The sequence below is a fragment of the Lonchura striata genome, chromosome 13, assembly GCF_050655825.1.
Source record: "Lonchura striata isolate lonStrDom1 chromosome 13, ASM5065582v1, whole genome shotgun sequence".
NCBI classification, from domain to species: domain Eukaryota; kingdom Metazoa; phylum Chordata; class Aves; order Passeriformes; family Estrildidae; genus Lonchura; species Lonchura striata.
This window is the reverse complement of record NC_140715.1, coordinates 19,028,389-19,163,686: the sequence shown is the minus strand read 5'-3', so window position 1 is coordinate 19,163,686 and position 135,298 is coordinate 19,028,389. Positions and strand designations below refer to the sequence as shown.

Genomic DNA, 135,298 nt, shown 5'->3' with positions numbered 1-135,298 from the left:
TTGAAACGCAGTGGCCGGAGCCGTGGCAAGGCCACGGCGCTGGCACGAGGAGCAGGGTTTGGATTTCAGCTGTCCTTTGCCAGGCAGCTTTTGGGATTTCCCCTCCTGCTGTGGGGCAGGAGGGCTTCCCCATGGCTGCCTTCCCGTGGCGGGGCTGGGCTCTTCTCCTGGGGCTCTCCTCGCCGTGCCAGGCACCCCAAACCCGCTGCGTGCCCATGCCACCTCCCAGATCAGTTTCTGCATGGGGCCTGGCAGGGGCCTGGCCCATGGCCCTGTCCCTGTCCCTGCCCCATGTCACTGTCCCTGTCCCTGTCACTGTCCAATGTCACTGTCCCCAAGTCACTGTCCCATCCCCATGTCCCTGTCCCTGCCCCATGTCACTGTCCCTGTCCCTGTCTCTGTCCCGTGTCACTGTCCCATCCCCATGTCCCTGTCCCTGCCCCATGTCACTGTCCTGGCCCCATGTCACTGTCCCTGTCCCTGTCACTGTCCCAACCCCATGTCCCTGTCTCTGCCCCATGTCACTGTCCTGGCCCCATGTCACTGTCCCTGTCCCTGTCACTGTCCCATCCCCATGTCCCTGTCCCATCCCCATGTCACTGTCCTGGCCCCATGTCACTGTCCCTGTCCCTGTCACTGTCCAATGTCACTGTCCCCAAGTCACTGTCCCATCCCCATGTCACTGTCCCCGTTCCATGTCACTGTCCCTGTCCCTGTGTCCCTGCCCCATGTCCCTGTCCCATGTCCCTGTCCCTGTTCAATGTCACTGTCCCTGTCCCGTGTCACTGTCCCTGCCCCATGTAACTGTCCAATGTCACTGTCCCCGTTCCATGTCACAATCCCTGTCCCCGTGTCATTGTCCCATGTCCCTGTCCCTGCTCCATGTCACTGTCCTGGTCCCATGTCCCTGTCCCATGACCCTGGTCCCTGTCCCGGGATGGGATGGGATGGGATGGCATGGCATGGCATGGCATGGCATGGCATGGCATGGGCAGGGCAGGGCTGCTCCCATCGAGCCACCAGTGCCACCTGCCGGCCTGCCCAGCCCGTACCTGGCACCTGCCTGCTGGGCCAGGGCAGGCTCAGGGTGGGCATCAGCAGGAATTTCCCCATGGAAAGGGAGCTCAGGCACTGGAACTGCCCAGGGAGGTTTGGATCCCATCCCTGGGGTGTCCCAGGAAGGGCTGGAGGTGGCACTGGGTACTCTGGGCAGGGGACAGGATGGGGATGGGGCAGAGGTTGGATTCGATCTGGGAGGGCTTTTCCAAGAGAAACGGTTCTGGAATTCTTCTGCCTCCATCCAGCACTGGGTGCGGGCAGGGATCAGGGCCAGGAGGGATCAGTGCAGGGTGCCCGGGGGGCTGCAGGGAGAGCCCCCAGCCCATCCCCAGGCAGGGATCAGTGCAGGGTCCCGGGGGGCTGCAGGGAGAGCCCCCAGCCCATCCCCAGGCAGGGGCTGCCCACGGTGCCTCAGTGCCCTGCAGCATCACACACCAGCGTCCCCTCTGCAGGAGCTGGGCTGGGAATGGGGGGACTCTGCAGCCCCCAGGGCTGTGCCCCACACCTTCCTGCCCCTCCTTTCTGCCCCACGCCGTGCTGGCAGCTCCCCTCAGCTCCCAGCCCAAAGGACCGGCCAGGACACTCACTCAGGAGAGGAGACCTTTATTGACCCTGGTGCCCAGGCAGGGCAGCACCGTGAGGCCTCCTGCCCCCAGCCACGTCCCCTGGCAGGGGTGGTGACCCACGGGACATCCGTCACCCCCGTGGGGGCTCCCCTCGCCCCCAGCCCTCCCGGTACCTCCGTTCCCGGCTCCTCCGCAGGCCGGGGCTCCCTGGGGATGTGCTGCCGAGCCGTGGCCCCAAGAACAGTATTTCCAGGAATCCCCATCCACGTGCCTAAGGGATTCCTGGGAAAACTGGACCCTGAGGACACGGCGACCCAGGTCCGCGTCCTCGCCGCCGTCCGGGCTCCGTGCGCCTGCTGTGCCACCATCCCTCCATCTCTGGGGGACCCCTCCTGCCGGTGCCCAGCGCCGGGCTGGGGGTCCTGAGACCTCACAGGGCTGCAAGGAAAGCCTCCCCACCCTTCGTCCCTCCTTGCTCTCTGCCGGGAGCTCTGGGATGAGCCCTTTTCCTGCAGGCAGGGCCCAGCTCTCCCTGTGTCCCCTGTCCTGGCTGGGGGTGCCCAGGCTGCGCAGTTCCTCCCTTCCCGAGCTACAGTGCTTCATCTCAGACTCCCAACTGACCAGAGATGCAGCACTGCACCTTGGGCTGGGAGACATGGACGTGTCCTGCTGCCCTGGCTGCGTGGCCGTGGCTGGGGACAGGCACAGAGGTGTCCCCAGCCCCCCGTGGGTGTCCCCAGCGCCCCGTGGGTGTCCCCAGCGTGGTGGCACAGCAGGCCAGGGCTGGGTAGCTCAGCCTGGCCCCAGCAGGGACAGCCAGGGGATGGGTAAGTGGTGGGGCTGCCTCTAAATCCCAAATCTATCTCCCCAGGAGCTGGGCAAGAGGGTGAGGGTGACGGGGGGTGAACAGGACGGTGTGGGTGCCACACAGCACATCCCCTCCCTGCCCCTTCCCCACCCTGGGGATGAGGATGTGTGAAAGCTCCTGCTGTCCCTCCCACCCTTGTCCCCGTCCCCAGCAGAGCCTGCAGCTGGCCACCACCTCGGCTTCCCGAGCTCAGACCTTGGCCTGATGCGTCCCCAGGCTGGCAGAGCCCAGCCCAGCCCTTCCCGAGGGCAAGAACCAGGGGCTGTGGGACAGAAGCTGCGTGGATCCCCTCCCTTGGGTCTGGACAGCTTCAGCCCACCTGGCCTGGAGAGCCGAGATCCGGGGGGAAGCAGCAGGCGAGGGAGGATGGAGGGAGCGGCCGAGCCCAAAAATATCTTTCCCAGGCGAACACTAACATCCTGAGCAGGGCTGGAGCTGATAAACAGACCATCCATCAGAGCCCAGCAGCCCCAGCAGCCTGATGAGAAGCAGATGCTGCATCTCTGCCTGAGCCCCTGCATCCGGCCCGGCCCCCGGCCACGCGCAGCAGCCGGGACAGAACCACCCTGCCCTGGGCTGTGCTCCCCACTCTGCCCTCCTTCTCTGGGGGGAAAGAGCGGGGAAAAGAGCCCTGTGGAGCCCCGAGAGTGCAGCAGCCATTCTCAGGAACGAGGGTTTGGGGCAGCCTTGGCCAGCACGGGGCTGTGTCTGTACCAGCCCTGGCCAAGTGTGACAGCAGCCACAGGGAGCCAAGGCAGGGAGGTGCTGCAGGGACCCTCCTGCCTTTGCCACAGGGAGCCAAGGCAGGGAGGTGCTGCAGGGACCCTCCTGCCTTTGCAGAGCCTCTGCCGGGCCCTGCACGTCCCCAGGGAGGGGCTGCAGTGCGTTCTGCAGGAGGGATGGGTGGCACTGCAGTGTGCCCTGGGATCCAGCTCTGGGGTCCTGTCCCTGGGATCCATCCCTGGGCTCCATCCCTGGGCTCCATCCCCTGGAATACATCCCTGGGCTCCAGCCCCCCTTGCATGACTGGCAGGGGAACACCAGCCCATGGCCTGTCCCTGCCTGTGCCCAGGAAAGGGCCCGTGGTGGTGGCTGTGTGGCAGCGTGGTGGCACATCAGCTCTGTCGTCTCTCGTGGTGGCACATCAGCTCTGTCATCTCTCGTGGTGGCACATCAGCTCTGTCGTCTCTCGTGGTGGCACATCAGCTCTGTCGTCTCTTGTGGTGGCACATCAGCTCTGCCATCTCTCGTGGTGGCCCTCTCGGGGGCTGTACCATCCTCTCGTGTGTGCAGCAGCTTCAAATCCCCAGGGACAGCCTCAGCTGAGCCTGTAGAACACAGAGCATGGGTCAGCAGAGCGTGAAGAGCTGAGTGTGCAGCCACAAGCTCTGGGTCCTGTCCTGGGCAGCTGCTGCGGGGCTCCTTTGGGTGCTCAGCACCCCCTGGGCCCGAGGACAGCAGTGCCAGCAGCTCTGTGCACACAACAAACCTACAACCATCACTCCAAATCCTCCCTTTGTTGCTCAAAGCCACGTTTGCCCAGAGCCCACAGGTGTGGGACACGTCTCCTCTCCTGGGAGTGACTTCCAGGTCCCCCAGGTGTGCACGGAGCCTGGGGATGGCCCTGTCCTCCCCCTGCCACCATCCCCTGGTGGGAAGAGAGGGGACAGAGCCTCGCCTGCCCTGTGGTGTGGGGCTGGGAGAGCTGAGCTGCCATCCCCGGGGCGGTGCTGGGGGAAGAAACGCCGAGAGAGAGAGAAAGGCTGGAGGAACGCGCCGGGCTGCGCATCCCGCGGGGATGGAGGCACAGCATCTGCCCCAGCAGGCAGCCCTGGGGACAGACAGGACTGTCCCGTGCACAGCCCTGCCCGAGAGAGGCTGTCAGGACACACAGACACCCCGCTCCTCCTGCAGCGTCCCCAAAATGGGGCCTGCCCTGTCCCCCTCGATTCCGCTGGCGGTTTGCTCCCAAATTCCCAAGGAAGGACGACTGCCGCCGGCGTGCCGTGGTCCCCACGCTCAGGTGGCTGCTGGGCACCTCCGTGTGGGGACAGCAGTGTCCCCCGAGCCAGGAGAGCCCCAGGCTGCTCCTCTCACTCGTGATGGGTGCTGGCACCCACGCGGGTTCGGGAGGATGCGGAATGACAAATGGCCGGAGCGTGCTCCTGCCAGCGCCGGGCACCCAGCAGCCACTGCCACGTCCCCACGGTCACGACGGCCAGAGGTGCCCAGGGCGTGATGTGCATGGCCAGGACGCTCCCCTGGCACCCTCTGTGGTCACAGCAGCTCTGCTGGCACTGCCCCTGCCCCGACCCATCGCTCACCTCCAGCCTCGCTGTCCCAGGCCGTGTCCCTGGCTGTCCCAGGCCGTGTCCCTGGCTGTCCCAGGCTGTGTCCCTGGTTGTCCCCTGCTGCTGATGCCACAGGAGCAGGAGTGGGCGAGTGCTCGAGAGCTCCGTGGCCACCCCGAGCTGCTCCCGGCAGCGCTGGGCTGAGTCAGAGCTCGGCCCTCCCCGTGGTTACAACACAGCGCCCTTTCCCCTCTCCAGGCAGGCCTCCGCTGCAGGAAATGTCCTTTTTTAATAGCACTTGGGATTTGTTCCTCCTTCAAATTCCCCAGCCCTGCCAGGCCAGGCTGGGGCTCCTCAGGGACGCCCGAGCCCCCCGGCCAGGGGGGTTCTGCTGCGAGCAGCTCCCCGCTCTCGGGAGGGTGGAAGGCACTGGGTGATGCTCAACCCCATTCCAGTGGCCTTTCCCGTCCTCCTGGCCCCCAAAATCCTGATCTCCACCAGCCACCAGAACCCCATCCCTGCCCCAGACCAGCTTGAATCCATCAGCTTCCCAAACAGCCCTGGTGGCTGCACCAGGCAAGGTAAATCCTGCCCGAGAACCCCCTCTGACGCCCCTCCTGGGTGCTGAGCACTGGGATCGTGGAGGAGAAGGTGCTGCAAGGACTCACTCAGCTCCAGGAATTTAAGGGGCTGACCCCAGGGCAGCTCCTGCTGCCTGTTGGGTGCCTGCAGGCAGTGATCACACAGGGATGCTGCTCCCTGGCACCCTGCAGCACCAGCTGGTGCCAGGACAGCCCCAATGCTCCTTCCCACTGGGGTCTTCCAGCCCTGCCAGCATCTCCATCCCGTCCCCCACCGAGCACGGTGGCCCCTGTGGAGGAGAGGTGCCTCCCCTCTCCTTTCCTCCCTCCCTCCCTCGCCAGCACTGGTATTAAATCAAAGGTTTATGAGAAAATGGAGGGGCCAGGGGAGATCCTAATCTGGTCACAGGCTGATTAACCCTGAGTTCAGGCTGAGGTCCTGATGCTCAGCTATAAATAGCTCTGCCTTCCCTTTCCCATCCTCCTGCCGGGGCTGCGTGCCTGCCCTTTTATGGTCAAAAAGGCAGATTTGGAGCCCGAGCGGCCCCCATCTCCCCCCATCTCCCCTGCTGGGGACGAGCCAAGGGGGCCCAGGGGGATGCTGCTCCGGCTCTCGGGGTTTTGCTGGGATGAATTACAATGCCAAGAACAAAGGAGCAGGTTTGGGGGGCTGCGAGCAGGGGATGGGTGCAGAGGGGAGAGCGCATCTGCTTTGTGGGGCCGGAGCCGGGGAGAAATCACCGAGTTTGGTGTCTCTGCAGAACTGGGATCCTGCACACGCTGCTCTGCTGGTGGTGGCGTGGCGTGGCATGGCATGGCATGGCATGGATGGCTGGAGGGAGCCCAGGGGCAAACGAGGCCCGTGCCACCTCTCTGTCACCCCAGGGCAGGGCGCTGACCCCGCTGTCCCTGCCTGGCCACCGCTGTGCCCAGCTCTGCCATGCAGAGCCACCGGTGCCAGCGCTGTGCTGAGGGGCTGCAACCCTCCAGCTGCAGATCCTGGCCTGGGGTGAGGAGCCTCCAGGAGGGGAGGAGCAGCAGAACAGGGAGCCGTGGCTGGGAGAGGCCATGGAAGCTCCAGAAGAGCCACACAGGAGCGTGGTCACTGCCATTCCCACGGCCTCAGCTCGTCCCCGCTGCTGCCAGCCCTCGGGTCCCCATCTCCCCATCACCCCCGGCTGCTGTCCTCCCCGTGCCCAGCCCCGTGCCCGCTGCCCAGCCCAGCCCTGGAGGGTGTTTTGGGGCACGGGGGTGGCACCGGGGCCGTGGCCGGTCCGGGGCACGCGGAGCGTGGGAGCCCAGCCCGGCAGAGCCTCCCCACTTTGTTTACCCGGCACATTCCCGGCCTGCAGGAAGTGGTTCGGGGTGAGGTCCCAGAGGGGACAGGCCAGCACGTCACTGTCACCGGGCTGGACGGGCTGGTGGGAACCCAGAGCTCCCCACGGACGCTGTTCCCAAGCAGCGCAGCGAGGCTGCTCCAGCATCCTGCTGGCCCCCGGGCTCTGCTCCCCACCCCAGGGCTCCTGATGGCACCGCTGGCATGGTGGGCATGCAGGAGCTTCCCAGAAGTTGCTGGAGCTGCCTCCTGGGGCAGAGGCACAGCCATGGAGTGCTCCTTGAGCTGTCACAACTTTGGCTGCTTCTCCGTTCTGTCACCTTATCCCTGCAGGTTGTCATTCACATCCCTCCCACAGCTTGCCCAGCCCTGCTTGCTGCCCAGCCATCTGAGCAATAAAATATGTAAAATCAAAAGCCCTAAATGGCTCCAGTTCCCAGCACTCGGGAGATGAGGTGTGGAAAAACAGGGAGCAGGGAAGTTGCAGCAGGACTGGTGTAACAGGCAGTGCAGAGCCTGCGGCAGGAACTGTGGGGTTGGAGGTGGGGACGAATCAAAGTGAAACTTAAAAAATAAGGTTGGGAAGGGAGAGGGAAAAAACAAAAGACAAATCTGCAGCGAGGGACCCCAGTTAAAAAGGCCCAGCTGGCAGAGGGACGCTGATCTAAGCACCAGTGGCCACTGAGCCGGCCCCACAGCGAGACCAGGGGGACCTGCTGGCCACTGTGGGGCATCTGCCAGACCCACGTGTGACACACCAGACCCACGTGTGACACACCAGACCCACATGTGGCACGCCAGACCCACAGCCCCATGCCCAGCCCTGGCTGCTGCCACCCCTCGTGCATCCCGACAGAGCTCAGCCCAGGGAGACACAGCGCTGCCACCAAGGCAGGGGTGTCCCTGCAGAGAGGGGACAGCAGCTCAGGGCAAAGACAACAGCACCAGCCAGCCCCAGGGATGCTGCTGGCCCGGGGGGAAGCCTGCAGCACTGCCAGCACATCCCAGTCCCTGCCAGCACATCCCAGTCCCTGCCAGCACACCCTGGCACTGCCAGCACACCCTGGCACTGCCACAGCCCACCCCAACACGGCTGAGATGCGCTGGGGCGGGTGGCACTGGTGCCACCCTGCAGGGCTGGCAGAGCCCTGGGCAGCACCCCCAGGACCTCCTGCAGCTTGGCCATCCCCTGCAGCCCCAGCACGGCACACAGCAGCTTTCAGGGACGCGGGACAGGGAGGATGCTGCTGCTCAGAAGCTCCTGCCTGGATGTGTCACCTCAAGCAGAGCCTGGGCAGGGTGACCACACACGTCTGTCACCTCCCCAGCTGGCAGCACACAGTGGGGGCACAGGGCTCTCCCATGGGCCTGCCAGCCCTCCAAGCCCCCCTCCCCACGGACAGCACGACCATCCCAGCTTGTCCAAAACGCAGCTTCAGCCCCGGCACTGCCTCTGCCTGGGGTCTGTCTCCATGCCCATGCCAGCGTCTGTCCCTCTGTCCCTGCCCTAAGCCTGAGAGATGGGGCACCCCCAGGGCTGGGCAAGCACCAGCATCTCCCAGCCAGTGACCCCTTTGGGGGCTACGACAGGAGGAGGAGACCCTCCTCCCCTGTGCCCTCCCAGTGCCTGGCTGGCGGGTGCTGCTGGGCACACACTGCCCCAGATCCCCCACCCAGCACCCCCAGAGTGGGCACACAGCACATTCCCACCAGCCAGGCACGGAGCCAGGGCTGGGATGAGCCCTGTGAGCACTCACAGTCCGGGCAGGCAGAGGGGTTTGGGGGTCAGGAGCAGCGAGCACCCCCAGCACCCCCAGGATGTGCCCTGGGCTTCACCCGCCCCGGCTGAGCCCTCCCCGGGCAGGATCTGCTCCCATCGCTCCTCTGCGCTCCCAGCCAAGGTCAGGGCATGGTGAAACAGCCCCAGAGCTCAGATTTCAGCCTCTCGCCTCATTGCTGAGCCCTGCACAGGCTCAGGTGCTGCCCTGGGGACAGCCAGGTCCCCAGCCTGGCACAGCCCCTGTGCTGCCTGTGCTGCTGTCTGTGCCACGCCACTGCCCAGCACCCTGCCTTGGCATGGCACAACACTCGCCATGGCCAGAGCTGTCACTGACCAGGAGACAGCAGTGCCACGGCCACCAGAGCTGTCACAGCAGTGCCACGGCCACCAGAGCTGTCACTGCCCAGGTGGCAGCAGTGTCATGGTCACCAGAGCTGTCACAGCAGTGTCATAAGCAGAGCTGTCACTGACCAGGAGACAGCAGTGCCACGGCCACCAGAGCTGTCACAGCAGTGCCACGGCCACCAGAGCTGTCACTGCCCGGGTGGCAGCAGTGCCATGGGCTGAGGGAGAAGCCCACCCCAGCCCTGCTCTCCAGGAGCCGCTGCAGGAGGATCCACCAGGCACCGAGCGCTGGCTCTCCCCACTCAGCCCCAGGAGAGGAGGAGGAGGATGCCAGGGAAGAGCAAGGGCAGGTTACCTGGGGGCTGTGGAGAAACAAGCCTCAGAAAAACCTGATCAGGGACAAGGGTTGTTCTTGGACAGAAAAAGAGACCAAGAAATAAAAAAGGGATCTGAATAATCTGCAGGCTGTCTCTTGGTAAGTGTGGAGGGAAATGCTGCTCTCTACAAATCCATTTCCACAGTCTGCCACTCTACCCAGAGCTGCAGCCTGTCTGGACACAGCCTTTCCTGAATTCCTGCTGAAATTCCTGCTGAAATCTCTGGTGGAGGTGTCCCCTGTGTTTGTTGGAAGCTGATTTCTCTCCCACTGGCTGGCAGTGGGGAGGCAGTTCCACTGTCCTTTGTGAGGCTCCCTGGATGGTGCCCGGGGTCTGGGGAGCCAGGCTGGGCACAGGCAGGACAGCCCCGTGCCAGGGACATTGCCAGGGGATGGGGACACAACTCGTGTGCAGCGTGCCAGTGCCAGGACGCTGCAGCTTCCCCAGAGCAGCAGGAAGCCCTTGAGGAACAGCAGAGCGGGGACAGACTGGGACCGTGGCTGCCCTGGTCACTGTCACTGTCCCACTGCAGAGGGACACAGAGCCCGGACCCCAGGGATGGCACTGTGCCCTGGCTGGACCCAAATAACACCGGGCAGTTGTCCCTGCAGAGGAAGGAGCAGGAGGACACGGCACCTTGCAGCCAGCGGGCACAGTGTCCCCAGGTGACCCACAACGAGGGGACAGCCAGTGCCAGAGCCAGCCCTAAAGCCCACAGAGGCTGCCCCGAGGGAGGAGGCACCACCCGGGGAGCCCCTGCAAGGCCATCAGCCCTGCAGGCCATCACCTGCTGCCCTCCCTGTGCCCTCCCCTGCACCAGGATGCTCCCAAAGGACTGCGGGCAGCAGGATGCTCCCAAAAAATGTGGGCAGCAGAGTGCTTCCAAAGAAATGTGGGCAGCAGGATTCTCCCAAAAAACTGTGGGCAGCAGGGTGTTCCTAAAGGCCACGGGCAGCAGGATTCTCCCAAAAGCCAAGGGCAGCAGGATTCTCCCAAAGAAATGAGGGCAGCAGGGTGCTCCCAAAGAAATTAGGGCAGCAGGATGCTCCCAAAGAAATGTGGGCACCAGGATGCTCCCAAAAACTGTGGGTAGCAGGATGCTCCCAAAGAAATGATGGCAGCAGGATGCTCCCAAAAACCGCAGGCAGCAGGATTCTCCCCAAAAGCTGAGGGCACCAGGATTCTCCCAAAAAACTGTGGGCAGCAGGACGCTCCCAAAGAAATGAGGGCAGCAGGATTCTCCCAAAAGCCGTGGGCAGCAGGATGCTCCCAAAAACCATGGACAGCAGGATTCTCCCAAAAGCCAAGGGCAGCGGGATTCTCCCAAAAGCCAAGGGCAGCGGGATTCTCCCAAAAGTCAAGGGCAGCAGGATGCTCCCCATCGGCGTGAGTGCTGGGAACGGCGGCTCCAGCACCCTGCACACCTCCAGCTCTGAGCCCCAGCCCCACGCCCTCCCCAGCTCCCCAAAAGTGGCGGCAGCACAGGAGCCAAGCAGGGGCTCCATTTCCATGTCCCTGCGGTGTGAGGAGCCCACCCTCCCCGGCTCACCTCCGCCTTCCCGAATTTCCATGCCAGACATCCACAGAGCAGACAGCAATTCCTCCCTCGGCCCCGGGAGGGTCCGTCCCCACATTGAAACGTGGGGCGAGCCGCACCGGGACGGAGCTATAGGGACAGATTTTGGGGAACCCCTTTGCCAGCATCCCCTAACCCAGAGGAGGTTTTGGCCACCCCTCGCCACCTCCTTGCCCAGCACATCTCCCTGCTGGCGGCCGTGCTGCTCTCACCTCCAGGCGCTCCCCGAGCTGCCGGGCTGGGCACCCTGGGCTGGGCTGGCAGGAGGCCGTGCCAGCGCACCACCGCACCGCCGGGCACCCCTCGCCGACCTCCCCATCCGCAGTGCCCCGCACGCCCGGCCGTGCCCTGGCCACCTACCTGCCACCCTGGGCCACCGCGGGGACACGGCCACGTGCCCGGCACCTGGCGGTGCCACGGCCCAGCCCGCCAGCGGCGCCTCGGCGAGGCCGCGCGGGCCTTTTTGAAGCGGCCGGCATGGCAGCCCTGGGTGCAAAACTGCTCGCAGGCTGCTCGGAAGTTGGGAAAAGCTTTTTCTTTTTACCTTATATGAGCTGGCGGGGGAGGCCAGGCCGCGGCGGGCAGCGCTGCCGGGGGTGCCGTGGGGATCCATTGGCTGGGGGTTCGTCACGTGGAGCCCGCGCCGCCGCCGGGCCCGGCGCTGCTTTTACCCCCTAAGGAAGGGCCGCTTGACAATTTTCATATTTCTTCTAAATTTGGAGATTTCAGACAATGCTGGGAGGCTTGGCTGGGGCCGCCAGAGGCCCATGTGGAAGTCATTAAGGCGGAGAGGGGGAGCGCAGGGAAGGAGGGCTGGGGGAAGCGAGGGGGAGGAGAGCGGCCAAGGCCGTGCCTGGGAACCGGGGCCATCCCGGCCGGAGAAAGTTGTTTGGAATAACTGAATAACTGAATAACTCGCTTCCTCCTCCCGGCGTCGTGCACGGGGGGGACGCGCATCCCACGGCCCGTGGCGAGGGGGTGCAGCGGGGCTGGGGGGCTGTGAGGAAGCAGATTTGCTGCCCAGCCTGGCTGGAGGGGTGCCGTGGCTGCCATGCTTTGAAAAACTCCGCCTGGCCTGGGAGAAAAAGCCTTGCAGCAGCCCTGGGGCTCTGCTGGGAGTGCGGGGTGAGGTCCCTGAGCGTGCCCAGGGCTGGGACCCCCGTGGGGTGCTGGTGGTGAAGCTGTGGGGCTGGCTGCACGTGGGTCTTTCCCAGTCCCAGAGCTGTGGGGAGCCTGTGTGGGAGCTCCATCACCGGTCCAGCCCATCCCAGCCATGTGTGGACCTGAGTGAGTCCATGTACGGCCTCCAGCCAGCACTGGGGCCCAACGATGAGCAAGGCTTGGCAGCTGGGGTGAGGAACAGTCAGCACTGAGCACCTTCATGCCCTGCTCCATCAGCCCCCGGCATGGCAGGACGGGGTTTGTCCATTTGTCCCTGCAGTGTGTGAATCCAGCACAGAGCTCAGCTCTGGAGCAGCAGGAGCAGCCTCTGCTACATGAAATTCCCGAGGGAGAGCCAGGGAGACACTGCCAGCTTCAAGTCTGGTTTCCCAAGGTGGTGACGTTCCCTGGGGGAGCACGGAGCTGGTTCTGGGCTCTCGTGTCCATCAGTGTCCTGCTTTGTGGGCAGGAGGCTGCTCCTGGGCTATGCACAGGCACAGGGGTTGCTATAACCTCGCTGGGGACAGGTGTGGAGTAGGAGTCAGGCAGGGCAGGACTTCCAGCAGAAACACATCCCAGAGAGGGCTCCCACCATCCTCAGACCCCTGAGCTGGTTGGGAGAGCCCCAAAACCAGGGCCAAGGCCTCTCTGCCATCATGCCAGGCTTTGCACAGGGATGGTGTGGAGTGCTTGGCATCCCTGAGGCTCTCCCTGGACTTTGGCACCACCTCAGCACCCGAGCCACTGAACATCCCCTCAGCACTCCTGGGACATCCCTCATCCCAGAGGGAGCTGCCAGCTGCAGGAAAGGAGAAGCAGGGAGCCAGCCTGGGCACAGCACCTGCCAGGAGAGCAGGGATGGCAGCAGCAGTGCCTGGATCTGCCAGGGAGAGGCACCCGGTGGCCTCCGAGGAGCCAGAGCCACCTGCGAGGCACCTGGAATATGAAACACTTCCCAAGGGCTGCTCAGGAACAAACCCAGCCCATTTTGGAATTGCTGCACACACAGAGGTGCAGTGGCCCCTGGCAGCACGGGTTTTACCAGGGCCCAGGAGCAGCTCCCAGCAGGGCAGAGATGAGCCCAGGCTGCCTGAGCTGCCATGGGGATGGCACAGAGCACATCCCACGGCAGCTCCACCCTTCCCCTGCTGCTGAGCACCTTGCTGGTGGGCCCTGAGCTGGGACAGCACCTGTGGGACATCCCCAGGGCACGTGGGGCTCTCCCTGGGCACTGACCCTCCCTCACTGCTTCCAGTCCCTTCTGTCCCCAGCTCAATGCCCACGCCGTGCCCTGGGAGCCAGCAGGGAGCTCTCCCAGCCCTCCCACTCCCCTCTGCCTCTGCTCTCGGAGGGCTGGCTTTGAGTGAGGCACAACCAGGGGCTGCCATTAAACAAACACTATAATTAGAAACCAGGTTCCCTAAATGAAGTGAAAAATGTAACGTTAGCCTCTGTTTGTTCGCTGGATGCTGAGCTCTTGTTCCATGACCCGGAGGGGTCGTGCCCTGTGGTTTCTGAGAAGCCTTAATAAGGTAATGTTTAGGAGGTTACTATCTTTACAGCTCTTGTCTTATTACAACTCCATAAGAAAAACATTTGGGGCAAAGCAGGATTCCTTGGCGCGGGTTTGTTTTTGTTACTCCTTCACTAAGATGCTGCCCAGCCATCCTTCCTCACCACACACTCAGTTTCAGTATCTCCACTAAAATGACATTTTTTCCCACCTCTCACTGACCTCCCGCCTCTCTGGCTGGGTGTAGGGGCAGGCAGGGGTCAAGTGGCAGCGACAGCTCTGTCCAGGCAGGTGGGGAGGGCACCACTGCCTGCACAGGGCATGGTGCCACAGGGCACTGATGGAGAGGGAGCCCCTGGGCTGCTCCCACCTTCCCAAGAGCCTGGCACGTGCTAAGAGGAGAAACCCTTCTCCTCCAAGCCCTGTTAACATCCAAACACACCACATTTAGAACCTTTTCATCTGCTGCCCAACGTCAGAGGGGGCTGCTGGAGGGCAGGAGGGCATTTCTCAGCCCATATTTCATTACAGCCCCTGCTCCCTCGCCCCTGGCAGGGCAGGACAGTGATGAATGGCGAGCTGGGCTGCAGCAGATCTGGAGGTGACCTTCAGGATGGGCCAGGGCTGCTCTGGAAATCCTTCCCCCCCTGGACTGCAGCACACAGAGGCACGGAATGGGGAGCTGGGAAAGGGGAGCTGGGAATGGGGAGCAGGGAAAGGGGAGCAGGGAATGGGGAGCAGGGAATGGGGAGCTGGGAATGGGGAGCTGGGAATGCGGAGCTGGGAAAGGGGAGTTGGAATGGGGAGCTGGAATGGGGAGCAGGGAATGGGGAGCAGGGAAAGGGGAGCAGGGAATGGGGAGCTGGGAAAGGGGAGTTGGAATGGGGAGCTGGAATGGGGAGCTGGGAATGGGGAGCTGGGAATGCGGAGCTGGGAAAGGGGAGTTGGAATGGGGAGCTGGAATGGGGAGCAGGGAAAGGGGAGCAGGGAATGGGGAGCTGGGAATGGGGAGCAGGGAAAGGGGAGCTGGAATGGGGAGCTGGAATGGGGAGCTGGGAATGGGGAGCTGGGAATGGGGAGCTGGAATGGGGAGCAGGGAATGGGGAGCAGGGAATGGGGAGCAGGGAATGGGGAGCTGGGAATGGGGAGCAGGGAATGGGGAGCAGGGAAAGGGGAGCTGGGAATGGGGAGCTGGGAATGGGGAGCTGGGAATGGGGAGCAGGGAATGGGGAGCAGGCAGGAGGCTGTCTGCTCTGACTTCAGTTCCCACCTGGTGATGATTCCTCAGCAGGTTGGGGGTGCCTGCATGGGATCCCTTGCCCAGGGACACAGAGGGAAGTTTGGCTTGGTCACAGCATCAGTGCCACTGCTGAGCTTTGCATTTACCTCCGCCCTGGGAACTGGAGCTTGGACTCCTGCCCACGAGAAAAAGCCACCAAAGCCCTTCAAATAAGAGGCTTTCTCCTCACAGACCCAGAGGGCACTGCTGCCCTGGCAGCACGTTCCTGGGAGCATCCTCCAGCCCCCTGGCCTTGCAGGGGAGGTGCTGGGGACGGCTCCGGGCTCCGAAGGAGCAGCCCTTGCCACAGCCAGGCCACCCTGGCAGGACTGGCAGGTCCCACCTTTGCAAATCCAGCACAAAATGAAGCCACCCCTCCAAAGCACTCAGGTGTGGCAAGCACATTTCTCTCCCTCTCAAGATTTTTCATAGAAGTACACAGAGAGAAATAAAAGAGAAAACAATTTCTATTTCTACTCCTTGTTTTTGCTATGTAGAATGTGTTTAGAAAATGGTTTACCTAGAGTGAGTGATTAATTAGATTCTGGTGAGGATTGTTTGAGCCTGATGGCCAATCCAACCCAGCTATGGCTGGACTCTCAAGAAAGAGTCATGAGTTGTATTAGAGTTTAAAAAGTAGTATGTAATTTCAGTATCTTCCTTTTTATATCGCATATTAACATATTTTAACATAGTTATAATAAAGAAATCATTCAACCTTCTGAATTGAGTCAGACATCGTCATTCCTTCCCGTTGAGTTCACCTGCATTTACAACACTCAGGGGTTGGTGTCTGACTGCCTTCGGCTGCGGGGGGAAGGAAAACCGAACTATTTGGAATTATTTGGAACTATTTGGAATTATTTGGAATTATTTGGAATTATTTGGAATTGTTTGCTGGTGGGGCACAGGCAGGACAGGCTGAGGCCAGGAGCCCAAAGGGCTGGAGGAGATCAGAGGACAGGCGCAGGGGGCACGGATGGCATGGGGCCAGGCAGGATGAGAGGACCCATGGGCAGCCAGTGCCTCAGTGGCCCTGCACCCTCCCAGCCTGGAGGGGACCGCGCTTCTGTCCCCCTGTGCTGTGGGGACCTGAGGCTGCCAGAGGGAGCGGGCAGGGCCAGGGACGGAAGGAAGCGGCTGTTCCCAGCGTGGGGAGCGGCAGAACAGGATTTTTCCATCAGGTGCTCTGTCTCCTAAAGAAAACAAAAGGCACGAGAGGAGAGGGACGGGAGGAACCAGCGCGTCTGGATCGTGTAAGCAGCGACGTTGCTGTAAACGCCGGCCGGGTGATGGATGCGCATCTGCCCCGCTGGCCTCCGGTCCCCCGAGCCTCCTGCCCGGGGTGCTGCTGTCCCCCCAGCCCCAGAGGAGAGCCCGGCTCAGCTCTGCCTCCCGACGCCCAAATCTGGCTCTCACGGCATCCAAAGGGTGCGATTTACAGCCAGCCCCGAGCATCGCCCCACTCCCCGCCCGGGGAGGGAGAAGGGGAGCTGGATTAGGGCTGTATAAATAATATTGTGCAGTGATTATTGCGCAGAGACCTCGGGCTGCCAGCGTGGTCACCCCTCCTGCCCAGAGTGGGGCAATGCCCCTTCCCTCCCTCAGAAAACCCCTCCTGCCAGGATCAGGGCTTTTGGGACAGTGGGGGCACAGAAAAGGAGGGGTCCTTGTCCCACAGGAGCTGCTGGGGGAATAGCACCCATCCCATCGGTGCCAGCAACAAATTCCTGGCCGGCCTGTCCAGCCGTGCCTGTCTCTGTGTTTATGCAATGGCAGGAGCCGGCAGAATGAAGCACTTTTTGTTTTGCCCTTTTTTGAGAATGGGGCGTTTTAATTCCCACCAAACAATGTTCTTTTTCCAGCAAGCTTAAAATAAGCCTTTTTGGCTGGGGCAGCTCTGGAGCCGTTGTGCAAATAAGGATGTGAGCTCCGTGCTCTGGCTGGGCCAGCACTACCTGCCAGGGGGGTTTTGGGGGGACACGGAGGCCTGATCCTCCTCCCACCTCACGGAGCTGCCTCTGGCCAGGACAGCTGGCTGGAGCTTTCCTTTGATGAGTGGAAAATGTTGCTCACCCAGAGATAGGGATGAGGCCGTGCTGGAGCCTCCTGCCAGACCCGCCTGTCTGGCTGGGGTGTGCTCAGGTGTGCCTCACAAAGCCCAGCAGGAGCAGCGTTCAGGGGCAGCCTGGTGCCCGGAGAATGGCCATGCCCTCAGAGTGGCATCAGCAGTGTGGCTGCCCATTGCCCAGCACAGATGGAGGGGACCTGAGCCCCCACCCCAGCAGCTCCCACCCCTACAGGGACATTTCTGCTCGTGGGAAACTGCACAAAGCTATTTTCTGCCAGCGTGGAGCTGTGGCCTGACTTCCCCCCATTCCCTTACCTGCAGTACCCGTGGGCTCTGCCCCTTGATCCCTGCCCAGCACATCCCTGCTGCCAAGCGTGAGTGTGGCACGACACGGATGCCCTGCATCTCTTGGGCTGGGGTGGGTTCCACAAGGCAAATAAACACCTGGGTTTACTCAGGGCAGGTGGAGCTTATCTTCACAGCCTCTCCTGCCCCATTTGGATCTCTGCTCCCCATCTCCAGGCCTCGCTCTCCACCCAGATTTCCCATGGCAGTGTGGCAAAGCGGTGACAGCAGCAGAAATGAGCACATAAAAAACCTGAGCGACCTCTCCCCTCCAGGTAACCCCTGCCCAGGAGAGCCCTGGGGGTGGTTCCAGCACTCCAACCTCAGCACACCCTGCTCCCAGGGATGGCACTGCAGCCAGGATGGGCACCGGAGCCCCCCAGCCCTCCTGGAGGCAGAGCTGACCCAACCTCCCCATGCCAGCCCCTTCCCTGGGGCGAGCCCGCTGGGGAAAAGCCTCCCACGCCCGCCCCCAACTCCTCCAGCTTATCAAATTTGGCCATGTCTGAAAAGGCCTGGTTTCCTTTTCACCAAAAAAGATCAAAACTGGGTAATTGGCTGCCGGCACAGATGCCTCCGCTCCTCTCTCATGTGTAAACAGCATTGCCGAGCGCTGACACAACGCAGCGCCCGCGGCTCCACCGGCCCTGCCGGGCTGCCACGACACGGGTGAAAAGCAGGCACAGGTTGGCTCAGCACCCCAAAAAATGCTGGTGGCCAGAGGCCGGGTGCTGCCGTACACCTGAAGCACGGGCAGGAGGTGCAGGGCTCCTCGGGCAGGTCCTGCAGGGACAAACGGGACACTCTGCCCAGATCCCAGCCGAGGGGACAGCGAAGCTCTGAAGCCTGCGGGGCTGTCCCTGGGCATGGGGACGTGGGCTGGGGCCCAGGGCAGGCAGCAGGAGGGGGACAGCGGGAGCTGGGGGTGCAGAGACCTTGACCCTATTTACGGGGTTTTCTAGAGGCACAGTTGATGGACTGGGAAAAGGAGGCGGATATTTCCCTCTGCCCTGCGAAGCTCAAGGGCCTCAGGTCGCTGGGGGTGCAGAGTGAGGCGGGAGGAGGAGGAGGATGGAAGCATCCAACGGAGGAGGGCAGAGCCGGCTGCCCGGAGCGTGCGAACAGCGGCGGGCATCGCCCGCGGTGGGGCTGGAGGGAGGAGAGAGGGATGGAGGGAGGGATGGAGGGAGGGATGCACGGAGGGATTCAGGGAGGGATGGAGGGGAGGAGGGATGCAGGAAGGGATGAAAGAAGGAGGGATGCAGGGAGGGATGGAGGGGCGGAGGAATGCAGGGAGGGATGGAAGGAGGAGGGATGCGGGAAGGGATGGAAGGAGGAGGGATGCAGACGGGAAGGATTGGGAGCGGTTGGGTGGCGGACAGCACCATCGCGTGGCACTTGACCGCACGGACAGAGGCAGAGCAGGGGTGCAATGCCAGCCCTTGTCCCCTGGACGGGGAATTACAGCCAGCACCCCCGTGCCTCAGTTTCCCCCACCGCAGCACGCTGCACCGCGGTGCCTGACCCCGGAAATCCAGGGCATCGCCCAGCACACCCAGCACCCTGCAGAGCCACGGCCAGCTGTGGGCACAGCTGCTGCGTCCCCATGGCAGGAGCTGGAGGACAGCAGAAGGGGAAGGGTTTGGGCACACACAGACCGGGAGTGCAGGAAGTGATGGCTGCCATCATCTCACTGCTGGGCAGAAGGGTCTGGGGGCTCCTGGGGACAGCAGAGCTGCTGCTGCTGGTGGCTCAGAGATGACAGAAGACCCTGAGCCCCACGGTACCTGCTCACCTTGCTGCCAGCTCGGGACACAGCCACCCTGCTCCTCCTGTGAGCCCCTGCTCCACCAGCCCAGCAGCCGTGTCCTGCCAGCCCTGTCAGGGCTGTGACCATGCTGGTGACACCAAGAGAGCCCAAACCCCCTCCCCAGAGCACGTTATTGCCAGGAGAGCCCCTCAGGGCTGCCTGGGCCAGAGGGGACCCACCACTGACCACGGTGGCCACAGCCAGCAGAGCCAGCGCCCGGGGCGGTGACGGGTGGCCGAGTCCCAGACCACGCTGGCCCCCTGCCCTGTCTGCTCCGAGGCTCCCTGGCACCTTGGGGACCAGCCACACCTCTGGCAGGGCATGGCTGGGGGCTGGGGCTTTCCCTTTTTAGCTGCCCGGCTCGCAGGGACCGGCCACACTGCAGGACAAGCGGGCGGCCATGGAGCGGGCTCCAAACCTGGTAGGTGCCTCCCCGGCAGCTCAGGGCTTGCTCCTCGTTTTCCTTCTCTACCAGAATGATTTGCATGCTTGTTTACCTGGGGTTGTTTGCTTTGGAGGTGCCCGCCGTGGCCTGCCAGGGCCATGGCCCCCATGCCCAGCAGGGTGAGGATGCAGAGGTTGGGAGGGCAGAGCCGTGCCAGCCCGGCCGGGCAGTCCGGCACCGGCTGAGCCTCCCTGCCCCGGGGCACTGCCCAGCCACGGGCAGGGTGTGGGGCAGCCCGGGCCACTGCAGGGACACGAATAGCAGCGAGCAGGACTACAGAAAGCAACTTTGTTCCCTGCTGGGCAGCCTGCCGGGTGCCAGCACACGGCTGCTCGGCCCCGCGAGGCCGGAGGGAGAAGGGAAGGAAAAAAGCATCTTTTCTCTCTCACCGTCCTCAGAGCACAGAGGGAGGGAGAGGAGGGTTTGGATAAAGATCTCATTCTTGACTGTCCCATCTCTGTAAGGCTCCTTTTAAACCAGAGGCTGCCCAGGTACAGCCTGAGCTGGTCCCTCCCAGCACGCAGCTGCCTAGGGTGGGCAGGGAGGGCACACAGGGCAGCACAGGCAGGGGCGCTTTGGGCAACACAATTTGCCAGCTGCAAGCAGGGTGAGGGGCGGCCACACACACACCAGCTCATCATGACCGTGTGCCCACCATCCCTGCAAAGTGCCCTCAGGTGTTTCTCACCTGCTGGCAGCACTGCCTTTGGGCACTGAATGTGCCACCTCAAGGTCAGCGTGGTCCTGCCATCACCTGGCGAGCCCTGGCAGGAGGGACAGCTCCCCTTCCGTGCCAGTCCTGCAGCCCAAGCAGACATCCTCTTCTTCCTCAGCTTCTCCTCTGCATCTTCACCTTCGCCATGGTCCTGGTGCCCGAAGCCAAGGACCAGAGCAAGGCAGCCAAGGGCAGGAGAAGGGGTCTGGCACGGCCACCAACAGCCCCCCCTGCCCTGGCCTGGGTGCCCGAGGACCCCTACAGCAGCATGGCAGAGTACGAGCACAGCATCCAGGACATGGTGCGCCAGCTGAGGAACGGCTCCGAGCCGGGGGACACCAAGTGCCAGGTGAACCTGAGGCTCTGGAGGTCCAACCGGAGGAGCCTGTCCCCCTGGGCCTACAGGTGAGCCCAGGGCAGGGCCCTCGGGGACGGGCACGGTCCCTGTGTGCCAGCACAGGGGCTCTGCTGCCTGCTGGGGGCTGCGGTGCTATTTCACCCACCCGCTGCCCCCACCACCGTCTCTGCAGCCTTGTCCTGCCTTCCCTCTCCTCCAGGATAAACCACGACGCCGCACGGATCCCGGCAGACATCCCCGAGGCCCGCTGCCTGTGCACTGGCTGCATCAACCCCTTCACCATGCAGGAGGACCGCAGCATGGCCAGCGTTCCCATCTACAGCCGCCTGCCCGTGCGCCGCCGCCTCTGCCCGGCCCGCCGGCCCTCGGGCAACGACAAGTGCCCCAAGAAGTACCAGATGGTGATGGAGACCATCGCTGTGGGCTGCACCTGCATCTTCTGAGGCCGCAAAGCCCCTCCCTGCAGCTCCCCCAGTGCTGGGCATCTCACCAGCTTGCTCCTGCTTCCCCAGCTTGCCCAGCCCTTTGGGAGAGGCCACCTTGGCTGGGCACCAGGGTGAGGGGAGGTCCCCGTGCAAGGGCTGCTCAGAATTTCCCTGCAGACTCTGTCAGCCTCAGCCCCAGCAGCCGCTCAGGGGACACCCAGTGCAGAGGCAGCCCTGGGAGCCACCGACTGCCCCAAGCTCCACGGGGAGCTCAGCTCTGGGCTGGGGGACAGAGGGAGCCAGATGGTCCTGCCCGGGGTCCCTCTGCTGGGCAGGACCAGGACCAGGACCAGGGTCAGGGTCAGGGTCAGGGTCAGGGTCAGGGTCAGGGTCAGGACCAGGATCAGGGTCAGGGTCAGGATCAGGATCAAGGTCAGGACCAGGATCAGGGTCAGGGTCAGGGTCAGGATCAGGATCAGGGTCAGCATCAGGATCAGGGTCAGGGTCAGCATCAAAATCAGGATCAGGGTCAGCATCAGGGTCAGGATCAGGATCAGGATCAGGATCAGGGTCAGGATCAGGGTCAGGGTCAGCATCAAAATCAGGATCAGGGTCAGCATCAGGGTCAGGATCAGGATCAGGATCAGGATCAGGGTCAGGATCAGGGTCAGGGTCAGCATCAAAATCAGGATCAGGGTCAGCATCAGGGTCAGGATCAGGATCAGGATCAGGATTAGGATCAGGATCAGGGGCAGGATCAGGGTCAGGACCAAGGTCAGGATCAGGGTCAGGATCAAGGTCAGGATCAGGATCAGGGTCAAGGTCAGGGTCAGGATCGGGATCAGGATCAGGATCAGGATCAGGATCAGGATCAGGATCAGGGTCAGGATCAGGGCCAGGATCAGGCCTCCTCCCTTTCCAAAGTCCCCACTTCCCTTCTTTGTTTGCTCCATCGCTGCAACAGCTCTGGCAATGCCCAGCCCTCCCAGTCCTTCCCAGCCCTCCCAGTCCTTCCCAGCCCTCCCAGTCCCTTCCCAGCCCTCCCACAAGTTCCTCAGTGCCTGGCTGGGCAGTCCAAGGAGTGGGGCGAGCTGCTGGTGGCTTGGGCAGCTTCTGAGGTCTCAATAAAGCGCATTGCTGGCCCTGGTCTGAGCTGCCCCTGCCTTGGCCCCTCAGGCTGCCCCTCTGTCCTGCCCAGCTTCTCCCACTGGGGCGCTTGTGGCCCCCGAACACAAGCCTGGCCACCCCCAGAAGCACAGAGCACCTGGCAGGAGCTGTGAGAGCCCTCCTGCATCCCTGGGGCACAGGAGCAGGGCTGGGCTCCGGGCATGGGAGAGGCCGTGGGATCTCCAGCCCTGTGAGGCTCCCAAGGGCAAAGCCAGGAAGGCAGGAGAGACTGGTGGGAGCTGGGAAGCTTGGGAGGACCCATCTGCTGCCAGTGCCAGCCAGCCTCACCCCTGAAAGCCCCCCAAGATCCCTCCAAACAGAGTGACCCTTTTTCAGGAGAAGGCACAGGCTCCTTTCCAGCAGAGCCTGGGGTGAAGTAACAGGGAAACTGAGGCACACGGCACAGACACAACAACACCGGGCAGGAACTGTATTCCTGAAGGCCTTCAAGTCACCGGGACACAGCCTGTCCCTTGTCCCCCAGCCCCCCCAGCCTCCCCAAGGCAATAAATACTCCCCAGACTGCCACACAGCAAAGCTCCTGGCCCAGCACCCCTCACGAGCTGGTCACAGCTCCGTCTTCACCTTGTGCATCAAGTCCTTCTGGTCGATCTTCTCCAGGTCCTGATGCCAGCGGTTGTAGGCCAGCAGGGCCACGTTTTTGGCCGCCACGGCGATCATCTCCATGGAGCTGGCCACCCACTCCACGCCGCTGAGGTAGAAGAGGTTCTCGTGGAGCACGACGGGCGGCAGGGCCTTGGCGGCGTCGTAGCGCGGGTGCGCCTGCCGCTCCGTCACCTGCACCGAGTAGTAGGACCTGAAGAGGGTCTTCAGCTGGGGCTTGTCCAGCGGCTGCTGCGACAGCACGCGCCACACCGCCGCCTCCTGCGGCTGCTTGCGCCGGAACGCCGCCGAGATGTTGACGGGGCAGATGTTGTCCATGGCGTGGAAGAAGAGGTCGGGGGTGTCGGTGGTGAGGATGCTGGTGAAAGGGAACAGCTTGGGGTCGGGGAAGCCGAAGTAGGAGGAGTTGAGGTAGCCGTGCACCACGGAGGTGACGGAGGGCTGGAAGGCTGCAGGGAAGTCGGCGATGGGGGGGTCGAAGTTGTCGAAGGTGAAGTTGCTCCTGCTGGGGTGCAGCGGAGTCGTCACCACCACCAGGTCGTAGAAAGCCGAGCCCTGGCCTTCGGGGCTCTCGTAGTGGACCTGGTACAGGGCTCTCCCCTCTGAAGAGACAGGGGACAGTCAGGAGCAGCCCTGAGGCCCAGCTGGTGCTGCCCTGACCCTCTTTTCTCCAGCCCGACCTCCATCCCCAGGTTTTCCAGCACACACCAGTGCTGGACCACAGCAGTGGATGGTTATGGATGAGTTTCTAATGCCTTAGGGTGGCAGAAAGGCTTCGTTAAGACTCTGCGAAATGGTTTCCAGAGAAACCCAGCCTAGTGGGGGCAAAGAGGACTAGGGAAACACAGCCCACATCCCAGGCCCCAGATATTTTTCTGCTGTGCTGGAAAGGGGAGCAAGCCTGCAACAAGGATGGTGCTACAGGAGAACCTGATGGACCTCAGGAGGGAGGGAGGGCAACCTCAGGGCTGGTTGCTGCAGGGTCCCCACTGGATCAGACCAAGGGAGAAGGACAGACCCTCAAGCCCTCTCCCAAATGCCTCACCAGGACCAGGATGCCCTCCAGCCACAGCATTCCCATGCTGCCACCACCAACCTCCCACCCTGGTGCCCGCAGAGCCACAGCCGTGCCCAGGCTCACCTGAGCTGTGCAGGGAGATGCCTGTCACCCTGGCTGAGATGACATTGGCTTTGGTCAGCTTCAGCAGACCTGAACACACCAGCTTATTCCCTCCTTCCACCGCCCAGGTGCTGCCCTGGGCTCCCGCCAGCGACATGGCCCCTGCAGAGAGGAAGATGAAGGTGGCTCCAGAGCCTGGGCCGCAGAGGGGACACTGAGGAGCGTCGCAGAGCACGAGGAGGTGGCTTCACCTGCGAAGGCGGGCACCAGCACGGACTGGCCGTAGCTGGAGCGCAGGACGGCGGCGATGACATCGTCCACGAAGCGCTGGGTGACGCCCACCTCCAGCAGGGACTCGGCCACCGAGCGCTGGGTCATGTTCACGAAGGCCTCCCCGCCCAGCGAGCGCAGCAGCTCCTCCAGGCTGGAGAAGGCGTAGCCGTGTGCCTGGTACTTGTAGATCCTGCAGGGGACGGGAGCAGGGGGCACCCGGTGATGCCCTGGCGCCAAGGAAACCCCCCCAACCCCACGGGCTCTCCTACCTCATGAACTTCTCCATCACCTCCTCCACCCACATCTGCAGGCGCAGGAAGCTGATGCCGTAGTGCCACCAGAGGCGGAAGAGGTTGAGCAGGTACCAGTCGGTCTCCTCCAGGACGAAGTGCTCCCCGCTGAAGATGGCGCTTTTCCCGGCCACCTCGCGCCGGTGCTTGAGGCCTGCGGGAGCAGAGGGAGCCGTGGCTGCCCCTCCCTGGGGCTGGCTGGCTCCTGGCAAAGGCCAGCACTGGACATGTCCCAGCAGGGACACGGGCAAGGATGCTCTTGGAGGGACACCAGGAATGAGACCCCAAGGCACGGGTTCCCAGCCACATCATGTTGGGGCATCTCATGGAGCTGCTGCTGCCTACCGGGACAGACTGGCAGGAGTTTGGGAACAACCATGAACACTAATCCCACCAGGACCCCCTGATGTGACCACCCCATCCCCTTCTCTCTCCAGGGCACAACAGAAGAGACAGCAAGGGGGTCACCACATGCCTGGGGTGCCAAGGGCGACTGGCAGGAACCCTCCCCACTACCCCAAGCACAGAGCCCGGGGGTGCCCAAACCCCAGAGCTCAGCGAGGGGAGGCCACGCGAGCGCTGGGACGCGCAGTCTCACCCAGGATCTTGACGAAGTCCTGCATGTGGAGGCTGAGGGCGTGGATGGAGGCTCCCCGGCTCTCATACTGCTGCTTGTTGACGGTGACCGTGGCCAGGCGGCCGCCCACGCCCGCCGCCTCGTACACGTCCAGCTGCACCTGCGGCCCGAAGTGCTGCTGCAGGAAGTAGGCGGCGGCCGAGCCCCCCAGCCCGGCGCCCACCACGGCTGCGGGAGAGAGCGGCCAGAGGCCGGGTCAGCAGCGCCCCGGGGGTCGCGCCGCTCCCCCGACGGCCGCGGCGGGGATGCGCGGGGATGCGCGGGGATGCGCGGGGATGCGGATGCAGCGTGCGGAGCGGAGCGGAGGGCTGCGGAACGCTCAGCGCCGGCCCCGGCAGGGCGGAGAAGGCGGCCCGGTGCTGCCGGCCCCACCAAAGGCTCCCGGATACCCAGCCCAGCCCAGCCGTTCCCGCGTACCGATGGAGCGCGGCGCGGCGCGGGCGGCGGGCGCGGCCGGGAGCGCGGCCAGCAGCGCGGCCAGGGCCGGGAGCACCGGCAGCACCGGCAGCAGCGGCGGCAGCGCGGCGGGCGGCGGGGCCATGGCGCGGAGAGCGGCGCCGGCAGCGCCCGCCCCGGCCCGCCCCTCCCGCAGGCTCGGCCCCCGCGCCCCCCGCTCCGCCCCGAGCCCGGCACGGCGCGGCCGGGAGAGGCGGCACCGGGCCCGGGCTCCGCAGGGCGGAGAGTGGCGCTGAGGGGACAGCGGGGACGCTGACACACAGCCGAAAGCCCCTGCGAGCATCCCCCTGCGAGCATCCCCCTGTGAGCATCCCCCTGCGAGCATCCCCCGTGAGCATCCCCCTGCGAGCATCCCGTTGTGAGCATCCCCCTGCGAGCATCCCCCGTGAGCATCCCCCTGTGAGCATCCCCCTGCGAGCATCCCCCGTGAGCATCCCCCGTGAGCATCCCCCGTGAGCATCCCCCTGCGAGCATCCCCCTGCGAGCATCCCCCGTGAGCATCCCCCTGCGAGCATCCCCCTGCGAGGATCCCCCCGTGAGCATCCCCCTGCGAGCATCCCCCTGCGAGCATCCCCCGTGAGCATCCCCCGTGAGCATCCCGTTGTGAGCATCCCCCTGTGAGCATCCCCTGTGAGCATCCCCTGTGAGCATCCCCTGCGAGCATCCCCCGTGAGCATCCCCCGTGAGCATCCCGTTGTGAGCATCCCCCTGTGAGCATCCCCTGTGAGCATCCCCTGCGAGCATCCCGTTGTGAGCATCCCCTGCGAGCATCCCCCGTGAGCATCCCCCTGTGAGCATCCCCCTGCGAGGATCCCCTGCGAGCATCCCCTGCGAGCATCCCCCGTGAGCATCCCGTTGTGAGCATCCCCCTGCGAGCATCCCCTGCGAGCATCCCCTGCGAGCATCCCCCGTGAGCATCCCCTGCGAGCATCCCGTTGTGAGCATCCCCTGCGAGCATCCCCCGGCTCTCCGCTCCTCGCACGGCGCGGGGCCAGCCCGGAGCTGCCCCGGCAGCACCGCGCTCCTGCCGCCGCCGTGCCGTGGTGCTGCCAGGGCACGGAGCACGTTTGCCATGAGCTGCCAGGGCACGGAGCACGTTTGCCATGAGCCCCGGGTGATGCTCGCAGAGCTCGGGCCCCGCTCCGCCGGGTCCCGCCTGCCTCATGCAGCAGCCAGGGCGGTTCGAGCTTTCGCTCGGACTTTCTGCCCTGGGCGAAACAAAGTGCCTGGCAGCGAGCGGTTCGTGCCAAGGGCATCCCACGCTGCTACTCGGATTACAAAGGACGGCAAAGGCTGAGCAAAAATTCTCTCGAACAGGTTGGACGTGTAATTACAGACCCAGAGCTCGCTCCAGCCCAGGGCTGGCTGCTTACCAAGGGACGGAATTTTGTTTGAGAATCCATCACTTTGTCTCCAGGAAACACAACACAAGCACGGGCCCCTTTCCTTCCCCAGCCAGGAGCCACTTCAGACTTTCTGCATGGGAAGCACGTACAGCCCTGAACTTCAAGGGTGAATATTTGGGTGGGCACAGACAAAAATTGGCCGTGCTCAACTCCCCCTCACCATGGGAAGGATCCCACAGGAATAGGGAGATGACAATCCCAAGCAGCTCAAAACACAGCACACAAATATCTTTGCAGCATGTCTCGGGTTTAAACAAGTTCTTACTTAACCAGCCTGATTTCCCCAGGGCTGTGGGTGACAAGAAATCTGCTGTGCACACAGCAGGGCTCCCAGGCAGGTCAGCACTGCTCCCAGTCCCCGCCCTGCTTGCAGGAGCTCTGGATATTTTATCATGCGGTAAGCAAAATGCTCTGCCCCAAGCTCTGAGGCATTTCTGCACATGAAAAAAGTGGTCTGAGAACTCCCAACTCTCTCTGTTGCTGCAGAGAAAAACCAGCAAAGCCAGAAATCGCTAATGGCAGCAGCAGGATTTCCTGGGCTGAGGTGCATTTTAGCAGGATGAGGAAAAGCTCCTGTGATGGGCCATCACCCCGGCAGCACGGCTGGCTTTGCTGGCAGGTCTTTAGCACGGAAATATTGATCTCACCCCCATAAAGGCTATTTGTAAATGGGCTTTTGCAAATGCTTTTTATTGCAGGGAGAAGTGCCCGGGGGCATCCAGAGCTGTGGGAGAACAAGGCTCACCCACACGGGTGCAAAGCAGGAATGGAGGCCCAGCTATTTTTGCAGCGAATGAAATCTGTTACAAACACGCCCTCACAGAGAAAGCCTCGTCTTTTCTCCCTCAAATCCCTGAAATCACAGCCTGCCTCTGGGTACCACAGTGTGTAAATTAACCCACCCTTAGCTGCAGAGTTGTACAACGCCCTGGAGTTCTGCAGCATAGCACACACGGGGCAAACAGGCAGCAGAGCCAAGCAAAGCTAAACCCAGAAATCCAGATTTCAGCTGTTGGCAGAGCTCTGTTGAACCAACCAGAGGCTGGCAGAAAATATTTCTCTCCAGCCATGCAGGAACAGACAGAGCAGAAGGTGTGGAAACGCCTGGGCAGGTTATCAGTGCAGGAATCACTGACACCAACGCCGTGTGTGTGCATTTCTGGGAGCCCTCCTGAGGCATCGTTAATAAAATGTTGAGCCAAATGCTGCTGTGGCCCTTTCACAGACAATGGGATCAGGAACAGCAAGAAACCTTCCAGCAGTCCCAGCTGGCTGGAGTTGGAATGAGCAACAGTTTGGGAAAGGAAAAAAGTAAGAGAAGTCATTGCAATTTTTCTGTTTTATTAGCAAATGGACAGTATCCGAACATCTAAAGGAAATCAGACCTTTCCAACATCAACTCAAATGTTGTTGTCAATTCCTTGCACTTCTCCCACACATCTCTGTCTGTCATACAGCCAGAGCCTTTGGGTAAACAAAGAGCACAGAGACACACAGAAATTACAATATATACATGTTTCCCCCACCTAAACTGCCTTAAGATTTTTGGAGATTAGCAACACTTTGTTCGTTTGACTTTGCAAATAATAACGGAACACCTCGAGTTTTAAAATTAAAAAAATACTACAATATTCACATTACAAAACTTAAATACTTTTTTTTTTTTTAATTAAGGGATCGTAGGAGCTATTGAGTGATCACAGCTCTTCCAACAGAAGCTCTGCTGCTGAAGCACTGGGAAGTTAAGGTTCACAAAGCAACTTCCATTTCATTCTGCACTGCTCCTGCTCAGAGTTCAGATCTGCCATGTTCAGGACAGTGCCACTGGAGACTTGTCCAGGTGTGGGAATGACTAAAAGCTACATGACACTTCCTCTCCTCTGCTATTCCTGTCCTGTTCATGTATTTCTGTGTTTTATTCAACAGTCACTGCATAAAGTGACTGCAGAGGAGCAGCTCATGGGTCAGTCCCCTCCCTGCAGGAGTTACAGAAACAGGGCAGAAAAGGCAGCAAGAACCAAGCAGAAATTCAACCCACCCTTCCACAATCTCACCCAGGACAAAAAGACATTATTAAGTGTGCTTGAAAAGCAAGAGAATAAATTTTTACCTGGGAAATCTGGATTCTGTGATGGAATCCAGGTTTGGTTATTTCATTTTCACTTCACCTTTCAAAGGAAGCAGAAACTGGGACAAACAACAGCTCCAGGATTTATATCTTTGGCAACATCTGTGAAAATCTCTCAGCATTGCTTCCATTTCACAGAAATCATAAAACCTGACAGGATCCTGTAGAAGTTTTGTAGGTTTCACTGGGAAAAGAACTTGCCCCAAATTAAAATTAAAAGGGCCTCTGTGAGGGTGGGAAAGACTGGAGAGGATCCCTCAGAGTCCTGCTGCAGCCTCAGTGAGAGCAGACCCCAGCCAGACAAGCTGATAAATCATCTCAGTACAGACAGAAGGCCTGAGTGCATTTTGGGGTATTTCCTTAAGGCAGAAGTGGGTGAATACTGGCTGAGGAGACAGGCAGAGTTGGCAAACCCAAGCTGGATTGAATGACTGTAACTTTTTTTTCACAGTCCACTGGTTCCACGGGTGATTTTAAAGAGGATTTGGATCCCATCACCCCTGGTCACACCAGCAGAAGCCTCTCTGTGACAGAAAACTGTCTGTAGTGTAAAATGTCAGTGCTTCTGTTTGGCTCCTTACAACTAAAGTTTCAATTTCAAAGTTGGCTTCCAGCTCTCCCCTCAGACTGCAAGACTCAGCTGATACAGCAGGGGCTGAAGTGGCTCCAGCTGAGGATGTGGGTTCTCACTTTTGAGGAAGAACAGGCAGATTTGTAGTGCCACATTTCGTATTTTACCTATTTTTCTCTGGAGAAACAGCATACCCTAGTGACCTGCTCAGCACAACGAGTAGGAAGTCTCTGAAACTTCCAAAACCATGGTAACAATACACTGAACAAGAGGTCTGCCCATGAGCTAAAGCTGCCAGAAGTGCTGTTTCAGGGCTGAAATCTCCAGTACCTCCCTCAGAACCTACTGCACAGAGGCAGAAACCCACACTCCAAAAAGGATCCACACTCCAAAAAGGATCCACTACAGACTCACGCCACAGCTGCCACTAAAAGGTTGCATGGAGCAGGTTAGAAATGTGCAGATTCCTTAAATTTCTGGGATGCCAACCCACTAAGAGCACACAACCTTGAAAAGTTGACAGTGAAAGACTGTCAGTATTAAAGGCTGTGACAACCTTGAAGTCCAAAAGGGTTTTTCAGCTGAAGCCTCCAAAGGAATGGGAGAAGAATAAATTTTCTTCCAAAGCAGGGATGGCATCCACTCTTATAAGTAAAAGATTTTTGGAAGTGCATTGGTCAGGTTATGGAACCAATTCCAGAAAGTAAAAAAGAAGGAATGAACAAATCAGTAAGAAACAAGCTGAAAACCAACCATTCCTGGTTTTGTGGCTTAACTCTTCTTCTGTCATTTGACTGCTTGCTGCTCTGCAAAGGGTTAAATTCTGATCCTCCTCAGTGACTGCATCCTTTCAGCTGAGATAAATGAACTCCCAGGCAATGGGGCCAGTGGGAAATACATATGTGCTGTGACAACAACATGCCTCCAACCAGGAGGACAGCTCGAGGTCAGCTTTCACTTCTTCAGCCTTCTGCTTCTCTTGCTTTCTTGTCACTGCTGCTAAAATTGGCTAAAGGGCACTTGAGACTTTGGAGCAGAGAAGATTTTTCTCCTTGTGTCAAAACCCAAAAGGTTTCATATTTACTAGGATCATTGAAAGTAGAATCAGAATGTGGACTGGAAGTTGGTGCAATCTGAGGATCTCTGCCGGAGAGCTGAGAAAATAGAACAGTCCAGATTTCCTGCTTAAGGGCACAGCTCCATTTTGCCAGCAGCTGCAACAAACAGCACGTAGTTTATCATGCTTGAAAGATGCACAAATACCCACCAGGGAAGAGAAATTACTCTCCTCTAAAACATACATTTGGGTTGGAGATTAAGAGATGTGAGGACAGCTTTCTGGCTTCACCACAAATCACCATTTCCTGTTTTACCTTTGGGAACAGAGTCAAGCTGGAATTTTACCTGGAGAAGGAATATTAACATTAGTCTGACCTAAGAACTGAATTTTTTTTAAACCCTCATCTCTATTCAACTCTAGTACAACAGAGATTCCATGAATTCCAGATTGTTTTCCTGAAGCAATGTAAGAAAAAGCTGCCCCTAAATGTTATTTCAAGTGATCATCTTCACCCCATCTGAGGGGTCTGGAGACAAGGGAAGACATCAAATCAGGTGATAATAATACTAGTCCCTCTGGACTTTTCCCAGTGCTTTGCACATGAAAAGCCTCACCACATCCCTGTGAGGTAGGTCAGTATTATTACAGTCCCTTAATACAGCTGTGGAAAGTGAGGCAGAGAAGTTCCTTTCCTGGAGTCCACTGCAGGAGACCCTCTCAGAGGAGACAAAAAGAGAATTTCCCTTCCTCTGTATCTCTCCTCTCTTCCCCATACAAACCACGGAGAAATAAAGCAGAGAAAGAGGCTACAAATATCTGACAAACAGCAGCACTCCAGGGACTCCAAGGAGGATCATTAAATACACGAGTACCTCAGAATGAGCAGCAGCGACACCCCGAAGCCATCACACCACACAAAAAGGCAGCTCAATAAATAAGTAAATACAAGCAGCTGTGACTGTCCCCAGCTCTGCCAGGTCCCAGGTGGAGCAGCTGGAGCCAGGTCACTCCTGTGCCTCCACGGCCACGCCGACCAGCGCGTGCCTGATGGTGCGGCCGTGCAGTTTGTAGCCGTCCTGCGTGACCAGCGCCACCGTGCCCGGCTGCATGCCCTCGGCTGGCACGTGGCAGATGATCTCGTGGTCGTAGGGGTCGTACCTGCCGCCCACGGGGTTCATCTTCTGCAGGCCGTGCTTGGCAAAGACGCTCTGCAGCTTGGCCTCGATGAGAGCCAGGCCCTCGTAGATCTTCTTCAGGGCGGGGTTGGGATCGCCGGGCTGGCCCGCGGCGCTCTCGGCGGTCTTCTCCAGGATGTCTGCCACCTCCACCAGGTCTCTGCAGAAACTCTGGATCCCTGCAGGGAGGAAATGAAGGACAGCTTGCAGAACATCCAGAGCTCCAGTAGCAAGGACAGACAAAATCAGAGTGGTTTGAAGGCACTTTTAAAGCTGCTCATTGATTTGAACTTAATTTAGCAAGACCAGGAGGTGTCTTCTGATTGCTGGAACCAAAGCTTCAGCATTAACAGTAATCTAAAGACTCCCCAAACCAAGGTATATGCAGGAAATACACATCCATACTATGACCATATATATATTTGGTATTCCTGACAAAGCAGAGCATTCATGTCTCACTCCAAACAGTTTTTTGCAACTGAGATTTGTCATTTAGGACTCTGCTCCACACTCCCTGCTCCAGTCCCACTGACATAGTTTTGTCACACAAGTGCCCATTCCACAGGGAACAAACACAATGGGGGGAAGCAAAAACAATGCATGGCTATTCAGAAGTACAAAATCCCCAATTTATTCATAGCTTAAAACCATTGTGGAAGGACTGGACCAAAACAGTCCTTGGGTTGGCCATGAAAAGCCAGGCAGGTTTTGTCATTAGAAAATAATGACAAAAGGGTTAGACTGGCTGCATTTCCAGCAGTGGTTTCTTGCACAGTGCAGAAATTCCAGGAAAAGCAGCCTCCCTCAGTTACATAAATGTTAGGAAACAGAGAAAATGAGGCAACACTCAAGTGCTGTCTGCAGCTGTACATGTGAACAAAGGGAAAGGAAGGAGATGCAGCAAAGGAGCAGACAGAAGCCCAGCAATTACCACTCTTTTCATGGAACCAAACTCATTTAGGCTGCTCAAGACCCTTAAGATCATCAAGTCAGCACTGCCAAGGCCACCACTAAACCGTGTCACAGTCTTTCCAACACCTCCAGGGATGGTGTCCCCACCTCTTCCCTGGGCAGATGGTGCCAGTGCTTGGCAACACTCTCAGTAATGAAATCTCTCCTAAAACCTAATCTAAACCTCCCCTGGCACAACTTGAGGCTGCTTCCTCTTACCTTGCCTCTCATCAATTGGGAAAAGAGACTAACCCCACCCTGCTATGAGCTTCTTTCAGATTTTCCTCTTATCTACAGATACCCGAGTCTCACTCTGTGAGCAATTTCTAATGAAGAACTTATTTTTTCTTCATGCTACTTATCAAATCCCAAGAGCTCAAAAAACCCTCTCAAAAATCAATCATCCTGTTGTTGATTATCTCCAAACTCAGCAGCCATTTTATAGCACCATGGGCAGAAAGTAAGAAAATACAGCAGCTCTAATTTCAAGGCTGCTAGAATTATCTGACAATAAACCTCTTGAGATCCATGCATTATAGAGAAAAACAGTTTTTCATTCTCAGAGATGGTTCTGGCACAGTACAATGCTTGAACAGCACTTTGTTCCCCCTTCACCTCCTTCTGCTGCCAAAGCTACAAATCCAGCTCATTTCACTGATGCTAAAATATTTCTTTTAGAGGTTTTAAACATCTAATCTAGAGATTGACAACTACTGCTCCATGCTCCATCTACCTCCAATGGACTGAAGCAAGGAGGCTGTTAATACAGTAAAGGAGATCACAACCTGATGACACAGCTGAGTATAAAATACACCCTGCCAGAGTCCATCCTCAGCACACAGCAGAAGAAGCACACAGAGAATGCAGGACTCCTGCATTCTCAACCAAATCAGCAAAACTAAACTCAGCTGCACTGGGACTATTAAAAAAAAAAATAGTCACAATTCTGTGATTTTGTGGGTAAAGTTGATAGGACAGGACACAGGTGGACACAGAGTAAAAATAGTGATTAAGTCCAAATATCAAGAGTCCAGGCCAAACATCACAGCAAGCTTTGAAATGAATGAGGGAGGGCAGGACAGGGGGACAGAAGAGCTGCTGATCAGCATTTTCTGCTCAGGCAGGCAGGCCAGTGCAGTAAACACAGCTCTTCTGCTTACCAAAGAGTTTGGCATCTTCCACAAACTTCTGTGTTCTCCTGCGGACGTTCTCGGAATCTGCCAAAGCTCTCCGGTATCGCTCCTGTAACCACAGAGGGGACACATCAAACCAGCAGGAAAAACCCCTCTCCTGACCCTGCAAACCCCTCAGAAATGTTTTTAAAAAGAGAAGGCTGTGCTGGGCTCCTGCATTTTCATACAAAGACAAGTCCTTCTACTGATTAACCAAAAACTGCAACTCCCTCAGAAGACCCAAGGAAGGCCAAAAATATTCCGGGCATTGAATGGCTGAATTCAGCTGACCAGGCAGTGCCAGGCTGCTGCTGAGATCCTCCTCTCTCCAGCAGGCAGCTCTGTGACAGCTGACTTCTCACTCAGGGCAGGATTCTCTGGGTGATTATCTCCAGGACAGCCCGGAGCTGTGGTATTTAATCCCCCCCTCGGTCACGTGTGTTCTTCAATATAGAAACCGATTTCCATCACACAAAGGCACTTAAAAGGGCTTCCCTTCTTGGATAATCTGCATCCAGTGGGACACAAAGCAGTTAAGAAGTGGCCAGAGGAGGGGGAAGAGGATGGGGAAGGGTCTGGAGAGGCCATGGAGGAGCAGCTGAGGGCACTGGGATTGTGGAGCTGGAGGAGGCTGAGGGGAGACTCCTTGGGGGCTGCAGCTCCTCCTGAGGGGCAGCTCCAATCTCTGTGACAGGGACAGGACACAGGGAAGGGCTGGAGTTGTGCCAGGGGACTTTGGGATGGAGCTCAGGGAAAGGTTCTTCCCCAAAGGGTGCTGGCACTGCCCAGACTCCCCAAGGAATGGGCACAGTTCCAGAGCCAGAGCTCCACGAGGGTTTGGACAGTGCCCCAGGGATGCCCAGGGTGAGATTTTGGGGGGTCTGTGCAGGGCCAGGATCTGGCCTGGATGATCCTGTGAGAATTCAGGATATTCCATTATTCTATGCCAACATGTGATGCTAATCAGCACTAAACTACTGCCACAAGGCTGTGAAAGAAGTGGCCAGCTCCAAAACACAGCTTTTCCTGCCAGGATCACACCATCAGTGCCCTGCTGCCAGATGGTGTTTTGGGGAAGGCAGGGTGGAATTTCACCCTCTCACACTCAGGGCACAGCTGCTCTGGAGCTCTGTGTGTGTGTCACAGCATTTAGGGAAAAATCCAGGGCTGAAAACCAGATCAAGCCAAGGGGACTGAAGCAAAGGCATCCAGCACACTCACAGTTAAATCTCGGACTTGCTCTTCCAATTTGATGGCTTTGTGCTCCAAGGCACAGTCAGGGAGGGGGTGCTTGGGCTCCTCACTGGGGTCCTCTGGGCCACACTCATCTCCTGTACTTCTCTGCTGAGCTGCAGTGCTGAAAGCACAGGGGCACCCTCTGAAATACAAGCTAGGGACAAAGAAACAAACCGAGTCACTTCAGGGTCAACAAGAATTCAAGGTTAGTGTCAGTATTAAAAGCAGACTCTTAAAAGAGGTACACAGGATTCTAGACACAATTTTATTTCTTTTCAGAAAACACAGACAATCAGCAAAGAAACACAAAGAGTGTTGTTAATTTTTTTTTTTATTTTAGACTAGCATGACACACAGAGGGTTTACTCCACTTTTTTGGCATACCTTGGAAAGAGTCAGCTTTTCACAGAAACACAGAATAAATGAGGTTGGAAAACATCTTCAAGACCATCAAGTCCACCCTGTACCAAATCCCCACCTTGTCACCAGCTCAGAGCCCTGAGTGTCACATCCAGTCATTTCTTGGATGCTTCCACCACCTCCCTAGTCTTTTCCAACATAAAAAATTCCGTGTTTCACTCTCCCTCCTACTACACTTGCTTTTACAAACCGACCTAGACAGGGCTCATTCCTGCCAGCATGAGCCTCAGCTCTCACACCTCACACCAGGAAGAATCTGCAGAACAAAACAGAATTTGCTTCCAAACCAGCTCCATCCAGGAAATGTTTCAGTACACACCTAACAAGGAAGGGTGTATTCTCCTTTTTTGGGAATACCTGGGCTCTTCCTCTGAGCAAGCTTTCAACAGCCCCATCATGCAATGTTTTATATCCCCTCCATGCAATGTTTTCCATACATTAAGTGCACATCTAGCCTGTGAAAGGCAGCACAGCCCAGAAATCCCTGTGCTGGCACCAGCTCCACTCCCTGTGCTTTTACAGAACAATTCCACTCTGTACAGAGACGCTAATTTAGACCCCAGAATCGATTCAGCCGAGTTCACATTACCAGGCCTGCACCATTAAGCATTCTTCCTCTTCAGCGAGGCTGCATTGCTCAGGTTCAATGTCACACCAAGTGCACAGAATTTGTTCTGGGGTCCATCATGAAGCCTCAGTGCTGTTCAGCCGTTTTGCCCCCTTTATTCCAGTACTGGAGCTGAGCAGAATTCAATCTCAAGGAGTTAAACCAGCTGAAAAATAATCCTCTAAAACAAGAGGACTTTTCTCTCAGTGTCCCTGAATAGGTGTGCTGACAGATCAGATCAGTGCAAGTGCCAGTACCAAAAGGAAGCCAAATATGTGAGATGTGGGGCAGGGAGGAGGTGTCCCTGAGGGTTTAGACTGGCTCAATCCTAAAAGCCCAGCTCAAGGGATCTGTATCTGCCCAAAAACCAGGAGGGATCTCCTCCCACCCTGGTTGAACAGCCCAGATGTTTCCTCATTTAAATTCCTTAATAGCAGGGCGCTAAATGTCCCACAGCACTAATGACAAACTTCCTCTCCCCACCTGAGGACATTTGTATGTGCAATTTTTATTGAGTGCTTAAAACATGATCTGTATGTCAAACCATTCATTTTCAACAAATTATGTGCCAAATACAAACCTCAAAGTGCTTTCTCTACTTAACACTTGCTCTAGAGTAGGATGCTCCTCAGACTAATCTTTAAAGAACTGCCTGGGTTCCCGGAATGCCAACACAGGGAAAAAAACCCACAATTCATCCCTGGCTGCTGTTTGGGACACAAGACCTCGTCTTGAGTGATTTTTAAGATTCCTGTTACGTTCATTTTATTGACTGATTAACAGCACTTTATCAAAGTTAGAGAAAGTAGATTGACATAGAGGGGAGGACAGAAAAGGACTCCTTCACCAAACCTTCAAAAATCAATCTGAGGCTTTCTTTGCACATAAAAACGTCCATGGGAAGCACCAGCTACAAGCTTTATCCTTTATCATCTCACATTTCATTTCAAAGAGCTGCAGCGATGGAAATCAGCCATGCTACAGATGAACCAAAGAACCTGAACGAAGCTGAGAAATCTCGCTGGGCCCCTCAGAGGTGAAACTCCTGTGTTTTAAAAATAGGCTGTGCAGCTCAGTTAACTCCTCGGCACCCAAGATGCCAAAGCTGGAGAGGTTTTTGTCTCTGCCGGTGGTTACTGGCAGGGATGGGTGTGTTTTGCGTGGGAGAGGGGCATGGAGGAGCCGGTCCCAGCTGCCTACGTGGAGCAGGGAGCTGCCTGCATGGACTCCTCTGCAGCTTCTGAACCCAAATCCCAAAGTGCTCACCCCTGCAGGAACATGCCCTGGCAGCCACATGCTGCCTGGAAAAGTTATGGCCAAGAAATCCCAGCCTGACTCCAAAGGGAATTCTTCAGGTCGGTTATGCGGGGGTGAAAATGCCGCTCAATTTACTCCTTGCTTCAGGATGAAAAGAATTCTCCCCAACAAGTGGCAGGAGCTATTTACAGGCTGTCCACTGACCAAGCTCCATCTTCTATAGGCTGGTTTGATCGCAACTACCCTAAAAATAGGCATGGATCCCACGGGAGGAAGCTGACACATCCTGAAGTGACAGACACGTGGAAGTCGCAGGGCGTGCGAAGGAGGTTACACAAGTTAGTGTCACAGAAAGATTTACAAAGCCGTGTCACAGAAAGCCAAAGAGATAAGAAAGAGCAGAGAAGTTGATTTCAGCCATATGGCTTAAGCCAATTGTCCTTCAAGATTAATATTTCAGTGAGGAGAGAGGGTTTCTGGTCAGAGCGACAATGGTATCACCTCTTTCTGCAGCTCCCGACCATTCCAAAGTGACAATCAAGGGTCCTTCTCCACCCTCCTGGAACACTCCCTCCTCCTCCCAAATCAGCATGACAAAGCTCTCGAGTGCTGAGACACACAGAAACATCTGCACTGGTTGCAGCTCTGATGAGCCGCCTTTGGAAGGAAATCTAATTACTCCCAATTCCTGGGCGCTGTTTCATCAGGGAGTGCCTCCGGAGATAATGCAGCGCAAGGAGGGATTGTCCCGCTCTGCGGTGGCCTCACCTCGAGAACTGGGGCAGTTTTGGGTGCCAGGATGTAAAAAACACCTAAAGCTCTTAGAGAGTGTCCAAAGGAGGGACACGAACGGTGAAAGCCTCACTGCACATTTTGCAGGGGGACAAAGCAGTTTTCACCCACGCAAGAGCGAGAATTTCCTGACATGCATCTACATTTAGTCCCAAATACAGCTGCATCTACTACGTGCTGCAGAGTTGTTATAATTTAAACAGTCTTTTAGTGGTGTTTCTCTCCTAGACAAAAAAATAATTAACAGGCATTTTAGCGGTTTTTCTTTTCACCTGCCCACACTTCACTCAAATAACCCAAGCACCTTTATGGATTTCTCTTTTCTAAGCCATATTCCATGATGTAAAAAACAAGCATCAGTGGACACAGTTCCTCTGTCGAAATATTGACACAATTAAATGTATTCTCTTCCCGCGACCACCCAAAACACACTGATAGCACATGTGCTGCCTCACCACCAGAAACAAAACCTGAGGAGCACATTAAACCTGAATAATTAATGAATAAATTAATGAACAAATGGTTCAGCCGGGCGAGACACAGAGGCAGGAAACCATCTCCCAACGTGACTTAGCGAGCGCGGGAACGCTTTGCCTTAAAAATGAACACTTAAAAAAAATATATTTTGGGAAAAGAACTTGGTTATGGAGGTTTATTTCTGCTCCAGGGTATTTTGAGGAGAGCAGAACGGCAGCGTGGCGTTTCGGGAGTGAGATGGGGAGATGATGGAGAGCGACAGGGTTCGGATCGGGGTCCAGATCCGGGCCAGGGCCGTGGTTGGGGTCTGGGTTCGGGTCGGGGTCCAGGTCCGGGCCAGGGCCGTGGTTGGGGTCTGGGTCCCGGTGTGGGCTCGGGCCGTGGTTGGGGTCTGGGTCCCGGTGTGGGCTCGGGCCGTGGTTGGGGTCTGGGTCCCGGTGTGGGCTCGGGCCGTGGTTGGGGTCTGGGTCCCGGCGTGGATCCGCTGCCGTTCCCGCCCCCGGCGCGGCGCCCGCCCGGGCCCGGCCCCGCGGCGCTGCCACGTCTGTCCCCGGCACCCCGCGGCTCCGGGCCGCCCCCGTCCCCCCGGCCCGGCCCCACGTACCTGCCGGTGCCGGGCTCGCCGGCCGCGGGCAGCAGCGCCCCGAGGCGCCGCAGGGAGCGGGCGGCCATGGCCCCGCGCGGAGCGGCCGGAGCGGCGGAGCAGCGGCGGCGGCGATGCGCCCGCGCCCCCGCGGAACTACAGCTCCCACACGGCCCCGCGAAGCTGGGCGGGCGGGGCCGCCATGAGGGGCTGCGCCCTGAGGGCGAGGCGGGGATGGACGGGGGAACGAGGGACGTGTGCTCCACCCGCCATGAGGGCGAGGCGGGGATGGACGGGGGAACGAGGGATGTGTGTTCCACCCGCCATGAGGGCGAGAAGGGGATGGATGGGCGAATGAAGGATGGATATTCCACCTGCCATGAGGGCGAAGCGCGGGGATGGGGGAATGAAGGATGTGTATTCCATCCGCCATGAGGGCACGGCGGGGATGGATGGAGGAATTAAGGGCGGGTGCTCCGCCCGCCATGAGGGCATGGCGGATGAGGCATGAAGGACGTGTATTCCATCCACCATGAGGGCACGGCGGGGATGGGGGAATGAAGAATGTGTATTCCATCCGCCATGAGGGCACGGCGGGGATGGATGGAGGAATGAAGGGTGGGTACTCTGCCCGCCATGAGGGCATGGCGGGGATGGATGGGGGAGTGAAAGATGTGTATTCCATCCACCATGAGGGGCTGCACCGTGAGGGCAAAGTGGGGATGGGGAATGAAGGACGTGTATTCCACCCGCCATGAGGGCACGGCGGGGATGGGGGAGTGAAGGATGTGTATTCCATCCACCATGAGGACACGGCGGGGATGGATGGGGGAGTGAAGGATGTGTATTCCATCCACCATGAGGGGCTGCACCTTGAGGGCAAGGCAGGGATGGGGAATGAAGGATGGGTACTCCGCCCGCCATGAGGGCACGGCAGGGATGGATGGGGGAATGAAGGACGGGTACTCTGCCTGTTGCCCACACGGGGCTCCGGGATTCGGGACTCGGCTGCTGGCACAAGGGGCCGGGAGCCGGGGTTTGGCTCTGGACGCGGCTGCTGTGTCCCCAGACTGGATCTGTGCCCCCAGAATGGGATCTGTGCCCCGAGACTGGGAGCTGGACAGAGCTGCAGTGTGCAAGGGGCAGACCTGGGCACGCTGCGCCGCTTCCCTGGAGCTCGGTCCCGGTCGCTGCTCCATCCCCCAGGACTCCGATTCTGACCCAGCCCCAGCTCCTGCCCTGCTGCATTCGGAGCTGGACACCGGGTACACAACTCCGGTCCCCTGGGCTCGGACCTGCTCCCCACAGGGCTCCAGCCTGGACACAGCGCTGCTCACCCCGGGTCACACAGCAGGTTAAAGGGTGGTAACAGCACGGTTTCACCTCTAGTTCAGGAACGAACTGGAAGAGGCTGCGAGTGTTCCTTACCCATGGTGAATAAACAAAGCCCAAAGCCTTGGCCAAAGCTGCTGACAACTGCGGGTTACCCATGGGAGCCAGTGTGAAGGATGAATGGGAATGGCTTCAAATTGCCAGAGGGCAGGGCTAGACAGGGTATTGGGAAAGAATTGTTCCCTGTGAGGATGCTGAAGCCCTGGCACAGGGTGCCCAGAGAAGCTGTGGCTGTCCCATCCTGGGAAGTGTCCAAGGCCAGAGTGGATGGAACCGGGATAGTGGAAGCTGTCCCTGCCCCTTGGAACAAAATAAGCTTTAAGGTCCCTTCCAACCCACACCAGTCTGGAATTCTCTGATGTGCTTTCAGGGTGCTGCTTGTCCCAGCAGCTGCTGCCACAGGGGTGCTGAGCCCAGCCCAGCCCCTTTCCCTGGAAGCAGGAGCAGCATTCCCACCCTGTTCCCTCAGCCACAGGACTGGGCAGTCCAGTGCCAGCATTTTTATTAAAAGCTGCTTACCTAGGTACTAACACAAGGCTGTGGAAGAGCGAGCTCCAGAGGTTAACTGTGGCAGTCCATAGCATGAGAGGGTGATGGCGACTCCCTTGTTCCCAGCACAAAAGCTGGGACATTTCCATTCCTGTCCTTTGTTCCTTCCTGTGCTAAATGATCTTAACCTATTTCACTTTTCTGCTCCAATAGCCCTGCTGTTTTGGTGGGGTTTTGTTGTTTGTTTTTTAAAAAAATTTTTAGACTTCCCTTCACTCCACTTTGATTACATGCCTTACCAACCTGTGTCTGAGTGCAACAGCCGGAGTGTGAATGTACTGTTGGCCAGAAGACAGCCCCGTCCCCTTCCCTTCTCCCCCCAAAACCAGCATGGGACCAGGGCACGAAGCTGGCCTGCCTCCATCCCCAGCGCTTTGCAACACTTCTAAGCTGTTTAGCAAAGGTAAAAGGCGCCCACTGTTAATTCGCTTTCCAGTGCTGACACTTGAGCTTCCTTCATTCCAAAGGAAGGCAGCATGCCCTCACCCTTATTGCCCAGAGAACAAGAAGGAAATACTGGACAAAGGCACTTGGTTGAGGCACAGCAGGCTCAAGCCATGAGGAACCCTGAGATGAGACCCTGCAGAGCCGGGAGCAGTGAGCAGGGTGAACAACTGGCATCTCCGAAGTGGCTGGTCCTGAGCAGTTCCTGAATCCTAAAACTGAGGGGGCCAAAAACCCCAGCGAGTGCATGGTTGCTTTGGCAAATGTTAGCCTGGACACACGCTGATCCCCAAAACTGGAGCCCCAGGCTCTCCCCTCCTTCCTTCTGCACCCGGAGTTTGTGTTGGACTCCTGGCTCCAGGGCAGGCTCCCCCAGAGCTGGGTTTCCCAGCAGTTTGTGACCCTGATGCACAAGGAACTCCCTTCCCCACCCACCTCCCCAGTCCCCTCCTGCCCCCTTTCCCTGGTTTATAGTGGTGATGGGGCTGGCAGAACGTCTCTTCCACCCTTCCAGTGTCTCAGAGAAAAGGGGCTGGTGGCTCCTCTGTGATCCCCACTGTGTGTTCAGGGTTTGGCAGGCTGACTTAAGTCTGCTTCTTTTCCCATTCCTGCAGAGAAAGAAGAAGAAAAAATAAAGGCATAAGGAGACATTGCTGGAAAAGCAACACTTCAAGGCATCCCTCCCTGCTGGGGGCTTAAGACCCAGCATCTTCCAAGCACTTCCCTCTCCCAGCCAGCCCTGCACTTCCATGATTTCATGGTTGAACAAGGGGCAAAGACTGAGATTTCCCGTGGGGCCAGGGAGAAGAGGGAGAGCTGAGCAGGACCTTGGCTTTCCGCAGCACGGTCCCCGTGTTGGCAGGGATGATGGAGGGGCTTCTCTTCCTCAGCTCTGCCGCACAGTTCACAGGAACCAAGTGCTCAGGGGGGCTCCCGTTTGGCTTGTTTGTGGTTTCCTGTGGAAAAGGGGGAGTAAGAAAAGCTCAGGAAACCCAGGAAGCATTGACAACCAAATTAAAGAAAAAAAAAAAAAAGCATGAACTGTAATGAGATAAAAGTTGAGGTGACCACATTCAACTCACACACCTCTGCCCACAATGGGACAGAGCAACAGGGATGTCCCGTCCCCTGTGCTGCTCCCCACAATACCCGAACCATTGTTTCTTGCAGAAGCTGGAGCTCTGAGCGAGGAAAAAGGGATGCATACCCCATTCTCAGTCTTGCTGGTCACAGCCAGCCCCAGGGCCGGCCCTCCTGCCAGCGACTGCTTCAGCTGCTCCTTCACTTCGGTCAGCTTGAGCTCCAGATCGACCCGAGACTCCTCCTTCTGCCGGCAGCGCTCCTCCAGCACCGCCACCCGCTGCTCCAGCTCCTGCAGCCGCGGCCCTGCTCGCACAATCACCCAGCTCAGCGCTGCGAGAACGCACCCATCCTCCTGCACGGGGACACTAGATGGGGCTGCCAGCCCGGCAGAGCGCCGCATCCAGCCCGGCAGCGCTCCGCATCCAGCCCGGCAGAGCTCCGCATCCAGCCCGGCAGAGCTCCGCATCCAGCCCGGCAGAGCGCCGCATCCAGCCCGGCAGAGCTCCGCATCCAGCCCGGCAGAGCTCCGCATCCAGCCCGGCAGAGCGCTGCATCCAGCCCGGCAGAGCTCCGCATCCAGCCCGGCAGAGCTCCGCATCCAGCCCGGCAGAGCGCTGCATCCAGCCCGGCAGAGCTCCGCATCCAGCCCGGCAGAGCGCTGCATCCAGCCCGGCAGAGCGCCGCATCCAGCCCGGCAGAGCGCTGCATCCAGCCCGGCAGAGCTCCGCATCCAGCCCGGCAGAGCTCCGCATCCAGCCCGGCAGAGCGCTGCATCCAGCCCGGCAGAGCGCTGCATCCAGCCCGGCACAGTGCCGCAGCCAGCCCGGCACAGTGCCGCAGCCAGCCCGGCAGAGCGCCGCAGCCAGCCCGGCAGAGCGCTGCATCCAGCCCGGCACAGTGCCGCATCCAGCCCGGCAGAGCTCCGCATCCAGCCCGGCAGAGCGCTGCATCCAGCCCGGCAGAGCTCCGCATCCAGCCCGGCAGAGCTCCGCATCCAGCCCGGCAGAGCGCTGCAGCCAGCCCGGCAGAGTGCTGCAGCCAGCCCGGCAGAGCTCCGCATCCAGCCCGGCAGAGCGCTGCAGCCAGCCCGGCAGAGCTCCGCATCCAGCCCGGCAGAGCTCCGCAGCCAGCCCGGCACAGCGCTGCAGCCAGCCCGGCAGAGTGCTGCAGCCAGCCCGGCAGAGCTCCGCATCCAGCCCGGCAGAGCTCCGCAGCCAGCCCGGCAGAGCGCCGCATCCAGCCCAGCAGAGCGCTGCATCCAGCCCGGCAGAGCGCCGCATCCAGCCCGGCAGAGCGCCGCAGCCAGCCCGGCAGAGCTCCGCAGCCAGCCCGGCACAGTGCCGCAGCCAGCCCGGCAGAGCGCTGCATCCAGCCCGGCTCCCGGCCACGCCGTCCCTGCAGCCAGCCCGGTGTCCCCGTGCCCTGTGCCCGAGTGCCTGGCAGCGCTCCGGTGGCCCCGACCTACCCGTGCTGCCCTTCATGGCTTCCCGCAGCTCCCTCTTCTCCTTCCGCAGCGACACCAGCTCGCTGCGGATCGACGCCTTCTCCTTCTCCAGCTTCTCCTTCTCCGTCAGGAATCGCCTGGCGTCCTCCTCGGCCCGGTTCTTGCCGTACCTGTACTGGTTGGCACCTGCAGGCGCGGGGAGGGCCCATGAAGGGCTGCACCCATGGCACCCGTGGTCCAGCACCCTCATCCCTCAGGGAATGGCTCCCTCCCGCACTGGCAGGAGCCCTGGGGACGTCTGTGGCCCGGGGACTCACTGGATGCGTGTCTCTTCACTTTGACCTGCGGGTCCACCCGTCGAGACTTCTCGCTGCAGGACGAGGCGTGGCGCTTCACCTGAGCGGCCCCCGGCCGGCCCGGCTCCTCGTCTGCCTGCTGGGAGGAGAGAGAGTCAGCTGAGACACCTACCTGTAGGGCCATCCCAGCTGAGACACCTACCTGCAGGGCCATCCCAGCTGAGACACCTACCTGCAGGGCCATCCCAGCTGAGACACCTACCTGTAGGGCCATCCCAGCTGAGACACCTACCTGCAGGGCCATCCCAGCTGAGACACTGAGGACATCCCAGCTGAGACACCTGCAGGGCCACCTCCCAGCTGAGACACCTGCAGGGCCATCCCAGCTGAGACACTGAGGCCATCTCAGCTGAGACACCTGCAGGGCCATGTCCCAGCTTAGACACTGAGGACATCCCAGCTGAGACACCTTCAGGATTATCACAGCCTGGCCACAGCTCCCTGGGCCACTGTGGTGGGAGAGGATGAGCCATGAAGTGGTGCTCACCTGAACCTTCTCATAGGGGACATCATCGTACACCACCCGAGAGGAGTCCGCTCGGTGATCCTGAGAGGAGCTGGCCCACCTGCAGAAGGAGGGGTGGGGTCTTCCTTTCCAGAACATCATTGCCAGCCCCTCAGGGAATCCTCACAGATGAGAGATTCCTGCATCTCATGACCCTACCCTACCACCTCCTCCATCAGCACTGATTAAACCCTTTCAAGTTCCCATCCTGCCCTTAGGGAACAACCCCTGGGCACTGACCGTCCCTGAGATCACAGCCAGGAACCACAGCCCAGCCTGTGCCATTCTAGGGACTCCATAGGGCCAAGGATCACCATGCCCAGCCCAGCCCCTGGCACAGCAGGAGCTCGGCCTTACAGGTAGGAGTGTCTCACGGCCGTCACGATGTTGGCAATGGTCTCCACATCCACGTAGTCGTAGTGCAAGGCCTCTGGGGCTGTCTGGGAGCCCGTTTCCACCAAGAGGAGACCCAGCCAGCGGCCCAGGTCTTCAGAGCAGCTCGCCTGGAGGACAGAGGAAGAGCTGGGGTGCATGCCCAGCTCCCAGCCCCTCATCCTTGCTGCCTCCTCACACAAATCCCCGCCGTGCACAATCCCGCTCTGTGCACCAAATTCCCGTGCAGCTGCCACAGCTCACCCAAAAGGTGCCCTGACCTTTCCAGGGAAGGCCAAAACAAGGCTCTGCTTGCATGGGATGTTGTGACAACCCCCGTGCCACCCTGCTCACCTCCAGCGCCGTCACCTCGTGCCCGTGGCGCAGGATGCGGAAGGCGAAGGGGTGCTTGGGGCCCAGCCCGGGCAGCACCTCGCAGCCCCGCAGGACGATGGCGTTGACATGCGTGCGCAGGTCCGTGCGGTCCTTGTGGAAGTACAGGGTGTTGCCCTTGAGGCGACACCAGCGCTCCTTCCAGCACTGGTTCACCAGCACGCTGAGGTAGCCTGGGGGCGGCAGGGGAGGGAAGGGCATCAGCGCCTGCTCGCCTGTGCCTCGGCAGGTGTTGCCCTGATTTTCAAAAGTGGTTTCTTTTATAGTTCTTTTTAAAGTTCTAAGGTTCTCGTAAAACTTCTTCAACCTTCTGATCTATTTACATATTTCTACTAGAGTTCTCACACACTGCTCATGTAAATAATAATTGTTTTACATTCTTCTTTATAAAAAGAGAGAATTGATAGACTGTTAGTTTGACCAGTGTAGTTAGAGAAGTAGTATCCTCCAATCCACAGTCACCTCTAGAATGCCATAAATATCAGATGCTCGAATAAAACGCTCTTTTTTTTTAACCTTTAAACTTACCAAGCATTTGTGTACTTACTTTGTGTCCAATAACAACAGGCAGGTTTTGACAAGACCGAGCTTACAGCACAGCTTCCTGCTCATCCAGCCCTTCTGTGCCTCAGTTTCCCCCCAGACAACCAGCTGGCCCCAGAGGAGCTGCAAGCTCGGTATCACAAAGTCCCCCCAAGCCTGTTTTTAGGGAGATGGGTGACCCCTTGCCTACTCGTCACTGGAATTTGCAGAGCCAGGCCTGGGCAGCATTTCCCAGCCTGTGGCAGTGTCACAGCCCCCCTAGCGAGCTTGTCCCCACTGCCCACTGCTCCCACTCCACTCCCAGCCCCATCATTGCCCCCAGCCCGCACAAACCGCAGCAGGGGATGTCCTCCTCGGTGGAGGAGGTCTGGGTGTCCTCGGGGCACGGCTTCTTCTTGGAGAAGCTGATGATCCTGGTGATTTTCTTCCCCGCTGCCCGGCTCATCGAGCCCTTCAGGTCAGCCAGGCCGCTCTTTTTGCCTTTCCCTGCAAGGACAGGGCAGCTGTGTGACCCTGGTGCGTGTCCTGGCATCCCAGCTGGCTGCAGAGGATGCTGCCCAGCCGGGGGCACGCAGCTGGCCTGGCTGGGTGGGCACTGGGGACAGGACTGTACCGTGCTCGCCGTGCTCCCTGCGGGCGGCTGGGGACCCGCTGTCACCCATGGCCACGCTGTCCGAGTCCGAGGTGTGCTTCTCCTGGGACAGCCGCTGTGGGAGAGCAGAACCCCATCAGCAGCACCCCCAGCCCTTCATCCCCCTGCACAGGGCTGGCATTTCCAGCTCTGCTTCCCCTTCCCAGCCCTACAGAGCTGCTGTGACAATGGGAAGGGCTCTTGTGCAGCCCCAGCAATTTGGGGCCCTCCAGCCCTGTGTTCCCCAGGTTTGTCCACAGCAGCCCCACACAGCCCCTGGACAGGGCCCTTAGAAATGATCACCTTGTCCAGCTCCATCTTGCACGGCATCACTGGGGAGGTGGGGGCTTCCATCCCGCCTGCTGCTGGGCTGCTGGCTTCCTTTATCACCTGCACAGACAGCCCCAGCTGCCACTTCAGAATGGCCCGAGGGCCAGGGCTGCCCTCCCTGGCTCAGCTCCTTCATACCAGGGCCAGGCTGAACCAGGGGGACAGCTCAGGGCAGCAAACCCAGCTCGGGACTGCTCACACCTTGGCCCCTTCAAAACTTCAACCACTTTTGTGGATTTTATCAGGGATTTTGGAAATCTTACAAGGGAGAGACTTAGGTGCCAAGCCAGCATCACCCTGCCAGCACAGGACACCTCATGACCCCCCTGTTTTAAGGCGTGGCGTGTCCTGGGTGTGTAAAACCACCCCGTTCTCCCACATTTGGGGTGACAGCTGTGTTGCTGATGTGCTCAGACGCTCCTTTCCCACCCGCCACCCCTCCCCGCAGCCCCCGCTTCCCGGCCCCGAACAAAGGCAGGAAAAGGCCCTGGGGAAGAGGAAGGGGAGAGCAAACATCCCCCAGGCCGGGCTATCAGCACCGAGCTGCCCAGGCCCTGGGAAGCGGCCGATAAGAGCCAGCAGCAAAGCCCCCTTCCCCTTCCAGCGGGGCAAGGCCATTCCCAGGGCAGCCCCCTCCCCAGCTTGGATGCCAAGGGGGTCTGTGGATGCCCCTGGCAGGAGCAGGGGTACCTTGAGCCACTCCTCAGCCTGCTCCTTGCTCTGCACCGCCAGCACCAGCGCCTCGGCCCCCGGCAGCGAGAACCGCAGCTCGTGCTTCTTGCGCCGCCCGTCCTTGGGGACGTAAATGACGTTGCAGGTGGCCAGGGGCACCTCCACGTGTGGCTGCCGGTCCTTGGAGCTTTTGTAGCACTGAGGAAAGCGAAGAGAACTGCTCAGGGCTCAGCCAAACCTGCCTGGCTGGCTGCTGTGCTGTGCTGTGCTGGGGGGTCCCACAGGTGGCACGGAGTCTCAGAGTCCCTCGCTGGTGGCACAGATGGAGGTGGCTCAGGCTGTGCAACAGCCCGAGGGTGCCCTCTCACTCTGTGGTGTCCCAAAAATAGGGCAGCCCTCTGTTCCCTTGCAAGGTAAGCGAGGGCAGCTGCTGCTTGGGTGGCAGCCTTGGGGCAGGGGCTTTGTTCGGATAGTGCTTTTGTTCCTTCAGCTTGGGCTCAACCACCCCTCCGACCCTCTGTGCCCCCAGGCCAGGCTCACCAGCAGTTTGCCATCCCGGATGATGGTGAGCTGCTTGGCCCACTGTCCGAAGCGCTTCTTGCGCAAGAGGAAGGCGCAGATCCGGCAATCCTTCACCAGGTTCATGGAGGCCTCCTCCGAGGGCCACTGGTGTGTCAGCTGCTGGCCCTTGCCCTCCTCCTCCTCCTCGTCGTAGGACTCGTAAGAGCTGCTCATGGCATCCGAGTCATTGTCTGCAAGGAAGCGGGGGAGTCACCCTAAAAGGTGCCACACACCATGCCAGGGTTCCCCATGCCCAGCAGCCTCCAGACAGAGCTGGGCTGGGCACTGGGATAGGTGGATTCCGTGGCATCCTCTGGAAACAGCAGCGTTTGGCAGCAGCCACCTCCACCTCCCTTGGAATCCCAGCAGCGAGCCCCAGGTGCGTCCATCCAGAGCCCTGGGCCGGTTTACTCCTTTGCAAGGATCACACTTGGATATCCTGGTTCTCCAGCCTCAACCCCAGCAGCCCCCAGCCCATGCTCAAGCCCCACCTCGGGCTGGAGCTTGCCAAAGCTCTGTCCCCTCCCTGTCGAGGACACCCAGATACCTACAGGAACTTTTCTGCTCCCCATTTATCCTGGTGACGGGGTAGCTGCTGTCTGCATCCTCGTAGTAGCCGTCCTCGATGGAGTTGGGGGGGCTGGAGCTGTCTGCAGGGGAAGCAGAGCGGGCTGGGGTTGGTACACCTGCTTTTCCCTCACGGATGCTCAGCAGGGCACACCCTCCAGGGCATCCCAGCATTGGTCCTCCCATGGCTCTGATGTCTCATTCCCAGTTTGGCTGGAGCAAACAGCTCCTTGCAATACCAAGGAGTGGGACAGGAGCGCTGCTGGTGGGAGCAGTGCCAATTCCTTCCCCAGGATGAGCCACTGAGAGCTGCTGGTTTGTCAGGCAGTGAGGGACGCAGGGGGCAGCTCGTGGGGCTCCCCCCACCCTCCTGCTGGCCTGGGTGGAGCAGGACTCACTGCGGGAGGTGATGTACTCGGGGGCCTTGCCAGGGCCCAGGGGCAGCGCTTCCTCGTAGTAATCCTCAGGAGGGGGAGTGGTGGGCAGAGGAGGAGCAGGATCCGCAGGAACCTAGAGCAGAAACACCTCCAGCATGGGGCAGGCAGCAGCAGGAGCCCCAGCAGGGCACAGGAAGGGTCCCACCCTGGCCACTGTCACCTCCCCACGCAGACCTGGCTCGGGGACAGCCGGGCACTTACAGGTTTGGCTGTCTGGCTCCCCGCCAGCTCCGAGCCAACGGTGTCGCTGGTGTCCCCCTCCTCCTCCTGCATGTCCTGCAGGTCCCGCAGGTCACAGTCTGCACGGGGTAAGCAGAGGGTGAGGGGAGCAGGGAAGCAGAGCTGGACATCCCAGCTGTGCCCTGCAGGGTAAGCAGAGGGTGAGGGGAGCAGGAAAAGCAGAGCTGGACATCCCAGCTGTGCCCTGCAGGGATTTCCCTCCATGGCCCTTCCCTGGGAAGGTGCTGGGAGATGGGAATCGCTGCTGAACACAGCTCCAAGGGAGCAGGAACAAGCAGCCAGAGCGATGATGGACACGAGGACGTCACTGTCACCCTTCTTCCAAAGCACCCCAGGAGCAGCACGCACACAGCGTGTCCCCCAGGGCACCCCCCCAGCTCAGCCACACCTACCAAACTCCTCAAAGAGGGACTCCACGAAGCTGGTGCCATTGCCCAGGGACGCTGTGTTGACGTACATGTAGTCCACGTCCTTCCCTGGAATTGAGGGGGATGCTCTGAGCCTGGGGCAGGCACTGGCACCCCTCGTCCCCACAATCCTGGGGACACAGAGCAGGCACTGGGGATGGAGGGACCCCCGGGGATGCTGCAGCTCCCCCAGGAGAGCAGGAATGGGGGCTCTGGGAAGGCCCAGGTGCACAGTGCTGGCCTTCCTGTGGAAACCCCTGCGCTCAGCACAAACCCAGGCAGGAAGAGCTCTGGAAGCAGCGTTTCCGCAGGGAGAGCCCTCCTGGATCCGGGGCACGGCTGACGCCAGCCCTGCTCCCCGCCAGGGAGGAGCTCAGAAGGCAAAGCAGGGAGCAAAGTGCCCTGAGGGGGCTGAGCAGGGGCTGGGCTCATCCCTGCCCTGCTGGGGACACCCACTGCCTTTGGGAACAGCCCCCGGCCACCACAGACCTGCAGGCGGCTGCAGCTTCTGCAGGATGGTGGAGACGGCCAGCTTCTTCTCCTGCGTGGTGGCACTCAGGTACTCGTGGTCCAGCAGCTTGAGCAGAACGCTGAGCTCTGGCAGGAGCTGGTCCAGCACTGAGGGGAGCAGGAAAAATCCCGTCAGCCAGGGGGTGCTCGGGGTAAGGCAAGGCAAAATGGGCTGGAACTCCAGCTAACCTGGAGCTCTGGATGGGGCAGAAAGAAAGAGCTGCAGTTCCTGCCAGCGCAGGATCCCTCCTCCTGCAGCCACCACGCATCCTCACAGCACAGCTGGGGTGGCACACAGCTGGCTGTGGCTCTCCAGGGACACAAACAGAGGCCAAGGGTGACCACAGAGGCAGCTCGGATGTGCTGACTAATGGGGATGGCTCCAGGGGGGGGACAGCGTGTGCCCCAGAGCGTGGGGACACCCTGGCTGGGCTGTGGCTGTCCCCACGCTGCTCCTTGGCAGAGCAAAGCCGGGCAGCAGCAAGGGGCTGGCACAGGGCATTTCCCAGGGGAAGGGAAGGATTCTGAGATCTGATGGGATCCTCCTTCCTCACGTAAGGAACATGGAGCCAAAAGCAGCACAGTAACAGCAAGTGGTGTTTAAAGGGTGAAGGAGGAGGGATGATGATGTGGAGGGGATGATGTGGAGCAGTGCCAGCCAAGACGAGCCCCTGGGCACAGAGACAATGTGCCAGCCCGAATGGCCACTGTCCCAGGAGACAGGGCAGGATGTGGCTCACGAGGCTCTTCCTGCCTCCCTGCACTCTACCTCCACAGTCCTCCTGCTTCCTCCTCCCTCGCCAGGGCCAAGCTGAAGAGCAGCCTCAGCCCTGCTGGCCACAGCACCGTGGGCAGCCCCAGGCAGCAGGAGAAGCCTCAGCACTGCTCCAGGAGGAGCAGACAAGCACCCCTCAGGCCTTGGGGGAAGGAGAAGGCAACCACAGGGAATGGGATTCCTGCTCCTTGAGCTGGAACGACATCCCACAGCCCACAGGCAGCCAGGGGACAGGTCCTGAAGGACCCCTCTGCAGAGGCAGGGAGGGAGGGAAGAGAGGAAAACCCTCCCTGGGATGCTGCAGAATGCTGCACAGGCCAGACAGGATCAGGCTCCTGCTGGTGATCTCCAGGAAGGTGAGACATCCTCCCTGCATGGCTTGGCAGGGCAGAGGACTGCAAGGAAGCAGCTGGGACAAAAGTCCACATTTCCCCTGTCCCACCAGCACCTGCAGACATCTCAGGAGTCCTCACCCTCCTGCTGCCCCAGCTCAGCCATCAGCTCCCACAGGGAGGATGGGAATTGTGCAGGCTCCTCCCTGCACTGGCTTTCCACAGCTCACCAAAGGCCAGGCTGTGGGGTCAGCAGCATCCCCCCACTCCCAGGACACCCCAAACCCCAGGTTGTGGGGTCAGCAGCACCCCTCACTCCCAGGACACCCCAAACCCCGGGCTGTGGGGTCAGCAGCATCCCCCCACTCCCAGGACACCCCAAACCCCAGGCTGTGGGGTCAGCAGCATCCCCCCACTCCCAGAACACCCCAAACCCCAGGCGGTGGGGTCAGCAGCACCCCTCACTCCCAGGACACCCCAAACCCCAGGCTGTGGGTTCAGCAGCCCCATCCCCTGCCCCTGTAGGACCGGTCCCATCACAGCCCCCAGCTCGGTGCAGGGCTCTGTGCCAGCCTGGTTTCTATTGACAGGGAGGGGGCACGGGGACCCCTGGGCACCAGAGCCGAGGTGCCCGAGATGCCAGGGCTGCTGGCAGGGCTGAGCTCGGAGCCGTGGCAGAGCCCGGCACCCTCAGCACGGACACAGCTCTGAAGGCGCCTTTGTTTCCCCCAGCTGAGCTGTCCCCTCCGTCTCCCTTGTTAAACATCCTCCAAAATACCGGGGGGAGGGAGGGGGCAGTCAAAGAGGCCTGTGATCCCAGGAGGGCACAGAGCAGAGCCCGGGGGAGTGCAGGGAGGCAAGGAATTAATTTCCTATCCTCGTTAGGCTTCCAGCTTGAAGGAAATGAATGGGGGGGCTGCAGGAAGCGAGGGGAGATTGCTCCAGGGGGGACACCCAAAGTCACCTGGCAGGGACAAGAGCGGGTGGGACTGAGCACAGAGCTGGCCCAGGGGACAGGGACACATCTCCTGTGCTGTGTCAGTGCCCCTGGGGGCTCTGAGCCCGGGCACAGAGGCAGCAGGACAGCACAGGGCTCCTGGGGTGTCCCAGTGACCACAGCTGACCATGGACCCTGTGTCCCCTGCTCTGGACACCTCCAGATGGTGCTGGCAAACTGCTCCCACCTGCTGCTTTCTGCTGGGGCTTCTCCTGCATCCCAAAATCCGTGGGATCACCCCAGTGCCCTGCTTTGAGCAGACACCCCAGGACAGACAGGTGTATGGTTCAACAGAACGGGGGAATTGTTGGGAAGGATGGATAAATAGAATTATTCATAAATAACACAGCCAGGATGAGAACAGTCCTCTCTGCTGGCTGGACAACGCCCCTGACTACGGATGGGTCCAGGGGTCAAGTGGACTGTTCCATCTCACCCCCAAAATGTACGGTTCACCCCACACCTGTAACCCTCCCCTAAAACATCAAGTGCCTGTAACCCCATTGGCCCAAGCCTTGTTCCAGCCTACCTTGAAGCCCCCTGATAAGGAGGCTCTGAGGGGCCGGACCCTCTCTTGGATCTTCCCCCTCATAGGACCTCCACCCTCTCCTAGAGCATCCTTTTGTCTCCCCTCTCCCCCATCCCCTCAAGCCTGGCCACGTGCTGCATCTGGCAGCTCGAAGCAGGACCTTTCTCCATCCCTAATAAACTTTATATCCCAAGAGCAGCCTGCAGAGATCTCTCATCTCCATTCACCCAAACCGTCCTGGAGCTCAGCGCTCCTTACAGCCAGGGACTCCAGGAATGCCCTCCCCTGCACGCCTGCAGCCTGCCCGAGGATGTCCCTGAGCTCCCTGAGCCTGGGGAGGCCAGGACCCGGGACAGCAGATGGCTTCAGCATGAGCCAGCAGGCCTGGGTGGGCTGAGGGACCCAGGGTGGCTCTGCTGGGACGGGGGGACCCGGGGACAGCAGCAGGACACCGGGGCACTGCTGCCAAACCCTGCCCTGGCAGCAGCAGCGGGCAGGGGGCTGCAAAGGAGCTGCAGCCCCTGCAGCCCTCCTCTCCACCAGGCCAACTCTATTTTTAGACCCCACAAGTGCTGCCCTGCTCGGGGACCCTTTTCCCAGCACAGAGATAAGGGCTGGATGCAGCCTGCAGCTGCAGAGCCTCCCTGCCCACCCGGCAGCAAAAATCAGCTCCTGCTCAGTGACCTGCAGAGAAGAGGAAGAGGAGGAGGAGGAAGAGTCCCTGGCCAAGCCAAAGCAGGAGTTTCCTGCTGTAGAGACCCGGATTTTACAAGGGGAGAGATAAGACAACCCCGTGGAGTTCTCACTCCAAGAAAAGCCCAGCCTGCAGCTTGAGAGAGCCCCGGGGAGGGGAGATGCTGAATCCCAGCTCTGAAATGCAGTGGGAGGTGCACAGGGACCCCATCCTGTGGCCACGGCTCTCCTGCCTCCGGCCACGCTTCCTCCTGCGCCAGGTGATGCCTGGGGCGAGGGGGAAATCGGATGCTGGGAGTAACAGCCATTGTTTGTAGCTAAAATAAAACCCAGGCACAAATAAATCCTTCCTGTTGGCAGGGGCAGGGCTCTGGGCCGGCACAGGGCTCCTCATCACAGCTGCCACCCGCAGCAACCAAACCTTGAGAGCTCCTGGGATGTCCCAGATAGGTGGGGACAGCACCCAGGGACACCCCAGCCCCTGGGGGAGCTGTGCAGGGAGGTGCCTGTGGGACAAACAGACCCGGAGTTGTTGTCTGCAGCACACAAACCGTGCTCACAGGTCACTGGGGGACGTGTCCCCATGTCCTGCCCTGCTAGGACGTGTCCCCATGTCCTGCTGGGACGTGTCCCCATGCCCTGCCATGCTGGGACGTGTCCCCATGCCCTGCTGGGACGTGTCCCCATGTCCTGCCCTGCTAGGACGTGTCCCCATGTCCTGCTGAGACGTGTCCCCATGCCCTGCCCTGCTGGGACATGTCCCCGTGCCCTGCCAGGATGTGTCCCTGTGCCCTGCTGAGACGTGTCCCCATGCCCTGCCCTGCTGGGATATGTCCCCATGCCCTGCTGGGATGTGTCCCCATGCCCTGCTGGGATGTGTCCCCATGCCCTGCTGCTGGCCCAGCACGGGCATCACCAGAGGGGTGAGATGCTGGCAGTCCCCTCCTGCTGCTCTCCGAGGAAGCCCACGGCCTCCCGGAGCTCCCAGGGCAGTTCCTGTTCCCATTCCCATTCCCGTTCCCGTTCCCAAGGAGGTTTCTCCCCGCCGGGGAGGAGGAAGTGTCTCGCTGGGGGAGGCCTGGCGCTCCCAGAATTGTTCTTTGTGCAGGACAGAGGGACAGAGCTGCCCGAGCCCTGCCCGAGGCCACTGCCGTGGCACTGCCCTGCCAAGTGGGCAGCAGAGGGGCAGCTGTGACCCCGGAGGTGGCAGGAGCCAGCCAGGCTCTGCTCCCATCACTGGGTGCTGGGTAAACTGGGATGGGCTGCTGGGGTCAGGGACAGCAGCCTGGAAAACACCACCACCACCTCCTCCTCCTCCTCCTGCTCCTGCTCCTCCTGCTCCAGGCCGGAGGGCTTCCAGGGAAGAGCCAGCCATCAATGATCACACTCCAGCCCTGGCAACATCCCCTAAGAGTGGAAGATTTGCTGAGGGGCCACTCGGTGCACATGAATCATCTCCTGCCTGCAAACAAGGGCCCCTTGAGTGGGGCGGATGGGGGGAGCCTCTGACTCTGCATCCAACAATTCCAGCAGGACACGGAGCACTGGGGCTGGCTCCTGCCACCCTGCCACCCTGCCTGGCCCTCCAGCTGTCCCTCACTGCGATAACTCTGTGATCCTGCTCCCACTTTGGGTGCTGCAGCGTCCCTGGGTGCTGGGGAGCACAAGGCAAGCTCAAATCTCAGCTCTCAGCGCTTCCAGCACGCAGGCAGAGCAGCCACTGTGGCCCTGCAGTGATCGATCTCCTCAGCTGATGGCCTTGGAAAGTCAACCCTGGGAGATGAAGGTGGAACCCCATTGCTTGAGGGGGCACAAGGCCCCCCAGTTCTGCCCCCCAGAGCAGCAGCTGCTCCCCTTACACAAGATCTCCATTCTGCTCCATCCCTCAAGAGGGGCAGATGAACCACCAGAAGGGTTAAAGAGCACAAAGGTGCTTGGCTGTGCCAGCAGAAGGGTTAAAAGCCACAAAGGGTGCCTGGCTGTGCCAGCAGAAGGGTTAAAAAGCACAAAGGTGCCTGGCTGTGCCTGCTGTGCCCCTCCATCACTGCCCCATCTGCTGCAGACACCCAGGGCTGGCAGCAGCTCTGGGGATCCTTTCCCAGTTGGGCTCCAGTGGCACCAGTTCACTCCTGCAGGGGCACAGAGGGTCCCTGGCCTGTCCCAGCGCCTCTGCCCAGGACAAAAGCCCTGCACGGAGCCTTATCTCATGGCTTTGCCCAGCAGAGACCAGTTAAACCCAGCCCAGAGCTGCTTCCCCACCCTGCCCCTCTGCACCTCCCAAAAAGGGGAGAAGAGCAAAGGGAGCTGTGGGACAGCCCTGGAGCCAGAGCTGGACACAAGCAGGACTCCAATCCGAGCACATCCCTCCCCGGAGCACACAGCTCCTCACATCCCCCTGCTGCTCCTGCCCGAGGAAACCGAGTCCCGAATGGAGGGAAGTGTAATTCCAGCCCGATGGAGCGTGCAGAGGGCAAAGATTATCACCTGCATTCGTGTGCCTGGCAGCCCACCCACTGCAGGAGCCATCACTCACTCCCGGGGAGCAGAGAAGCCTGCTCGCAGTGTAATTAGATTAATTGGGAACGCGGATGAAATGGGATCCCACCCAGGAGCAGCAGGACAGCCCAAGGGAGCGCTGCTGGCTCCGGGCTCTCCTGGTGCTGCCACAGCCAGAGCAGGGTGGGCTGTGGCTGGGAAATCTCCCCCTCACCCTGCACACTGCCCTGGGCACCCCAGGGCTTGGGCAGTGCCCCCCCAGCACAGCCATGGGGCACCAGAGGGGCAGAGAGGTTCCCTGCAGTGCCATCGCTGCTGGGACAGCCCCTGCTGGCCTGCAGGGCACGTCCTTCCTCACAGCAGCTGTGCAGTGCTGCAGGTAATTATTAACAGGCTGATTAAATCACCACCAAGCTCCTCCTTGTGACCCAGGCCGCCACTGACCCCCCCAGTGCTGTGGCAGCACCCCTTCTCCAGGGCTGTCCCCCCTTTCTCTGCCTCCTGGAGATGTTTGTGGCTGTTTGCTTTTGCTCACCCAAAGCAAACTTCATCCCCCTGGCCTGGAGGCTGCAGCCACCCCCACCCCAGAGGAGCAGGGGCTGGTTTTTGGGTCACAACTGAGCACAGCGAGGTGCTGAGCAAATAAAATCAGCCAGGTGAGAGATATGAGTGACTCTGCCATGTCCCCAGAGAGCCCCGGGCAGCCTCCAAACTCTGCTCCTGACCCCAGCGACCAGGGGCTTCCAGCCCAGCTCAGCACAGCCAGCTCTGGAAATCCCATGGGGCAGGCTGAGTACTCCTAAAATACAATGAGTATTCCTAAAATACATTTCAGAGCTCAGTGCCAGGCCCAGACCACATTCCAGGACTCGGTGCCAGGCTCAGCAGGCTGATGGCAGGATGCTCCAGCCTGGGAGCTGGGCTTGGAGGCTGCTGGCTGGAAAACACATTTAAATAATGAATGAAAAGGAGACGTTTGAGATGCCCATGAAAGGAAGAGTCAGGCAGGGGAGAGACCTGCTGAGTAATGTATAAAAAACAAACTTCAGGCGGAGGAGAAGATGTTAGGATTACTCAGGACCCAGAATAAACTGTGTTTCCTCCAACCAAAATTTTGGTGTCGGCCTTTTCCAAACAAAACTCCAGCAACAGGTTGGCCTGGGCTCCTCTCCAGAGCTGGCAGAGGCCCTGGCATGGTGCCCCAAGCCTTTGCCACCCTCTGAGGTGGGCAGAGCAGTGGGAAACCTCCCTGGGTCTCACCTCCCTGCTTGGGGGCACCTGGAGCTGTCACCTCTGCAGCCCTGGGTCTCCTCCACACCTCAGCCTCCAACTGCAGGAATTGCAGCTAAGTGCAGAAATTCCAGCTAATTGCAGAAATTCCAGCTAAGTGCAGGAATTCTAGTGGGAAACCCCAATCCCCACCACGCAGGGCTGGATGCAGCCCCCACATCCCCAAAATCTCCTGTGGTGGGGGTGGAAAGCTCTCAGCACCCCATGAGACACTTCTCCACGTCCTGCACATCCCCATTCCCCAAAGTCAGTTCCAAACTGCCTCGGATGCAATTCCCAACCTGCAGGAGTGAGACGTGAAGCTGGCACAACTTCTTGGGATGAGAAGTCACCCGGGGAGTTTGTGACAGGATCCTGAGCAGGAGAGGAGGATCCAACCCTCACCTAGCAGGGGACGGGCAGGGATTTGCAGGATCAGCTTTCCCAAATCCCACTGCTCTTTCCCAAATGCTTCCAAGAGCAAGATGTGGGTCCCTCTTTGCACAGCTGGTGGGAGCAGGACCCACAGATGCTGGTGGGGGAAATGTCCCTGGGGCCCTGGGGCAGGGAGATGTGCCCAGAACCCAGCCTGACCTTGGCATCCCTGCCCTGACAATGCCCATGAGTTCAGAGCTGTGCTGGACATGAGTCCCCTGCCCCTGGGGGGGTTGGGACCCTCTCAGTGCCAGCTCAGCCCTGTCCCCAGGTCCCCAGGCTGGGCACAGCAGGGTTGGGACCCTCTCAGTGCCAGCTCAGCCCTGTCCCCAAGTCCCCAGGCTGGGCACAGCAGGGTTGGGACCCTCTCAGTGCCAGCTCAGCCCTGTCCCCAAGTCCCCAGGCTGGGCACAGCAGGGTTGGGACCCTCTCAGTGCCAGCTCAGCCCTGTCCCCAGGTCCCCAGGAGGGCACAGCAGAGGGGCTCTGTGCCTGGGGCTGCCTCCTGCCCCGCAGGACCCTCTCGAGCAGGATGAGCGTTGTTTTCTCAGCCCTTCCCTTTCCTTCCCTCGCCGAGCTCCGCCGGGAGCATCAGGTGCAGGGGCCACCATCCCACAGCATTTCCGACCCGTTTAACCCCTGCAGGGCAGGGCTGCAGGCCAGGAAAGCCGGGATGTGCCAGCGGGAGCGGTGACAAGGTGTGACCGACCGCTCCGGCAGTGCTGGGACTGCTTCACCTGCATCGAACTCCGGGACACCAAAACCAGCGCTCCAACCTGTTGCTACCGCAGTTCTAGTCCTTGTTCTGCCCTTCACAACCACGGTTTTCCAGAAGTTTGGACCGCTTAAAATGAGCGGCTGTTCCTCCATCACAAACTTGGGTGGGTTTAATGTTAAAAAAAAACAAACAAACCAACAAACCCGGAGAAAGCCAAAGCCACTCTTCAAAGCGCTCCTTACACTACTCCTGCTAATTGCCAGCAATCAGAGCATACCAGCGTCTCCCCCAGCTCCCTCTTATCACTTCCAGGATCAAATGCACACCAAAACCACTTCAAAAAAAGAAAAAAAAACTATTTTGAACGTGGAAACCCCTCGCAGCAAAGCTGTTTTTGTTCCAAACGGTTACGAAATGTCAGAGTTTCCCCTGTCCTGCCAAAGAGCCGCTTTGATGCCATGGGAGGCTTTATCAGGAGCAGGAAAGGAAGGAGCTGCAGCAGCCGCGCTGCGGGGGGAGGCTCTGGGAGGATATTTTATCCTTCCCCACTGCAGATTGCCAGCCCAGAGTCCACCCAGGGGCCTGAGCTCCCCAAATGCCGCTGTTTCAGCGCCTCGGGGTGATGACAGGCGGCTGCTGCTGCCAGGCTGCCCTCCGGGCTCTGTCACCTCGTGGGTGCCCTGCCTGGGCTGCCAGCCCCTTGTTTGTGCAGGGCTGGCAGGGAAAGGTTTCCAGCCCCATTGTCTTGTCGCTGGCCTGGCACGGTGACATTTAATCGGTATTTCACAGGACAGAGAGCTGTGTCGTTCATTTTAGGGCTCCTCATATGCAGGAGGAGATGTGTTCCTCAGGAGGGAGGGGGAGCTGTGCCAGACTAGATAATAGGGAAGGGTTGGGGGGTTAGGACACAAGTCTGGGAAGCCAGAAACCACTTCAAGCCTCTGCTCTGCTCCACTGTTATCTCCTGTCCCCAGCAAGTGATTTGGCCACTGAACAACAGGCAGAGCTTGGGTCCAGCCCAGTGTTCTCCTCTGAACGGGCTTCCCACTGCTCGGGGTGAGACAGCTCCTTCAAAACCTTAAACAAAGTTTTCCTGGGCAGGGAGAGGAACCTCCTGCAGGCCCGTGGGAGCTCAGGCACCGCTGCTCGGCCCAGGGCAGCCTCGCAGCTCAGCACGTTTGCACAGGAAAAGAACATTTCCAGGTCAAGAGCGGGGAAGAGGCAGGTTTTCCAGGCAGTGCAGCACACAGGACAGTCCCCAGGGCTCCTGGCTGGGGGGACACCATGCCACGATGTCCTTCCCCTCTCCAGCAGCCCCCCTGTGCCCTTCCAGAGCTGCCGGGAGGCTTCGCACGGATCCAGGCTCTCCCTGCTCCGGCCAGCGGGAGATGGGAAAATCCAGAGGGGCAAACAACTCCAGCCCTTCATCATCATCATCATCAGCAGCAGCAGCAGCATCCCACCTCCCAGCCTGTTCTACCCAGCCCAGGGGGGCTCAGCCCCTTCCCCAGCACCCCGGGGCTGGGAACAGGCGGCGGCCGGGTTTCGGGGAAGGAATGGCTGCAATGCGGAGCAGAGCTCGGCACTTGCCCGGCGCTAACAGCTGGCCCGGGCTGTGCTCCTCAGCACCCCCAGCCCTTCCTGCCACCGCCAGGATTCCTGCTGCCAGCCCGGCAGGAATGATCCCGGCTCCCTCCCACCCGTCCCGCAGCCTCTCCATTCCTGTGGGCGAGCTGGAGCCAAGTTTATCCCTGACACATCTCCGCCGGCTTGCCTGGATTTAGAGCCCAGATAAGTTTGGGGCAGGACCTAAATTGTGGTGGCTCAAAAGGTCAGGGAAGAGACACTACCGAGGGAGGAGAAGCCATGTGTGAACACAGGCGTGTTTGAGCAAAGGATCACCTCCCAAATCACGTTTTGGGAGCTGGGTTCTCCATCAGCACGACCTGAAACAACTCTGCCAACAGCCCACAGCACTAATCCTCCCAGTCAGCCACGAGAAAAAACTGGCAGATGATAATATCGGGATACAGCAGCTCCAGGTGAAGGAAGGGGCTGCCAGAGACTGGGAATGGGCACAGAGCTCCTGCCTAACGCCAGACCCCTCCTTTTTACTGGGGAAAGGAACCTTCCCTCCACGAGCCACAGCCCCCAGAGGGATCCAGCAGCTCTGGCTGATGAGCAGGAGGGGCAGGGGGAGCTCTCCATTAGCAAAGCCATCCAGGTGCCAACAGCAATTCATCACAAGCACTCAAAAACAAAGCAGGCAGGCGCTGCTGTCGCTGGCACCAGCGAGGGGGATAAAACAGCTCTTCCCTGGCAGGGTCAACCTGTGGAGAGGTCGAACCATGCCCAGACACGGCTCCCTCAGCTGGGCATCCCCCCCTTCCCTGCCATCGGGTCCTAGGTTTGGTTTTTGGGGTGGGCTGGGGCGCAAACAGGGAATTTCTCATCAGAGACCCTCTGTCCCCCTGTCCCCAGCAGTGGCGTCCCCTGGGACCCTGGAGGACAGCTCTGGCATCAAGTGTCACTTGAAAGCACTCCCTCTCCTTCAGAGCGGGCACAGCCACCCCGGCTGGACACAGCCACGGGGACGGCTGTCCCTGTCACCATCCCTGTCCTTGTCACCGTCCCTGTCCTTGTCACCGTCCCTGTCCCCATCCCTGTCCCCGTCCCCTCCCGACCCGCGGGCCGCTGACACCGCGCCTGTGTTCGCAGCAGTCCCAAACTCCTCCGGGCTGTTTCCAGTGCGGAAACGCCACCCCATCCTTTTCCATGGGCGAGGGGAACTCTTGACCCCTGGGTCTCTGCGGGGCTGCCCCGGGGCTGCAGACACAGCACTCCTGAGCCACCCTGGGACTCGGTCCAGCCCCGGCAGCCAGAGACGCCCCTGGCCACTCTCTTATGGCTTTTGGCCATTGTTTCTGTAGCACCTCCAAGGACAGGTCAAGGGGCAGGACCCCCGCGCTCCATCGTGTCACCACCTGCTCCTCCCGTGCACCCCGATGCAATCAGCCGCAGCAGCAGCAGCGAGGAGCAATCCCCCTGCAAACCTCCCCGCGCTCCCTGCAGGGATCTGGCAGCCCCAGCAGAACGCCAGGACCTTCTCTGCAGAGCTGCCCCCAAGCCCTGGCAGGTTTACACAGATCCCAGATCAAAGCCCGGGAGCTCCGTGAGCCCGGTGCCACGGGCTGCAGGCAGCAATCGCACACGTGTGGGATGGAGCTGCTCCCCGGCAGGGCGGGGACCGGGCCCTCCGCGGCTTCGGGAGACTCCCCGGCGGGGAAACCCTCTGCACCCCATCGGCCCCATCGGGGAACGTCACCTCCCTTTCCACGACCACAATTTAACAAACGCGTACACCCCGCAGCTTCCCTTGCAGGCTCCTGACGTTTTACCCATCCTACCAGCAAAGCAAAACTGCTTCCAGCTCCTACCCCAGCCGGCCCTGCTGCAGGACTGGTGGGGGGAGCAGCGTCCCGCACGGAGCCGGGGGGATGCGGCCGCTCGGCTGCGACGGGATGCGCGATTCCCTTCGCCTGGCACGGGCATCCGCGGTGCCCTCCGCGCTGTGCTGCGGGCAGGGGATGCGCGACCTGTCCCGTCCCATCCATCCCATCCCGTCCCATCCATCCCGTCCCGTCCCATCCATCCCGTCCCGTCCCCTTACCGCTGAGCCGGTCCATGGTGCGGAGCCGCGGCACCGCGGCCGCCCCGGGAGCTGCGGGCGGGCGAGTGCCGGGGCAGCGGCCGCCCGGCGGGGCCGGCTCTCGCTGGGGGCGGCCAATCCCTTCCCCCGCCCCTCCCTCCCTCCCTCGCTCGGAGCACTGCAGCGCCGAGCACCGGCCCGGCCCGGCACGGCACGGCACCGGGGACAGCCCGCGGGGACAGCCCTGGGCTGGGGCTGGGGTCCCCTGCCAGCCTGCGTCCCCATCGGCACGCAGAGACCCCCGTGGCAAGGGTGCGGGGCTTGAGTGAGCCCCTCCACCACGACACGAGGTTGGGCGACTTCGGTTTCGGGGGAAAATCCCGAATTCCCACAGCCCGCAGCAAGGACAGCTCCTCCCGAGCCCGCACTCCTCGTTCCCCCTCCCCAAAATCCCCTCTCTGTCCTCCCGAGCCCGCACTCCTCGTTTCCCCCTCCCCAAAATCCCCTCCCTGTCCTCCCGAGCCCGCACTCCTCGTTTCCCCCTCCCCAAAATCCCCTCCCTGTCCTCCCGAGCCCGCACTCCTCGTTCCCCCTCCCCAAAATCCCCTCTCTGTCCTCCCGAGCCCGCACTCCTCGTTTCCCCCTCCCCAAAATCCCCTCCCTGTCCTCCCGAGCCCGCACTCCTCGTTTCCCCCTCCCCAAAATCCCCTCCCTGTCCTCCCGAGCCCACACTCCTCGTTTCCCCCTCCCCAAAATCCCCTCTCTGTCCTCCCGAGCCCACACTCCTCGTTTCCCCCTCCCCAAAATCCCCTTCCCGTCTGCTCCCCCTGTGCCCAGCGTGTCCCTGACCAGCACAGACCTCCTGGCAGAGCTGTGGGACGTGTGGCAGTGCCCCAGGTGTGGCAGCAAGGACAGAGGCTGTGGCACTGCCAGGACAGTCTGGGCTGAATCTCAGCCCCGTGGGGACAGCAGTGTGATGAGCTTTCACACGTACCCACCCAATTATTATCACTTGGGAAAGCAATAATTAAAATATCAGCTGCAAATTAGCAGCTGGCACGGAGAAATTCCCCTTTTTGGGGCAATTTCAGCCCAGGGAACTCACCCCTCTCATCCCCCCACGCCCAGCTGGGAACCAGCTCCTGCAGGGGTGGTGTTTGATGGTCTCTCCATTCTGGATCGAGCCCCAATGTTCTTCCACAATTTGGGATCACCTTTGGGTCTGTGGTTGGGGCAGGAATCTCAATCCAGGGCTGCCAACACTACCAGGCTGCTTTGGGAATTGCAGAGCAGCCAGGGACAGCTTCCAGGGCAGCTGGTGACACCTGGGGTGTCCCTGCACCCCACCAGGGCAGTGGCACACCAGCAGGGGCCCTTGGAGTGTCTGCTGCCCCAGAGAGGTTGCCCCGGCTCTGAGAGAAAAAACCCCAAGCCCTGCCTCAGTTTCCCCACCTTTGCCATGCAGGTCCTTGTGTTACTGCCCATAAAATACTTTGGAAATGAAAAGATCCTGCTGTTGTGTTATCACTGTTATTCATAACATCCCCCAGGCTGCCTCTCTGGAGCTGCTGCTGGAGAGGGACGATTCCTACAGCCACAAACAGCTGAGTTTGATTTAGAGAGCCCTTTTCTGTATGAGTGAAATAATTACAAATAAACTCTGCTCGTTTAGTGCTGTGCTGGAGCAGATGAGCAGATCCCAGGGCGATGTTGTCACCTCCACCTCAATCCCCAGCCCTGTCCTGGCTGGCACAGAGCTCCAGGGCTGGGGCTGCTGCTGGGAAAACTCCTGCCCTGAACTCTGGCAAACCCCGCAGGGGGAACCTGCTGATGGATTTTTGGGCAACAAACTGGGCAGTTTTGGATGGCAGGGAGGGAACTGAATCTGCTCCATGGGGACACCAGGACAGGAGGGTTTCACAGTGGAGGTAAAACCTGTGCTGTCCCTTCACAGCTGACCCAGCTCCTGCAGGTACCCCACAGGTCCCTGGCCTGGTTTTGGGACAGTTCAACCCTGCTCTATGCCTGAAAATCCTGCAGGATGAGCAAACGGGAAAGCAGAGCACCACAGACAGCAGGGAAGATGTTTGTGTGGAAACAAACTTATTGGTTTTATGAAAAAAAAAAAAAAAGTTATCCCATAGAGTTTGGGACACAAACAGGTAGAGTTTGCCTTCATTCCCAGAGGGATTCATCAGGGAGTCAGGCAGCTGTGATGGGGAACTCAGGAAAACCCAGCAGAGGTTCAGCAGGTGGTGGCACCTGCATTTCCCACTCCTCTCCTCTGGCCTTCCCCCAGCTCCCAGCTGGAATCTCCTGGAATACTCAGCCCTGGACAAACCTGAAGAGCAGCAGGAAACTGCAGAAGGCAGGAGGTGGCTTTGGCTGTTCCACTTAAGAAGGGCTGGGCTATTCTTGGGAGGATAAACTGGCTCTGGAGCAACCCAAGCTTGCAGGGAAAGCCACCAGCCCAGGAGGGATTGGGACTGATGTCCCCACCACTTCCATCCCCTGCCCCAAGCTCTGCATTTCAGATCCTGAAGTGCCCCCAGTCCTGGCCATGTCAAGGCAGGGATGGATTTAAGGAGCCTGGAGTGAAATCCCATTTTCCTGCCATTGTGCCCAGGGCCTTTTCCACCCCAGCTGGAATGTTCCTCTAAACTGCAATTGTAAAGAAGATTAGTGAGGGGGTATCAGCCTCTTCTTCCAAATATCAAGTGGAACAAGCACAAGTGGAAATGGCTTCAAGTTGTGCCAAGGGAGGGTGAGATTGGAAATTAGGAAAACTTTCTTCTCTGAAGGATTGTCCAGCACTGTCACAGGCTGCCCAGGGCAGTGGTGGAGTCACCATCCCTGAAGGAATTTGAAAGACATGCAGATGTGGCACTTGGGGACGTGGTTTAGTGGTGGTCTGGGCAGTGCTGGGTTAACGGTTGGACTCAATGGCCACAAAGGTCTCTTCCAACTTAAACATGAGCCCATGATCCTGGAAAAATATTCATTTGTGCACGTTGAGGCCAGCTGTGACTTCTTCTTCAACTAATTTTTGAAATTAGCTATTCCTGCAAATAGAGGAACACCCCAGCTGAGCAGAAGGGGATGGGACACCCCAGTGCAGCCCCCATCCCAAATCCTGCTCTCTGCCAGCCCCAAGCACCGTGGCTGCAGCAGGAAAATCTCCCCTGGTGTCCCTGAGGGGCAGCAGTGACAGACACCAAGCGTGGGCTGAACTCAGGGATCGACACAGAAATCAGGCTGGAAATGAAACACAGAGCACCAAACGATCTGCAAGACTCCAATTCACTCTCAGGGGGGCAGGGAGGGCCCCTGTGGCCCGTACAGCCCCGAGAATCATACAGAGCTGCCATATAGAGATCTCTCTATGTATATATTTATAGGTATGTATATATTTATAGTGCACTGCGCTTAGAACAGCCGGGCCTGCTTCTTCAGCTCGTTCCTCTTCCACAGCGCCAGGCGGTCGAACTCGGCCATGGTCATGCCGAAGATCTGGTAGAATTCCTCCTGGGACAGGTGTCTCTGGGGAGAAACGGGAGGCTGGGCACCTTCCAGGGGGTCTGAGGGCACCCCCTGCCCGCAGGGACAACGGGGTGACACGAGCCCCAGCACTGCTCCCTCAGAAAGGGGAGCACCTGCCTCCCTCCTGCCCCTGCGCAGGGAGCAGCCGTGGCAGCGCCCTGCCACTCGTGTGCCCCACGGCCACCGCGTGCCAGGGCTGTGCCCTGATTGTCCCCAGTGAAAAAGGCTCTTCTCACCTCCAACCGAGTCCTGTCCACGTCTTTGGGCAGCTGGTTCCTCCCCCTGGTCTTCACCAGGAGCAGCTCGTAGGGGTAAATCTGCACGGGGACAGGGACAGGGACACTGGGGCGGCCACAAGGCACGCGGGGCACACTTGGCACTCCTGCTGTATTTAGCAGGGTTTGGGTGGCACAGCTGGGACAAGGAGAGGTGGGGACTGCTCTGGGGGTGACCCCGATCCTCCGTGGAGATTCAGCTGCTCACTCTGCAGAGCAGGGATGAGCCAGGCACGAGCGTGAGCAGGACAGCACCAGCACAACCCCCTGCTCTGCTCCTCACCCAGGGGACACATCTGCCCAGCAGCCCTGGCAGAGGGAGGGACACAGCCCTGGCGTGGGGCCGGCAGGTCCAGGATGGAGGAGAGGAGAGGCAGAGGGCAAAGCTTCCCCCAAAGAGCCCGGGGGCACACGGATGCTCCCTGGCACTGCCAGCTCCGGCGGGTGGCTCCTCGCAGCAGGAGGCTCTTACCTTGTACTCTGTGGGACAGCAGAAGGGACATGTCACCATCACTGTCACCTCAGGAGCTGCCACCACCCCCCCGAGGCCTGGGGACCCTGCCTGTATCCCCCATCCGCCTGCAGTTCCCTTCAGAGTGGCCTGTGGGGGCTGGCAGCCCCACAGCATGTCCCCACAGCGTGTCATCACAGCCCCACAGCATGTCCCCTCAGCATTGTCCCCATAGCATGTCCCCTACATCCCCACAGTGTGTCCCCACAACCCCACAGTGTGTCCCCACAGCGTGTCCCCACAGCGTGTCCCCACAGCGTGTCATCACAGCCCCACAGCATATCCCCTCAGCATTGTCCCCACAGTGTGTCCCCTACATCCCCACAGTGTGTCCCCACAACCCCACAGTGTGTCCCCACAGCCACACAGCGTGTCTCCACAGCCTCACAGCGTCTCCACAGCCCCACAACGAGTCCCCACAGCCCCACAGCATGTCCCCTCAGCGTGTCCCCACAGCGTGTCCCCACAGCATTGTCCCCACAGAATTTTCCCCACAGCATTGTCCCTACAGTGTGTCCCCACAGCCCCACAGCATGTCCCCACAGCATTGTCCCCACAGTGTGTCCCCTACAGCCCCACAGCATGTCCCCACAGCGTGTCCCCACAGCATGTCCCCACAGCATTGCCCCCAGAGTGTGTCCCCACAGCATGTCCCCTACATCCCCACAGCCCCACAGCATGTCCCCTCAGCATGTCCCCACAGTGTGTCCCCTCAGCATTGTCCCCACAGCCCCACAGCATTGTCCCCACAGCGTGTCCCCACAGCATTGTACCCACAGCGTGTCCCCACAGCATTGTCCCCACAGCATTGCCCCCAGAGTGTGTCCCCACAGCATGTCCCCTACATCCCCACAGCCCCACAGCATGTCCCCTCAGCATGTCCCCACAGTGTGTCCCCTCAGCATTGTCCCCACAGCCCCACAGCACTGTCCCCACAGCATTTCCCCAGCATGTCCCCACAGCCTGTCCCCAGCGTGTCCCCAGCCTGTCCCCGGGTGCCCGCAGGTGCCACCCTCACCTCGCATGCCCCAGTTGACGGCGTTGGTGCTGTCGTAGTGGAAGAGCTCGGCGCTGGGAGGCTGCGGAGGGACGGGGGCACTCAGAGAGGGCTGTCCCCTCCTCCAGACACCCAGGGTGGCACCTCTGTGTCCCCAGGGGGGGACACCGCCGTCCCCACCCGCCAGCAGGGAAAGCCAGGCACGAGGGGTGAAGTGACAAGAGCAGCTCACACGGAAGCAGGAGCAGAACTCCTGATCCCAAACAACCCCCAGGAGATAAAGCAAAACTCTTCTGCTGGAAAGCAGCACCAGCGTCCCTCTGGAAATTGCCAGGACAGGGCACTTTGGAACCCAATAAATAATGATTATTAATGCTAATAATCATTTTGGGATTGGCACAGGGCAGCAGTGACAGCAGGGATGCAGAGGAGGGGGAAACAGGACGTCCCATGATGGAAAGGGAGCACTGGGGGCTTGGAGGAATGCTTGGGAGATTGGGGAACACCTGGAAGAAGGAGGAATGCTTGGGAGATTGAGGAATTCCTGGGAGAAGAGAATTGGGAATGCCTGGGAGATTGGGGAGCTCCTGGGAAATTGGGGAACTCCCGGAAGATTGGGGAACACCTGGGAAATTGGGGAACGCTTGGGAGGTTGGGGAACTCCTGGAAGATTGGGGAACTCTGGGAGATTGGGGAATGCCTGGGAGGTTGGGGAACGCCTGGCAGCAGCAGGAGGCACTCACCCTGTGCAGCCCATTCCTCCTGTAGGCAGGAAGGGAGGCCGACTTAGAAATGAGGGGATCTGCAAAGAAGCCACCGAGGGCCGTCAGGGAAAAAGCAGGAATGAGCCTCACACCCCGGGACAGCCCCCACGGGGCCACCCTCTGCCTCTGTGCTCCCAGCTCTGTCTCCTCCCAGCTCCAGCCCATTTCCAGCCTGCTGACATTCCTCTCCCCAAAATCCCTTTCCCGTGGCCGCCCTCCCACCTCACCCTACAGAGCAGCACCTCCTCCTCTCCCGGTTCCCCAGCTCATCCTCTCTGCCCTGCTCCAGCTCTATCCTAACCCAGCCTTTCCAGGGCTCCTTCTTGGCTTTTCCCTGCTCCCCTCCCTGCTGCCAGCACCTCCTCCAGCTCTGCCCCCAGGCTGGGGCACTCAGCTCAGCACTCACCGCTGTCAGCCAGGTAATGGGTTCGGGGAGCTGCAAGGAGAGCAGAGGGAGCTGAGCACCCCATGCCACACACAACTGCCCCTCCCCATCCTCCTTGGGGCTTCCAGGACCCCAGGGGGCTCCCTGAGGATCCCCAGCCCCACAGATCCTCCTTGGGGCTTCCAGGACCCCACGGGGCTCCCTGAGCATCCCCAGCCCCACGGATCTTCCTTGGGACTTCCAGGACCCCAGGGGGCTCCCTGAGCATCCCCAGCCCCACGGATCTTCCTTGGGGCTTCCAGGACCCCACAGGGCTCCCTGAGCATCCCCAGGCAGCTCCGTCAGGGTGAGGAAGCAGAGCATGGAATGGGCGGTGCCATCTGTGCTGCCAGGCTCTGAAGTGCCCCCCCAAAGCCCCAGGGCAGGGCTGGGTGTCCCGGAGGCTCTGTGAGAAGAGCAGGGCAAGCAAGGCAGCCCTGGGGTGGCCAGGAGGTCCCAGAGGTGCCAGCCCAAAGCAGGTGACAGCAGCTGGGCATGGCTGTGCTGCCAGGTCCCCGGGGTGTCCTGCAGCCATTCCAGCTGCCCAGACACCAGTGGGCAATGCCCACAGCTGGCCCACAGGGCACGGATGGAGTCCTCCAGAGAGGAAAAGCCCCTCCCAAGCCCAGCTCCATGCCCAGCACCTCTCATCAGCCCTTTCCTCCTCCCATTCCTCCCTCTCCGCCCCGCAGACTTCCCGAGGGGCTGGGGCTGTGCCGGGTGGGACAGAAGGACAGAGGGACAGGGGGACAGCCTTACAGCCATTGAGGGAGCCCTCGTAGCCCGCTGTGTGCAGGGCCTCCCTGCTGCTGGCCGAGCTGCGAGGGGGTGTCCAGGGGTCTGCGTAGGAGTTGGAGCGAGCCTTCATCTCCTCCCTCAGGATCAGCCTCCCGATGCCACTCTGGATCTGGCAGGGGGGGAAAACCACCTGGCACTCTTCCTGGCCCTGCCCAGCCCTCTCTGGCACACCACAGAAGGGCACAGCATCCCCTGGCACGGGCTGGGCAGCTCCTGAGGCTGAGGTGCTGGGGTGGGGGTGCCTCGGCAGGGGGATGCTGTCCCCCTCCTTCAGAGCCCCTGCCGGGGCTGGCCGGGAGGGGACAGATGGCCGAGGGCAGCAGAGATGGTGGTGGCACCTTCTCGGGTGGCAGAGCTGGGCTGAGCCTTGTCCCCAGAGCCAAGTTTGGTGCTGGCTGTGCCCAGCAGGGCTGGCACTCACCTTGTGCATGCCCCGGTCGTACCCATCCTCCTCGCCACCTGACGAGAACCTCCGGGCCCGGGGAGCTGCAGGGACACACGTCAGGGGTCAGATGGGGACAAAAGTGGGGACAGGCAGGGGGGAGGCAGTCCCCAGCTGCGTGGGGACAGCTGGCTCCCAGACACTGCTTGGGTTTTGGGGTCACCTTGGCAGCTATCTCGGCCCAACCCCGCTTTTGTGTCCAGAGCCAAGTGAAAGCAGGGTTTCCTCCCAGAAAACCTGGAGCAGGAATGGCTTTCCCTTTCTCCCAGGCCAGGGGGAATTTGTTACCTTTGGGAGAGCCTTGGAAGGACCAGTATTCCGACTCGGAGTGGTAGTAGGGGTCTGGGGAGTAGGCAGGGCTGTACTTGGATGACTGCGCGATGTCCTCGCTGGTTTTGCTTTTCGTGGCTGCAGAGGGGTTGTCTGCAAAAGGAGCGGGCAGAGCCAAGGTGAGGCTCTGCAGAGATCCACCCCAAAGCAAGGCACAGCCTCTTCCCTCCCCAGGACTGCCAGGGATCTGTGGCTGGGCCAGCACGCAGCAGAGCTGGCAATAATCATTTTTGCACCTCCTCGAGGGTGCTGCGGCAGGCGGTGGGGACAGTGACGAGCAGGGATGTCACTGATGTGGCTGGGAAGGGACCCAAACGGCTGAGAGCCCACAGCACCACAAGTGCTGGCTCCTGCAGCGTGCCCATCCCAGTGCCACCAGTGCCACCTGTGCTGTGCTGTCCCCAGGAGGTGAGGCAGGGGATGGAGGAAGGCTCAGAGCCAGCAGGGACGGCGCTCTCTGGGTTCTGCCAGGGAAAGGTGGCAGCAGAGGGGTTCTGGCAGGGCTTGGTCCTCGTGGCGGGGACACACAGGGTGCTCAGGCTGGGGACAGAGCCTCGGCAGCACACGGGGGAGCCCAGGGGAGAGTTCTGCTGCACCAGAGGCCAGGAGAGTGACAGGGGAAGGAGCACCAGGGACAGGAGGTGGCAGAGCCATCCCACACCTCCGGCAGGCCCAGGGGACCCAGCAGGTACTTACAGCAGCAGGAGCAGCAGCGGGCGGTGGGAATTGGGCAGGAGGGAGGGGAGAGCCGGGAAAAAGAGAGAGGAGACACAGTTACTGCTCAGGGGGAGCTGCTGTTCCTCCGGGAGCGGGGCAAGTGGGGACAGAGCAAGCCAGCCCCACTGAGAGCCACCAAGCACTGAGGGCCACCAAGCACTGAGCCACCAGGCACTGAGGTCACCAAACACCCTCCCCAACCTGCAACACCCCCAGGCCTGTTTCATGCTGGATCGGCCACCCAGGATGGGCTGTGATTTTTCCTCCAGGGGGAGGAAAAATTCACATTTTTGCATGTGAAACTGCAAATTGCTTTTTTCATCCTATTTCTGAGGCTGCTCTGACTCCCTTATCCCACCAAATCCTTGCTTCCCCTCCCACGGCCACCCCTGGTGCCACTGCCAGTCTTTGCTCCATCCTTCACAACAGGGACGTGGCCCAAAGTCACAGCTGTCCCCCAGGTGTCCCCCTCCCTGCTGCCCCGAGCAGGAGCATCCCAGCCAAGCCCAGCAGCCACACCCTGATGCCTGCCCCACCTCCCACCCAGCCCCTGAGCACAGGGTGCCCTCCCTGGGTGCCAGGGACACCCAGAGCGTACCGTGCCGCTTGTAGATGGGCGGCTTCCTGTAGATGTTACTCTCGCCAGCAGCTGGTGGGAGGAGAGAGAAGAAAAGGGAGGAAGAAGAGGGAGAGGGAGGTGAGTGCGGGCGGGCTGAGAGCGCCCAGGACACGGGTCCTGCCGGAGCCACCACGCCCCGCTTCCATCACCGAGGCAGCTCCGCGCCCTGGGGTGCCCGGGGAGGGCAGCGCGGTGCCGGCGTGGCAGGACATGCAGCGGGCACCCAGCGACAGCATGCAGCACGGCTGGCAGCGGGCACAGCTGCAGCCACCGGGCACAGCTGCAGCACGGCTGGCAGCGGGCACAGCTGCAGCACGGCTGGCAGCGGACACAGCTGCAGCCACCGGGCACAGCTGCAGCACGGCTGGCACCGGGCACAGCTGCAGCACGGCTGGCAGCGGGCACAGCGACGCACCCGCGGCGCCTTCTCGGGGCGCCGGCACCGGCGAGAACCCCCGGCGAGCTCCCTGGGGCGAGCCAGCATCAGCCAAAGCCTCTTTGGGCAGCAGAGAGAGAAAAGAGCGAGTCGGGAGGGAAAGCGAGCTGGAGAGGGACGGGGCCATCCATAAACACCGAGCGGCAGCGGGAGGGATGGGATGGGCAGGGGTGGGATGGGAGCTGGGGGAGCCTCTGGGTGTCCTCAGGGCATCAGCGATGCCTTGGGGAGGGTGCCAGGCTTTTGGGGAGATGCCACCAGCCGAGTTGGGCTCTGCCAACAGCTGGTGCGGGGTTCTGCCCCCGCCGAGGGCTGATGGGCACCTCTGCCTGCTTCCCAACCCGCTGTCCCTTCCTGCCCGCTCCGTCCCCGTCCCCGTGGGCTCTGCGTGGCCGGGAGCGGGTGCTGGTGGCCCTTACCTGGTGGCCCCCTGCAATCCCTGCAGAAGGGGAGCAGGCATCTGGCAAGCCCGGGAGAGTCTGGGGGGAGGGAGCGGCGGGCCCTAGGGGGAGTATAAAATAATCATCTGTAGCGGAGGGGTGTGGAAACGCCTCTGGCAGACGCGCTCCGGCCGCTGCTCCGGGGGAAGGGGTGCCAGGCTCTCAGCAGGGCGCTCATCCTGGCGCGGGGAGTGCGGGGAGGGCAGGGAGGAGGAAGATGAGGGATGCTGCAGGGATCGAGCACGCTCCGGGCGGCTCTGGGAAGGACCTCCGGGTGGTGACGGGGAGGGGAAGAAGGAGGAGGGCTCAAGCCGTGGGTCCTGTTTATGGATGGCCTCTCCCAGGGGTAGGTCCCGCTGCCAGCTGGCTCTGGGCAGGCGGCGGAGCTATGCATGCGACACAGCGGGGACGGCACATGCGGGCATGCCACGGACACGGCGCTCCCCGGGCGGCAGCGGGGCGCCCCGGAGCCTACCTGGGATGTGGAAATGCTTGGGCGCTTGGTATGAGGTTGGAGTGGAGGACCTCACATCTAACTGGCTATAGTAGGGCGAGCTGCGCCCGCTCTCGGTGCCTACGCGGGGCCGAGCAGAAGCAGCCGTGAGTGACCCAGAGGGAAGAACAAGAGGCAGAAGAAAATGGGGGTTAAATGCAGCGGTGTTAGAGCAGCGGGGCCACCCGTGTGCCAGGGGGGTGACGGGGACGTGCTGCGGGGATGGAGCGGGGGACATTTCCCGCATCCCCCGGTGCGGGGTTAAATGCAGCGGTGATGGAGCGGGGGACATTTCCCGCATCCCCCGGTGCGGGGTTAAATGCAGCGGTGATGGAGCGGGGGACATTTCCCGCATCCCCCGGTGATGCCAGCAGAGCCGAGCGTGCTGCAGAGGCCGTGAGGAGCAGAGTGCAGCGGGGGCTCCGAGCATCCCAACCCTTCCTCCGCAGCGCCAGGGCTCGGCACACACAGCCCAGGCACGCTCTGCTCCCCGCCGTGCCCGGGGTGCGTGCACACGCGTGTGCAAGGAGCTCCCACTCCCCTGCATATCCCTCCTGTGAGAATTTGGTTTTCCTGTTCTTTTTTTTTTTTTTTTGGCTCTTTTAGAAGGTCTAAGACTTTGGTAGGGGGTTAGGAATTTTTTTTGGATGGAGAGACACTGCCTCTGATCTCTGTCCATAGAAAAGAGTTTTCAATCTTACAGGATGAATTACAAGCTCTGACTATTTGACATAAATAATAATTAAGTGTGGCACGGGTGCAAAAGGAAAATTTTAAAATTCTAAAGTAAAAGTCCAAAGAGAACAAAATAGAAAAAATTAAGTCTGTCTTATCCTTTTTCTCCTTCTTCATACCCTCCATATTTCACTGTAGTATTAACATTTCCCTATTACTTAGCTAAAGAGACACTGTTCAACATAAATAATAAATATTAACACATTATTATAAATATAGCACAGGGAGTTTCTGGTATTTAATGTTTGTAACATCCCACTGAAGGACAGAGCCCCACACGCTGCCCTGCAAGACAAACCTATAGCAGGGCAGCAGAACATGTTGTAAATAAGCAAAAATAAACAACCTTTCTACAAACAAACTTTCTACAATCTCAAAATCATCAATACCACAATTCCAACACCCTGCCAGAGGCACCAACCCAAATTCCCCTTGGCCTCTCTGCTGCTCACAGGAGTGTGCAGAGCCAGGGGATGCGCAGAGCTGGGCACTGCTCCCACCATGGGCCACCCCCACCACATCAATCCCAGAGCTATTTTTGGGATCCTCTCTCCACCCGGCAGCCGAGTTTGCAGCCCAAATGCTCACCTGAGCGGTAGAAATGGTGGGGGGACCTGGGGATGGTGGGGGACATGCCCTGGCGGCTGTAGGTGGGCGAGTCGATGTAGCCAGGGCTGGAGGCTCTCCTCTGCCGCGTGTCAAAGCTCTCGTAGATGTCCTGGGGTGGGGAAGGTGTGGAGAGCGGGGTTAGAGCTGCCAGGAGGTGCCCCACGGGCGGGGGTCCCTGTCTGGGGGTGCTCAGTGTGACCCTGGGCAGTGGCGGTGTCCTCTGAGGCTGGCGGGGTCCCAGCCTGCCCTGCCTCCCCCTGCCCAGCAGGGTTTGGGACCAGAGTCCTGCCAGAGCTTTTGTGCCTGGAGTTGTCCCCTTCCCTCCAACCTGCTGCCAGTTACTGGTGTCACAGTGAGCTCATGGGCACTCTGTGCCCCCTTCCCCATTCCCTGTGACTCTGATCAGATCACCCTGGACCCTCCTTCCTGCCCCAACGGGAGAGCCAGGGAAGCCCACCCTGTCCAAAGTCTGTACAGACCCCTGACAATTCCTGTTCATTCTCTTTTGTCCCGCTCTCCCCTTGGACACCACAGAATAAAGAGAGCTGAACCAACACATCTGGGGTAAGAGCCTCTTTTGGAGATCTTTGCCATCTCCTGATATTCCTCCCCTCACAGCCTCAGACCTCTGGGCCAGCCTGATATTCAGGGGCTGTGTGAGGGGGGGACATCAACTGGTGGCTCTCTTTGCGGGGCAGAAGCTGCGCCCTGGGGCCGTTCTGCCAGGGAGGCTGTCACCCTGCTCTGTGGAGCCTGAAGGACAGGACAGTCCCCCTCCCCATCTCCCACACCCTGGGACAGCCACCAGCCCAGGGGACATCCCGAGGCAGCAGCAGGTGACAGCCCCCAGTGCCCACAGGGACGTTACCTGTGAGTACGGGGAGAGGGTCCCCAGGGACTGGAGGCAGCAGGAGGCAAAGTGAGGAGGAAAAGAGAGACACAGAGAGAGACAGCACACGGTTAAGAGGAGCAGTGACAGGCTGGGGTCCCACAGAGCTCGTTTGTGCTGCACTGGGGCCACACCAGACTGAACTGGGGCAGGGCTGGGCAGGGAGCCCTGGCCAGGAGGAATCAGCAGCTCTCAGAGAGCTCCGTGCAGAGGAGGAGGCACAGGGGCCATGGCCACGCTGCCAGCACCACCCTGGGTGGGCTGCAGGACCCCAGGCTTGTGGCAGAACCTTGGACGATGGGGGGATGTGAGAGGTGCTGCTGGCAAACCCTCCTCCAGCAGCGCTCCAGGGGTCCCTCCCGTGGGAGCTGCTCACACCCTGTCCTCCCTGAGCTCCCTGAGCTCCCCCAGCAGGGCTGGCAGGACACTCCTGTGCCTGAGCATGGCCTCCTCCCAGCCTGCAGGAATGCAGGGCCAGCCCTTCCTGGGCTGCAGGGCCAGCACCGCTCCAGAGCTGCTCCAGAGCTCCTCCAGGGCTGCTCCAGAGCTGCTCCAGAGGTGCTGAGCAGGACCGTGTGCCCAGGCCAGGCTCAGGGCTGTCGGGGTGGGTTCCCTGCCCATCACTCCTCTCCCCCAGCCCTGTCTGTCCCTGCACGAGCCCTGGGCTCACTGGGATCTCTCTGCCTCTAGAGCAGCATCACCTTTGCCTCCATCACAGAAGCTCCCCACGCCTCTGGGCAGGCCCTGCCCCGCTGCTGCCCCCCTCACTGCTGCCACTGGCACGGAGCAGCCCCCCAGGCGTGCCCAGGTGGGGCAGGGCTCCTGCAGCCTCAGTACCTCCCCATAGCTATATCTCTCCAGCGTCTCATCCGACGTGTATCTGTGATAGGGCTCGTAGGAAATGAGGTCAGGGCGCTGCACTTCATAGATGGCTTTAATCTTGGGAAGAGCTGCCAGGTCTTTGTAATTAAGGATCTCATTATCCACTTTAGCCTGGGGAGAGGGAGAGACAGAGACAGAGAGATGGAAAGGAAAAGGAGGAGGAGAGAAGGGAAGGGAGGCTGGAGCACACAGAGTGGAGCAGCACGGGGCAGGCAGAGCCCACGGCCACCCCAGCAGCAGGGACAGGTAAGGGAGAGGAGCGAGAGGCAGCGTGGCAGGGCAGCGAGCTGGGAGGGCAGGGCTGTGCCCCCCGAGTGCTCCTGAGCTGTGCCACGGCACCGGTGGCACGGCGTGCTGCTGGGACAAGGGGATCTGTGTGTGCTGTCCCCAAATTCCGGGCTTGTCCCGCTGAGGAGCAGCTCTGGCGGGGCAGGCTGCACTTACGCAGATGACACGGTTTGGGGAGCCGATGCTGGAGCCAGGCGGGGAGATGGAGGTTTCTGACGTCCTTCTGTGCTGTGGAGGCACAAAGGGGGAGGGCAGGTGAGAGCAGGGCCAGGAGGGGCCCCTGGGCAGGCAGATTGCTGCTTTGGGGCTGGATTTGGCTGTCACAGTCTCGGCATCATCCTCTGGGCGGCCTCAGGAAGCCGCCCCAGGCGTGGGCACTGCCAGAGCAGTTCAGTTCTGTCACAGTGAGCTCATGGGCACACTGTGCCCCTTCCCCGGGACCCTGTGACACCGATGGACCCTCCTTCCTGCCCCAACGGGAGAGCCAGGGAAGCCCACCCTGCCCAAAGTCTGTGCAGACCCCTGACATTTCCTGTTCTGCTCTTTGGCCCCGCTCTCCCCATGGACACCACAGAATAAAGAGAGCTGCACCAACATATCTGGGGTAAGAGCCTCTTTTGGAGATCTTTGCCATCTCCTGATATTCCTCCCCTCACAGCCTCAGACCTCTGGGCCAGCCTGATATTTAGGGGGCTGTACAAGGGGGGACATCACAGTTCCACCAGGGGCTCAAAGACAGTGGCACCTGGGACGTGCCACCTCGCCCCGCTGCCTACCTTCAGCTTCTTTTCTGCTCTGGCTGCCTGCTTGCAGATGGGGTGCCACACTTCAGAGCCTGCAGGGCAGCAGAAAGGGACAGTGCTCAGCCCCACGCACGGCCAGCCCTGCCAGGGCTCAGCCAGGTCCCCCTGCCGTGCCCTGCCACCTCCAGCAGTGCCAGGGGAACGTGCGGCGCAGCGGGGACCGAGTGTCTGTGACAAGGAACGGAACGGGGCAGGGCCCAAACCTCAGCTGGGACAGCAAACTCGGGGGGATTTGGGGTGGCCCAAGCAGTTGCTGCTGGTTAAAGCGGGGTGACAGCAGCCTGGGGCACCACAGCACCTCCATCCTCTGGGCTGGAGGGGGCAGGGCTGGGGCTTTGCCCAGGTGTGGGGCAGAGGAAAAGGTCCCAGCCCAGGGCAGGGCTCATGGAGAGCAGCGAGAGGGGATCCCGGGCACTGCTGCACAAAGGGACCCTGCCAAGTGCCAGCCCCCAAGCCCCCACGGCCCTACCTGTCAGGTACATCTCCTCTCCCTCCGTGAACATCTGGTGGCAGCGCACACATCTGGCACAGGTGGGGTGGTAGTGCTTCCCTCCTGCCTGCACGGGCGAGCAGAGGAGCCCCTGAGCCAGGTGGGACACGGGGACCTGCCCCTGTGCCCTGTCCCCTGTCCCTGAGTGACCCTGCCCATGTCCCTGAGTGACCCTGTCCCTGTCCCCTGTCCCTGAGTGACCCTGCCCATGTCCCTGAGTGACCCTACCCCTGTCCCTATCCCTGTCCCTGTCCCTCAGTGACCCTGTCCCTGTCCCTGAGTGACCCTGCCCCTGTCCCTGTCCCTGTCCCCGAGTGACCCTGCCAGCCCTCGCTGCTCCTGCTGGCAGTGACGAGGTGACCAAGCTCTCTGGGGTGGCCTCGGAGCCCTCCACCTCCCCTGGAGATCACCGGGGGATGCTTCATCCCCGTTTGCACCCTGCGAGCCAGAGCAGGACCCTCCTGCTCTCCCCAAAACCTTCAACACAGCAGAGCCAGGGGGTCCCGGAGCAGCAGGGACAGTGGCCCTGCAAAGGTGGCACTCTGGGAGCGGCCAGGAGACTCTGCAGCCAGGCTTTGCACCAGCTCTTCCCCCACACATTTGGAGAAAAACAGCAAATTTGGCCGCCGGTGTCACAGCAGGGAAGCAGCAAAGGGAGAAGGACCCCAAAGACCTCCGTGGCCATCGCTGCCAGCTCCTGTCCCTAAAGGATCTTCCCTGCATCCCTGGGGAATCCCTGCATCCCTGGGAATTCCTGCATCCCTGGGAATTCCTGCATCCCTGGGGAATCCCTGCATCCCTGGGAATCCCTGCATCCCTGGGAATCCCTGCATCCCTGGGAACCCCTGTATACTGGGGAATCCCTGCATCCCTGGGAATCCCTGCATCCCTGGGAATTCCTGCATCCCTGGGGAATCCCTGCATCCCTGGGAATTCCTGCATCCCTGGGGAATTCCTGTATCCATGGGGAATTCCTGCATCCCTGGGGAATCCCTGTATCCATGGGATGTGCTCAGGGATGTGCCCAGGGGAGGGCTGGGGGCACCCAGAGCCCAGCATGGCAGCAGCTGCTTGGGGCTGGTCCCAGCACCCCCAGAAAGGTCCCAGCACCCCCAGAGAGGTCCCAGCACCCCCACACAGGTCCCAGCACCCCTAGACAGTCCCAGCACCCCCACACAGGTCCCAGCACCCCCAGACAGTCCCAGCACCCCCAGAAATGTCCCAGCACCTCCACACAGGTCCCAGCACCCCCACATAGGTCCCAGCACCCCCACATAGGTCCCAGCACCCCCACACAGGTCCCAGCATCCCCAGACAGGTCCCAGCACCCCCATACAGTCCCAGCACCCCCACACAGGTCCCAGCACCCCCACACAGGTCCCAGCACCCCCACACAGGTCCCCCACGGCCACCGTGCCTCGGTGGTGTCCCCAGCCCCAAGGGCTGCTGCAGCTTCCCCCTCTCCCAGCCCCTGGAGGTGCTCAGGCCGTGACGGAGCCGCTGCAGGACGGAGGCTGGCACCGTGGCACCCCCGCCCTGGCACGGCCCTGGCACGGAGCCCGGCACTCACCTCCAGCACACGGCCGCTGATGTAGCGGGCGCAGGTCTCGCACTTGATGCCGAACTGAGCGTGGTAGTCGGACTCGCAGTAGGGGATGCCATCCCTTGGGAGGGCACGGAGCGGGTGAGCGCCCGCCGAGCCCCCCGCACGCCCCAGCCCCGCGCTTGGCACTCACTTGCTGATGTACTCGCCCGTGAGGATGACCCCGCACGTCTGGCACTTGAAGCAGCTGACGTGCCACTGCTTCTCCAGCGCCAGCAGCGACTGGCCCTGCTTGATCTCCTCCTTGCAGCCGGCGCAGTCTGCGGGGGACGGGAGGGGATGTGGGCACGGCAGGGACACCCATGGGTGCTGCTGGGCCACCCCGGCTGGCTGCCAGCCCTGGCACTGCCCTCACAGCCAGAGGAAAGCCCTGCCCCGGAGGATGGGGCTGATACGAACCCCCTGCTCCTCAGGCAGCTTCGTGGGGATCATCTCGTTTTGGAAATCTGTCACCTCTGCTTGTCCCCAGCACGGGGAAGCTGCGACCGCTGAGGTTCTGCTGGCACCCAGCCACACCCTGAGCTGGGCTCCCCTCGGGGTGACAGCCAGGCCAGCTGGACAGCAGGGAGCCCTGCATCCCGGGGAATCCCTGAATTCCTGGGAATCCCTGCATCCCTGGGAGTCCCTGAATTCCTGGGGAATCCCTGCATCCCTGGGGAACTCCTGCATCCCGAGGAATCCCTGAATTCCTGGGGAATCCCTGCATCCCTGGGGAACTCCTGCATCCCTGGGGAATCCCTGCATCCCTGGGAATTCCTGCATCCCTGGGGAACTCCTGCATCCCTCCCTGTGCCACGGGGGCATCCCGAGAGAGCGGCTGGGCACTGGAATTTCTGCCCGGGGAGGGACTGGGGCCGCATCCCTGGCTGGGTTTGGAAAAGCCTGGACGTGGCACCAGCGCCAGGCTGTAGCTGACGAGGAGCTGCTGGCTCCCAGGTTGGACTCCATGAGCTCCAAGGTCCTTCCCAGCCCGGCTGGCTCCGGGATGGGCTGGGAGGGCCCCGCTGGGCTGGCAGGTGCCCAGGGCTGGGCAGTGCCCACAGAGGAAGGGCTGCGCTGGCCAGCCCCGCTCGCCCCTCTCGGCCTCCCTTCCTCCCCTGGCTCCAGGGCTGGGCAGGAAGCACACGGGGACCCCTGACCTTGGCTTGGGGACCCCTGACCTTGGCTTGGGGACCCCTGACCTTGGCTTCTCCTCGTCCTCTCCTCCCCCGGGGCTGCCTCAGGGGGTTTTCTTTAACCCCATCCCCACCACGGGGGAAGCAGGAGCAGCCAGCCCATCCCTGCCAAATCCCTGCCTGGAAGATTTCTGAGTCCTGGGAAAAAAAAGCAGTTGTGTTTTTTTTTTTCTGTTCTCTCATTCCGGTGCTGCTGGTTTGGGGTTTTGCAGGGCTGGGGTGGCAGGGAGAGGCTCGGCATCCTTCCCTAGGGAATGTGCCAGCAGCTGCCCTGCCACCCTGCTGGTGGCAGTGCCAGGGCCACCGGGGCAGGGCAGGGACAGGCTCCGTGTGCCCGCAGTGCCGTGAACAAGGCGTGGTGTCCTCAGGTAACCCCGCTGCAGCGCCGGGAAGGGGATGGGGAGGGAGAGAGGAAGGCAGGAGGGAGGCAGAGCCCGGCCCTGGGCAGCTCCGGGGGGAAATGGGGCAATTCCTGTCCTTTGGCTCAGTCCAACCCTGCCACGTCCCCTCTGTCAAGGGCTGGAGGCAGCTCGGGGGGCTCACAGGGGTCTGTCAGCACCAAGCCCACCACCAGCACGGTGACTGGGTGGCAAGGACCACGGTGACACCCAGTCCTGGCCCTGGCTGCGGGACTCTGTGTCTGGCACTGACTCCCACGGCAGGAAGGGAAGGTCCTCCCAACCTGGGGTCAAAAGTGAGGCCAAACCCGCCCTAAAGAGCTTGTCCATGCCTCCAGCTGACTTTTTGGGGTTCCCTGGGCTCACCAGGGCAAGGGGCTGAGCAGAACAAACCTTTCAAGGAACGCCAGTGCTGCGGAAGCCCCAGGAGCACTCCCAGGGCAGCCAGCTGGACACAAGGCAACCGACTGGGGGCAACCCCAGCTCCAGAACCTCCCCACGAGCCCAGACAGCGCCTGCCAGGGCGGTGGCACCTGCCCAGCTCACCCACAGAGTTTCCAAAACCAGCTGCAAGGCTGGGTGGAGCTGCAGGACAGCCCCGTCCTTCCTCCCACCCCTCGGTGACACCGGGGGCTCTGCAGGGCTGCACGGTGACCCCACAGCCTGTCCTGTGCCCCTCTCTGCGTGTCCACCACGGCTCAGCGGCCAACTTACGGCTGGGCCCGTGGATCTTGATGGGCTTGGCGCTGAGCAGGGCGTGCGAGCAGTTTTGGCAGACGCAGTCCTTCCCGCTGAACGTGACCTTGTCTCCGATGGGGAACGGCTTCCTGCGGCCAGGGACAGGCGGGGAGGGCTCAGCAGGGCCCCGGGAGCTCCACAAAGCCTTCTCCAAGGGGCCACCAGCCCGTGGTGACATCCAGCACTCACCTGCAGGTGCTGCAGACAAAGCACTTGGGGTGGTAGGTCCTGCCCAGGGCGGAGATGACCTCGCCGGTGATGAAGTCCCCACAGCTGTCACAGCGGGTCCCGTAGAGCTGCTGGTAGTCGTGGGTGCAGATGTACTCCTGGTTCTTGAAGAAAAAACCCGACTGGGCCAGGTCACAGCCGCACACTGCGGGGAGAGGAGACGCGGCCATGGCGGCAGCCCCGAGCCACCTCCTGTCCTGTGGGAGTCCAGAGCATCCTCTGGCTGCCCTGGGACCCTGGCTGGGGTCAGGAACCCCCTGGACAGAGCCCCCAGAGACACTGGATGTGATCTCTGCCCATGGAAAAGAGTTTTCAATCTTACAGGATCAATTACCAGCTCTGAGTGTTTGATATCAGTAATAATTAAGTGTGGCATGGGTGCAAAAGTAAAATTTTAGGATTCCAGATTAGGGGTCCAAAGGGGACAAGCTGGAGGAAATTGGGTGTGCCTTGTCCTTTTTCTCCTTCTTCATGCCCTCCATGTCTCACTGTGGTGTTGGCATTTTTCTGTTGGTTCAGGCTGGGGACACACTGTCCAACGTAGGTGACAGATATTGGCACGTTCTTGTAAATGCAGCCCAGGGAGTTTCTGGTATTTAATGTTTGTCACATCCCACTGAGGGCAGAGCCCCACACGCTGCCCTGCAGGACAGAGCTGGGCAGGGCAGCAGAACATGTGAGAGATAAACAGAATAAACAACCTGGAAACCAGCACAGATTAATTACAACTTCTTCTTTGGCAGCGGGGCTGACAGACAGAGACTTTCTACAATCTCAGAATCATCAATAGCTCAGATTCCGACACTCTCCAGCCTCCTGCAGGTGTCCCCGAGGGTTTCCCTTCCCTTCCCGGCCGAGATGTCGGTGCTCCCTCCCGCAAGGTGTCAGTGTTGGCTGCGGGACGGGGCCGCTCCCGCGGGGAGCCCCGGCCCCGCATCCCCGGCCCCGCACCGGAGCTCCTGTCCCGCAGCCCCGGCCCCGCACCGGAGCTCCTGTCCCGCATCCCCGGCCCCGCACCGCGCTGCCCGGGCATCCCCTCCCGGCGCCCGGCCGGGCTCAGCCCCTCCGCTGGGCACTCTCGGCTGGCAGTGCCCTGGGGACAGCGGGCAGGGGTGCTGTCCCTGCCATGTGCCCTCCCCGGACACGGACGAACAAACCCTGCTTGTTTTTCCCAAACCCTGCTTGTTTTTCCCAAACCCTGCTCGCTTTTCCCAAACCCTGCTTGCTTTTCCCAAACCCTGCTCGTTTTTCCCAAACCCTGCTCGTTTTTCCCAAACCCTGCTCGTTTTTCCCAAACCCTGCTCGTTTTTCCCAAACCCTGCTTGCTTTCCCGTAGATGTCCGGCCCTGCCCAGCCCTGCTGCGGGAAGGTGGGTGGTGCACAGCCCGTCACAGCGATCCAAGCAGACATGGCCAACCCTCAGCATCGTCTCCCTCCCACGGCCTCTCCAGCCAGAGGGGCCTGGAGAGCAGCAGAGCCTGGCAGAGGGGTGGCACAGGGTGCCCCCGGGGCTGGGCACGGTGCCCATCCGCTGTCCTGCAAGGGGACAGGGTGGGGAGGGGACACAGAGCGATGAGCACGCGCTGGCACTGCCACCTTGGTGTCTGTTTGTCCTTCTGTCCTGTCCCTGCAGCCCCGGGAGGCAGGGACAGCAGGGACAGCAGGATGCTGCTGCAGGGATGCAGCTCCTGTCCTGTGCAGCATCCCTGGGGCTGGGGTACCCAGCAGGGGAATTTGGGTCTCCCAAACAGCCCACCAGCAGCTCGGGGACAGCATCAGGAAGTGAATGCAAGATAAAATGAGGCTGCCCCGTGCCCTGCTTGCTGTGGGAGCAGCACATCCCACGGCTTCAGTCCTGTGCCAGCTCCTGGGCACACACACACCAGGGACAGGCAGCGGGGCTGGAGCCAGCCAGAGGTGACAGGAGGTGAGAGCTGCAGGGGAAGGTGAGACGGGAGGATTTCCTCTCATTATTTATTCCCCTTCACTTGGAAATCGGGCAGTGAGCCCTGCCAGGCTCTCCCTGCTGGCTCCTGCTCCCTCTGAAGCTGTCTGAGCTCTTTGTCTGGATGCTCAGCCCCTGCTGGATCCTCCGGGCCGAGCTGGGAGAGGGCAGCATGCTCAGCACGACCTGAGGGCATCCCGGGACAGATCCCCCTTCCCAAAAATCTGGGGCTGTCCCCACCACGGGGGACAGGGCTGCAGTAGGGTGGGGACAGCCCGGGGAGTGTCACCTGCAGCCAAGCCCTCTGCTCCCTGGCAGGGGATGGGGATTATGCTCAGCACAGGAAGCCTGGGAGAGCCTTTAAAAAGCCCTGGAATGGGAATTTTACAGCCTGCAGAAGCAGCTGCTGCTCCCATCAAGGAGCTGAGGAGCCCTTCAGCAGCAGCAGCAGCTCTGCACCAGGAGCTTTACAGCCCTGCAGCTCTCCCCTGCTGCTCCAGGAGGATCCAAAGAACCTCTCTGCTCCTCTCCTGCCAGCTCCAGGGCACCCAGGCTCAGCTGCATGCCATGGGCAGGTGACAGGGGTGTCACAGGGATGTCCCAGGGGTGTCACAGGGATGTCCCAGGGGTGTCACAGGGATGTGGCAGCCAGCCCCAGCTCTGTCAGGAGCTGCTTTGGGCATCTCCCCACCTCGCTGCCTCCCAGCCAGGCTGGCAGTGCCTCCTCCCCCTGCTCCTCCTCGTGCTTTAGGAGCAGCTGAAGGACACGGTGACCCCTCCCCAGACACAGACGGGCACGTTCGGGACCTGCAGGCTGCCCCAGGGCGGTGACACTGCCTCTGGCATCACCCTGGGGCTCTGCCTGCCCCGTGCCACCGGTGCCACACCACATCCCCCCTGCAGCTGCCACCCCAGCTGTGTGCCCGCCCCTCGGTGGGCCAGGCAGGTCCCCAGGGCCGCGCAGGAGCTTTTTGGGGAGCCCTGTCCTACCTTGGCAGGTGAAGCAGCGGATGTGGAAGTGGTTGCTCTGCACGCGCACGACCTCGCCCTTGCAGGTGTCCCCGCAGCGGTAGCACTGGATGGCAGAGGAGCTGCTCCCGGCCGTGTGGGGCTTCTGCTGGTAGGGAACTGCTGGCAGGAAGGAGGGACAGCAGAAGGACAGAGGGGAAGGGTCCATTAGGATCTGGGACACGGCCGGGTTGTCCCTGCACCGAGCTCAGCCGGCGGCTGTGGCATGGCCAGGGGCTGAGGGCAAGGGACAGCACCCGGGGACTCCGAGATGGGAGCCCAGCCCTCTGCATTTGGGATTTCCCTGCCCCACAAAAGAGGCTCGTGGGCCTGCAGTCCCAAACTGTGCAGGGCACCCTGTCCCTGCATGGACAACCAGGTGACAGCATCTGCTGCATCTGCTGTCCCCAGAGATCTCCCATCCCCAGAGCTGTCCTGTCCCAGAGCTCTCCCATCCCCAGAGCTGTCCCATCCCCAGAGCTCTCCTGCTGGCAGCAGCTCGGGAAGGAACTGCTGTCTTTTGGTTTTTTTTTTTGTTTTTTTTTGTTTTTTTTTTTTTTTTTTTTGCAGCTTCCACTTGTTTGCTTAGGAGCTGGAGGAAGGAGACATTTGTCAAGGAGCTTTCAAACATCCCAGCAATCGAGTGCCTGGCCCTGGCAGGGCTGTCACCTCCACAGCAAGGAGCAGCAGCCCAGCCCCACGGCTCCCTCCAGGGCAGGGCGGTTCTGGGGCTGCAGGGCAGGGCAGGGCAAAAACCGAATTTCTGCTGCTGGGCTTCACCTCCACTCCTCCCTCCCTCTGGGAGCAGCACGCCGGAGATGCCCAGCAGCCTCACCCCACTCTCAGAGTAAAACCCTCCCCTCCCTAGGGATCCCTCTGCTGCCTGAAGGCAATTCCCAAAGCCAGGGAGAACAGAGCAGCTCCTGCTTCCCCTGCCCCACCCCGAGTGCTGGGCAGGAGCTCCAGCCAGGCTGACACCACGCCAGGCACTGCAGGCTTTATTTGCTGTGAGATTTCCGACAGGGAGTCACAACCTGGGCAAGTCAAGCAGCAAAAAGGAGGATTTCAACAGGCCAGAGCTTTTCTGACCCCGTGCTGAGCTGCATTCCCAGGAACAAGAGAAGCAGCTGATTGAAAGGCAGCCTGTGAAGCCCCTGCAGAGCAGGGGAGAAGGGGCACAGGACAGAGGAGATCACTCACCAGAGGCTCCTCGCTCACCCAGGGGCAGATCAAGTGACAGGGAACAGAAACAGCCCATTATCGGCTTCAAAAGCCAAGCAAGGGAAGTCAAAATGACATTGAGATTGTTCCACAGTGAAATGCCATTTTCTGTGCCAAGTGCCCAGAGCCACAGGGGCTGAACCCCCTGGAGCACAGCTCCATCCCTGGAGCTGCTGGGAATGGGCTGTGAGGGAAGCTCCCAGTGCCCTCCTCAAAGCTCAGACCCCAGCCTTGACTTCCAAGAACTTCCAGGAGCTCTGGGCCTTCCCATCCCTGCAAGCCAAGAGCTCTCAGAGGCACCTGAGGCACTAAAGGACACCAAGTGCCAGCAGAGGAGTGACAAAATGGGAGCCAGGCCTGGAGCTAGCCCAGCAGAGACTAATTAGTCCAGACCTAAATCACTCCGAGGTCCCAAACAAAAGGAAGGGAGCAGGGAAGAGACGACAGCAGCTCTGGGAACAGGAATCCAGCACCCCCAGTGATGGTTACTGGTGGCAGTGGGTGCCCAGGAGCTCTGCAGCTGCCCGAGGGCACCAAGAGGATTTCCCAAGGCTGGAATAAATCAGGGATCTTCTGTGCAAGGGTCTCCAGCAGAGCAGGAGTTACAGAGCTGAACCTTCCTCCCACGCACCCACAGCTCACGCCCTGGCCCAGAACGAAGCCAAGCCCTGGGACACAGCCATGGAAATGCACAAAGCTGGGAGAGGAAAGCAGGACAGAGGCGGGGGGGAAAGCCAGGAATTCATCCACACTGAAACATTCACAATAAAGAAAGGCGGGGGGGGGGACAAAAAAAATAATAATCTGTGTCGGAACACGCAGGCATCACTTAGTGCGGGCTTCTGTCTCCAGGGAAAACTTCCTGGTGTCCATAGCAACACCTCACCAAGCCCTTGCTTGCTCTGATGGGAGGGAAGCTCAGGAAAAGGAGCTGAGGATGGGAAAGAAGCTTTCAGCCATGCTCCAGAGCTGGATCTGATCCATCACTGCTGGCTGTGCCCGTGGGGACGGGCCAGGACCCGGCTCAGGGCACCCTCAATCACCCTGGTGTCACAGTGAGCCCATGGGCACTCTGTGCCCCTTCCCCATTCCCTGTGACTCTGATCAGATCACCCTGGACCCTCCTTCCTGCCCCAACGGGGTTGGGGGAGAGCCAGGGAAGCCCACCCTGTCCAAAGTCTGTACAGACGCCTGACAATTCCTGTTCATTCTCTTTTGCCCTTGGACACCACAGAATAAAGAGAGCTGAACCAACATATCTGGGGTAAGAGCCCCTTTTGGAAATCTTTGCCATCTCCTGATACTCCTCCCCTCACAGCCTAGGACCTCTGAGCTAGCCTAGGATATTCAAGGGGCTGTGTGAGGAAGGGAACGCCACCCTCCCAAAGCTCCCTGACTTGTGCTTAACCTCCAGGCCAGGCTGGAATTTTGTCCGGGAACATTGGAGCATTGTGTGCCTGTGCTGCAGCAGCAGCTGCCCACCCCGTGGCCCCGTGCAGGAAGCATTACCCAGCCCACAGCCCCCAGCACAGGGCCAGCAAAGCTCATTACACCCAATAATCCACTAATCACCTAAGTAGCATTAGCAGCCTGGCAGGCTGGGATGCAGCAGCCGTGGAGAGGGGGTGGGAGCTGCCCGAGGAATGCCATCACCTGCCCCCAGTGTGCTCAGAGCTCTCCAGGCCCACAGTTCACGGGGTCAGGTTTTGTGGGGCTGTGCCCATGTCCTGGCTGGTTCCTGGTGGGCTCTGGCTGCAGGGAGATGCCACGGGGCTGCGTGGGCACTCGGCAGATTTCCCAGAGATCCAGATTGTTGGAGCTCCAAATGTCCCTCAGACATTTTTAGAGGTTCCAGGCCTTGGTCAGAAGCATTTGAGACCCTGGCAGGCAGCTGCAAACAGCTGTGATTTTGGGTTTGAGCATGGAATGAGTTACCAACTTTGGAGGTGGAACAAGCAGTCACAAAGGGTTAGATGGGATAGTAAAAGTAGTTGCAAAGTAGAGGGGAAAATTTTTTAGTATTGTACATGGGGGTTTTAGCACCTGTCCAGGGGGGTTTTGTACATGGGGGTCAGAAGTTCTAAGATGGAGGAAAGTGGGCTGATCCTGTTCTTCCTCCTTCTCCTTCCTCGCCTCCATGTTCTTGGTGATGTTGGCACTCACAGATTGGTTTAGAGTAGAAAAGCACTTGTTAATATAGGTAGTAGGTATTGGGGGAAAACTATAAACATGTTACACGTAATATATCATATAAAAGACAGCAGCAGCCCTGGGCGGGGGGAGAGAAGAAGAAGACACAGACAGAGAGGATGTCAGGGTGTGTATGTTCCTCTGCCCAGGCCACTGACCAAGCAGCTGCAGCCCCAGAAGAAAATCTTTTAGATAACTCACAATAAACTGCCTTGAGACCAAACAGCAAGAGGCTGCACAGTTTTTCTTTGGTAGCTCGGGTTGGAGGAGGAATTTCACCACCACACGGGACCCCAGAGCAAGGCTGGGGTTCCCACACGGGATGAAGGTGGCACCTCCGGTCAGGGATTGCTGCCCCAGGGTTGGGCAGAGGTGCCCCAGTGTGAGCCAGCAGGGGACAGCCCCAGAGCCCCCAGGAGGGCACAGGGACCTGCCCAGGGGCTGCTCCAAGCTCCCAGTCTGCAGCTGCCCCGGGCAATCCCCTCCTGGGCTTGGGCTGGGTCAAGGACCTCGCTTGGTTTCCTGTGCTCTTCCTGCAGGCAGCAGCAGGATGGGGAAATGTTGGAGCTCTGGAATGATCCGAGCACTTCAGGAGTGGAAGGATAACAGGGGTGATTCCCATCTGCCTCGGAGGGTTTGCTCACCACCAACACGAAGAGCAGGGCACAAGCTCAGAACGAGCCCCACCAGCAGCCCGGGTTCCCCCAAACCCCACAGCCCCACGTACCCGAGCAGCAGCAAAGCAGGGGCAGCTTCCCAGAGGCATTTCTGAAGATCCATCCCTCCTTCCTCACTGGGACCAGAGCAGGTGGTGCTCTTTCCCCACCCATTTCCCTCTTCCAGCCCATTTTCCTCCAGGAAAAGTCTATCAGGGAGAAGCTGCTCCAGGTGGGGTTTGGATCGTTATCCACAAGTAACTGGGAATTCCCAGCCAGCCCTGCTGCCAGCACACAGCATCTCCATGGGAAGATGGGCACGCCTGGCTTGATTAACAGTAATTAACATTTACACAATGCTGGCAGAGCCACAGGTGAGGGGCAAAGCAAAGGATTCACCCTGAGGTTAATGAGAGGCAGCGCCAGCATGGGAAACTGAGTCTGGGGGTGCCAGGGGGGGATGCAGGGACTGAGAGCTGGCACCTGCACCAAAGGGGTGCCAGCGTGGGGTGGATGCAGCCCCTGGAATGGGGAGGGAGGTGTGGCTGTCACCATGGGGTGGATCCAGCCCCTGGAATGGGGAGGGAGGTGTGGCTGTCACCATGGGGTGGATGCAGCCCCTGGAATTTGGGGGAAGGTGTGGCTGTCACCATGGGGTGGATGCAGCCCCTGCAGTGCTGGATGCTGACAGATGATGCTGGCAGGAATCTCCACACCTCCGTGGGGCTGAACTCCCTTCCCAGTGCCTCCCAGTGCTTCCCAGTGCTTCCCAGTGCCTCCCAGTGCCTCCCAGTGCTTCCCAGTAGCGAGCAGTGTCCCAGCCCATCCCCTGCAGGGTCCCTGAGGCTGGAAATCCTCTGAACCCCCTTGAGGGTGGTGGCACCAAGGAATTTCTCTGGGAGCTCTGGAGGCTCTGGAAGAGGGGAAGGAATTTCTCTGGGAGCTCTGGAGGCTCTGGAAGAGGGGAAGGAATTTCTCTGGGAGCTCTGGAGGCTCTGGAAGAGGGGAAGGAATTTCTCTGGGAGCTCTGGAGGCTCTGGAAGAGGGGAAGGAATTTCTCTGGGAGCTCTGGAGGCTCTGGAGAGGCCGGGTGAGGCGGTGGGGGTGGGACACGGCGTGCTGGGCTGGGGGCACAGAGCGAGTCCAAACTAAAAAACCTCTGCTGGGATGTGGGGACAAGGAGGGGACAGTCCAGGAGGCCGCACCCCAACTGGGGATTTGGGGTGGGATTTGGGATGCCTGGCTGGCTCCAAGGGGAGGATTTCCCCTGCAGCAGGAGCTGCACTGTGTCCCAGGGGTGCCGGGAGGAAGGGTGGCGACTCAGGGCCACGGGATGTGGGTTTCTCATCAGCAGCAGCTCCTGCCTGCTCTCCTGTTTGGCTGCAGCCATAAAAACGCCTTGGGAAGGAAGGGGAGGATGGGCTGGGAGCCAGGATGATGCCGGTCCTCGGGCAGGCACGGGAGGGCCTCAGGCTGTGACCTGTGGCAATGTGAATTAACCAGGCTGGAAAAGACCTTTGAGCCCGTGGTACCCACCCAGGGCCCTGCTGGGGAGGGGGCACTGGGGGTGCCAGCGGCACAGAGATGGGTGAGGGACCCGCTAAAGGCTCAGCCAAATCAGCCCTGAAATAAAGAAGGGAGCAGCAGTGGGTGCTCAGCCCTGGAGCTGGATCTGAGCCCTGCACGGCCGTCTCAGCACTCAGGCCACGGAGCTCCCACGGATAAAATCCATTTCCATCAAGGACCAAACACCAGATTTACCTCTGGACAAAAGATTTTTCTCTCCTGATCCTTCCCCTCAGCAAAACGCAGAAGCATCAGGTGGCTCCTCATTTAACATTGACATTTTTAAGCAGGGGAGGGCCGGGTGCTCCTGATGGGCTGGGGACAGGTCCCAGGAGCTGCTGTGGGAGCTCTGAGCCTGCAGCAGCTCCAGCTGCTCCTCCATCCTCTGCAAGCATCCCTGAGGCTGGGCCAGGGGCACTGGGGGCACTGGGGACCACCCAGAGCAGCCCCCAGGTGTGGGAACTCCAAATGTCCCTCAGACATTTTTGGAGGTTCCAGGCCTTGGTCAGAAGCATTTGAGACCCTGGCAGGCAGCTGCAAACAGCTGGGATTTTGGGTTTGAGCCATGGAATGAGTTACCAACTTTGAAGGTGGAACAAGCAGTCACAAAGGGTTAGATGGGATAGTAAAAGTAGTTGCAAAGTAGAGGGGAAATTTTTTTAGTATTGTACAGGGGGGTTTTAGCACCTGTACAGAGGGGTTTTTACTTTGTACATGGGGGTCAGAAGTTCTAAGATGGAGGAAAGTGGGCTGATCCTGTTCTTCCTCCTTCTTCTTCCTTGCCTCCATGTTCTTGGTGATGTTGGCACTCACAGATTGGTTTAGAGTAGAAAAGCACTTTGTAATATAGGTAGTAGGTATTGGGGAATAATTGTAAACGTGTTATACGTAATGTATCTTATAAAAGATAGAAAAGCACCATTTAATATAGGTAATAGGCATTGGGGAAAAACTGTAAACATGTAACATGTAATGTACCATATAAAATATAGAAAATCACCATTTAATATAGGTAATAGGCATTGGGAAAAACTGCAAACATGTCACACGTAATGTCCCATATAAAAGAGAGCAGCAGCCCTGGGTGGGAGAGAAGAAGCAGTCGGGGTCAGAGAGGATGTCAGGGTGTGTGTGTGCCTCTGCCTGAGCTCTGAGCAAACCACAGCAGCCCAAGGAGAAAATCTTTTAGATAACTTGCAATAAACTGCCTTGAGACCCAACAACAGAGACTGCTGAGCCTTTCTTTGGAGCCACGGGCTGGAGGAGAGACTTTTCCAGCACACGAGACCCCAGACCAAGCCCGGGGTTCTCTCACCTGGGCTGTTCCCAAAGCTGTCAGCCAGCTCAGGGTACCCCAGGCAGGCTCAGAGCCCCCTCCAGTCCGTGCCAGCCTCTCCTGGCTGCCAGGCAAAGCCATCTGTGCCTTACAGCCCTCCCCTGCCACGGCTCCTAATCCGCCCCTAATTAGATCAGGAGCAATTATTGCCCCCAGCTGGCTCAGGCTGGCCCCTCGCCCCGCTCTGCTGCCCCTCCCCGGGTGGCACACGGGGCACGGACGAGCCCCGGGTGCCGTGAGGATGGCACCGGGAGCTGGGGTGGCACGTGCCACCACGGCAGAGGGCACGGAGCGTGCCAGCCCCGGCACTGCAGCGGGGAGGGAGGGAGCACCAGGGCTGCAGTGAGCGTGGATGGATGCCGCAGGTGCCCAAATAGGTGCCAAGGCATCGCCAGGGCAGGGCAGGGTGGGAGCTGGGTCACACGGGGACACGCTGCGAAAAGAGACAGGAGGGAGGTCAGAAACAGCCAGAGAGAAGGGAGGGAAGGAGACAAGGAGAGAAATCAAGGGGGTAGAAGGAAAACAAAAAAAAAAAACAAGGAGAAAAATCAAGGGGGTAGAAGGAAAACAAAAAAAAAAAAACAAGGGGAAAAATCAAGGGGATAGAAGGAAAATAAAAAAAAAACAAGGAGAGAAATCAAGGGGATGGAAGGAAAACAAAAAAAATATAAGGAGAGAAATCAAGGGGATGGAAGGAAAACAAAAAAAATATAAGGAGAGAAATCAAGGGGATGGAAGGAAAACAAAAAAAAAACAAGGAGAGAAATCAAGGGGATAGAAGGAAAACAGAAAAAACAAGGAGAGAAATCAAGGGGATAGAAGGAAAACAAAGAAAAAACAAAAAAAAAAAAAACAAGGGGAAAAATCAAGGGTTAGAAGGAAAACAGAAAAAACCAAGGAGAAGAATCAAGGGGTTAGAAGGAAAACAGAAAAAAAACAACAATAAAAAAAGCCAAGCCAGGGCCCTGCCGGCCCTGCAGAATTTGCTCCTGGCTGCGCTTGTGGAAATGATTCTCCGAGTGTGGAGGAAGCCGTGAGTGTCTCCCCGTGCTGGATGTTTGCTTCCCACGCAGGCTGGAGTGTGCCAGGGAAACCCAAAATCCCCGCCGGGCTCAGAGCCTCCCCTGCTCCCTGCAGGAACCCCCAGCCCCGCTCCAGCAGCACCCGGGGCTCTGCTGAGGGATCTGGGGTCAGCCCGGGCTGCTGGAGGCACTGACTGCTGCTGGGATTTTCCCAGGTTCCCAAGGAAAAGAGGAAAAATTGCTTTTCCAGCTCTGGGAGCTGCGGGGAGATGCTGTGAGCTGTGAGCTGTGAGCTCCCCTGGCCTGACAGGGGCTGGGCTGTGCAGGGCCAGGGAACTCCTGCACCCCAGGAGATCCAAATTCCTGTACCCCAGGAGCTCCACGGCATCCCGGGAATTCCACTGTACACCAGGAGCTCCACTGCATCCCGGGAATTCCACTGTACACCAGGAGATCCACTGCATCCCGGGAATTCCACTGTACACCAGGAATTCCACTGCACCCCAGGAATTCACCAGGAGATCCACTGCATCCCGGGAATTCCACTGCACCCCAGGAATTCCACTGCATCCCAGGAATTCCACTGCATCCCAGGAATTCTACTGCATCCCGGGAATTCCACTGCATCCCAGGAATTCCACTGCATCCCGGGAATTCCACTGTACACCAGGAATTCCACTGCATCCCAGGAATTCTACTGCATCCCGGGAATTCCACTGTACACCAGGAATTCCACTGCATCCCGGGAATTCCCCTGTACCCCAGGAATTCCCCTGTATCCCAGGAGCTCCCCTTTATCCCAAGAATTCCCCTGGCACAGCTCCTCATGGCAGCAGCATCCCTGGCCCGGCAGTGGGACACGGCTCCCACGGCTCAGCTGGGCTGCAGCAGCACCACAGAACCTCCCAGCACAGCGCTGTGCCCCCGCCCCAAACTGGGACTGACCGGGGCTCCAAACTGGGAGTGACTGGGGCTATAAACTGGGAGTGACCGGGGCTACAAACTGGGAGTGACCGGGATCCCAAACTGGGAGTGACTGGGGCTATAAACTGGGAGTGACCGGGGCTACAAACTGGGAGTGACCGGGATCACAAACTGGGAGTGATCAGGATCCCAAACTGGGACTGACCGGGATCCCAAACTGGGACTGACCGGGATCCCAAACTGGGAGTGACCACAGCTCCAAACTGGGACTGACCAGGATCACAAACTGGGATTGACCGGGGTCCCAAACTGGGAGTGACTGGGATCCCAGACTGGGACTGACCGGGGCTCCAAACTGGGACTGACCGGGATCCCAAACTGGGAGTGATCACAGCTCCAAACTGGGACTGACCGAGGCTACAAACTGGGACTGACTGGGGCCCCAGACTGGGACTGACCAGGACCCCAAACTAGGAGTGACCACAGCCCCAGACTGGGATTGACCAGGGCTCCAAACTGGGAGTGACCGGGGCTCAAGACTGGGAGTGACTGAGACCCCAAACTGGGAGTGACTGGGATCCCAGACTAGGAGTGACTGGGGCTCCAAACTGGGACTGACTGGGGCTCCAGACTGGGAGTGACCACAGCCCCAAACTGGGACTGACCAGGACCCCAAACTGGGAGTGATGGGACCCCCAGACTGAAACTGGGAGTGCCAGCACAGCTGTCCCCAGGTGCCACAGGGCTGGTGGCAGGTCCTGTGCTGGGTGGGTCCCCAGAAGGGCTGTGAGCAGCCCCCTGGGCCACTTTCCCGGGCAGGAACGTGGACGCTGCACCTCTGCAATCCCCTCCTCTGGAAATCCCTGGCAGGGCTCAGCTGGGCCAGCCCCGAGCTGAAACCCTGCTCTGACACCAGGCCAGGCTCAAGCAGGAGCCCAGCGATGGGGGAGCTGCCCCAGTGGGGACAGGTGGCACCAGGGTGGCACAAAGCCAGCACCAGGGTGGCCAGGGGCACGGCAGGAGCGCCGACACCTTCCTCCCCTCACCTCCCACCCACGCTGCAGCAGCTCCTGCAGCCCTGCAGATGTGCAGCTCACCCCGGCAGCAGCGTCTGGGGCTGCAGGAAGGGTCACTGCAGGCGGCTGAAGATGGGATTTCCTCCTCACATCTGGGACAGCTTAAAAACCCTGGCCTGAGCTGCTGTGGATGCAAACAAACGGGGCAGGAGCGAGGGGCGTGAGGAGGGGCTGGGCTGGAACGGGGACACAGCACCCCGGGACAGGGATCTGGGGGAGCACAAACCCCTCTGAGCAGCCAGGCTGACCCGTGGCCGGCTTGGTGGCCCTCTGTGGACCCCAGGGGCAGCAGGACCGGCTGTGGCCACTCTGGAGGACACCACACCACGGCCAGTGTCCGGCCAAGCCCTCGGGAGCAGCTTCCCTGTGCCCAGGGGACAGTGCCAGCCCCAAATCCCCCGTGCTGCAGAGCAGGAACACCTGGAAGGTTTCTCCACATCCCCTCCTGCACTCTGCTCACCCTGTGGCCAGGGGGGTGGGATTTGGGGCAGCCTGGGCTAGGGGAAGGTGTCCCTGTCCACGGCAGGGGGTGGAACAAGGTGGTTTTTTAGCATCCCTTCCAACCCAAAGCACTCAGGGCTGCTGTGACATCCCCCACTGCGTCCCACCCTCCGAGCGTGGGGCCAAAGCTGAGCTGGCACTGCCTGCAGGAGCTGTGGGCCACCCCAGCCTCCCTCCTGCTCCCCTGGCAGGGTGGTCCCGAGGGACACGGCCCCTCGCAGCCAGGCGCTGGCCAAGGTCCCTCTCCTCCCCTGCATTTGGCTGCTGAGCTGTGGCAAGGGGGGAGCCCCAGCCAGCTCAGGCAGCCAGAGCAGGAGGGGTGGGCTTGCCTGAGGCTTGGACCCAGCCCCAGCCCACGGGATGCTATTTCCAGCTCCAGCTGGGCTGGACAGGTTTTGGGGGGTCCACGCAAGGGGCTACACTTGGCTCCTAAAGCTGAGGGATGTGTGGAGTAGAAGAATCTAAACTGGAGGTCCTGGCCAAAAGCTGCAAAGCCTGAGCTCATCACTTTATTTCCTGCTGAGCAGGGGCCATGCTCGGTGCTGGGACACAGCCCTGGCTGTGTGGGAGTGCAGGGAGCCCGGGGGATTGTCCCCTGCCAAAGCCACCCACGCCAGTCTGGAGCACCGGGCACCCATCGCGGCTGAAAACCCCTAAAAACCCCACAGAGAAAGCAGCAAAGGGCCTTTCTGAGGAAGAAAAAGGCCCAGGAGCTGTCAGACAGTGGCATCTTCTGCTGGGCACCGTGGAGGCAGTGCCAGGGTGGCCCGGACAGGAGGTGACACAATGGAAACATTCATTGCTGCTCACATGAACGCCCGGAGACAGGCAGGACAGAAAGGAGATTATTCCTGGCTGCTGCAGCAGGGATTTGCCGTGTGCTGCCGCTGTGTTTTGTGTTTGCAGCTTCCCGTGTGGAAATGCTCTTTCCCTTTCACCTCCACCCACCAGCCCCGTGGATTTCGGGGCCGTTTCCCAAACATATGGCGCGTCCATCAGAGACATAAAGGCTGCTATATTTAAAACCTCACAAAAGAAAAGCCAGGAGCTGACATTTTTAAACTAGGGCAGCGTCTGAGAGAGGGAGAAGTGTGGGGATTTGGGAGTTTCTCTGCCAGATCAGAGCAGCAGCCCCGTGGGATGAAGGCAGAGCCAGGCTGGCACCTCGCCACCTTGCAGCAGACTGTTGCTTCCAGAGTCTGGGAGCACTTTTGGGAGAGGATCCCAAAAAGTCTGTCCCTGCCTGCACCCCGCAGCTTCCGAGGAGCCTGAGCCAGCACATCCCTGCCCTGCTGGCCGGGCTGGGTGTCCAGCTGAGCCTTGGCGAGGTGGAGCTGCACAGCAGAGTGCACTGAGCTCCTTCCTCTGCTTTCCCCTCATTAGAAATGGAAATTCGTCTAGCTAAATGAAAATGAAAAAATAAAATATTTATTTTGCAATCCAATTCTATCTAGCCAGCCACAAGGAAAGGACAGAGCCGAGCCTGGGGTCGGCCCTGGGTGTGCCACAAGGAGTCAGCCTCAGCAGAGGTTTCCTCTGTGCCCACCCCTCCATCCTGGCACGAATGGTTTTTATAGGGAAAATTCCGCCTGAAGCCAAGATTTCAGCAATCAGTCTTTTATTCCATTCAGAGTCTATAGGTTAATAAGATTTTCTTTTTTGGTGAGGAAGAACAGTTCAGTGTCAGGAGTTGGTGAATCCCTTGATGAAGTTTACGGGAACGCTGCATTCACATGGATCTGCCCGAGGATTTCTGTAATATTAATCTGGGGTCGTTTATGTGATGATCAGCGCCTGGGGTCCCCCATCTCTCCAGCCATGGCCCATCCCCATCTCCTGGCCAGCCACATCCTTTTACGTATAAATCAGGTTTCAACACACACCAGGTTTCTCTGCGAGGCTGGGGGGGGAGTCCTAATACAAACGTGTACTCTCCAACAAATATTCAATATCACATATATTATATTAGAAATTGCATGAATTATATCTACTACACACAACACCCTGGGGGGATGAGACCTTCCCGAATTCCCCTGCTAATCTCCCTCTGTGTGCCCAGCATGGTTTATCTGCCAGGGAGACAAACCCTCGCCTGGTGTGTAAAACCAGAGGCTCCTCCAGGTCTCGTCTCCAGGCTGGAGCTGCTTTCTCCCGTTCTGCAGAGCGCAGAGCAATCCCTCGTTTTATTTTAAACCCTATTCCTGTCGGCATTGTAACTCCAACCTGGGAGGCTGCGTCATAGCCAGGGAATGAGGGGTGGTGGATTTGCTATTTTTAACTCTTTCTACTCCTGGGAGCCAGCTGAAATCAAATCCCCAGCCAGAGGCACTGTGTGGATATGAATGCAACAAAAAGGGAATTTGGGCTGGGGGCGGGTGACAGCTGGCAAAGCAAGCCCTGGCGTCACCGAGGGGACAATGTCCCCAGAAATAGGCTGCAGGGCAGGGATATTTGTTACCGAGCCCTCTCAATGCCACCAGCACCAGAGCAGCAGCCCCCAGCCAGTCCCATTCCAGGGGATGAGTTACAGCTCAGGGCTGGGGGCAAAACTCCGGCAGGAGCTTCCCTGGCTGGCTCCAAATTCCTCCAAGTGCTCTTAGAGCCCGGGAGGGGCTCGTGGAACAGCTGGGACCTCTGTCAGGGCACGGCCACGTCCCCTGGGAGCCCTCCTGGGCCAAACTCCCTGCAAATTATGGGGTGGGAAGAGGCAAAATCCATTCCCCTAACACAGAGCGACCCCAAAACCGGAGCAGAGCCCTCAGAGGGGAAGAGAAAATCCATTTCTGTACTCCCCTAACACAGAGCGACCCCAAAACCGGAGCAGAGCCCTCAGAGGGGTAGAGATGAAATCCACTCTTGCAGTCCCCAAACAAAGAGCAACCCCAAAAACAATGCAAGCCATCCGGGGAGAATCTGCTGATAATGAGCTGTTAATTGTCACTGCAGGGCTGATAAGAGCTGGAACATCCCCCTGGGAGATGCTCCGCCCAGAGGGAGGAGCCAAGCATTCCTACCTGGATATAATCTGGGTTTTGGGGACATCAGATTCAGCTTTTCTGCTGATTCCCAAGAGGAACAGCTGGAGTTTTCCACGGGACATTCAGAGGAAAGCTACACCCGAGATCACTGCTCCGACAGAACCCCAGCTGCCACTCCAGGAGCACTGCAGCCACAATTCCCATTTGTTTTTTTCCCCTTTTCCTAATAAATTGTATTTCTGACTTGGAGTCTCTCACTGGTTTTCCTTTTCAAACCAAACCACTGGAGCTTGCACATCCCCAGACATCTGCCCCAGGCAAGCAGCAGGGCACACACGCACCAGCAAATTTGGCAACTTGATGCGAGTTAAATGTGCATTTAATTGAGATTTATAGGGGAACTTGCAGTAGCAATTGATTATCAAAATCAGATTATTTATGAAGGTTTAGCAGCTATACAGGAGATTAATGCTGGTTGCAGAATAAATCCTCAGTAAATGTATGTTTCCCCAGTAATCAGCTAATAACACATCAACCTAATTATCTCCTGAAAGGGGTATCCAGCAATCCTGACACCCACTGCAAGGAGATATTGTCATCTGCAAATCGCCACCAGAAAGCCACAAGCAGCTCTGCCTCCACACCCACAGGGATCCCTGTGCTGCAGCAGCTCCTCTGTTTTCCTCAACTAGTGTTTGCTCATAAAAAAAATATTTATTGAAGGTTTTATTGGCATGTTTCTGGCAGCCATGAAACTGTGCCCTGCACCCCAGCTCTATCCTGAGCTGCTCGGGGCCGCCCCACGCTGTCCCCTCCTCTCCCCAGGTGCCAGGATGTGCCACAGGGATGTCCCCAGGGAATGCCATCCCTGGCAGGGGCAGGAGGGTGCCCTGCCTGTGCCACGGCCAGGGCGGGCACAGGACCACTGCTGAGGGATGCAGAGATGCTCTGGCAGTCACCATGGCAACCGCAGTACACAGCCAGGAGAACAAAGCTGCCAGGAGAGAAACAGGAGAAGGGAAGAGAAAAGCAAGGTGGGGAAGGAAAAAAAGGTGGGAAAAGGGTGGAAGGAAAAGAAAAAAGCAGGAAAGGCAAATGGTCACGGAGCAAAGGCTGGGGCAGGAGGGAAATCAGCTCTGCTGGAGGATGGAGGCTGCTCCCCTGGGGATGCCCTTCAGCACAGCCACCTCTGAGAGCACCACTGGACATTTTCTGTCTCCTTCCTCCCTCCCAGCAGAGGATCCCTCCAGGACATGGCCTGGCCCCCTGCCAGCGTGAATTTGTCCCCCTGTGGTGCAGGAGGTGACACCTGCCAGACCCCGAGGAGCCCTGAGGCAGCTCAGGGAGCCTCAGGGACGGAGGGACGGGCGAGGGGTGGCCCAGGTGGTTCAGCACCTTCCCCAGCACAGATGGGCTGGCTCAGGTTTTGGGGCACATCACAGCAGCTCAGGGCTCTCCCACTCTGCCCCAATTTTGGGCCAGGCACATTTCTCAGCCCAGCTGTGCCAGCTCTTTGTCCTGCTGCTTCCCAAGTGCAGCAGGGCTGCCTGAGCCCCCTAAAAGCTATTTAGGGGTCAGACCACGAACAATAACCAGTCCCAAATCCACAGGAGTGGCTGGCTGTGAATGGAGCCTGGAAAACAAAGTACAGAATAATTCACACACGGCTTAGGGCCCCCCTGAACCCCGGAGCAGGAGGCAGAGGTGCAGCCACCAACCCCTTGTGCAGCAGGAACACATCCACACTCCCCACTCTGCCTTCTCCTCCCCACTTCAAAGACAGAGAATCCAAAACCAGATGTCAGGCTTTGGGTCAGAAAGCAGCAGCTCCAACCTCTCCCAGCAGGAACGGAAAATAACATCCCACACTTGGCTGTTTATCCTAATGAAATAACAAATCCAGAGGGAAGAGCCCCTCTGCAGGGCAGCCCTGGCTGTAGCTGAGCAGGAATCGGACACAGCCTCGTGCTGTGAGGACAAGAATGGGGACCCAGAGAGCTGGAGGAGGTCACAGGTACATGGAAGCCTGGCAGGAATGGCAGAAAAACAGAGAAAACACCCAGGGAAGGGACTGGTGAAGCAGCTCAGCCATTTTAGCACAGAGGAGAGGAAAGGAACCACTGAGGTGAGTGGCACAGGTGCCAAGGAGCTGCTGGAGCAGGGGATGGGCACCCAGGCAGCTGCTGCAGTGGGAGAGGAATCTCCACAAGTAAAGCCACACCTCTGCACCAGTGTGACACTCCCAAGGGGGCTTCACACCCCCAGCCCCATCCTGAGCCTTGGCTGGGGGACGTGGCCCTGCCTGTAGAAAACTTTCTCCTCATATCCAACCTAAATTTCCCTTGGTGCAGCTTGAGGCTGTGTCCTCTGGTTCTGTCAGTTCCTGGAGAAAGAGCCCAACCCCAGCCGAGCACAGCCACCTTTCAGGAGCTGTGGAGAGTGATGGGGTCACCCCTGAGTCTCCTTTTCTCCAGGCTGAGCACCCCCAGCTCCCTCCCCTCCTCCTTCCCACACTCCCCTTGGCTCCCCCGTTCAGAATTCCAAGGGAGGGGAGCCCGGGCAGGCAGGGCTGGTCCTGCTGAAAGCCTTTGGTGCCTTGCATGGGGCTGGGGAAACAACAGCGGGCTGGAGGCGAGGGGCCAGGCCCTGGCACGGCTCCTGCTGCTCATGGGCCACAGACTGAGTCCTCCTGATGCCTTCAGAGGCCACTAGAATGGAGGCTGGATTGTTACAGGAATAAAGCAGGGATTTATGGAAAGGCCTTCACAGGATACACCTTGGGCAGTGCAAGATGGACTCCTGCTCACGAGTTTTGACACTTTTATGAGTTTGGGTCCATTTCCATGTTGGGCTTCATTGTCCAATTCCAGCTCTGGGTGATGCAGTCCCACCCTCCCAGGTTGCTCTCCTCCATTCCCTGTTTGCACTTTTTGGGCTGAAGCTGCAGCGTGTCCTTGGTTCTGGGCTGGAGAAGGATTGTTCAGTGTGCCTGAGCTGGTTCTGGGCTGGTTCAGGATTGTTCAGTGTGCTGAGCTGGTTCTGGGCTGGAAAAGGATTGTTCTGTGTGCTGAGCTGGTTCTGGGCTGGTTCAGGATTGTTCAGTGTGCTGAGCTGGTTCTGGGCTGGAGAAGGATTGTTCAGTGTGCCTGAGCTGGTTCTGGGCTGGTTCAGGATTGTTCAGTGTGCCTGAGCTGGTTCTGGGCTGGTTCAGGATTGTTCTGTGTGCTGAGCTGGTTCTGGGCTGGAAAAGGATTGTTCAGTGTGCCTGAGCTGGTTCTGGGCTGGAAAAGGATTGTTCAGTGTGCCTGAGCTGGTTCTGGGCTGGTTTAGGATTGTTCTGCTGTGAGGAGGACTTGCTGACACTTGACATGAAGTTCAGAGTTATAAATGCAGTACAGAGCCTGGAAAACAGGAAAGCTCAGTCTGAAGGCATCACTCCCTCCTGGCAGGGTGGCCTTAGCCCTCTCCATCCCACCCCTCCACGTGGAACCAAACCCATCTGTGCACAGGGAAGCACCGGAGATGCTCCTAACCCGAGGCAGGGCAGCTCGGAGCTGCGGGCACAGACCCGGAGCGTCCATCCCTCGTTAACTTTAAAGCTATTCATGCAGCTCGCTCACCCACGCTGCCTTCCCCCCGAGATGTCCCTCCCGAGCCGAAGCGACAGCCTGTCCCCAAGAGCCTCGGGATGCCACTTCGCCCAGCTCCTCATTAGCGACAATTAACCGGCAATCAATGGGCAGAGCTGGCGCTTTCCGGGAACAATTCCCCTTTCAGCGGGGAAAACTTCGCGTGGGCTTTGTTGTGCTTTTGGTTAAGCGAGCCAAAAACCTGCCTGGGGGGGGGGGACAGAATTGTGTCCCAAAGTGGAGCCTTGCTGCCACCTGAGCAGCCAAGCGGCAGAGAGGGATGGGGATGCTGGAGTGTCCCCTCGGGGCCAGCCACAGGTGTCCCCTCCCTCTGGACACCCCCGGGATGCTCCCAGCCAAGGTGGGAGCAGGGAATGGTTTGGGTTGGGTGGGACCTTAAAACTCATCTCATTCCACCCCCTGCCATGGCAGAGACACTTTCCACCATCCCAGGCTACTCCCAGCCCTGTCCAGCCTGGCCTTGGGCACTGCCAGGGATCCAGGGGCAGCCACAGCTGCTCTGGGCACCTGTGCCAGGGCCTCAGCACCCTCCCACGGAAGGAATTTCATCCCAATATCCCATCCAACCTCACTCCCTGGCAGTGTGAAGCCATGCCCTGCATTCTGCCACTCCATCCCCTGTAAATTGTCTCTCCAGGCTCCCTTCAGGCAGCTGGGTGATCCCAAAGCTTCTCTTCCCCAGGCTGGACAATGGCAGGTGTCCCAGGCTTTGCTGTGCTGGCAGCCCAGAGCAGGATGCAGCACTCAGGGGAGGGGGATGGACACTCTGCAGCCAGGATGGTGCTGCTGGCACCGGGCAGGATTTCTCCAGCTTCACTATTCCCTGGGGTTGGGCACTGCCACCCTGCACAGCCTCTGCTTCCCTGCCTTCCTGTCTAGCTGAGGGAGAGGAAAAAAATATTAAATAAAAAGATAAAAAAGCCAAGAAAGCAAGAGGGAGATGGGCTGGCTGTGACAGGCTGGCGGGTGTGACAGAGGAGCCTTGTTAGCAGCATTTTTCCCTGCAGCTGGAGCAGGGCAAAGCCAAGGAGTGTTCCCAGCTGCCTGCACCAAAGGCAGGGCCTGTCCTGCCAGGGGCAGAGCTGGGCTGGGCCGTGGCACCCCAGGGGCTCAGCTGATGGCTCCTGCCACATTCCAGGATGGGAAACTCCTCATCCCTCCAGCCCCTGCCTACAGCACAAGGGGAGCATCTGAGCACGCCGTGCCTGCCAGGGGCTGAGTTTGGGGGTTTCACATCCCAGGGAGAGCTCACTGTGCCTTGTGCCACTGGATTTGGGCCCACGGGTCCGGCCAGCCTGGGGACAAGAGGGGATGTGGGCACCAGCAGCAGGCACAGGGACCCCAGCAGCTCTCCAGGGCATCCAGGGCAAGGAGCTGGCAGATCTCTCAGCTGACTGAGAGCCCTTTGTGCCCAGCGGCTGTGCCAAAGCACATTAGCATTTCTTGGAGACACCCTGGAAAATCCTCCCTTGTGGGAATCCAGAGCTTCCCTCTGGCTGCCCTGGGACCCTGGCTGGGGTCAGGAACCCCCTGGACAGAGCCCCCAGAGACACTGGCTGTGATCTCTGGCCATGGAAAAGAGTTTTCAATCTTACAGCATGAATTACCAGCTCTGAGGGTTTGATATCAGTAATAATTAAGTGTGGCATGGGTGCAAAAGTAAAATTTTAGGATTCTAGATGAGGGGTCCAAAGGGGACAAGATGGAGGAAATTGGGTGTGCCTTGTCCTTTTTCTCCTTCTTCATGCCCTCCATGTCTCACTGTGGTGTTGGCATTTTTCTGTTGGTTCAGGCTGGGGACACACTGTCCAACGTAGGTGACAGATATTGGCACGTTCTTGTAAATGCAGCCCAGGGAGTTTCTGGTATTTAATGTTTGTCACATCCCACTGAGGGCAGAGCCCCACACGCTGCCCTGCAGGACAGAGCTGGGCAGGGCAGCAGAACATGTGAGAGATCAACAGAATAAACAACCTGGAACCAGCACACATTAATTACAACTTCTGCTTTGGCAGTGGGGCTGACAGACAGAGACTTTCTCCAATCTCAGAATCATCAATACCTCAGGTTCTGACACTCCCTGAGTGCTGGGGAGAGCTGCCACAAGCTCAGCAAAGGGCCTGGAGCCACCTCCCCTCCAGGGAGATGCTGAGCTGGCAGTGCCACACTGCAGAGCAGGACTGTCCCCTCCTCACTGAGCCCCCTCGGTGCCACCACCCCCAGGTCTCCCCCTGGGCATCGTGTGGTAGACAGGGACAGGCAAACGGGAGATTTTGGGATGTGACGGAATGCAAGACCCTTCCCCCTCACCCTGTGATATGTAATCCATTACCCCCAAAACATATAACCCCACCTAACCCAGTAGTTTTCCACTCCTTACTAACCCTAGAGACCCTACCCTCTTCCTTTAACATAGCAAAGTCCCCCTTGACTATTTAACCTCACGAGATAAGATAATAACGCCATTTGACCATCACCACGTTGGTGTCTGTGTGTCGGTGGCCCGGGCGAGGCCGGGCTGCCGTGCTGCTCCTCAAAACCAGGTCACCTTGCCTTCTCATCTGAAGGCAACAGCATCACAAAGCCAGCTCCCAGCACCTTTCCTGGAGCACAGCCCGGCTGGGAAGGGGCACCTCAGGGAGACCCCCAGGAGCAGCCTCAGCCCCAGCCCCGGGCAGGGCAGGAGCAGGGCTCGGCCCTTCGGGGATCACAGGAGCAGCAGCTGCCCAAGCCACGGAATATTTTTAACAGCTACTGGAGAATGCTGTGAGAGCCTGCAGGAGACACAGCCCGAGCTGCTGCTCAGCCCAGCCCTGTCCCCAGCACGTGCAGGGCACAGAGCTCCCTCCCAGGCTGGCTTTTGTAGGGTTTCTGCAGGGCACAGATCTCCCAGGCTGGCTTTTTAGGGTTTCTGCAGGGCACAGATCTCCCAGGCTGGCTTTTATAGGGTTTCTGCAGGGCACAGATCTCCCAGGCTGGTTTTTTAGGGTTTCTGCAGGGCACAGATCTCCCAGGCTGGCTTTTTAGGGTTTCCTGCCCGCCCTGGGCACGCAGCTCAGCATGGCCACAGATCCCCTCCCTCAGCAGCCGCTCACATGCCGGGCACCAGAGTCTTTCCATTCCCTCTCGAGCTGTTTCCTCTTCTCTCCTTATTAGGGATCCACCTACCTATCCATCTTCTCATTCTCTCCCCCTCCATGGCTATTTTTAAGATGCCATAAAAGCTTTCAAGGGGGAGCATCCTCAGGGAGGCGAGGGATTTTATATGCAGCCCATCAGCAGGAGTCATCACCACATACCTCACCACACAGGCAGTGAATTTTCCCTTTTTTTTCGAAAGCAGGGGAGGGGAGAACATCCACACTCAGCCCCTCAGCTCTCCCTGGCCAGCTCATGCAGGCACCTGCTCCTCCAGAGGGGAAGGATCAGATCCAGCCCACTCCCCTGCTGCTGGGACACCCATGCAAGTTGTCTCCCTGGCACCCGGGGGTGGATGCAAGCATGGTTTTGCTCCCTGATCCAAGGCTCCAAGCTGGCATCACCCAGCTTTGTGCCTCAGCAGCTGCCTTGCTGAGGAGGGCTGAGTCCTCCCCGTGTGCCCACACACCTGGAAGCCTCTCAGCTTCTTGGTTCGTGGGCAAAAAGTGGGGGAAAGTCCAGCCAAGCTGCCTCCAAGGCACAGCCTGGACAGCCAGAGGGACCAAGGTCTCCCTGATGCCCACAGGCACTGCACCCACCCCTCTGTGCCCACCTCAATCTGCTTATTCCCTGTGGGATATCCATCCCCTTCTGCCCCAAAGTCTGCCCAAAAACCCCAAAGACACCACCCCATCCCTGCAGAAACAGCCTGGCACAGCCTGGCAAGAGCCAAAAGCAGGCTGGCACTTCTGTGCCATGGGGCAAGGATGCCTGCACCTCTGGCTGGCCACGGTGCCAGCCAGATGTGGGCACAATAACCTCAATGCCAAGCAGATGTGTCACAATAACCCCAGTGCAGCCAGATGTGGGCACACGGACCCCAGTGCCAGCCAGATGTGGGCACAAACCCAGTGCCAGCCAGATGTGGGCACACTGACCCCAGTGCCAGCCAGATGTGGGCACACCGGGCAGAGAGAACCCCTCCCTGCCCCAGCCCATTTCATTCCTTCTTTTAGGAAGAAAAGAGGATTCAGTGGAGACAAGGGGGGCAGAGCAGCTGCCAGGCCAGCCCTGGGTGCGGAGCCCCCTTCTCCTGGCAGCTCTGGGCCCTGCAGGGGAAGGGGAGGGGGCACAGCTGAGTGGGAAATCAAAGTTTCACACTCAGCTAGAACCCCCTAAAGCTGTGAGGATTTTGGGCAGGGGGTGAAGCAAAGCCCCTTTGAGCCATCCAACCCTGCTGGGACCCTCTGTGCTGCCCTGGAATCCAGGCTGGGAGCAGCTGGCACTGGGAGGTCCCCACGTGTCCCAGCAAGAGCCTCGGAGCCAGGCAAAACCCAGCAGGATGCAAAAATAGCTCCCATTCTGCAGCAAGAGCAATCCCTGGAAGTGCCCAAGGCCGGGCTGGGCAGGGCTGGCAGCGCCCTGCTCTGTGCAAGGTGTCCCTGCCATGCCAGGCGGTGGCACAAGAATGTGGAGGTCCCTTCCAGCCCTGGAATTGCATGAAAATACCATGAAAAATCCCACAAAAATCCCACAAAAAAATCCCACGAAACATTCCCCTGAAAAATCCCCACGAAAAAAATCCCACCAAAAATTCCCACCAAAAAAAATCCCGCTAAAAAATCCTACAAAAAAGTCCCCGCGAAAAAGTCACCATGAAAGATTCCCGCCAAAAAATTCCCGCCAAAAAAATTCCCGCCAAAAAAATTCCCGCCAAAAAAATCCATGATCCCCAGGGCTGGCAGCACAGCTGGGATGTTGGGAAGGACAGGAAGGTGCAAGGTGCTGTCCCAAGCGAGGTGTTTCTGAGGGGGGCTGTTCCACAGGGATTTGGATGCTGGATTTGGGTTTGCACGTGGATTTGGGGGCTTTTTTTTTTTTTTTTTCCTTTTGTCTGATCCCGCAGCCTGGCTGCACCTCTGGGAAGCAACCACGTAACTCCCTGCTCTGAGGCCAGCTCAAACCTTGGAGTTCAAACTCAGGCTGGGTTGGGGGAAGGTTTTTGAGGCTCTCATTGGCACCAGCAAAGCTCCTCCTGCCCCCCCAGCTCCCCAAACGTGCCACTTGTTGCCAAAAAAACCCAGAAGCCAATGGGATGGCTTCAAACCTCAATCACCTGCTCCCCTCTCGCACTGCTGGGCTGCTCAGAGAAACCTTCCCACAAGGACTTCCCTGCTCGGAGCCCGTGCCGGGCTCAGAAAGAAACTGCTTCAAAATGGAAGTGTGCCAGAACCCGGCCTGGTTCAGGGGTTCCTGTGCTGGAAAAGTCTCTCCTCCAGCCCGAGCCTCCAAAGAAAGGCTCAGCAGTCTCTGTTGTTGGGTCTCAAGGCAGTTTATTGCAAGTTATCTAAAAGATTTTCTCCTTGGGCTGCTGTGGTTTGCTCAGAGCTCAGGCAGAGGCACACACACACCCTGACATCCTCTCTGACCCCGACTGCTTCTTCTCTCCCACCCAGGGCTGCTGCTGTCTTTTATATGGGACATTACATGTTACATGGTTACAGTTTTTCCTCAATGCCTGTTACCTATATTAAATGGTGATTTTCTATCTTTTATATGGTACATTACGTGTTACATGGGTACAGTTTTCCACAATGTCTATTACCTATATTAAATTGTGATTTTCTACTCTAAACCAATCTGTGAGTGCCAACATCACCAAGAACATGGAGGCGAGGAAAGAGAAAGAGGGAGGACAGGGCAGGCCCAAATCCCTCCATCTTAAACCCTCTGACCCCCATGTACAAAGTAAAAACCCCCCTGGACAGGTGCTAAAACCCCCTTGTACAACACTAAAAAATTCTTCCCTCTACTTTGTGACTACTTCTACTCTAATATCTAAACTTTTGTGATTCCTTGTTCCACCTGCAAGGTTGGTAAATCATTCTATGGTACAAACTCAAAATCACAGCTGTTTGCAGCTGCCTGCCAGGGTCTCAAATGCTTCTGACCTGGGCCTGGAACCTCCAAAAATGTCTGAGGGACATTTGGAGTTCTGACAGAAGTGGAGTAAAATGTCCATGGACAGAAAAACCAACGATCCTCGGGGCTCTGCAGCCCTTGCCAGGCCAGCGAGGGGAAGAAGAAAGGAAGGTCAGGCAGGCTGGCTGAGGGAAGCACAGCAGCAGCTCCTTTTTCTTCCTGCTCTGTGCCCCAGGCAGTGCAGAGAGCTCATCAATTCCCAGGCCAGGCCTTATGGCTGATGCTGATAAAGCATCCAGAAAACTCCACCTGAGCTGAGAAATGCACCCAGAAACTGAGGCCTATCAAAAACCTGAGCCACCAGCAAACAAATGGGAGCTGTGCAGCCAGGCTTGCTCCTGGCAGAGATCACTTTGGGCCTGGCAAACCTCAGCCAGAGAGCCAGGAGTGCCACGGGGGCTGTGGGGCCGTGCATGCCAGGGATGTGCTGAAACCCCTGATTCCAGAGGTGCTGGGCACAGGAGGACTTGGCGCAACCAAATCCCTGCTCCAGGCTTCCAGTCCCTCTGCCAGCCTTACCCAAATCCCTATTCCAGTCCTCCTGCCAGCCTTGTCCATAACCAAAATCCTGCTCCAGGCTTCCAGTCCCTCTGCCAGCCTTGCCCAAACCCAAATCCCTATTCCAGTCCTCCTGCCAGCCTTGCCCACAACAAAATCCCTGCTCCATGCTTCCAGCCCTTTTGCCAGCCTTGCCCACAACCAAAATCCCTGCTCCAGGCTTCCAGTCCCTCTGCCAGCCTTGCCCAAACCCAAATCCCTGCTCCAGTCCCTCTGCCAGCCTTGTCCATAACCAAAATCCCTTCTCCAATCTTCCAGTCCCCCTGCCAGCCTTGCCCACAACAAAATCCCTGCTCCAGGCTTCCAGTCCCTCTGCCAGTCTTGCCCACACTCCAACCCCTGAGCCTGGGGCACCTGGTCCTTCCCTCCCCATTCCCTTCCCTCCTGCAGAACTCTCCATCATCCCCCAGCCCGGTTCCTGCCATGACCACTCCACCCCCAGCTGCTCTCTGGAGGTTCTGCAGCGCTCCCAGCTCAGGCTCTGATGCACTGAAGAGCCAAGAATACCAAAAATACCAAATGAGGTGTTCCAGGCACTTCGTGCTGGCCCCATCACGACAGACTGCGGGGTCTGGCAGCAACTGGGTGGGTTTTTCTCCTTCCTCCCCAGCAAAGGCAGCACACGCAAACTCCTGTCATCAGCCCAGCCTGCTGGCATCCCAAACTCTGTTATCCTGCTCAGGCAGCCTCAGCTGGTGATTAGAAAATGTGCTATTTGTTTTAGGAGAGCACGCCAGGCCCTTGGAAGGATTCAGTCACTGCGATTGACCTTACAGCACAGGCCTGCAGGGCCACTTTCTGTGCCTCCTGCTCTTCCAAGGGCCAGCTGCCAGCAAAGAGGGCTGGGAAGAGCCTGGATGAGAGGACAGAGCCCATCCACCAGCCCAGGGCCAGAGCTGCTGCCCGGGGTTGGAATTCTCTGGCAGCGAAGCGAATGCAATGGGCGATTGTCCCTCTGCTAGGCTGCCCAGGAAAACAGGGAGTGATTTGTGTCCGCTTGTTTGTCAGACTATTGAGAGGACTAAAATGCAGGCAGGGAGTCTGGGAGTTCCCCTTGGTGGCCAAATTCTGGAAAACACGCAGCTCATGACATCAGCAGGCTGATCTCTCCGGGTTCCCTGCATTTCTGAGGGCAGGAAGAACCTCCCTGCAGGACCTGTCCCAGGGGTGGGGACACCTGGGGAGTCACCCGCCCCAGGAGCAGAGCTGGAGCTCCCAGGGATGTGCAGCACCACGGGATTCCTCTTTAATTACACAGGGCCTTAATGGAGTTTGCTGGTAAACACCTTGGAAGCACATGTGCCTGGAGATTACGGGGTAATTACGCTTAGAGGATCACGCTCTCAGAGCAAGCATGATTTAGGGAAGACAAAAATAACCAGGCAAACATGCTGCATTCACCAGGATCCGCCAGGCAGCCTCCCTTCCCAAAGGCTTCTCTGTCCAGCCTTTCCTCCCAGCTCCTCCTCAGAGCAGGGGCAGGAATTTGAGGGGTGGCAGGGATGAAACTTTGCACTTGTCATACCAGACCAACTTTGGGACTCTCCGTGCTCCAGCGGGCTCCCAGCTGCTCTGAGATGGGGCTGAAGGTCTCAGCCCACCCTGAGCTGCCTTGCCATCAGATTCTGGCCTCGTTTTTCCCAGGTGCAGGCTGGAGACAGGAGGGAACCGGGAAGGTGCCAGGGCTGTGAGCCAGCCCCGTGCCACACACCCAGACCCTGCCACCCAGGAGCTGGCCGGGTTCCACCTCCCCACGGGCTGGGATGTCCCTGGTGACACCCAGAACAAGCAGGGGCACCTCGCTGGTGCCACAGGCAGTGCCCAGACTGGCAGCAGCCCCTCTCCCACCCCGAGGAGCCGGGCCAGGAGGGACGATGTGCAAATCCCACGGTGTGACTCACAGCCAGCACTCCCTGGACCTGCAGCACCCAGACCTGCTGGCTCCCTCCAGCACCCAGACCTGCTGGCTCCCTCCAGAGCGGCAGGAGGGATTCTTCCCACTCCCTTCAGAGGCTGAAATCCTCGGGGCAGTGACAGCTTTAACCCTTTCAGCACAAACACAGCATCAGGCATGCCAAGCCCCCTGCCCAGACCCCCAGGGAGATGCTGGCTGCAGGCACAGGGGATTCCAGGGGCTGATTTTAAGGGATGTTCTCCTGGCCAAGGGTTTGTCCTACAAGCTCCAGCTCCTGTGGAAATGCCAAGCAGCAGCACAGAGCTGTTTGCTGAGCTAGGGATCCATTTGTAACCAATTAGTGAGAGGCACTGATAGCCTAACGAACGTAAACACCACCACTGTGCCCTCCAGACCCTCACTGCACAGCCCCAGGAGCAGAGACCACCGCCCCACCCCTCCACCCTGCAGCCTCAGGACAAGAATTTGTAACTGAGATCAAATGGTTTTATCTCTTCACCCCAAACACACAATTTTCATCCGGCTTTACCCTCATCACAGGACAGATGACGACGTGGGGGTCTTCAAATGCAGGGCAAAAACAACCCCCTGTCCCCCCAGCAAGGCTCCTGAGCGCTGTGCACGGAGCATCTCCAGAGATAAACCCAGCAAATGCTGCCCGGAGCTGCTGGAGGCCTGGCAGATCTGCTCAGCAGCGTGGCTGGGGGCCAGGCGTGGCCCAGAGCCACAGGTTCCTGCTCCCAGCAGCTCCAGGCAGGGGATTTGATGAATTTTTGGAGGATATTTTGGGGGAGAAGCGTTCACAAAACGCACCCGGTGAAATGGGAAGCAGCGCTGGGAACTCGCAGCTCAGATGGAGCCCTTCTGTCCTCAGCTGTGCAGCTCCTCGCTTTGCCAGCCCCAAAATTTTTGCCCTGCGGGCACAGGCACACCTGGGCAGCATAAATTTGTGCACAATCTGGCTTTGCCAGCCCTTACCCTGGGGGGGAAAAACAGCCCAAAAAAATCAAAGCAGCAGAGCTGCTCGTGCTGGCAGGGCTGGGAAACCTCTGGCAAGTGGCACCAAACTCCAGTGAGCCACTGGCCACCAGCAGAGGGGTAAAAAACCCATGGTAGGCAGTGCCAGGGGCATCAGGGAGGGTGAAACAGAGATGCCATTGGCACAAGGCTGCCAGCATTTGGATTTTTGTGCCTCGTGGAGTGATTGGATGGCTACAGGCTGGGGAGGGGTGCCCAGGGCTGGGCCAGGCAGATTTTGGCAGCGCTCACAGCAGCCCCAGCACTGCTGCTGGCAGAGGTGGCCCCACAGAGCCATGCTGGAACAGAAGTGAGGCAGCATTTGGGCATCCGAGCCCTGCTGGGAGAACAGCTGGGAGCCTGGCAGGGCAGAGGCAGCCCCCAGCAGGGTTGGCACAGCCCCAAAGGGACCTGCAGGGACCCATAAACCACCAACCCCCAGCACCCTGGGCAACCAGGAGGTGCCAGTGCTGCCAAGCTGTGACCAAAACACCTGCCTACTTAAAACGGGGTAATGGCAATTTAGGCAAAGACTGCAAAGCCCCCCAAAGGGCTTGGCCAGAGCCCTGGCAGCTGCTGGCACTGCTGAGTGATGTGCCCAGGGCAGCGTGGTGGCAGAAGGAGGAGCAGCTCCCAGGGAGTCCTGGCTGTGCCCAGTGGCCTCCCCCATGAGGCAGGGCAGAGCAGGGAGCTTGATTCCCTGGCACCTTTCTGGGCAGAGCAGGGAGCAGGATTTGATTCCCTGGCACCTCTCTGGGCAGAGCAGGGAGGAGGCTTTGGCTCCCTGGCACCTCACAGGGCAGACCAAGGGATAGGGTTTGGTTCCCTGGCACTTTGCTGGGCAGAGCAGGGGACAGGATTTGATTCCCTGGCACTTCACTGGGCAGAGCAGGGTACAGGGGTACAGGTAGTAGGGTTTGACTCCCTGGCAGCTCACTGGGCAGAGCAGGGAGCAGGGTTTGGCTCCCTGGCACCTCGCTGGGCAGAGGTTTGGCTCCCTGGCACTCCCTGGGCACCGGAGGAGTCGTGCAGCACACTCAGCTGGAGCTCAGCAGTGCCACGAACAGCGCAGATCTCCAGCAGCAGCCCGGGCAGCTACCGAGAGCTGGGAAAAGGAATCCCAAAAGGAACCAACAGTTGTTTGCCAAAAGCGGCTCAGAGGAAGGCCAGCAGTGCCCACCGAGCCCAGCAGGGCTCTGCAGCAGCGCCGAGGGGGCAGGGGGAGGCTCCTTTGCCTCCTGGCATCCTCGGGTGGGAAAGAATCAGTCCCTATTGTTCCTCCCCACCCAGGCAGCCCAGCCCCGCTCCCCAGAGGGGCTCTGCTCCTGTGCCAGGTGTGGCTCGGGCAGAGGGCACCTGGGAACTTTCCTGGCCTCTGCCACAGCCCGACAGAGCTGGAATCACCTGTTCTGTTGCCTCGCAGCGTGCCAAGGCATTTTTCACGGTGTTTTGCTCGGGAACCACCCCGAGCCCTCGGATTGAGAAAGCCCAGCACGCCGGTGCAATGGAGAAGTTGCTGCTCTGCTGTTTTCTGCCTGCTCCTCACGCAGCTCCGGCACCCACGGGAGAACAGGGGGTTCCCTGCAGAGCCCAGCCCAGCAGGAACCCCTCAGGTGGCATTCCACTCCTTTACCACGGACTTGCTGCTTTTAAAGACAGGGATCAAAGCCGTGCCAGCTCTGAGGTGGGCACAGCTGTCACACAGCACGTCAGGTAGGAAAAAGAAATCGATTGTGACTTGCTCGACCCCGATCAATCCTCGCAGACTTTCCGGCAAGGGCACAGAATCCAAAGTGAGCAGCCTGGTGCCAGTTCTCGTCTTATGCAGCACATTTCTGAGCTCTGCTTCTTTAGAAATTCATCCACGGCGCATGAGTGCTTCCGTCCCCGGCTCACACGCACAATAGCAACACCCACACCCCCAGCTGCAGAAGGTTTGGGGTTTTTCTCTTTTTTTTCAGGATTGCACCTGTGCTTCGCTCAGGTTTCTGGGTCTCTGCTCGCCCTTCTCCTCCTCCCCTCACATCCATTTCTCCCCAGGCAGAGGCAGCAGCAAGTGAGGCTGTGCCTGTCAGAGCGCTCCCGGCTGCCTCTCCCCATGTTGCGTATCGACATTTCAGTCGATGCTCTGCCCTCCAAAAACCCCAGAAATCCGAGCCAAGAAAAGTACTCCGCGGAGATAAGCACCGCGGCTCAGCCCACATCAAACACAGCCGAGCCAGAGCCTGTCAGTGAGCAGGCAACCAAAAAAGCAGGCAGGAAAATAACCCAAAATTCATCCCACCAGCCTTGTCAGCGCTGTTATGACATTTTCTTTCCAGTTCCTCCCAGCCAGCTCGGTGTGGTATCAGCCCCATTCCCCCAGCCAAGGCGAGAGGACGCCGTACTCACTGCTGGTGCTCATCCTGCCGCTCCTTCCCCGTCCTTCTCAGCCAACAAAGGGGCAAAGATGCTCTGTAAATCCGCTTCCCCGGCCGCTCCCGGGCCGCGGGAGGAGGCTGCCGCTCCCCTTCTCCCGGGAGAATATTCCCGTGCGACCCGCCGCCTAACGCAGCCCGCGGCCGCTGTCCCCAGCGCCGGTGGATGCCAAGGTCACGGCTGGCGGGGAGGGGCGGCCGGGACCGGCCCGGGGGATGGGGAGGGTCCCGGCGGAGCGGCGGGGGCCGGCCGGAGCTCGGCCATGCACTGCGGAGCGCGGCCGCGGCCGCCCGCTTATAGCGGCTGGGAGCGGCGGCGGGGCCGCGCAGCACCGGCACCGCCCCGGCACCGGCACCGCCCCGGTACCGCCCCGGCACCGGCACCGCCCCGGCACCGGCACCGCCCCGGTACCGCCCCGGCACCGGCACCGCCCCGGCACCGCCCCGGCATCGCCCCGGCACCGCCCCGGTACTGCCCCGGCCCCGGCACTGCCCCGGCACCGGCACCGCCCCGGTACCGCCCCGGCATCGCCCCGGCACCGCCCCGGTACTGCCCCGGCCCCGGCACTGCCCCGGCACCGGCACCACCCCGGTACCGCCCCGGCGCCGGCACCGCCCCGGCATCGCCCCGGTACCGCCCCGGCCCCGGCACCGTCCCGGTACTGCCCCGGTACCGCACCGGCACCGGCACCGCCCCGGTACTGCCCCGGCCCCGGCACCGCCCCGGTACCGCCCGGGCATCACCCGGTACCGCCCCGGCACCGCCCCGGCACCGCCCCGGCCCCGGCACCGCCCCGGCACCGGCACTGCCCCGGCACCGCCCCGGCACCGGCATTGCCCCGGTACTGCCCCGGTACCGACCGGCCCGGGAGCCACGGGCGGGGCCGGGCGGACACGGATCCCGGAGGCGGCTGAAGGATGCTCAGCCTTGGCAGTGCCCTGCCCTGCCCTGCCCTGCCCTGCCCTGCCCTGCTTTGCTTTGCTCTGCCCTCTTCTGCCCACTGCCCTGCCCTGCCCTGGCCGCAGTTCTGCCCACAGCCCAGTCCTGCCCCATGCCAGCCTGCCCTTAAAGCTGCCCTGTTTTCAGCCCCTGCCCTGCCCTGTTTTCAGCCCCCTGCCCTCTTTTCAGACCCCTGCCCTGTTTCCAGCCCCCTGCCCTGTTTTCAGCCCCCTGCCCTGTTTTCAGCCCTGTCCTGCCCTGTTTTCAGCCCCCTGCCCTGTTTCCAGCCCTGTCCTGCCCTGTTTTCAGCCCTGTCCTGCTCGCTGCCCTCCCTCACCCCTGCCCGCAGCTCTGACCCCCCTGGCTGGTGCCTCTGTGCCCCAGGGCTCCTGGCCGGCCCTGCCTGCCCCCGCTGCCTGCCCTGCACTCTTTGCTCCCCAGCTGAGCCCCCGAGAAACGCTGTCCCGGGACAGAGGGCTGCAGTTTATGCACTACACTGCATTTCCTCCGGTGCCAGGATTCCCTCCCGCAGCTGCCCGGGCTGGCACCCCCGGCTCCCCTGGCAGCCTGGCCGTCTGTCCCACGCCAGGATCGGGAAGGGAGCTGAGCGTGTTTGCAGGGCTGTGGGACAGAGAGGGGCTCTCCCCTCGGGATCAGAGCAGCCATCCCTGCTGGCAGCACCTCAGCATCCCTGCGAGGGCTTCAAAGTCCCGGGCTCCTTGTTTTGTGGCTGAAACGCTCTCTGTCAGAACAAAGCCATGCCCAGGCTGCTGCCGGGTGCCCGGAGAGCCGGGGCCGTGCCCGCTCAGCCCCCGTGCCAACATCACCCCGTGCGCTGCCACCCCGAGCTGCGGTTCTCGCTGCCATGCCCGGATCCGAGCTAATGCCAGAGCTTTTCCCGCAGCGTGGCAGGCGCCGCGTCCCCGGCGCTGCTGGGGCTGCAGAGCTGCTCCGAGCGGCCCTTCGGCTTCTCCTGCCTCTCGCTGCTTTATCTGCGGCAGATGTCGGTGCTGACGTGACAAGACAGGTAGCAGGTCCGTGAGCTGGTGCTGCCAGCTCGCTGCGAGCCCTGCCGCCTGTCCCCTCCGGCTGTCCCCTCCCCTGAGGTGCCAGGGAAGAGCGGGATGAGCAGCGGGAGCCTGGAGGTTCCTGCAGGGCTGGGGGAGCAGAGCTGCTGACACGAGGACTGGGAGATGCTGTTTACAGGAGCGTGTAGTGACAGGACAACAGGGAGTGGCTTCAGAGGAGGTTTAGATTAGATATTGGGATGGAATTCCTCCCTGCGAGGGTGGGGAGGCCCTGGAACAGGTTGCCCAGAGAAGCTGTGGCTGCCCCGTCCCTGGAAGTGTCCAAGGCCAGGCTGGATGGAGCTCTGAGCCACCTGGGCTAATGGAAGGTGTCCCTGCCCACGGATGATCTTTAAGATCCCTTCCAAGCCAGGCCACTCTATAATTCTGTGCTGATTCTATGACACAGCACGGTGGGATGGCTCAGGCTGCACTGAGTCTGGCTTCTGTGAAGTTTCCTGTGCCTGATGAGTGTCCAGGCGTCCCCTCCTCGGGAAAGGTCCCTGTCCCAGCCACACTGACGTGTGTGGTGTCAGTGACACCCATCTGAGGAGTCAATGAAGCAGCCAGGACGTGAGCTGGTCCCCATGGTTCAGCAGCTAATTGAGCTTCTTCCGCTGACCTGGTTTCCAAATCTTGTTAACTTGCTGCTTTTAGAACAACTTGAAATCTCCAGCACAGACAGGCTGGGGTTGCAGAGGGCTGCCCAGGAGGATGGGCAGCTCTGGTGGAGCTCAGGGGGCACCAGTGCAGAACCTGTGCCCTCCCATCCCCTCCCCAGCCAGAGGCGCTCAGTGGGGAAGGGGAGTGGGCACTGCCAGGTGGGCAGGGTGCCAGGGGCTCCCTGCAGTGGGATCTGTCAGTTTTGGTGCTGGAGAGGTGGCAGCAAGGAGCTCTGGCCCTCCTCACCTCCCCAGCTCAGCCAGCAGCTCCTGGGTGCTGCTCCGAGCCCCCTCAGCCCCTCCAAACCCCATCCCAGGGCGTTTTGGAAATCCCATTTCCTTTCCTTTGTCTGAGGGAACTGCCTGCCGTCAGAGGATGTTCGGCATGCCTGAGACAGAAGTCAGAAAGGAGGAAATGTCAGGATGTTAAGGCAGCCTCCTTTCATCCCTTTGTGTCTGCGCGCTGCAACATGAATTTTCACAGCGATTATTGGATGTGCTTTTCCCACAAGGCTCCTGCTCCGTTCAGCACCTGCGGGTCCCACAGAGCTCAGGCTGTGCAGAGGAAGGGGAGCCCTGCGTCCCCCAGTGAGGAGGGACACAGGAGTGATGGACATAAGAGGACAGAGGAGAAAAAAGGTGCTAAATTCATTTAATTTTCCTTCCCTGGACACCGGGATTTTTATCCCTCCTCCATGCCCTTGTAAAATGCTGAGAATCACCTGAACCCAACTTCCCCCACCTGCTCAATGACTGTGTTCCTTCTTTCCCTGGTGCCTGATCCCAGCTGGAGAGCTGGAAGTTGCTGGTTGTGCGTGGAACCACCGGGAGCTGGGCTCCAACACATTTGTGCCACACCTGCACCAGGAATTGTGAGAAATCAGCTCAGAAGCTCTCCCTGTGTCTGGGCTGAGTTTCCATGTGAGGCTGTGCTCTGCTGCTGTCCCTGGGAAGGGATTTTGGTCCCCGGGGCTGGCGGGGCATCCCCAGGGAAGGGGATCCCTCCTCACTGCCGTGGGACAGATGAGGAACGGGGGGCTGCGAGGGGAATTTCGGACAGCAGGTCCCGGAGCTGGGAGCAACAGAGCCAGGAGAGAAAAAGGGGCACAGAAACACCCGGGGCACAGAAACACCCAGGGCACAGCAAGGATGCTCCATCAGTGCCGGAGCTCACCCTAGGCCGGGGGTGTCTCCCTGTGGTGGAAAAGTCTCTCCTCCAACCCGAGCTTCCAAAGAAAGGCTCAGCAGTCTCTGTTGTTGGGTCTCAAGGCAGTTTATTGCAAGTTATCTAAAAGATTTTCTCCTTGGGCTGCTGTGGTTTGCTCAGAGCTCAGGCAGAGGCACACACACACCCTGACATCCTCTCTGACCCCGACTGCTTCTTCTCTCCCACCCAGGGCTGCTGCTCTCTTTTATATGGGACATTACATGTTACATGTTTACAGTTTTTCCCAATGCCTATTACCTATATTAAATGGTGCTTTTCTACTCTAAACCAATCTGTGAGTGCCAACATCACCAAGAACATGGAGGTAAGGAAGGAGAAAGAGGAAGGATAGGGCAGGCCCAAATCCCAAATCCATCTTAAAACCTCTGACCCCCATGTACAAAACCAAAACCCTCCTGTACAGCACTCAGAAATTCTTCCCTTTACTTTGTGACTACTTCTACTCTAATATCTAAACTTTTGTGACTTCTGGTTTCACCTGCAAGGTTGGTAAATCATTCCATGGTTCAAACCCAAAATCCCAGCTGTTTCCAGCTGCCTGCCAGGGTCTCAAATGCTTCTGACCTGAACTCAGAACATCCAAAAATGTCTGAGGGACATTTGGAATTCCGACACATCAGCAGCCTGGGCCTTGGCATTTCTGCTTTGTTTGGAGCATCCCTTCAGCAGAGCTGGGCGCTGCCCGCACAGCCGCGCTGGCAGGAGCCGCTCCCGGTGCTCTGCCCGAGCTCCCCCAGCCAGTCCCGGTCACCGGGAGCCAGCGGGAGCGCAGCCTTTGCTGCCGGGCCCGGGGAGCCCCCGGCGGGCTGGGAATGGCCCTGCCGGGGATGGCAGCGGCAGCACCAACGTGTCCGTCTGTCCCCACGGCTTTGGCTGGCCAGTGTGTCCATCTGTCCCCACGGCTTTGGCTGGTCAGTGTGTCCATCTGTCCCCGGGCTCTGTCTGGCCAGTGTGTCCGTCTGTCCCCGTGCTCCGGCTGGCCCACGTGTCCGTCTGTCCCCGGGCTCTCTCTGGCCAGTGTGTCCGTCTGTCCCTGCAGCTCGAGCTGGCCAGTGTGTCCATCTGTCCCCATGCTCGGGCTGGCCCATGTGTCCGTCTGTCCCCGGGCTCTCTCTGGCCCATGTGTCCATCTGTCCCCGTGCTCGGGCTGGCCCATGTTTCTGTCTGTCCCCGGGCTCTCTCTGGCCAGTGTGTCCGTCTGTCCCTGCAGCTCGGGCTGGCCAGTGTGTCCATCTGTCCCTGTGCTCGGGCTGGCCCATGTGTCCGTCTGTCCCCGGGCTCTGGCTGGCCCATGTGTCTGTCTATCCCCGGGCTCTCTCTGGCCCATGTGTCCGTCTGTCCCCGGGCTCTGGCTGGCCCATGTGTCTGTCTGTCCCCGGGCTCTCTCTGGCCCATGTGTCCGTCTGTCCCCGGGCTCTCTCTGGCCCATGTGTCTGTCTATCCCCGGGCTCTCTCTGGCCCATGTGTCCGTCTGTCCCCGGGCTCTGGCTGGCCCATGTGTCTGTCTGTCCCCGGGCTCTCTCTGGCCCATGTGTCCATCTGTCCCCGGGCTCTGGCTGGCCAGTGTGTCTGTCTGTCCCCGGGCTCTCTCTGGCCCATGTGTCCATCTGTCCCCGTGCTCGGGCTGGCCAGTGTGTCCATCTGTCCCCGGGCTCCGGCTGGCCAGTGTGTCCGTCTATCCCTGGGCTCTGTCTGGCCAGTGTGTCCGTCTGTCCCCAGGCTCTGGCTGGCCCGTGTGTCCGTCTGTCCCCTGCCAGCCCCAGCCCCAGCTCAGCTCCTGCCCGAGGCTGCCAGCGCCGCTCCTGCCCCGGGGGAGGTGCCAGCGCAGAGAGCAGAGCAGGGAGATGCCCGTGGGCACAGCCCCACGCCCGCACGGAGCAGTGGGCAGGCTGCAGAGGCTGACTCATCACCAGCTGGTGACATTTGCCAAAAAAAGCCTCTAAGTCCGGGGCTGTGATGTTCCCAAAAGGCAGCAGAGGAGCCTAAGGGGGCTGCAGACCCCGTTCTACCAGGGCGCACGGGCTGTGTCATGGGATGGAGGAAATTCTGCCTCGCTGGGCAGTTCCCATCCATTTTTCTCTCGTCCCTGGTTCCCCTGGGAGGTGGGATCTGGTCAGGGGTGCTCAGATGCTGCTGCCCGCTGCCCCTGTGCAAGGCCAGGCACTCCCAGTGATGGCAGAGTTGTTTTCCATGTGATGGAGATGAACATTTGAATTTGTGAGTCCCTGGACCACAGAGCAGCTGGGAGCAGAGGCAGTGAGCTGGGCAATGGGGCCCTGGTGCCTCATCCAGCAAAGGTCTCCTCTCCTCCTCCTCCTCCTCCTCCTCCTCCTCCTCCTCCTCCTCTTCCTCACAGCCACCACCAAGGCCTTTGCCAGTGGTTTGGCTTTCTCCCAGTTTCCCCAGCAGCCCTTCCCAGCAATTCCCCACACCAGCAGGAGGAGACACAGCCTGGCGGAGGCAGATGTTCCCCGGGCTGCCTGCATTAAAGTGATCATCAAATGATAGATTATTTGCAAGCAAACTCTCGTTTTCAGGCATTAATTTCAGTGCAGAGAGAGGCAGTGAAAAGAGCACCCAGGCAGTGGAGGGTGGGTGGGATCTGGATGTGCTCCAGGGAAAGCTGATGCACCACAGCCCATCTGTACCTGCAGGAATCCTGCAAAGCCACGCAGGGATGGCTCCATTCTTTGGCTCCATCCTCCTGCATCCTCCTTCCTTCTTATCCTCACCAAAGCTGCCTCTGGGTTAAAATGCACCAAACATTTCCAAACCAACAGCAGGTGAGTCACAGCAAGTCCTGCAGAAGCTCTGCACCTCAGGAATGTCCACATTCCCTCCTGAAAGACCAGGAGAGGAGAGGTGCTGCCTGACCTGACGGATGGAGGAGTGATGGCACAAGGTTTAAGGGCATTGAAAGTCAGTGTTTTCCCAAAAACCTGTAAATCCTTCACCTCTGGAAAAGTCGAGGAGCAGTGGTTGTGTGACGCAGCAGGGCTGGGGCTCCCAGGCTCTGTCAGGGCTTGACGCCTGAGCTGAGGCTGCTCCATTTCTGTGACACAGAGGGACCCATTTTGGGCACAGCCACCCTGCTGAGCCCAGCTGGCAGCTCCTGCCTGTCAGAATCTGAGGTATTGATGATTCTGAGATTGTAGAAAGTCTCTGTCTGTCAGCCCCACTGCCAAAGCAGAAGTTGTAATTTGTCTGTGCTGGTTCCGAGGTTGTTTATTCTGTTTATCTCTCACATGTTCTGCTGCCCTGCCCAGCTCTGTCCTGCAGGGCAGCGTGTGGGGCTCTGCCCTCAGTGGGATGTGACAAACATTAAATACCAGAAACTCCCTGGGCTGCATTTACAAGAACGTGCCAATATCTGTCACCTCCGTTGGACAGTGTGTCCCCAGCCTGAACCAACAGAAAAATGCCAACACCACAGTGAGACATGGAGGGCATGAAGAAGGAGAAAAAGGACAAGGCACACCCAATTTCCTCCAGCTTGTCCCCTTTGGACCCCTCATCTAGAATCCTAAAATTTTACTTTTGCACCCGTGCCACACTTAATTATTACTGATATCAAACACTCAGAGCTGGTAATTCATCCTGTGAGATTGAAATCTCTTTTCCATGGCCAGAGATCACAGCCAGTGTCTCTGGGGGCTCTGTCCAGGGGGTTCCTGACCCCTGCCAGGGCAGCCAGAGGATTCCCTGGGTTCCCACACCTGCCTGGCACAGGGAGCTCAATTCCAGCTGCAGCTGAGGTCCATGCCCTGCTTTGCCACTTCTTTCACCCCACTGGAGGGCAGGGAAGTCGGGGTTCATTTTAATTTTCTCTTTGAATTTGCCCTGAAGCAGCGAGGGCTGCTGGAAGAAGGAATTCCTCCCCTTGGGGTGGCATCACGAGATGCTCCTGGCCAGCCTTGCCCAGCATGAAGCAGCCGTGGGAATCCCGGCTCTGGGATCTCTGCATTTTGGAATTTGCCTGGAATTCTTCAGGGAGCAGCCCCTGCTCACAAAGACCTCGGGAAGTGCTGCTGCTTTCTTATTGCTGTCACAATTATTCGATTTTCCTCTTCTTCCTCAGATTATCCCATGGGAAAACCAGGAAGCAGGGTGATTCTGGGGGAATTTAGGGCACCTCCAGGGACTGGAGCTCAGGCCAGGCCTCCAGATGCTCAGGAGGAGGCCAAATGCTGTAATTAAGGAAAGCTAATTTCTTTCTCCACTTCTGAGCTGCAGAATGGCTCGCCCCAGGTAAGCAGCAGGTTATCTCTTTTCTAGGAAATCTCACTCTTCTTTTTTTTTTATTTTATTCCTCAATCTAAAAATGGAATGCAGACCCTGAAAATAAATTCCCAGAGAACACCACTGTGCAAACATCCCAGGCTTTGATTCAAAGTGTTTGGATTAATTAGCTTAAACTGAAAGCTTTCATTCTGATTTCAGCCTCGGCTTTATGGAGCAAAAAAAATTAAAGCAGCAAAGCTTTGGAAGTTGAAAAATCAAAATGTTCCAGCCTGGAAATATCAAAACAAGATGCTGAGCCTTGCTGAGCTGCTTTGTTGCTTTCTAAAAGGAAATGGCATCAAGACCAACACCTTTACAAGAAGCTTGGATCATTAAGCACTTCAAAAAAAAAAAAAAAAAAAAAAAAAACTAGTTCAGCATAAGCAATTAATTTCTTAATTAGATTTTCTCTTTTTCTTCCAGAGGGAAGTCTAAAAATATTGATTTTTTTCCATTTTATCCAAAGATTTCTTTAGATATGATCGCCTCACTGGATGGTTAAGCTGGAGCTTGAGCTGAGGGAATTATGTGGGGTGGTTCATTGAAATTTGCTTTATCATCTTTCCTTCTCCTCGTCCTGTTTATTTCTATTCCAGTGGCAAAATAACACCAGTGTAAAAGCAGAGGATAATACAGAAAATGAGAGACTGGCAGGGAAATTGAACATTAAATATTTTGGAAGTCTCATTTTCTAGAGGTGAAACACATTTCACTCTCGTGTTCGCACGGAGGAGAACAGCTTTGATATTTGGAGCAGATTTTTCCTCCTGATTTTCAGGCAGCTCCATCCAAAGCAGCACCTGGATAAATCTCAGCTGGACATTCCCATCAGGATTTGCCAGAGCATGACCTGGCCTGGGCTGACTTTGACTCAGGAACCCAAAAATCCCTGTGGGGCTGCGTGTGGCCTGACCACTGCATCACACCCAGCTGTGAGCTCCCAAAATCCCAAGAAAAGGCATCCAGAGGGTTTTGTGGTTTTTTTCATGGAGATATCCTCCAAACCCAGCTCTTGTGTCCTTCCTGCTGCTGGCGTTCTGCTCGCCTGTTTTTAAGCTTGGCCTCGTTTTTTCCTGGCGATCCAGGAAAAAACTGGATCCAGGAAATTCCGCAGCCCCCACAAGGTTTGGGGGTTTTTGGGTTTGGGGGCAGCCCGTGGGGCTCTGCTGCTTGGGGCTGGGGACAGCAGGGAGGGGACAGCAGGGATGGGACAGCAGTGTTGGGGACAGCAGGGAGGGGACAGCAGGGATGGGACAGCAGGGATGGGACAGCAGGGAGGGGACAGCAAGGAGGGGACAGCAGGGATGGGACAGCAGGACAGGGACAGCAGGGAGGGGACAGCAGGGAGGGGACAGCAGGGATGGGACAGCAGGGAGGGGACAGCAGGGAGGGGACAGCAGGGAGGGGACAGCAGGGTTGGGGACAGCAGGGATGGGACAGCAGGGATGGGACAGCAGGACAGGGACAGCAGGGAGGGGACAGCAGGGTTGGGGACAGCAAGGAGGGGACAGCAGGACAGGGACAGCAGGGATGGGACAGCAGGACAGGGACAGCAAGGAGGGGACAGCAGGACAGGGACAGCAGGGTTGGGGACAGCAGGGATGGGACAGCAGGGATGGGACAGCAGGACAGGGACAGCAAGGAGGGACAGCAGGACAGGGACAGCAAGGAGGGGACAGCAGGACAGGGACAGCAAGGAGGGACAGCAGGGAGGGGACAGCAGGACAGGGACAGCAGGGTTGGGGACAGCAGGGATGGGACAGCAGGGATGGGACAGCAGGACAGGGACAGCAAGGAGGGACAGCAGGACAGGGACAGCAAGGAGGGGACAGCAGGACAGGGACAGCAAGGAGGGACAGCAGGGAGGGGACAGCAGGACAGGGACAGCAGGGTTGGGGACAGCAGGGATGGGACAGCAGGGATGGGACAGCAGGACAGGGACAGCAAGGAGGGACAGCAGGACAGGGACAGCAGGGCTGCAGTCCCGTTTGGCCGGGGCTGGGAGGAGCGCAGCGGTTCTGCTGCCATCTAAAGGCTCTGACAATTCATTCCCAGCCGGCGGGGAGAGCCCGGCTGCAGCGAGCGCTGCTGGGCTGCTGAGGCCAGCAGCTCTCCCCACACCGAGCCCCAAACACGGCACGATGTCCCTGAGGGGCCACCGGGCGCGGGGACAGATATTCCCCTTGCAAAGTTCAGGACAGGCTCCTCGGGGATGATGGCAGCAGCTCTGCCCTCCCTGGGCAGGGTGAACGCACCCCACAGCCTGAAATGCACGGATATGGGAACATCCTGAGCTGGCAGGAGCTGTGGGATCGTCAGTGCAACTCCTTGGCAAGTGAGCCCATGGGCACTCTGTGCCCCTTCCCCGGGACCCTGTGACTCTGATCAGATCACCCTGGACCCTCCTTCCTGCCCCAACGGGGTTGGGGGAGAGCCAGGGAAGCCCACCCTGCCCAAAGTCTGTACAGACCCCCGACAATTCCTGTTCTGCTCTTTTGCCCTTGGACACCACAGAATAAAGAGAGCTGCACCAACATATCTGGGGTAAGAGCCCCTTTTGGAGATCTTTGCCATCTCCTGATATTCCTCCCCTCACAGCCTCAGACCTCTGGGCCAGCCTGATATTCAGGGGCTGTGCAAGGGGGGAACATCAACTCCTCACCCTGCCCAGCCCCAAAATCCCACCCTGGCATCCCTGGAGTGGTCCAAAACCCTCCTGGAGCTCTGGCATCCTCAGGGTTGTGCCCATCCCTGGGGAGCCTGGGCAGTGCCAGCACCCTGCCTCTGGTCCTCCCTCCTTCCCTTGCCTCATCCATGGCCTCACTTCCCTGGCCCTGCCTGGGCACAGCTGGAGCTGCCCTGCTTGGGGGCACAGCTGGATCTGCCCTGCCTGGGCACAGCTGGAGCTGCCCTGCTTGGGGGGCACAGCTGGAGCTGCCCTGCCTGGGCACAGCTGGATCTGCCCTGCCTGGGCACGGCTGCATCCCTGCAGTGACGGTGCCAGGCAGAGCAGGGAGGATTCCTGGGATTCACACCCTGGTGCCAGGGAGGAGACCTCAAACCTCAGCTCCTGGTGTGGCAAAGCCTCCAGAACTGCACGGATCCATCCAACACACACAGAGACAGTTTGCCAGTTTTCTGGTTTTGCAGTTTGCCAGTTTTCTAGTTTTCCAATTTTCCAATTTTCCAGTTTTCCAATTTTCCAATTTTCCAGGTTTCTAATTTTGCAGTTTTCCAGATTTTCAGATTTCCAGTTTTCCAATTTTCAAGTTTTCAAGTTTTCTAGCTTTGTAGTTTTGAAGTTTTGTAGTTTTCCAATTTTCCAGTTTTCCAGTTTTCTAGTTTTGCAGTTTTTCTGGATTTTCAGATTTCCAGTTTTCCATTTTCCAGTTTTCCAGTTTTCTAGTTTTCTAGTTTTGCAGTTTTGTAGTTTTCCAATTTTCCGGTTTTCCAGTTTTCTAGTTTTGCAGTTTTCTGGATTTTCATATTTCCAGTTTTCCAGTTTTCTATTTTTCTGGTTTTGCAGTTTTCTGGTTTTGCAGTTTTGCAGTTTTGCAGATTTCCAGTTTTCCAGTTTTTGATATTTACAGATTCCAAATTTTTGCAGTTTTCCAGTTTTCCAGGAGGGTTCATTTCCTCCCCTGGCTGAAAACAATGCAAGAGAAGCAGGACTCAGCATTTCTGAACACGAAGCGCTGAGTTCAGCTCAGTTCAGCCCCAGGGCCCTCTTAACCCTTTCGCTGTGGGATGGAGCAGAATTCCCAGTGCAGCAGCAGCAGCTTTGGGTTAGGAAAAGTCAGAAGGGCTTGGAGGTGGAAGAAAACTCCTGAGGGAGAGCCATCAACAAGGAGAAAGAACTTAAATCCAGCCCAGCCTGGCTGCATTCAGAGACTGGCTGTCGCTGTTGAGGCAGGAGGGGAATGAAGAGAACTCTGATTCCGAAGGCTGTGAGAGTAAAACTCCGATTTATTCAAAATACATCACTCTTTTATACAGAGCTCCACAAGGACCGAATCCATTGGTTCTGAAGTGAAAACTACTCACACCATTGGTGCAGAGTGCTTGATGCACAGTGATAGAACTTAACTATAAACAGTGTGAAAAACAAGAGAGATAAAGAATTATTTACATTCTTTCCCAGGCCTCTGCCTGGATAGAAACTCTCCGTTTCTTCCTTTGACTGAATCTGAGACCCACAACTGGCCATGCCAGTTTGGCTGGGAAAGCCTTGAGATTTTCATGTGTCCTGAGCCACGCAAGAACTCCCCTTCCCCAGTGCCCCAGCTGCCAAAAAATTGGGAAAATGAGGCAGGTTCTCCAGGTGAGCAGCCCGAGGTGTCCTGGATTCCTGGAAAACCTGGAGGGGGCAGGTGCTTATCGCTGCTCTGTGCCCGTCTGCGCAGGGTGACGGCAAAAGCAGAGCTCTGGAATGAGGAAATGTCCCCGAGGAATTGAGGAAATGTCCCTCGGGAATGAGGAAATGTCCCTGTGCTCCAGCTCTCCCCCACTGGGATTTCAGAGGGAGGGAAGGAAAGCTCTGCTCCCTCTCACACCAAAGTGGGTGCCCCCACCCGTACCAGAGGATCAAACCACGAACCGAGAGTTTCTTTGGCCTCAAACGAAACCTTTCATCTTTTTTTGTTTGCTTTTTTCCTCCAGCGAAGCTGGGTCTGGGCTGACTTCCTTTGCTTTCAGCTCCAGCGTGAAATAACAAGCTGAAAAGCCACGAGGCTTCGTTTTTGAACCTGCCAAGGAACGACCGACTTCAGAAGGAAACAGGAATATGGGGAAAGGTTGATGGTAACTGGTTCGTCGTTTCCAAGAGGAAAAACCTCCCCGCGATTCCCCCTGCCGTGGACTTTAGTCAGGATGCACAAATACTGCTGGGTCCACAGATCTCTTGTTCTCTGCGCCTGTAGTTGCATTTTGCCAGGGAAGGAGGGGGGTCGGAGCTGGAATTCCCGGGGGGAATGCCTCTCCCGGGATTGGCGAGGGCACGGAAGGTCCAGCAGCCCCGAGAAGGACGCGGGTGAGGCCGGGAGAGGCGGCTCCTGGCGCTGGGACGGGCGCGGGGTGCCCATGGCAAACCCCCCTGGAATTGTTCCCTGCGGAGCCGGGCGCAGGAGGCGCCCGGGAATTCCGGGAGCCGGCGAGCTGCCGTTTATCGCCCGGCCCCGGGTAACTCATTGACCTCTGCTGGGAAGCGGAGGTTCCCAGGATGATAAGGAGCTCTCGGAAGGAATTCCTCCCCTCGTGCGAGGGAGCGGCAGCTCGCAAACACGGCCGCAGCCCGGGCAGCTCCATCCCGGCAGCGCAGCATCCCCCGGGCTCGGAGAGGCTGGAATTGCCGGCAGGAGCTCTCCGGGAGGGAAGCGGAGCCGGAGCAGGTCAGTGTGTGTGTCCCCAGGGCTGTCCCTGTGTCCCAGCCCGGCCCCGCCAGCTGGAGCAGGCGGCGGCAGCGATCCAGCGCCTCTGGAATTCCAGCCTGGAATTCGGGGATGCGCAGGCAGCCAGGGACGGGAGGATTTGGGGCTTTGGGAGAAATCGGAGCTGGGTTTGGGAAAGGGTTTGGTGGCAGCCCTGCAGAGCTGCGGGTTGTGGCAGCTCTGTCCCCCAAGCCACTCTCATCCCGTTCCGTGCCCAGGGCAGAGGGAGCGGGGATGGCACCGGGATGGCAGAGGGAGCAGAGCCCCTGGAGAGCGGGCACAGGCTCAGAGAACCCGCTCTGGGACAGGCTGACATCCCAGGAAATATTCCAGATTTATCCCTGGCTTTTCCAGGGAGACCAGGCTGCAGCAGCAGCAGCAATGGGGAGATCCAGGGGAGATCCAGGGGAGGTTCAGGGGAGATCCAGGGGAGATCCAGGGGAGATTCAGGGGAGATTCAGCAGAGATCCAGGGTAGATCCAGGATTTGTTGGGAAGCAGAAGGGTAGGAAGTGGAGTGAGAGGTTTTCAGCTTGCTGACCAAAAGGCAAATTCCAGCTCAGGTCAAACAGGATTTGACATCTTTGCTTGCACAGGGATTGGTTTGGTTGCTAAGTTGTCAAGGAAGACTTAAAAACAAAAAGACATTTCACAACCACAAAGGAAGACATTTGTGTTTAAAATATTAAAAAGGAAAATAATTAAGTGTCAGTTCTTAATTGGGCAACTTAGTTTTTGATTACACTTAAAAAGCTGTATAAGAAAAGATTGTTGGCCATTTTTGTGCTGTTTTCCCGCACACAAAGTCTGGCGCAGACAGCGTGCTAAAGTTTTGATAAGATAACAATAAACAAAAGCTAAAACCCAAAAAAAGCCCAACGAGTCTCTTGTTCCTGACACAGAACTGCTCCAAGAGATCTCCCCTCCCAGGGGAGCCCCCAGGGAACACCCAGCTCAGAGCCCTCAAACTCACAGGCAGTGTGCCCTGGGTGCAGCCCTCCCTGCAGAGGCTTTCTTTGGCTTCCCTTTCGTGGGGAAGCTGCCACCAGCTCCCCGCAGGTGGGTTCCATCCTGCCCTTCCCACAGCTGGCTGTTGCTCTGCAGTTGTGCCAGGCGTGGCAATAGTCTGGTGAGAAATTCCCTCTCTGGGTCATGGAGTCGTAGACACCCTCAGGTTTGGGTCAAAAAGGACTTGAAAATTTACCTCTGCTCGTGGGCAGGAACACCTTCCGCTGCACCAGTGTGCTCAGAGCCTCATCCAGCCTGGCCTCAATCATTCCCTGGATTAATTATTCCCTACTCTGGAGAAGCTCAAGGCACTGCCAGGGCTGGGGACGCAGCCTGGGAGAGGCTGCAGTGCTCCTGGAGCAACCCCAGCACACAAACCCCTGCAGTGGTGGCACTGGAATAAAAACCCATCCCTAAAACCCCTCCCAGCCTGCAAATCCTGGCCTCAGTCACTCCCTGGATTAATTATTCCCTACTCTGGAGAAGTTCAAGGCACTGCCAGGGCTGGGGATGCAGCCTGGGAGAGGCAGCAATGTTCCTGGAGCAACCCCAGCACACAAACCCCTGCAGTGGTGGCACTGGGTGATTGCTGGAATAAAAACCCCTCCCAGCCTGAAAGTTGTCTCCCTAAAGCCTTTTGGGTTTTATTTTGCAGGGGCTGTGTTGCTGTTGCCCAAAGATGCTCTGCAGACCACCCACAGCCCCGTGAACCCTCAAATCCCAGGCCCGAGGGCTGGGGAAGCTCCGAGGATGGGAGCGAGGAGGGAAGGAGGCTCACCCTGATCCTGGGATGCCCAAGGGATCCTGCCCAGCAGCCAAGCCCTTCCCGCTGCTGTTGGGTGTGGAGCTGGGACAGCGCTGCCCCCGGGGGTGCCCGCAGTGCCCGGGCTGCAGAACTCAGCTGGATTTTAGCTGGCAGGGATGCCCGTGGTGCTGCCAGCTGCCCCCAGGGTGACACGGGAGAAGCAGCGGGCAGGAAGGAGCTGCAGGACCGCAGCCAGCCCCGCATGGAGGATGCTGGATGGGCACATCCCCGCAGGTGAGGGAGCAGCTCTGCCCCTGGCAATGGGGGAGATCAGCTTGGAGGGAGCAGCCGGGAGCTGGGGCAGGCTTGGCAGAGCCCACCTCCCCGGGAGGAATGCCAGGAATGTGCCATGTGGGATGGGCGCTGCCCTCCCGGAGGCAGAGTGCAGCAAAGGAGCTCAGGGGGACCTTTGGCTCTGCACAGCTCCTGCCAGGAGGGGACAGCCGGGAATTCGGGCTCTGCTCCAGGGAACAGGGACAGGAGCAGAGGGAACGGCCCCAGATTGCACCAGGGAGGGTTTGGGTTGGGTATCAGGGAAAATTTCTCCATGGAAAGGCTCGGCAAGCACTGGCACAGCCCGCCCAGGACATGGTGGAGTGCCCATTCCTAAGATACAGATGTGGCGCTCAGGGACACGGTTTGGTGGTGGCCTTGGCAGTGTTAGTTCTGTACCAGACCTGAGGACCTCAAAGGCCTTTCCAAACCTGACTGATGCAGTGACTCCGTCCCAAGCCCTCCCTGAGCCCGTGCCCGCCGCCCCCGCTGTGCCAGTGCCCGCTCAAAGGGGACATTGTGCATTGTGGCCATGCCCAGCCGCAGGGCCGGGCGGGCAGCGAGCAGCCCTGCCCCTGCCAGCCCTCTGCCAGCCCTCTGCCCGTGCCACTGCACGCATGGGCTGCTGCCTGGGGACCCCCTGGCACCAGGACCTGGCGCTGGGATGCACAGGTAAGGTGCCGGTGGGGCTCCTGCCATGGGCTGGGACCCCTGGGGACACTCTGACAGTGGGCACTGGCCCCTCTGGCTGCTTGCCTTTCCTCTGGGATGGCTCCTGGTGCTCCCTCCTCTTGGATTGGGGTGTGTGGGGAGTGATGCAGGAGGTTTTGGCCAGGATGGCGCTGGGGATGGTTTATTCCCATGTTGTTGGTTGTCCCCCTCCCTGCCCAGGAGCTCTCCAAGCACACCCGTGGGGTGCTGGCATCCCCCAGGGCACCGTTCCCATTGCAGCGTGTCCCAGTGAGCTGGAGGAGGGACGTGGCCCAGGGCCAGCCACCGTGGCCACGTGTGCCCCAGCAGGGCCAGAAGGTGCCTGGAGGAGCCAGCCCTGGAGCCAGGAGTGCAGCCCTGAGTGCTGGGACCCAGGGCTGGAGCTGTTCCTGCCCACTGCTACAAAATATTTTGGCACTGAGGAGATCAGTGAGTCACTGGCACGGCTGGGAACGACTCCCCAGCTGCAGTTTCAATTGGTCCTTTGAAAAAAACAGATCCCAGTTCCCTTTCTGAGCCTGGCTCCAATGAAAATAAACACTGAACCCGTGAGAGCAACCAGAGGGAGCCCCAGCCCCTTCCTGGCTCCGGGGACACATGGACAGGCCCTGTCCTGCTGCTGGCAGAAGTGGCACATCCCAGGGATGCCTGTCAGGCAGGGAGAGCCTTGCCAGGGATCTGGACACCTCTGCCCCCCCTCCGTGTTCCCCAGGTGAGGAGTGTGAGTCCTGCTGGCCCCGCTGCCCCGAGCTCCTGCCCCGCGGGGAGCGCCTGCACTGCCGGGGACAATGCTGGAGGGACACGGCCACGGCAGCGGGGACACTGCCACAGGGCATGGCACCAGGTACCCGTCCCCAGGGCATGGCACCAGGTACCCAGCCCCATCCCCAGGGAATTGCATCAGGGACCCAGCCACAGGGCATGGCATCAGGGACCCATCCCCATCTCTATCCCCAGGGCATGGCATTGGGTAGCCAGCCCCAAGGAATGGCACCAGGGACACTTCCCCAGGGCATGGCATTAGGGACCCCTCCCCATCTCCAGGGAATGACATCAGGGACCCATCCCTAGGGAATGGCACCAGGGACCCATCCCCATCCCATCCCATCCCATCCCATCCCATCCCATCCCATCCCATCCCATCCCATCCCATCCCATCCCATCCCATCCCATCCCATCCCATCCCATCCCCAGGGAATGGCACCAGGCACTCACCCCAGGCCCTGCCAGGGTGTGCTGGGCACGGAGAGAGGGGGAAGGCAGCGAGGAGTGGAGCAGGGGCAGGAGCCAGCTCACATTTAGTTCTGCCTCTGCCTCTTTTCACTTCCCCTTCTCCATCTCCTCGTGTGGAGGGGACGGAGCTGCCACATGAAACTTTGTTAAGACTTTGTTAAATGTGGAGCCTTTTCTTTCAAAGCAAAACTTACTCATGACCTGTCCAGCCCTGGGCTGCTCTTTTCTACTTGCTAGCTCTACATAAGAATTCTATTTCTCTACATAAGAATTCTATTTCTCTTCATAAGAATTCTATTTATTTCTGCATGCAAATACCAATTTATTTGAGTGGCTGGCAAAGCTGGCTCAGTAAAAAGTACTGTAGAGCAGATTTCTGGCCAAAGAAGTGACTTTAAAAAGCTGCTGCACATTCCAGCTCCACATCTCCAGGTACATGTTTATCTTAAAAATCTACTCTGATTACTGACCAAAATTGGGGTTTAATCTGGTTATCCCTCCACTGCTAATGCAGCTGTGGAAGAGCAGGGATGGAGTTTTGTGTGCCTCAGCTTTCATTAACATAATTAGCAGCTCAAGTTGCAGGCTCTGAATCCTTTATGGCAATAGCTGATGATGTGTGGAGCAGGGAGAATGCTGCTTGGATTTTGGATACCCAGCAGAGCAGCCAGGGGAGAAAATCTCATTTTGATTTTCACATTTTTGAACAAAGAGTTTTGCAAGGCCTCGGCTCTCCTGTGCTGGGCAGTTGAGGCCTCCAAAAAAAAAAAAAAAAAATCTCTGCTGGGGATTCACCTTCTAAAAGATCTGCTCATCTGAGGGTCTGGCCAGGAGAAAGGAGGGAAAAATCCTCACTCCAGTGCTGGAAAAAAAGCCCAGCATGAAGGGAGTGATGGAGTTAGATCCCACGGATCTCTCCAACCTGGAGCATGACTTCAGGCTGGTTCCCCAGCCAGCTGTGCAGGGCTGTGCTCCCAGGAGCTCTCAGCTGGGGCAGCACCTCCAAGAGCTCTGCCACAGCATCTCCCAGCTGCTCTGCTGTGTCCCCCCTCTCCAGGCAAGGCTGGGCTGGAGGAGCAGAGCAGCCCCGCTGCCGAGGCAGGACACGGCTCCCCAGACCCCTCCGTGCTGCTGCTGGCTCTCAGGGACACCTTCTCCCCAGGTAAGGAGCTGCCTGGGGCACCTCACAGATTTCGGGTCTCACCTTGGTGGCTGAAGGACGACGACGGGCTGGGTTTGTGTGGTGTGAGCATCACAGCCAGCCTGGAGGATCTGGTGGCCCTGGCAGGGTGGCAGGGGTGGCTCTGGGTGGCAGGGGTGGCTCTGGGTGCCACGGAGCTCCTTCTCCTCCCCTTTCATCCTCCTCCCTTCCCTCCCAAGAGCTCTCGCTCTCCTTCTCCGTGGAGAGCCGCTCCTGCCGCTGCCGCAATTCCCAGCTCCAGGAAGCTGCCAGGAAGAAGCTGTGGGCTCTGGAGAGCGATGACAGAAGTGTCTGTGCCCTGTTCAAGGTACAAACACCGTGCCAGCAGGCTGAAATGCTCCTGGAGTGGTGGCAAGTGTGCTGGGGTACCAAAGCCAGCTGAGGAGCTCCTCCAAGGCCGCTGCAGGGCACTCTGGAGGGGACTGGAATGATGGGGAAGATGAACTTGATGGCAAATGAGAGGCAAAGCTGAGCCTTGTGTAGTTTTGGGGGAGCTGAGCCTAAACAACCAGGAATTCCCAGGGCTGGGATCACCAAACCCGTGTCCCTGCTGGAGGTGACAGCTCCGGACAGGCTCAGAGTTCTCAGGCTGGGTTTGATATAAACAAATCCCAGCTGCAGAGAGGATGCCTGGCCTGAACTCTGCTTCCCTGCTGGAACTCAAGGCTCCAGGAGTGTGCCCTGATGCTGCTTCGTGTCCCCCGTGCAGGAGCTGTCAGCCAGGCTGGTGTGCACGCAGGCACACGAGGATCGCTTCCTCCTCACCTTCAAAACCCTGGAGGAAGTCTGGAAGTTTTCCACCTACCTGACTTTAGGTAATGTTTCCATGGTCTCAACAGGCAGTGTGAGGAGGGATTTTGGACAAGGCATTGCCTGACACTGCAGAGCTGTAATGTTCAGGGTGGACAGTGAGAAATTAATTAGAAAACTTTGCAATCTGTTGTTTATGAAATCTCTGTTTGGATCAGAGAGAATCAGAATTTAGGAAATTTTGGAGACAAAATTAGAAGCTTTTGCCTGACACTTGGAAATCCCCAAGAGCCTTCCTGCTCTTGGGAAGGAGGTGCTGATCCTGATCCCCCTCTTGGCTTCTCAGGGTACGTGGGGACCTGCCTGGAGCAGCTGCTCCTTGCCCAGGAGTTCTGGCTGGACTGTGCCCTGGTGGAGGACACGGAGCTCAGGGTCACCGTGGATGAGGAGCACCTGGCCACCATCTACATGGATCTGCTGCTGCAGGAAGGTGTGATGGGAATGTGAGAGAACCCCGGGCTTGGTCAGGGGTCGTGTGGTGGAAAAGTCTCTCCTCCAACCCGAGCTTCCAAAGAAAGGCTCAGCAGTCTCTGATGTTTGGTCTCAAGGCAGTTTATTGCAAGTTATCTAAAGGATTTTCTTCTTGGGCTGAAGCTGTTGGGTCACACACTCCTGACACCCTCACTGTCTGCTGTCTTCTTCTTCTCTCCCCCTGCCCAGGGCTGCTGCTATCTTTTATATGATATATTATGTGTTATATGTTTACAGTTTCCCCCCAATACCTACTACCTATGTTACAAGGTGCTTTTCTACTCTAAACCAATCTGTGAGTGCCAACAGCACCAAGAACATGGAGGTGAGGAAGAAGAAGGAGGAAGAACAGGATCAGCCCACTTTCCTCCATCTTAGAACTTCTGACCCCCATGTACAAAGTAAAAACCCACCTGTAGAGGTGCTAAAATCCCCCTGTACAACACTAAACAATTTCCCCCTCTACTTTGTAACTACTTTTACTATACTATCTAGCCCTTTGTGACTGCTTGTTCCACCTCCAAAGTTGGTAACTCATTCCATGGTTCAAACCCAAAATCCCAGCTGTTTGCAGCTGCCTGCCAGGGTCTCAAATGCTTCTGACCAAGGCCTGGAACCTCTAAAAATGTCTGAGGGACATTTGGAGTTCCAACAGGAATGCACACGTGGGGAATTCCTGGGAATCCTCCAGCAGGGCTGTGCTGGAGCCCCCGATGCTGCTCCAGCCTCGGACTCTCCCTCTGCAGGGAACTTTTTCTGCAGGGCGGTGCCTGGCGTCTGCAAGGTGGAGCAGGAGGGAGAGGAGGGTCTGCAGCTCTGCAGGAACGA

General features: G+C 59.2%; 6 protein-coding genes and 1 long non-coding RNA gene across 27 annotated transcripts in view; 2 read left to right on the top strand and 5 right to left on the bottom strand.

Annotated features, from left to right (window-relative positions):
• Positions 1–1,646: 1,646 nt before the first annotated feature.
• Positions 1,647–11,309, bottom strand: LOC146766207 (uncharacterized). Its single transcript, XR_014958351.1, has 2 exons — positions 11,140–11,309; positions 1,647–3,821 (listed from the first exon to the last, which is right to left on the bottom strand). It is a non-coding gene; the product is annotated as an uncharacterized LOC146766207 (long non-coding RNA).
• Positions 11,310–16,028: 4,719 nt separating this feature from the next.
• IL17B (interleukin 17B) lies at positions 16,029–21,204 on the top strand. Its single transcript, XM_077786748.2, has 4 exons — positions 16,029–16,163; positions 19,311–19,379; positions 20,237–20,523; positions 20,676–21,204. The coding sequence occupies exons 1-4, from the start codon at positions 16,029–16,031 to the stop codon at positions 20,917–20,919; spliced, it is 735 nt and encodes a 244-aa protein (XP_077642874.2). The 3' UTR covers positions 20,920–21,204.
• A 1,280-nt stretch (positions 21,205–22,484) lies between these two features.
• PCYOX1L (prenylcysteine oxidase 1 like) lies at positions 22,485–25,563 on the bottom strand. Its single transcript, XM_021532146.3, has 6 exons — positions 25,430–25,563; positions 24,974–25,180; positions 24,355–24,529; positions 24,064–24,275; positions 23,834–23,974; positions 22,485–23,294 (listed from the first exon to the last, which is right to left on the bottom strand). The coding sequence occupies exons 1-6, from the start codon at positions 25,551–25,553 to the stop codon at positions 22,636–22,638; spliced, it is 1,518 nt and encodes a 505-aa protein (XP_021387821.3). The 5' UTR covers positions 25,554–25,563; the 3' UTR covers positions 22,485–22,635.
• A 2,635-nt stretch (positions 25,564–28,198) lies between these two features.
• On the bottom strand, positions 28,199–39,453 carry GRPEL2 (GrpE like 2, mitochondrial). Its single transcript, XM_021532137.3, has 4 exons — positions 39,325–39,453; positions 35,153–35,321; positions 33,920–34,001; positions 28,199–31,987 (listed from the first exon to the last, which is right to left on the bottom strand). The coding sequence occupies exons 1-4, from the start codon at positions 39,390–39,392 to the stop codon at positions 31,638–31,640; spliced, it is 669 nt and encodes a 222-aa protein (XP_021387812.1). The 5' UTR covers positions 39,393–39,453; the 3' UTR covers positions 28,199–31,637.
• Positions 39,454–41,180: 1,727 nt separating this feature from the next.
• On the bottom strand, positions 41,181–62,765 carry AFAP1L1 (actin filament associated protein 1 like 1). Of its 3 annotated transcripts, none has more exons than XR_014958350.1 (19): positions 62,653–62,765; positions 50,719–50,847; positions 50,215–50,298; positions 49,784–49,881; positions 49,544–49,655; positions 49,130–49,228; positions 48,558–48,769; positions 48,036–48,215; positions 47,319–47,405; positions 46,998–47,091; positions 46,718–46,870; positions 45,803–46,014; positions 45,434–45,579; positions 45,059–45,137; positions 44,533–44,650; positions 44,237–44,401; positions 42,896–43,123; positions 42,516–42,644; positions 41,181–42,296 (listed from the first exon to the last, which is right to left on the bottom strand). XR_014958350.1 is itself a non-coding variant. In XM_085591586.1 (19 exons), exons 1-19 carry the CDS (start codon positions 62,666–62,668, stop codon positions 42,273–42,275), a joined length of 2,316 nt encoding a protein of 771 aa, XP_085447712.1. In that variant the 5' UTR covers positions 62,669–62,765; the 3' UTR covers positions 41,181–42,272. The 3 variants fall into 3 exon arrangements, 2 of the variants coding, with proteins under 2 accessions (XP_085447712.1, XP_021387813.2); XM_085591586.1 differs by having other exon boundaries at positions 42,896–43,074; XM_021532138.4 differs by having other exon boundaries at positions 42,896–43,074; positions 44,533–44,647.
• Positions 62,766–64,713: 1,948 nt separating this feature from the next.
• Positions 64,714–114,694, bottom strand: ABLIM3 (actin binding LIM protein family member 3). Of its 13 annotated transcripts, XM_085591585.1 has the most exons (23): positions 114,330–114,690; positions 85,191–85,331; positions 82,217–82,400; positions 82,004–82,116; positions 79,850–79,976; positions 79,684–79,777; positions 78,093–78,180; positions 77,597–77,655; positions 76,977–77,048; positions 76,488–76,643; positions 75,630–75,659; positions 74,741–74,870; positions 73,400–73,498; positions 72,028–72,078; positions 70,671–70,805; positions 70,362–70,426; positions 69,902–70,049; positions 69,125–69,154; positions 68,698–68,756; positions 67,976–68,036; positions 66,919–66,926; positions 66,408–66,488; positions 65,918–66,171 (listed from the first exon to the last, which is right to left on the bottom strand). In XM_085591585.1, exons 1-23 carry the CDS (start codon positions 114,340–114,342, stop codon positions 66,058–66,060), a joined length of 2,058 nt encoding a protein of 685 aa, XP_085447711.1. In that variant the 5' UTR covers positions 114,343–114,690; the 3' UTR covers positions 65,918–66,057. The 13 variants fall into 13 exon arrangements, 5 of the variants coding, with proteins under 5 accessions (XP_085447707.1, XP_085447708.1, XP_085447709.1 ...); XM_085591581.1 differs by lacking the exon at positions 66,919–66,926 and having other exon boundaries at positions 64,714–66,171; positions 67,970–68,036; positions 70,671–70,790; positions 85,191–85,328; XR_014958342.1 differs by having other exon boundaries at positions 66,007–66,171; positions 66,408–66,926; positions 114,330–114,692.
• Positions 114,695–126,767: 12,073 nt separating this feature from the next.
• Positions 126,768–135,298, top strand: part of SH3TC2 (SH3 domain and tetratricopeptide repeats 2) — a 23,796-nt gene continuing 15,265 nt past the window's right edge. Inside the window, exons 1-8 of one of the 7 annotated variants that reach the window (XM_077786645.2) lie at positions 126,768–127,920; positions 129,622–130,716; positions 131,468–131,626; positions 133,046–133,150; positions 133,369–133,496; positions 133,899–134,004; positions 134,286–134,429; positions 135,217–135,298. The exon at positions 135,217–135,298 is cut by the window's right edge and continues 120 nt beyond it. In XM_077786645.2, the coding sequence (XP_077642771.2) occupies positions 129,888–130,716; positions 131,468–131,626; positions 133,046–133,150; positions 133,369–133,496; positions 133,899–134,004; positions 134,286–134,429; positions 135,217–135,298 (1,553 nt within the window). In that variant the 5' untranslated portion in view covers positions 126,768–127,920; positions 129,622–129,887. Of the gene's footprint in view, positions 127,921–129,621; positions 130,717–130,748; positions 131,627–133,045; positions 133,151–133,368; positions 133,497–133,898; positions 134,005–134,285; positions 134,430–135,216 lie in introns of those variants that run through there. The other 6 variants (XM_085591575.1, XM_085591576.1, XM_085591578.1 and 3 more) reach the window with 6 other exon arrangements.

What these genes read in the sequence shown, in the direction of transcription:
- IL17B (XM_077786748.2), top strand. Translation starts at nt 16,029, where the DNA reads ATGCGCATCTGCCCCGCTGGCCTCCGGTCCCCCGAGCCTCCTGCCCGG. An exon ending in GCTCTCACGGCATCCAAAGG is followed by an intron (nt 16,164 to 19,310) that starts GTGCGATTTACA and finishes TTCCCTTTTTAG; the next exon opens with CTGCCCGGCTCGCAGGGACC. An exon ending in TGGAGCGGGCTCCAAACCTG is followed by an intron (nt 19,380 to 20,236) that starts GTAGGTGCCTCC and finishes CTTCTTCCTCAG; the next exon opens with CTTCTCCTCTGCATCTTCAC.
- PCYOX1L (XM_021532146.3), bottom strand. Translation starts at nt 25,553, where the DNA reads ATGGCCCCGCCGCCCGCCGCGCTGCCGCCGCTGCTGCCGGTGCTGCCG. An exon ending in GGACTTCGTCAAGATCCTGG is followed by an intron (nt 24,530 to 24,973) that starts GTGAGACTGCGC and finishes CTGCTCCCGCAG; the next exon opens with GCCTCAAGCACCGGCGCGAG. An exon ending in CATCTCCCTGCACAGCTCAG is followed by an intron (nt 23,295 to 23,833) that starts GTGAGCCTGGGC and finishes CTGTCTCTTCAG; the next exon opens with AGGGGAGAGCCCTGTACCAG.
- GRPEL2 (XM_021532137.3), bottom strand. Translation starts at nt 39,392, where the DNA reads ATGGCCGCCCGCTCCCTGCGGCGCCTCGGGGCGCTGCTGCCCGCGGCC. An exon ending in AGCAAGTCCGAGATTTAACT is followed by an intron (nt 34,002 to 35,152) that starts GTGAGTGTGCTG and finishes CTGTGGTTACAG; the next exon opens with GAGCGATACCGGAGAGCTTT. An exon ending in GGAAGATGCCAAACTCTTTG is followed by an intron (nt 31,988 to 33,919) that starts GTAAGCAGAAGA and finishes TCCTCCCTGCAG; the next exon opens with GGATCCAGAGTTTCTGCAGA.
- AFAP1L1 (XM_085591586.1), bottom strand. An exon ending in TGGGGAGCAGAAAAGTTCCT is followed by an intron (nt 48,770 to 49,129) that starts GTAGGTATCTGG and finishes GCTTCCTTGCAG; the next exon opens with ACAATGACTCGGATGCCATG. An exon ending in GCAAGATGGAGCTGGACAAG is followed by an intron (nt 47,092 to 47,318) that starts GTGATCATTTCT and finishes GCTCTCCCACAG; the next exon opens with CGGCTGTCCCAGGAGAAGCA.
- ABLIM3 (XM_085591581.1), bottom strand. An exon ending in AGAGATATAGCTATGGGGAG is followed by an intron (nt 75,660 to 76,487) that starts GTACTGAGGCTG and finishes TGCTGCCTCCAG; the next exon opens with TCCCTGGGGACCCTCTCCCC. An exon ending in GGAGGAATGGGCTGCACAGG is followed by an intron (nt 68,037 to 68,697) that starts GTGAGTGCCTCC and finishes GTCCCTCCGCAG; the next exon opens with CCTCCCAGCGCCGAGCTCTT.